General features: G+C 41.5%; 2 protein-coding genes across 4 annotated transcripts; both read left to right on the top strand.

The window, feature by feature from the left end:
• The first annotated feature begins 5,706 nt into the window (after positions 1 to 5,706).
• Positions 5,707 to 72,201, top strand: NUP133 (nucleoporin 133). Of its 3 annotated transcripts, none has more exons than XM_053607591.1 (26): positions 5,707 to 5,974; positions 8,526 to 8,644; positions 11,468 to 11,571; positions 12,577 to 12,684; positions 14,523 to 14,657; positions 15,943 to 16,113; positions 19,043 to 19,198; positions 19,645 to 19,715; positions 25,005 to 25,152; positions 26,526 to 26,673; positions 27,552 to 27,709; positions 29,802 to 29,893; positions 35,024 to 35,187; positions 36,032 to 36,126; positions 39,960 to 40,184; positions 43,159 to 43,281; positions 43,871 to 43,970; positions 44,498 to 44,749; positions 45,396 to 45,529; positions 47,939 to 48,097; positions 50,405 to 50,540; positions 58,785 to 58,903; positions 62,053 to 62,133; positions 63,158 to 63,222; positions 66,806 to 66,894; positions 71,871 to 72,201. In XM_053607591.1, the coding sequence occupies exons 1-26, from the start codon at positions 5,793 to 5,795 to the stop codon at positions 72,005 to 72,007; spliced, it is 3,471 nt and encodes a 1,156-aa protein (XP_053463566.1). In that variant the 5' UTR covers positions 5,707 to 5,792; the 3' UTR covers positions 72,008 to 72,201. The 3 variants fall into 3 exon arrangements, with proteins under 3 accessions (XP_053463566.1, XP_053463567.1, XP_053463568.1); XM_053607592.1 differs by having other exon boundaries at positions 5,717 to 5,974; positions 35,024 to 35,164; positions 39,994 to 40,184; XM_053607593.1 differs by lacking the exon at positions 19,043 to 19,198 and having other exon boundaries at positions 5,717 to 5,974.
• Positions 72,202 to 80,037: 7,836 nt separating this feature from the next.
• On the top strand, positions 80,038 to 83,101 carry ACTA1 (actin alpha 1, skeletal muscle). The gene is made up of 7 exons (XM_053607596.1): positions 80,038 to 80,193; positions 81,014 to 81,154; positions 81,245 to 81,569; positions 81,651 to 81,812; positions 82,144 to 82,335; positions 82,461 to 82,642; positions 82,718 to 83,101. Exons 2-7 carry the CDS (start codon positions 81,026 to 81,028, stop codon positions 82,859 to 82,861), a joined length of 1,134 nt encoding a protein of 377 aa, XP_053463571.1. The 5' UTR covers positions 80,038 to 80,193; positions 81,014 to 81,025; the 3' UTR covers positions 82,862 to 83,101.
• Positions 83,102 to 105,030: the final 21,929 nt, after the last annotated feature.

The raw sequence follows: 105,030 nt of genomic DNA, 5'->3' as shown, positions 1-105,030 counted from the left end.
TTTCATGAATAACTTAGTGTATTGTATTTCCTTCTACATAAAGGAATTTATTAGTGAATATAACAGAGCACATGAATGAATTTAATATTCTTTGACTTAATAAACAGTATGTCTGTGACAATCTTTTTTTTTTTTTTTTTTTTTTGCAGTTTTTGGCTGGGGCCAGGTTTGAACCTGCCACCTCCAGCATATAGGGCTGGCGCCCTACTCCTTGAGCCACAGGCGCCACCTGTGACAATCATTTTAACAAGCTTTACTTGTGTTCTTTATAGTTTGATGTTATCATTTGGTTTACAGAAAGCAAAACACAAGGTTGTATTGGAGGAAAATCTTGTGCCTGGGCCTGCCAAACAATGACAACTACAACCGAAAAATAGTTGGGCCTGTGGCGGGTGCCTGTAGTCCCAACTACTTGGGAGGCTGAGTCAGGAGAATCGCTTAAGCCCAAGAGTCTGAGGTTGCTGTGAGCTGTTACAACACGGCACTCTACCCATAGTGACAGTTTGAGACTCTGTCCCCCACAAAAAAAGAAATTGTACTCTATAAGGAATATTTTCTTATATCTTTATTCATCATATATATCCACATGTATTCTTTACTATAAAGAATTCCATAATGTGGATGCACTGTAAATCTAATGTTGGCCATTTATGCTACTTTCTATTTTCTTTCTTATTATAAACAATATGATCTATCTTTTTTTTTTCTTTTTTTTACAGATAAATTTCTAAACCAATAATGGTGGTGTATGCCTATTGTCCCAGCTATTCAGGAAGGATCAGTTGAGCCCTAGGCTGCAGTGAGGTATAATTGTGCCACTGAACTCCAGCCTGGGAAACGGAATAAGATTCTGGTCTCTAGAAATAAATAAAGAACTTAAAAATTCTTAAATATGAAATCACCAAGTTTAGAAAGCACATTCAAACTAGGCATTTTGATAGAAACTGTTCTCTTAAGATCATATTAATTTACAAGCCCACCAGAAGCAAGCAGTGCTTGCTTCCAGAGGTCTTTTCAACATGAGCTTTTATCATTTTTAAAAACACATCTGCTATGGCTCTATAGCTCAATGGTTAGGGCTGGCAGGTTCCAACCTGGCCCGGGCCTGCTAAACAACTACAACAACAACAGCAACAAAAAATAGCCAGGCGTTATGGCAGGCGCCTGTAGTCCCAGCTACTTGAGAGGCTGAGGCAAAAGAATTGCTTCAGCCCAAGAGTTTGAGGTTGCTGCTGTGAGCTATGACACCATAACACTTTACTGAGAGCAACATGGTGAGACTGTCTAAAAAAAAAAAAAAAATCTGCTAATTTAATGGCAATGCTGATGAGTGGTTTTAACTTGCATTTCTTTAATGACTAGTGAAGTTGAAGACCTTTTCATGTGTTTTTGGTCACTTTTATTCTTTAATGCCAGTTCACACCCTTCATACATTTCCACTTTTTCTATTGGGGTACATTGCTTTCCTTTACTGATTTTTTTGTTGTTGTTGTTAGAGACAGAGTCTCACTTGGTCACCCTCGGTAGGGTGCCATGGCGTTACAGCTCACAGCAACCTTCAGTTCTTGGGCTTAGGCGATTCTCTTGCCTCAGCCTCCCAAGTAGCTGGGATCTTTTACTGATTTTTAAAAGAATACTATCTTATTGAAAATTTTTTTTCTTTTGGCTTATTTGCCTTTCTATTATGTCTTTTTGATATCCACAGATGTAGCTTATTCTATGTAATATTATCTAATTCCCATAAATGTGTAGTATTGTGAGAATTAGCTACTAGGCTCAGCACCTGTGGCTCAAGCGGCTAAGGCGCCAGCCACATACACCTGAGCTGGAGTGTTCGCATCTAGCCTGGGCCTGCCAAACAATGATAGCTACAACCAAAAAATAGCCAAGCATTGTGGCTGGCGCCTGTAGTCCCAGCTACTTGGGAGGCAGAGGCAGGAGAGTTGCTTGAGTCCAGGAGTTGGAGGTTGCTGTGAGCTGTGATGCTACGGCACTCTACCCAGGGCAACAGCTTGAGGCTCTGTCTCAAAATAAATAAATATAAAAAAAGAGAGAGAGAGAATTAGCTACTACATTACAGATTTGACTCCAAAAGGTGACACAAATATTAAATGTCAGAGTTGGAATTTTCAGCAAGTCCCATTTAATTCCATAGTCTATCCATTCCTTAATGACTATACCAGTGGTTATCAGAAGGTAATTCCCAGGCGGCAGCGTCAACATCACCTCACCTTGAACTTGTTAGAAATGCAAATTCCTAACCCTCAGCCCAGAGGTGAGGTGGGGTTCAGCATTCCCACTCCACAGGCTCTCCAGGTGGTGGTGATGGGTGTTTAAGTTTGAGAGCTACTGCACCCTGCTGTCCTCTCTTCTGAGTTTCCAGTGTAGGTGATGATGCTAGATGCCTTAGTCTGTTTTGTGCTGTTCTAATTTAAAATACCACAAAGTGGGCTCGGCGCCTGTGGCTCAAGCGGGTTCAAATCCCTGAGCTGGCAGGTTCAAATCCAGCCAGGGCCCGCCAAACAACAATGATGACTGCAACCAAAAAAATAGCCAGGCGTTGTGGCAGGCACCTGTGGTCCCAGCTACTTGGGAGGCTGAGGTAAGCCCAGGAGTTGGAGGTTGCTGTGAGCTGTGATGCCATGTCACTCTACCCAGGGCGACACCTTGAGGCTCTGTCTCAAAACAAAACAAAACCAAAGAAACAAACAAAAAACACAGAGTGGGTAATTTATTAAGCAAGGAAACTTACTTCTCACTTCTGGAGGCTGGGATGTCCAGTGTCAAGGTAACAGTCTCTGGTGAGGGCCCTTCATGCTGTGTTATCTCATGGAGGAAGGTGGAAGTGCAAGACTGAGAGCGAGCGAAAGCACACACTTGATGTTGTCATGCCTACTCTCACAGCAACAAGCCTGCTCCAGTGACAACTGTGCCAATCTGTTCCTGGGTACAGTGCCCTCAGGACCTAGTCATCCCTTAGTAGGCCTCACCTCCCAATACCATTGTATTGGAGATTAAGTTTCCAACACACCAAACACTTTGGGAGACACATGCAAACCATTAGATAAGAAGATAAATATATGGCAGCCACTAGGAAAAGAGAAAACACTGAAGAGTCATAAAGGAGCATTTGTGCTGTCCCAAGACACAGTCTAGTGTATCTTCTGGGCCTGCTGCCACCTTCTCCATTATACATATGTACTTGGGGAGGCTGGTCTCCATGACCCCACTACAGTCCTCTCTCTGGCTTCCAGAGACGGCTGGTGGGCAGGAGCAGAGTGAGGATGGATACTTACTCCTCCAGTCCTTCTCTTGCTGGGTTGCTATGGGTTGTCTGTATCTCCTGACCAAAAGCCCTTTCTCTCAGTTTCTGGTGAGTCCTGCCTTCCTTGGCCTGTTTGTTAGGAGCCTCAAGGTTCTATGCCATCTCTAACGTTGCTTTGTTAAACTCCTTTTAATGCCCCAGCTGGAGGGTGCCATCTCTTTCCTCTAAGGCAGTGGTTCTCAACCTTCCTAATGCCGCAACCCTTTAATACAGTTCCTGTGGGTCAAGACCCACAGGTTGAGAACCGCTGTTCTAGGGTCTTACTTGACAGAGCCTACAAAGCCCTTTAAGGTCCCTTCTTATTACTCTGATTTCCTCTACTTTCAGTCATTTTGAGGTTGGTCTGTTTCAAGTCCCTGGAATGCACCAAGCTCTTTGGTGCTTTGGGGCCCATGCCTGAGGATCCTCTGCTTTGAGACACTCTTCCTCCCACTCTCTCATGCTTCATTTCTCATCTTAAGTATCCTTGTCTCCCAGAGGCCTTTCAGACCTCTGTCCAAAGTCAGGTGGCCCCAGTTCCTCTTGCCTACACTCTGCTCTTTTCTTTCACAGTACAAATAGTCTATAGTTGTGTCCTTATTTTTGTGTCCTGTTTAGTGTTTGTCTTTCTCAATGGTCTGCGATCTCCATGAACATAAGGTCCATGTCTGCTAGTTATAAACCTTAGTGCTTATTACATAGTGTGGCACATAGTAGGTACTCACCAAACCCATAACAAATTAAAGAATTTTAGTGCTGTGTACTTGGCATCCTTCAACATTCATACATTTTGACTCCAGGAAAAGTTCCTGCTCAAAGCTGCTGGTAAGTCACTCTAGCTCCTACAAACACAGGATTTATGATGGGATAGTGGGAAAATCACTAACCAGTCCAACGGAGCACAGGAACAAAACTGACCCCACCAATCCTCTTGCAGACATGACTATTCTCCAAGTAAGAATGAAACAAAGGGTAAATTCAAGGGGCTCTAAAGGCTGTAACACTCAAAGCAAGCTGCAAAGCTGGCTATATACCCAGGTGGAAGAAAGCAGCTTGCCTATATAACCTTGGTGAGACAATTGCCCAGATGCAATTAATGTGCATAGATGTCCCAGAGCACATCAACAACTGGCACCTCTACTGTGGTCTCCCACCTGGAGACATGCCTGTGTTTAATCATTCTCTTATTTCACCAGATGTTTAATGGAAGTGTGCCTATGTATTTGTAATGGTGTGCACAAAAAGGTAACAAAGTCACTGTCCCTACTGTCAAGAAATTTATAAGGATTTGAGAGATAGTTATGAAAACAAACTCTTACACAGAATAAAAATATTATGATCTACACACAGCAGCAGAGGAGAAAAAGGATAAAGGGTAATCCTGTGGAAGGTTTCACTGAGAAGGAAGCACTGAACTAAGATGGATACATGAGGTAGATACTTGCTGGGTTAACAGGGCAGGGAGCACATTCCAGGGAAAGAAACGTGCAAAGGCATTGCGTGTGTGCGTATGTTGGGTGGGAAGTGGTGGAAGTACAATGGGGACAAAAAAGCCAACAAGAGTTCAATCACAAAGGACCTTGCAAAGGAGCTTAGCAAATAACTTATAGGCAATGGTCAGTCACTGGAGCTTTCACAAGCCCAAAAGCAAGATCAGGTTTGTTTGCATTAATTCAGGGTGTTAGCAGTGGGGGAGGGCAGAGTTGAGTAAGACCCCCCCACCCCAAGAAGCTAGATGTACTACCAGAACCAGGGCCAAGACAGTGCAAAAGTGTGATCTACTAAATACTCAGGAGCTACAATTTGCAAGGATGTTAGGGCGAGGGAAGTGTGAAGCATGAATCTAGGCTAATGCCTCTCTGCCTTGGATACCTGAGCAGTTTTATCAAACTGGGAGGAAAACACAGATGCAGCTTTTGAACAAGGGGATTGTGAGGGTCCGCTAGGAAGCTGTTAGGGGTCTAGGGCTGGACCTGGGTTAGACATGGATTTGTGGAGTCATCAGCGTGGACGAGATCGCGCAGAGCTGACGGGGACAATAACAAACCCAGAGGGGAACAAACATAACACCAAGAGTGAACCAGTGTCAGCTTTACGGTCTTTCTCCCTCCTCAGCGTGGACAGCGAAACACCTTTCATTTCTCTAGAGATACAGGAACCACCACTGTGCGAAGAGGCCCGCTCAAGCTGCCGGTCGTACCCAGCACGGCCTAGAAGGCCTCCTGGATTTTCGTGGTCACGTCCCTGCGAGCTCGCCACTCGTGCAATTCCGGGCCAGGAGCCACCGGCCGCCTTCTACGCTTTTCACCCCTGTGACGTCATCACAGATCGCTCGCCCCTGCTCCCCACCACACTCGGCGGGACCGGCGCTTCCCTGACGTCATCGGCGCGCGTGCTCCCTCCCCTTGCGTGTTCAATCTGCGCGCGCGGGCCATACTGCAGCTTTACGGTCGGAACTCTAGCGCTCCTCTCCTCTCGCTCTCCGGTCATGTTCCCCGCCGTCCCTTCTCCACGGACCCCGGGTCCCGGGTCCCGAAGGGGCCCGCTGGCTGCAGTAGGGCCTGGCTCCACTCCCCGGGCGTCTAGCAGGAAGGGTCTGTCCTTGGGGTCTGCAATCAACTCCCCGGTGCTCTTCTCGCCAGTCGGCCGGCGGAGCTCAGTGAGCTCTCGGTGAGTGATCGCCCCCAGGTGGGCCTGGCGACCGGCGGGCTCCCGGGCCGCAGTGGGCTGGGTGGGGTAGTGTGTCCGGAAGCTTCCGGAACCGGGCGGCGGGGTGGGGTGAGTGGAATGCCAAAGTATTGAAAATAGACCATCTGCAGTCTCTACAGGTTATTTCCGCTTCACTTTATCAGTTAAGTCCTTGCTTTGCACTCTTCATGAATTTACTATTGCGCAAAGGTGAAGAACAAACTGGGTTTAGGTCAGTTGTTACCCGTATCTCTGTGATCTGGTGTAAGCCATTAGTGATTTTCTGTGAAATGGCGATTATGTATATGACCTGAGCCTGCTTCCCTAAGGCCAAAGGAATTGCCACAATGCAGATGTAAAGTGACGGTGGTAATGAGGACATCCAACCCAGGGAAAAAACTTTGTTTAACGTCTAACATATTGATTACTATTAACATCTTCTGATTGATAAAGGGCTTTTAGCTACAGAATTTAAATTTGTAGCTAAATTATAGGGAAAATTCTTCACATAAGCAGTGAGGTAAGAGTACTGTAGTAGTTTAATTACAAAACTACTAGTGTGAAGCACCAGTCCATGTCACTAGTAAAATACTGCTTCCTCCATGTTTATAGTTATCTAAAACTATAGAAGATAACATGTTTCTGTGTAGTTTCCTCTGAATTCATCTATCAAAAATGAATTTTCCCCTGGAAGAAAACAATGCATGCTAGGTCTCAGACTTATGAATCAAATTTGTAAAGTTTTGCATACTTTTAAGGGATAAGTGTTTTTTTTTCTTTTTGAGACAGAGTCTTACTTTGTTGCCCTGGGTAGAGTGCTGTGGTGTCATAACTTCACAGCAACCTCAAACTCTTGGAGGGCTCAAGTGATTCTCTTGCCTCAGCCTCCAGAGTAGCTGGGACTGCCGGTGCCCACTATGAGGCCTGGCTATTTTTTTCTGTTTTTAGTAGAAATGGAATCTCTCTCTTGCACAGGCTGGTCTCAAACTCCTGAGCTCAAGTGATCCACAAACCTCGGCCTCCTAGAATGCTGGGATTACAGGTGTAAGCTATTGGGCCAGGCTGGATATGTTATTTTTGAAGAATATACTGTATCCCATACTTTCCTCATGAGTTAGATAAAAAAAGAATACACTGTATTCTTGATTTCTTTGCATATTTTAAAAAGTGCTTTTCAGACTGCCAGTCTTATTGTTTTCTATTTCTTTTGAGAAAAGTTGGAGAATAAAACCCATACTTTATATAAAGTGTGTACAGTTTAAATCTCTTCTTACCTTCTGATGATTAATTAAACAAAAACCTTAGTTATAAAACTCAGGAGGCTTGGCACTCGTAGCACAGGGGTTACGGGGCCAGCCACATACACCGAGGGTGGCTGTTTCGAACCTGGCCTGGGACAGCTAAACAACAATGGCAACTGCAACAACAACAAAAAATAGCTGGGCATTGTGGTGGGCACCTTTAGTCCCAGCTACTTGGGAAGCTGAGGCAAGAGAATCACTTAACCCCAAGAGTTTGAGGTTGCTGTGAGCTGTGACACCACAGCACTCTACCAAGGGCAACATAGTGAGACTCTGTCTCAAACAAACAAAAAAAAACTATCAGGAAACAAAGCTGTGCACCATTCTGTATGTGGATCTTGTTTAATTTTCATGATAAGAGAAGAGCTTTTGTACTGGTGATTTTTCATTAGTCTGAATGTTAAGAGAGAAGAAAATACATTGTTATGTCTACTGTTGAAGACTAAGAGCAGAAGCTGTCTCTTTTTCTCTCTTGGTTACATAGACCTGATAGATTCTTATAATTTTAAAGCTAGATGAAAATTTAAGATCATCTAACCTAATGTTTATAAAACATATGGTAAAGGATGATGTTTTATATTCTGTTTTGTCTTTCAAAAATATGGAGACCTGGCTTGGTGCCTGTAGCTCAGCAGCTGGGGCACCAGCCACATACAGTGGAGCTGGCAGGTTCAAACCCACCCTGCCCAGCTAAACAACAATGACGACTACAACAACAAAACAAATAGCTGGGCGTTGTGACAGGTGCCTGTAGTCCCAGCTGCTTGGGAGGCTGAGGCAAGAGAATTGCTTAAGCCTGAGAGTTTGAGGTTGTTGTGAGCTGTAACGCCACAGCACTTTATCAAGGATGACATAGTGAGACACTGTCTCCAAAAAAAAGAAAAAAAAAACTGAGACCTACAAAATGACCTGCACATTGAAAAACTTCAGAGTAGTGCAGCCTTCTTCATAGCTAAGGAAGCAGAGTTATAAAGAGTTTAAGTGAATAGAGGCATACATCTGATAACTAGAGAATAAAGGTCTGAAGCCAGGTTTTCCTAAATCCTGTCTGTCTTTTTTTTTTTTTTTTATGAATTTAATTACTCAGTATGGATAAGCCAGTGTTTTTTTTTTTTCCCCCATAGTATACACGAGCCAGTATTAATTCTTGTTTATCAGAAAGCTTATTGTGAAAATTAGAATAGTGGAAAATTTTAAGTTGTAAATGAAGTAACATGGACTCTTTTCTTTAGAGGAACACCTACACGAATATTCCCGTACCACTCCATAACTGAGTCTATGAACTATGATGTGAAAACATTTGGATCCTCTCTTCCTGTTAAAATCATGGAAGCCTTAACACTGGCTGATGGTAGGTGTCGTCTTCCCATTTGTCTCTACTAGCAATTCAGAATGAAACGTGTCTAGCATGCAGAGTGAACTTTGTGTTTTTTTCTGGTATTTTATTTAAAGAATAAATAATTTCTTGGTTGCTAGTTAAGCTTTCTTTTTTTTTTTTTTTTGTAGAGACAGAGTCTTACTTTACCACCCTTGGTAGAGTGCCATGACGTCACACGGCTCACAGCAACCTCCAGCTCTTGGGCTTACGCAATTCTCTTGCCTCAGCCTCCCGAGCAGCTGGGACTACAGGCGCCCGCCACAATGCCCGGCTATTTTTTGGTTGCAGTTTGGCCGAGGGTGGGTTTGAACCCACTACCCTGGGTATATGGGGCAGGCGCCCTACTCACCAAGCCACAGGCGCCACTGCTAGTTAAGCTTTCATTCGCCAATTTCCAAATAGAGAAGTACTTTTACCTAAATAGAGAAATACAGTGCTTCACTGTAATTGAAACATATTTATGTAATAAATTTGAGAAACAGTCAAAATCTGGAACTACTGTAGCGCTTTCAGGAAAAATGAATTACTGAGTGGATAATACGTTTAGCAAAAAGCCCACACTTTGTCTGCTTTTATATGCTATTTTAACTTATACTTTATTGATACTTTTTATTTTGCCCCTTCACCCTTTCTTTTTGTTTTAGAGACAGTTTCACTCCGTTGCCATCCGTAGAGTGCTGTGACATCACAGCTCACAGCAACCTCCAGCTCTTGGGCCTAGGTGATTCTCTTGCCTCAGCTTCCCAGTAGCTGGGACCACAGGCGCCTGCCACAACGCCTGGCTATTTTTAGTTGCAGTTTGGCGGGGGCCAGGCTTGAACCCGCCACCCTCAACATATGGGGCCGGGGCCCTGCTCACTGAGCCACAGGCGCCGCCCACCCTTCACCCTTTCTTTAAGGAGAGGGCAGAGCTTGAACAATTAAATTTTCAGGGCTGTTAACACATTTATAGTCTACCACCAGTGCTTAAGACATAACAATATGCTAATTTCGTTTTGTTGCTTAATAGAAATGTAACTCTGTCTCCATCTAACAAAACAATTTGTTATACCTTTAAAGAGCTCCTCTTTGAAAGTACATGATTTTTCCTTGAAATGTTTTATATAATCAGTAAGGGGTGGTTATAATCTGTATTTCTTTATCAATGAAATTATAAATATTGCTAAATATTTCTTATAGAAAATAAGATAATTTATCTGTTATAACAAAAACTAAGGAATATTAAACATAGACCCCAAATACGTCTTTGGCTTGTAGATTTTCTTTTCTTTTTTTTTTTTTTTTTTGTAGTTTTTGGCTGGGGCTGGGTTTGAACCTGCCACCTCCAGCATATGGGGCTGGTGCCCTACTCCATTGAGCCACAGGCACTGCCCCCCGCTTGTAGATTTTCTAATGATTGTTTATTGAAATTCTAAATAGACCTTGTTTTGGATGTTGATAATTTTTGAATATTCAAAAGTATGTTTTGGCTTTGTGCCTGTAGCTCAGCGGCTAGGGCAGCCACATACACTGGAGCTGGTGGGTTCGAATCCAGCCCGGGCCTGCCAAACAACAATAACAACTACAACCAAAAAATAGCTGGGCATTGTGACGGGCACCTGTAGTCCCAGCTACTTGGGAGGCAGAGGCAAGAATATCCCTTAAGCTCAAGAGTTGGAGGTTGCTGTGAGCTGTGATGCTACAGCACTCTACCGAGGGTGACATATTAACACTCTGTCTCAAAAAAAAACAAACACAAAAGTATTTTTTGTTGTAAACTAGTCTTTTTTGGTCTTTGACAGTTTTCTTTCTGAAGAATATAATAATAAGATTTTTTTTTTTTTTTTTGTAGTTTTTGGCCGGGGCTGTGTTTGAACCCACCACCTCCAGTGTATGGGGCCGGCACCCTACTCCTTTGAGCCACAGGCGCCACCCAAAAATTTTTTTTTTTTTTTTTTTTTAGAGACAGAGTCTTACTTTGTCACCCTCAGCAGAGTGCCGTAGTGTCACAGCTCACAACGATCTCTAGCTCTTGGGCTTAGGCGATTCTCTTGCCTCACCCTCCTGAGTAGCTGGGACTATAGGCACCCACCACAATGCCCGGCTATTTTTTGTTGCAGTTTGGCTGGGGCTGAGGCTGGTTCTGAACCCACCACTCTCAATATATGGGGCTGGCACCCTACTAACTGAGCCGTAGGTGCCGCCCATAAGATTTTTTTTTTTTTGAGACAGAGTCTCAAGCTGTCACCCTTGGTAGAGTGCTATGGTGTCATAGCTCACAGCAACTTCCAACTCTTGGGCTCAAGTGATCCTCTTTGCCTCAGTTTTTCTTTTTTCTTTTTCTCTTTGTGTTTTTTGAGACAGAGTCTCAGTTTGTCACCCTCGGTAGAGTGCCATAGCGTCACAGCTCCCAACAACCTCCAGCTCTTGGGCTTAGGAGATTCTCTTGCCTCAGCCTCCTGAGTAGCTGGGACTACAGGTGCCTGCCACAACGCCTGGCTATTTTTTTGTGGCAATTTGGCTGGGGCCGAGTTTGAACCTGCCATCCTCAGTATATGGGGCTGGCGCCCTACTCACTGAGCCACAGGGGCCGCCAGTTTTTCTATTTTTAGTAGAGACAGGGTCTTGCATTTTGCACAGGCTGGTCTTGAACTCATGAGCTTAAGCAGTCCACCTGCCTTGGCCTCCCAGAGTGCTAGGATTATGGGCCTGAGTCACTGCGCCTGGCCAGTAATAAAGATTTTTGTATAAGGATGTTTTAATAACTTCGCATACTCACTATAAAATTAATTATCACCTAATTTTTTTTTTTTTTAGTTGATGATCAGCTGACTGTTTACATAGAGGAAGGTGGATGGGCTTGTCTGGTCTGCAAAGAGAAACTCATTATTTGGAAGATTGCTCTGTCACCTGTCACTAAGGTAATGGCTTTTAGAGAGCTACAAGGAGATGGAAGAGAAGGATGCCAATTAGTTTTTAATGATGTGAAATAATGAGCATGCATACGTGGTTGTGTGCTGGGCAAATAATTTCTTCCCTTTAATAATCTTTAAATAAAATCTTTATTGTTTACATTTAAAAAAATTAGAGATATTGAAATTTTCAATGAATATAATGCTAACCAATCTGCCTAATGAAGTGTAAGACTAAATGCTATCCACATAAATTAATGAACTGTGAGTTTGCTTACTTCTGAGAGGATAGAACTGTTTTGTTCGGTCTATTGAATCATGCCTAATAATATAAGGAAAATGATACCAATTGCTAGTTCAGCTTTCATTTGCCAATTTCCAATAGTGAGTTATCATTTGCTTATCTACTAGCACCCTCAGCAGCCTCATTTTTGTCTGTTGTAGCTCAGGCACGTGCTGTTGCACCACTCATTGCTTATGGGGCCTTTGCTGTAACTCAGGGCTCCTGCTCACCTCAACTCTTCACACCTGCTGACCTCTGTGCTACTGTTTTCTACAAAATAATCTACAAAATAATGTAGTTAGAAGCAATAGATGGGAGAAACGTTCTGGGATATATGCTGAATTAGCAGGATCTTGATGTTTGGCTAAGTGTCTAAGAAATATTTTATAGGAAACTTTGTATAATTATTCTTTGGTCATGCTAATTTTAAATGTCAAACAAATCAAGCCTAAGCATTTCTTGTAACCAGTAGACTTTTGGCCCAGGAAGAGTTTGGGATCACTGATGTTCAGGGGCTGGTCTAGCTCTTATGTTTCCTGATTCTGTATCTCTTAAAATACTTTGTTTTAAAATTACTGAAAGTCTGATCCAAAGGACATGTGAGAAGAAAGATGGTAGAATAGTGTTTACAGCAATGAGTCAGATCTAAAATTGAAGAGAAAGGAAGTAGAGGTGTATATTCAGGACATTGGATTGATGGAAAGATTATTTTGTTCTGATTTGTTCTACAGTTATCTGTTTGTAAAGAACTTCAACTGCCACCTAGTGAATTCCACTGGACTGCTGACCTGGTGGCTCTCTCTTACTCCTCCACTTCAACTGAAGCACAATCTATTCAAGTAGGTAACTTGAAAACTTGCTGAAATACTATATTGTGAAGTTTGGAGAAATCATCTGACCTGATTTTGAGACATAACTATGAAGGACATAACTAATCAGGATACCCTGTTATTGGCAAAGAGAGAGACATAGGTCAGTGTAACAGAATAGAGAATAAACCCACACAAAGGCAGCTGTTTGATCTTTGACAAAGGTGCAAAACAATTCAATGGAGAAAAGATGGTCTTTTTAATAAATGGTTGTTTGTTAACATGGTGGTCATTTGGAATTTTTTAAGAAATGAATTTTCCCCTAAACCTCCTAACTAATACAAAGATTATTTTGAAATGGATTGTAGATCTAAATGTAAAATGTGAAACTATAAAAGTATTTTAGAGGAAAACATAAGAAAAAATTATCATGTTTTAAAATTAGTCAGAGTTCTTGGAGATCACCAGAAGGATAACCCATAAAAGAAAGAATTTGATAAAATTAACATTACACTAAAATAAGATCAAAATTAAAAACATTGCTCTGCCAAATATTAGAAAATGATAAGATAAGAATTTGATAAAATTAACATTACACTTTCTCTAAAGATGACAGACGAATGGCTAACAAACACATGAAAAAATGTTCATCATCTCTATATATTAGAGAAATGCAAATCAAAACAACCCTGAGATATCATCTAACCCCAGTGAGAATGGCCCACATCACAAAATCACAAAACTGCAGATGCTGACGTGGATGTGGAGAGAAGGAACACTTTTACACTGCTGGTGGGACTGCAAACTAGTACAACCTTTCTGGAAGGAACTATGGAGAAACCTCAAAGCACTCAAGCTAGACCTCCCATTTGATCCTGCAATCCCATTACTGGGCATCTACCCAGAAGGAAAAAAATCCTTTTATCATAAGGACACTTGTACTAGACTGTTTATGGCAGCTCAATTTACAATCACCAAAATGTGGAAACAGCCTAAATGCCCACCGACCCAGGAATGGATTAACAAGCTGTGGCATATGTATACTATGGAATACTATTCAGCCATTAAAAAAAATTAGAATAGAATACTGTTCAGCCATTAAAAAAAATTAGAATAGAATACTATTCAGTCATTAAAAAAAATTACATCCTTCGTATTAACCTGGATGGAAGTGGAAGACATTATTCTTAGTAAAGCATCATAGGAATGGAGAAGCATGAATCCTATGTACTCAATTTTGATATAAGGACAATTAATGACAAGGTTATGGGGGGGAAGCAGAAAGAGGAACGGAGGGAGGGGGGTGGGGCCTTGGTGTGTGTCACACTTTATGGGGGCAAGACATGATTGCAAGAGGGACTTTACCTAACAATTGCAATCAGTGTAACCTGGCTTATTGTACCCTCAATGAATCCCCAACAATAAAATAAAATAAAAAAAAATTAACATTACACTAAAATAAGATCAAAATTAAAAACAGTGCTCTGCCAAATATAAGAAAATGATAAGATGAACTATGGACTGGGAGAAAATATTTGTAACAAGCCACAGATCCAGCAAAGAACTTGTATCCAGGATGTAAAAAGATGTCTGAAAGCTTGAAAGAAAATAATCCAAATTAAAAATACAGCATAGAATTTGAACAGACACCTTACCAAAGAGGACGTAAGGTTGGCAAATAAGCACATGAAATGTTCAGCATCATTACCCACTGGAGAAATGCAAATTAAAACATCAATGAGTTCTTTTTTTATTTTTGTTGATCAAATAATAGCTTGTCCTGTTTCTTATATCAGTGTCATCACTTTCCCAGTTTTCGAGTCTTTCTTTTATTGTGGTTGCTGATTGGGTTATGATCTTGTTTCGAGGCTGTTGCTGTCATGGTTGCTACCAGAGAAGGATCCATCCGATATTGGCCAAGCCTTGCTAGTGAAGATACCTACACAGAGACTTTCGTAGATTTGAGTGGTGATAAGACTTACAGTTTCCTAACAGCAGTGCAGGTATATGATGGACGTTTCTTTATACTTATTGGAAAGTTGTGACTTGGCTTGGAAGTGAGATTTGACTGACTAAAAAAGTAGGGTTTTGAACAGACCATACAGTTCAGGGAAGGATCAAAAAGAGATAAGGAAGAGAGGAACCTTTTAACTGACATTGTCAGTGAAACACAGGAGTCCCTCCTCAAGAGACTCTTCAGTGTCAGTATTGAATAGTGGCTAGTGGTGTTCATTTCTCTCAGGAAAATTTTACAAGAATGGATTAAAAACTCTTAGATACTGTGAAGAGTGGTTTGCCATTGTCTTCTCTGCAGGTTCTCCAAAGAAATTATCAGTACCTACTTGATTGAAACTGTAGTATGGTGAACCTATAACTTAAAAATCAGATTAAAAACACATGATGAACTTTATTCCTGCTGTGAACTTTTTTTTTCTTTTTCTTTTTTCTTTTTTAATATTTTTTGAGACAGAGAGTCTCACTCTGTTGCCCAGGCTAGAGTGCCCTGGTGTCATCATAGTTCACAGCAACCTCCAACTCTTGGGCTCAGGTGATCCTATTGCCTCAGCCTCCCTAGTAGTTGGGACTACAGAGGCTCACCACTACACGTGGGTAATTTTTTCTGTTTTTGGTAGAGATGGGGTCTTGCTCTATCTCAGGCTGGTCTCAAACTCCTGAGCTCAAGCAATCTACCCTCCTCAGCCTCCTAGAGTTCTAAGATTATAGGCTTGAGCCACCTGCCTAGGCTGTGAAAGTTTTTTTTTTTTTTTTGAGACAGAGTCTCACTATGTTGCCCTTGGTAGAGTGCTGTGGCTTCACAGCTCACAGCAACCTCTAACTCTTAGGCTTAAGCAATTCTCTTGCCTCAGCCTCCCACGCAGCGAGGACTACAGGCACCCTCCACAACGCTCAGCTATTTTTTTTTTTTTGTTTGTTTGGTTCAGTTGTCTTTGTTTATTTCTGGCCCAGGCTGGTTTTGAACCCACTAGCCTTCGTGTATGTGGCTGTGGGCACTGAGCCATGGAAGTTTTTTTTAACAAAAGTTTTTCTGTGTAGAAAAAATTAAGTGAATGAATTCTTAAGTACATTATTTTAATAAAGTAGCATTGTTTAGGAAAGATTTTTAGAATTCCAGGAAAACAAACAAATAAAAATAACATTGTTTCATTTTTATTCTTTCAGATTTAGGAAGCAGATGGTTTTCTTTGTATCAAAGCATTTTTTTGGTTAGTTTTCTATATGTAAGTGGTAGATGTCTGACTGAACTAATGCCACAATATTTGTTCACAGGGAGGAAGTTTTATTTTGTCCTCGTCTGGAAGCCACCTAATTCGGTTGATACCTGACAGCTCGGGAAAGATTCATCAGCATATCCTGCCTCAAGGGCAAGGCGTGCTTTCAGGAATTGGTCGAAGGGTTTCTACTCTTTTTGGAATTTTCTCTCCTAGTAGTGATTGCATAGTAAGTTCATAAACTGTTTTACAAGGTTACTTCTTAGATCAGTAAGTAGAGAGCTTCCCGTGAGGTTTGTGTTGCCTTTATAGGAACAACAGTGCACATGGAATATACCTTCTACCTTTCCTGTGAGCCACTGTTTCTATAATCATTGGATGAGTTCATAGTTACACCCCCACACTCTAACATTAGGGTCTTTAAGTCAGACACATTATCTCAGAAGTAAATTTTTTTTTTTTTTTTGGAGACAGAGTCTCAAGCTGTCACCCTGGGTAGAGTGCTGTGGCTTCACAGCTCACAGCAACCTCCAATTCTTGGGCTTAAGTGATTCTCTTGCCTCAGCCTCTCAAGTAGCTGGGATTACAGGCATACGCTACAATGCCTGGCTATTTTTTTTTTTTTTAAGTTGTACTTGTCATTGTTTGGTGGGCCCAGGCTGGATTCGAACCTGCTGGCTCCAGTGTATGTGGCTGGCGCCCTAGCCCTTGAGCTACAGGTGCCAAGCCATAAGTATGTTTTGTTTTGTTTTTTTTTTTGAGACAGAGCCTTAAGCTGTAGCCCTGGGTAGAGTGCTGTGGCATCACAGCTCATAGCAACCTCCAACTCCTGGGCTCAAGCGATTCTCCTGCCTCCGCCTCCCAAGTAGCTGGAAATACAGGCGCCCGCCACAACGCCCAGCTTTTTTTTTCTTGGTTGCAGCCATCATTTTTGTTTGGCGGACCTGGGCTGGATTCGAACCCGTCAGCTCAGGTGTATGTTACTGGTGCCTTAGCGGCGTGAGCCACAGGCGCTGAGCCCATAAGTATGTTTTTTTAATTAAAACTATTATGTAAACTTTAAAATGTGTTTCTTAAGGATTAATTTGACATTTTAGACTTAACCTAAAGTGTGTCTCCACTCCCATGACTGCAGCTGTCTGTGTTCTGTGTGGTGACTTGAATCTAGGTCTGTCGTTCCCCCGCCCCCCACCCAAGGGAGAATGATGGGAACTGACATTTATGGATCATCTACATTCTGCTAAGTGCTTTGTATTTGTTATCTCCATACTGTGTAATCGTTATGACAACCTGTAAAGTAGAAAGCTTTTCCTCCAATTTATAGATAAGGAAGTGGCCTCAGCACAGCTGAGGTTTTTTTTGTTTGTTTGTTTTGTTTTTTGAGACAGAGTCTCAAGCTATTACTGCCCTAGGTGGAGTGCCGTTGTGTCAAAGCTCACAGCAACCTCAAACTCTTGGGCTTAAGTGATTCTCTTCCCTCAGTCACCCAAGTAGCTGGGACTACAGGCACCAGCCACAGTGCCCGGCTATGTTTTGGTTGTAGCTGTCATTGTGTTTTATAGCTGGCCCGGGCCAGGTTCAAACCTGCCAGCTTCGGTGTATGTAGCCGGTGCCCTACCCACTAAGCTGTGGGTGCCACCCATGGCTAAAGTTATGTGATTGCTGAGTGACAAGGCTGGGGGTCATACCCAGGCCTATCTGAATTTAGAGCAAATGCTCTTTTTATGTGCTGTTTGCCTCTCATTTCAGGTAACTATCATCATCTGTTTCATTGAATTTTTTTTTTTTTTTGAGACAGAGTCTCATTATGTTGCCCTTGGTAGAGTGATGTGGTGTCACAGCTCACAGCAACTCAAACTCTAGGGCTTAAGAGATTCTTTGCCTCAGCCTCCTGAGTAGCTGGGACTATAGGTGCCCACCTAGTTTTACAGGTGGCCGGCTATTTTTTGGTTTGAGTTGTCATTGTTGTTTTAGCAGGCCTGGGCTGGGCTTGAACCTGCCAGGCTCGGTGTATGTGGCTGGCACCCTACTCACTGAGCTATGGGCGCTGAGTCTGAATATTGTTTTGAACCTAACACTTACCTTAACATGTCTAAAACCAAATTTATCATATTCCCTCTTTTTTCCTATTAACTATATACTTAACCCTGCAGAACTTGTTTCTCTTTAGACCTATTTCTGTTAGTGGCACCATTTTTCTTCAGTGACCCATTTATAAAACCTTTTTTTTTTTTTCTTTTTTGTGTGTCTGCTCCTTATATAGCACATAGTTATTTACCAAGTACTGTAGATTTGACTTCTGTCAGGACTCATTCTCCATCCTCATCCATTATTATGCCCTAATCTTCACTCTTGGTAAATTTCCCCTAAGTTCCTGGTGAAATTCAGTCCAGTTACACACTATTGGTTCCTTCTGCCCCATCTCAGTGGCCAGAGTTATGGTAACAGGAGAAATGGAGGCAAGTAGACTTTTAACTTCAAACACATGTAAACCCAGCTTAAAAAAATCTACAGTTACACTTCAGAAGAAATGTGTGCTGAAAAGGTAAAATAACACAGCCACACCCATGTATATCTTAACTACATACATCCTGTCAAAGTCTTTTTTTTTTTTTTTTTTTTTTTTTTTGCAGTTTTTCGCTGGGGATGGGTTTGAACCTGCCACCACCTCCGGCATATGAGGCCGGCGCCCTACTTCTTTGAGCCACCCTACATCCTGCCAAAGTCATTGAACACAGCTCCGTGTTCAGAAGTCACTGATAATATCTCCTTTGCTTGCTAGATTTTCAAATTCACATGTAACACTTTGTCATCTATCCCTAAAATTTCACTGTTTTTTAGAGTCCTTGTTCTTGCTTCATTTACACATGTTGTACACATTCCAGTGTAATAGCATGACTACTTACTCTCTAAAGACCCTCCAGTTTTCCCACCTCCCTGCTCTGCACTTCCTGGGCCTTCTGCCTTTATACTTCTCTCCTTGGAAGTTCTTCCGTGCTTTTAAGGTCTATTTTAGGATCATTCCTTCCCTGGAATCTTGAGTGAAGAATTCTCCTAGGATTACTAATCAAATGGTTCTAAATACATGTAATGAATTTCAGAAAAATGGTTCATTAACATTAGAACTAACAAAGTCGGCCTTTCTTATCTACATATAGCTTTCAAGTGTTCTTTGGGATAGAGAGAGATCAAGCTTTTACATCCTGACAAGCTCAAACATCAGTAAATGGGAATTAGATGATTCTTCAGAAAAACAAGCACATAGTTGGGATATAAACAGAGTTCTGAAGGAGAACATTACTGATGCTATTTGGGTAAGAAACAGTAATAATTATGTTTGTAATTTACACATATGGTTGGATAATAATATTGACACTTCATTTGTTTTACTTATTTATTTACTTTATTTAATATTAATATGAGGGTACAAACCATTAGGTTATGTAATTTACACTTGAAAGGTTAAAGACAGTTGTAGCTGTGTCTTACACTCGGTGACAGTGGCTTTATTTGCTTGAAACATTTCAGTGTAATAAACCACATAATATGTAGCCCTCAGATAAGCAGAAATGGATATTCAATCTCTGGGAATATTAGCGCTCATCAATTTACTTTCTTAGTATTTTTAAAAATGTAAGACATATTCATTCAGCAATTGAGCCACCATGGGTGAGGCACTCTACTAGGAGCTGGGAATATAAAAGCAAAAAGAAATGATTCCTGCATTCAAGGAGCTTATGTTACTGATATTTTTATATAGGGATCTGAAAGTAACTACGAAGCTATTAAAGAAGGGGTCAACATTCAATATTTGGACTTGAAGCAAAACTGGTAAGCAATTGATTTGCCATAAAGAATGTAGATAATAGTTTGGAAATATAAGTTGATGTGCATTATAAAATGAATAGCAGCTTACTCTTCTTCTGATACTAACCTTCTCATACCATCTATTAAGGCTTACTGAATGGTCTTTCTCTTTATCTAGTGGTGCTAGTTCATTTGGGAAGTGCAGGCATTTCTCACCCTTGAATGGTATATACTTAGTGTCTGCTCCTCAGAGGTGCAGCTTTTCTGCTTTTACAGCTGGAGCTTCCCTTTCTTCACTGCCAAGAGATGCCCAAGACCCTGTCTTTTTTTACTACTATGGGTGCCCCCATTGGACTTATTAGGCACACACCTCCCACTTTATTTCTTTATTTTGTTTGTTTTGAGACACAGTCTCACTTTGGCTCCCATAGTAGAGTACCATGTATCATAGCTCACAGCAACCTCAAATTCTGGGGCTCAAGTGATCTTGTTGCCCCAGCCTCCTAAGTTGCTGGGACTATAGGCGCTCGCCACAATCTCCGGCTATTTTTTAATTTTTATTTATTGATTGATTTTTTTGAGACAGTTTTACTTTGTTGCCCTTGGTAGAATGCCGTGGCATCATAGCTCACAGCAAATTCAAACTCCTGGATTCAAGCAATTCTCTTGCCTCAGCCTTCCAAGTAGCTAGGACTATAGGCACTCAACACAAAACCTGCCTATTTTTAGAGATGAGGTCTCGCTCTGACTCAGACTGGTCACCAACCTCTGAGCTCAGGCAATCCACCTGCCTCCGCCTCCCAAGTGCTGGGATTACAGGCATGAGCCACTGTGCCCGGCCTCAGATAAATTTTTTAAAACACAACGTACAGAAGGTAAAGGCCATTTTTTATATGTTTTAGGTTCATTTTTATTGTGTTTTGGTTTAGTAAAACATAGTCCCACTTACTTCATAGAGGATGTTGAGATACTGGAGTAGTTGTGACACTGCGTAATTTTTCTCTCTTAAAGGGTCCTTTTTTTACAGTCTCTGAAAACCTAATAAGCTATCAAAGAGGTAGAATAATGCTACTTAATTTCTGTAAAAATTTTAGTTAAATACAATTGAGCTGTTTTCATTTGACTTTACCAGACTTTTGGAAAATTAGGACTGCTGCAAGGGCACAGTCCAGACATTTTCAAATGTTGTTTTTGGAATTGAGGTCATAGGATTGAGAATGGAGAGAGAAACACGCTTGGGGGATGTCAGTGCCAGGGCCTTTCCCCAGGGTTGTCGGTGGGGCTTCTTATTCCCCTTGACCTTCCTGCCCTCTTCACTCTGCATGGCCCTGTTGTCACCCGCCGTGTCCTCAGGGTTTGGTGCTCAGAGCTAAAGTATTTGTGGAGTGCATGGGTTTCTTCTATTTGGGAATAGTGTTTGTTCTACTCACAGTCACTCTTGCGCATTGATCTCTTGTCATTTTCCCAGAGCTGCAACCTAAGTTTGTAATTTCAGTGAACAGCCTTGTGAGTCTTTTTTTTTTTTTTTAAGAGACAGAGTCTCACTTTGTTGCCCTCGGTAGAGTGCTGTGGCATCACAGCTCACAGCAACCTCCAGCTCTTGGACTTAGGCGATTTTGTTGCTTCAGCCTCCCAAATAGCTGGACCACAGGCACCTGCCACAATGCCCGGCTATTTTTTGTTGCAGTTTGGCTGGGGCCAGGTTTGAACTCACCACCCTCAGTATGTGGGGCTAGTGCCCTGCTTACTGAGCCACTGGCACTACCCAGGCTTGTAAGTCTTTTACTGGATTGTTACTGGTATAATACAAATATGTCTTCATTTTAGGCATAAAGTTTGAGTATTTTTAATCTTAAATTCACATTACAACTTATTTGTCAAAGTTTTACTGATTTATAAAATTCCTGTGAATCTTCATTATTTAAAATAGCTTCATGTTTACTTGAATGTGAAATTTTTAAATACAGATTTCAGATAAAACAGGTTTTAGCAGCATTCCTTAAGGAACTCTATTTGTTAGACATGTCCACGTCCAGTACCATTATCTTTAGAGTAACTTCATTGTGGAGCCTCACTGGTAGGTGTACCCAACTGTATCACCCTACTTGGTGGAGAGAGGAGACTCAAGACCATATTCACGGAGACCTCATGTAAACCCTTATGTGTAACATTCTTTTTTTTTTAGACAGTCTCACTACATCGCCCTTGGTAGAGTGCTGTGGCATCACAGCTCACAGCAGCCTCAAACTCTTGGGCTTAAGCGATTTTCTTGCCTCAGCCTCCCAAGCAGCTGGGGCTATAGGGGCTCGCCACAAGGCCCGGCTATTTTTTGTTTTGGTCGTAGTTGTCATTGTTGTTTAGCAGGCCTGGGCCGGGTTTGAACCCGCCAGCTCTGGTATATGTGGCTGGCGCCCTAGCTGCTGAACTACACAGGCGCCCAGCTGTGTAACATTCTTATGTATCATCTTTAGGCTCTTTAGGACACTGCCAATAATATGTCACAAGTTTGGGCCAATTTTCTAGAAGAGTCCAGGTGAAAGTGATATGGGTTGGAAATATGGGGGAAGAGAACCATGAAGAAGGAAAACTAGGGTAATTTTAGGGTTGCTTGATTTGAAGTGTCATAACATTTAGTCACTTGATTTCTTATTTTTAGTTGTCAATAGAGGGTGCTTCTCACCCTGTTAGTATTTCTGAGACTTGAATAAAAGTTGCAAATAATGCTGCTAGATGTTTTGAGAGCATTAAGATTAGAGACCATTCTTTATTGGGTGCGACAACTGTGACAGACTAAGAGGTTGAACAAGTAGGTTTTAAGATCCTGAAGAGATTAATTTTCATATGTAGAGCAGCTTAAAATTTCTATAACTCACAGGTAAAATTTTTAAAAATATTTTCTCTCTGGGGCAAGTGCCTGTGGCTCAAAGGAGTAGGGCGCTGGGTTCAAACCCAGCCCTGGCCAAAAAAACTCCAAAAAAAAAAGAAAGAAATTTTCTCTCTGGACAAAAGTAAGTAAGCTTTAAATAACTGACTTGATCAGGGGTTGGCAAACATTTTTTTAAAGAACCAAAAGAAACCATTTTTGGCTTTGGGAGCCATATAGTCTTTCTTGCAACTACTTGATTCTGTCTGTGTTAGCACAAAACATTCTTAAATGAGTGAATGGTGCAGCTGCCTTCCAACAAAACTTACAAAAACTAGCCTGGGCTCAAATTGGCCTGAGGCCTGCACTTTGCCAAGCCCTAGATTACATGATTTATTGATCATTTTTTTGTTTATTTGTAAATTGAGCTGTAAATTATATATAGTAAAATTCATCCTTTTTAGTGTATAATTCTAAGAGTTTTGACAAGTGCATACAGTTCAATCATTTTATTTATTTATTTATTTAGACAGAGTCTTACTCTGTTGCCCCAGGCTAGAGAGCTGTGGTGTCAGTCTCCCTCACTGCAACCTCAGACTTCTGGGTTGAAGAGATTCTTTTGCCTTAGCCTCTCAAGTAGCTGGGACTATAGGCACCTTCTACACAACCTGGCTAATTTTTCTGTTTTTAGTAGAGAGGACATTTCACTCTTGTTTAGGCAGGTCTCAAACTCCTGAGCTCAAGTGATCCTCCTGCCTCAGCCTCCCAGAGTGCTGGGATTACAGGTGTGAGGTACTGAACCCAGCCAGTCTAGTCATTTTAATCGCAACCACAATCAACATAACAGAACAAGTCCATCCTCCCTAATTCCCTTGCGTTCCTTTTTACTCAACCCCTCCCTTCACATCCAGCCCCTAGAAATCATTTATCTGGTTTTTGTACATATAGTTTTGCCATTTTCAGAATGCCTTAGAAATCCAATTGTGTAGTATAAAGCCTTTTGAGTCTGGCAGCTATCACTTAGCATAATGAATTTGAAATTCATTCAGAAATTTCTTTTTACTACTGAGTCGTATTTTTTTATGAATGGCAGATAATTTATTAGTTAAATACATAGTTTCAATGGCAGTAATAAATTAACTTGAACAAGAGACAATAATCAAGTCAAAAGAATAAATTTTTGCTAATCATCAGAAAATGTTGGCTGTTAGGGCTGTCACGTAGAAATCCAAAGTCTTAAAGGAGACTCATTGTCTCATTAGTCCACATGGAATAAATCCATAGTACCTTGAATCTGTAGAATTCTGAGATTATCACCTTCTAGACAAACAAGACCTGTTGGCACATCACTGTGGCTTTTAAAGAAATCTGATGAACTAGTAGTGAGGGTTTTGTCTCCTTCCAAACCAGTTAACTCTCTTACAAATATTTGATTTTTGATTACTTGGGCTTTTTGCAATCATAATGTCATCTCTTTGGACACTATAGAAATGTCAACTAAGATATTCTGCAAAGACAATATCTGAAATTTTTTTTTTTTAGAGGCAGAGTTTTAGTTTGTCGCCCTCAGTAGAGTGATGTGGCGTCACAGCTGACAGCAACCTCCAGCTCTTGGGTTTAAGAATTCTCTTGCTCAACGGGGTAGGGTGCTGGCCCCATATGCTGGAGGTGGTGGGTTCAAACCCAGCCCCACCAAAAAAAAAAAAAAAAAGAATTCTCTTGCCTGAGCTTCGCTGGGAATACAGGCGCCTGCCACAATGCCTGGCTATTTTTTTGTTGCAATTTGGCTGGGGCCGGGTTCGAACCCACCACCCTCGGTATATGGGGCTGGCGCCCTACTCACTGTACCACAGGCGCCGCCCTGACAATATCGGGAATTTTTAATTATACGCTCCATTGATTGTTCAGGACACATAACAACACTGCGAACATATTCAAAAGCACAATGAGCTATACAGCTTTACTGAATAGTATAGCCAACAAGTTGAAAGGTTTTTCCCAGAACCCACTAAACCTAGTTCTTTGTAGATTCTGCCACCATTGGCCATAGGTCTGTCTACAATACATTCAATTTATAAGGAAGTTGCAGGGCTTCAAGAAAAAGAAATCTAAAGCATGTCTCAAAGCATATGTGGGTGATTTGGGATTCCTGAGCCCTGCTGAAGCTGGCTGTCCTACTACTGAATAATATTCTATTGTAAGGATATAGCAAGGTTTGTTTATTCAGCACTTGAACGACATTGGGTTGTTTTCAGTTTTAGGCAGTTATAAATAAAGCCACTAGAATCATTCATACACAGGTTTTGTATAAACATGTTTTAATTTTTTTCCTCTTAGGTAAGTATCTAGAGTGAGATTGCTAAATTATATAGTAAGTGTATGTTTAACTCTGTAAGAAGCTATCAGGTTGTTTTCTGGAGACTGCACATCCTTTGTTTTTCACTTACTAGTGATGGGCTCCTGATTTTGGCAGCAGCATGGCACCCTGCAGATAATCCATGTCTCATCTACTACTCTCTGATAACAGTAGAAGATAATGGCTATCAAATGTCAGATGCAGTTACTGTAGAAGTCACTCAGTATAATCCACCTTTTGAGGTAAGATCCACCTTTTGAGGTAAGACTTGTATCTAGAAGTTAAATTACAAAGTGGCAAAGATACTTTGAGTTTTTTTCCTATTTTGAAGTCAAATTTGTTAAGAGATTCATCTGTAGGGCCTGGAAATATTTTAAAATAGCTTGTTTTTAGACATTGCTGCATTTTCTTGCTATCTCACACTTGTTCCTTTACTCAACTACAGCTAAAGAGAAATGAGAGTGGAAGCAGCCACTAGCAGCCAGTTGGTTTCTTCTTTGAAAGGGTTCTCATTTCTGTATTATTAAGTAGAAAGTATTGATGATGAACTGCAGGGTGAAAGTAAGGGAAAAAAACCTCATAGTAGTTGGGGTTTGGTTTTGAGTCCTGTGTATTATGGAAAAATTAGCCTTTTTGCCCAAAGCAGGATTGTCTTTGTAGGTAGTAGCTTTATATATTCCTCAAATTCTTGTAAACAATTAAAAGCCAAGCTATCTAATTTTAAGCTTATTGATGACAATTAAATGTTAACTGTGATATTTATGAGGAAAAGCCTTAACAGATATTAAATTCATTTTATTTAACGTTATGTAGTATCTAATTCTGTTAAATCCTTTTTTTTTTTTTTTTGCAGTTTTTGGCCGGGTTTGAACCCGCCACTTCTGGTATATGGGGCCGGTGCCCTACTCTGTTAAATCCTTATTAATATGATTTGTTTAACTGAATCCTATAAGAAAATTTTATGATTTGTTCTTTTATTTCAAGCAGACTTTTTCATGTATTCTGATTGTGCATGAAAAACATGACTAGTGTTAAAAAATTTCAGATAGTACAGAAAGGTAAAAAGAAAACAATTTGAGAATTAAAAAAATCCTAGGATCTTACTTGCAGTGTTTTGTTTGTAAAGTTACTTTTTAATAATGGTTTATTATTTTAGCATTTGCTGATTTCATGATTTAATTAGGTCTTATTTCTATTTCTTCTTCTGATTTTACATATGAATAAATCAACTAAATTTTCTTGTGATTATCATGACAGTAAGGTAACCAAAATGTTTGTTTAATGTGGATCATTTTAAAAAATTGCCAATTCTTAAATTATATAATGAATGTTGCATTCATTTTGTCTCTCTGCTTTGTTGTAGGCATCTAGTTATAGTCTGATTATCATGGAAATGTTCAAAATTTGTTATTTGCATTTCATCAAAAATTTAACTGATGTTTATAAGCTTATTCTATCACATTTTATAAATCATTTCATGGGCAGTATTTAGATTTTCACAGGAAAATTAGTAAATTATCATTTTTATGTTCTAATATGCAAAAAAAAATTATAAAATTGTACCAATACTTTTGTGTCAATTCTCATTAAATGTTATCTTAAATTTGACTTTCAGTCTGAAGATCTGATTATGTGTCGGTTGATGGTCCCAAACTTTGCAAACCAGACTGCGTATCTGTACAATGAAAGTGCTGTCTATGTGTGCTCCACAGGGACGGGGAAATTTTCTCTTCCCCAGGAGAAAATTACCTTTAATATACAAGGTATAGTAGCAGTTTTGGAAAGCATCATTAGCAAGCTCATTAGTTATTCTCAGTGGTTTTGTTCTCTTTCCATGGGTATTGCTTCCAGCAGGCTGCCTCCCAGTGTTGCTGAGACATTTAATACCACACCTATAGCCCTAAAGCCACCATCCTCCTGAAAAATCAAAAGGGCGGTAGAATTCTCCTTATATTTATGGGCCAAAAAATAGTAACATATGTCCCAAGAGATGAGGCCAAGAATGAAAGAACTGACGCTAACAGAAGTAATTGCTTATTCCTGCTTTGTTAGAGTGACTTAGTCTGGGTTTGACTTGTCCAGATCCTTGGGTAAGAAGAGTTTGGGGTTCTGGGTTGTGTGGGCAGGGCTTGTAAGGAGAGAAAAGAAGCCAAGCAGAGACTTGTCTTACAGGGGCTGAGGGGAGGATTGAGGTGAGGCCATGGTGGAGCCCAGGCTTTCTAGTCCAGCACAGGAACCTTGGTGGTGGGTAGGATGTCATTAAGGCACTTAATGCAAGTGTAGTTTTTTTGCCTCATTGACTGACCTGGTAAGTGAAGACAGAATTGGGCAAAGGGACTCCATGGCATTGACAAAGTGCTCCGAGTGGCTCAGAATGAATAATTTTCTTTTTTGGCTTGTTAGACATGAGGCTTTTATAACACTAGTTTTTATTATCCTTAAAGCTGGATGACACAGAACTTACTTCTTGACATTTGATTCTGGGATTTAAAAGCTGGGTTTGAAGTAGGAATAATGTAAAGGGAAAAAAATAATGTTCTCCATATACATATTGCAGGATGATTTTCTGCTTAGGGGTATAGATTTTAGAAGACTTTCTTTTCGTCACAATTATTTGACTATGTATTTTTCTTTTTTTTAGGAGATAATATTTTAGGTGCTGGTTCCTGCGGTGGTATTCCAGTTGTTTTTTCTAGAAACAGTGGACTAGTGTCTATTACTTCTAGAGAAAATGCGTCTATATTAGCAGAAGACCTGGAAGATTCCTTGGCATCTTCAATTGCTGGACCAAACAATGAGGTGATGTGGTTTTATGATTTTTAAATTTTCATATTTATCAGAGTATTTCACACTGGTTTTTTTAAAAAAGTTAGACTTTTTGTTGTTGTTGTTATTTTTTTGAGACAAGAGTTTCACTTTGTCTCCCTCAGGGGGGTGCTGTGGCGTCATAGTTCACAGCAACCTCAAACTCTTGGGCTCAAGCAATTCTCTTGCCTTAGCCTCTCGAGTAGCTGGGACTACAGGTGCCTGCCACAATGCCCGGCTATTTTTAGAGATGGCGTGTCCCTCTTGCTCAGGCTGGTCTTGAACCCATGAGCTCAGGCAGTCCCCTCACCTTGGCCTCCCAAAGTGGTAGGATTACAGGTGTGAGCCACTGCACCTGGCCCTGAAGAGTCAGTTTTAAAAAACATGATGAAGTTCTTTTATCTTACTCTGTTTGTCCTCTTTCCCAGAAGCAGCTATATTTAAACCTTTTAGCTATTTTTTCTATTGTTTTCCTCTATATTAATTTTTGTATCTTGCTGCTTCTTGATTAATCAACTTTAGGCATCATCGATTTCCTACTATGGAAGGTGAGGTTTTGGGTTAACTTATACTCCTTCCTCAGTCTTTGTCATTCCAACATGAATTTTTTTCATTATAATTACAGTGTATTGTTTACAGTTTTCTGACCCAAATAATATATTGATTACATTTCCTTTATTATACAATTTTGTGTGACTCTTGGAGCATATAATGACCTCATTTTATGTGTGTGTACTTTCCTTTAATATCTGACTTAAGCTTCTCATACCCTCTAGCAATTCTATAAAATTCCTCTTACTATAGGAACTATTTTTAACTCATATAAAATGTTAAGTTAGATGTTAAGGAACGTTCCATCTGCATTACTGTCACCCGTGGCACCTCGTATCCACTGTCCTCACATCGTCCTCAGGACCTAGCCCTGTGCCACACACAGAGCTGCCTCCTCACTCTCTGCTCCGCTGTTTGCTGCTCCTTCCCCTGTTTCTGTCCTCCTGTGTCTTAGTTAGAATCACAGGTATTTCTCTGGAGCTCTTTTTTCCGTTTCTTCATGTTATTCTGGGACTGAGAGGAATACTGGTATAAAACCCATCAGTTTTCTTTCTGTCATCTTGAAACCTGGACTACCCCCACTTACAAGTTTTTGTTTTTTGTTTTTTTGAGATAGAGTCTCAAGCTGTCACCCTGGGTAGAGTGCTGTGGCATCATAGCTCATAGCAACCTCCAACTCTTGGGCTTAAGTGATCCAAGTCCCTTCCCGAGGAGCTGGGACTATAGGTGCCCTTCACAACACTTGGCTAGTGTTTAGAGATGGGGTCTCACTCTTGCTCAGGCTGGTCTCGAACTCCTGAACTCAGGCGATCCCCACCACCTCGGCCTCCCAGAATGCTAGGATTATAAGCGTGAAACACCTCATTCAGCCTCACCCATAAGATTTTTATCATTCTTTTACAGGAGACTAATACTTTTTGGAGTAATTCCTTTTGAATAATGTATGAAATGCACAGACTATTATTGTAACTCAAAATTAAGGTAATTTGGTACAATTTCAGCAGGAAGTAACCTTTTTTTGCTTTGAGTCTTTTGTAACCCTGTGATTATTATAGTAGTTTATGTTATGCAGTTATTTTACACTATTCCATTTCTTTGAAATTTTTCTATATCTTAGTAGTATACATTATGTTGAGTTGTGTAAGAGCAAACTTATAAAAAGTTTCTGTTGACTGTGAGGAAATCCCCAAATAATTTTAATCACCGTATAATCTCTGAATTATCTATACATTTTTATAGGACTTTGGTTGATTATTTGTTGGTGTTCATAGTGTTTTAGTAAGCATATAATTGAATAGACAGTATGGTAAACTGCTTTTGTGTGTGTCTTTCTGCTGTCACGGGGGGGGGGGTCCAGTTTGTAGTCCAATAATTAAGAATTTCAAATATCGGGCGGCGCCTGTGGCTCAAGGAGTAGGGTGCCGGTCCCATATGCCGGAGGTGGCGAGTTCAAACCCAGCCCTGGCCAAAAAACCAAAAAAAAAAAAGAATTTCAAATATCTTTACCTCTAAACTATGGTGTGTTATTTTACAGAGTATGATTTTTGAGACCTCTACAAAGAATGAAACTGTAGCACAGGAAGATAAAACCAAGTTGCTAAAAGCTGCTTTTCTACAATACTGCAGGTATAATGAGTTTTTAAAATTGTGGCTTATTTTATGTCTGACAGTATGTTTTACTGACGTACATTACTTATTTGTTGACTGGTGGGAGCAAGTTGGAGAAATGACTCTGTCAAGAGGAGAAGGTGTTTCAGAGCTTTAGAACTTTAGCAGGCTCTTATTCTGAGCTTGGTAGTCATGGGAGGTTCCAGTTAGCTAGGCTAGGAAAAAAATATAGGATGTAACATACCTTTTCCACTTTATGAAAAACAATGCACGTTAAAAATCGTGTTCATGGAGACATACTGCAAGGGTCTTATAATGTTAAGGTGCAAATAAGTTGCATACAAAGTTTTGCTAGTAGTACAGAAGAATTGGACTTTGGCTGGGTTTCGCTGCTTAAAAAGTGACCACAAAGCTTAGTGTCTTAATAGCTCACGATTCTGCAGTTTGACTATTTGGGGTTGGGCTCAGGTGGCAGTTTTACTGGTCACAGCTGGGCTTACTTGCTGGTCACCTGCAGGCCAGCTGCTGCTGCCTGGACCCATGCACATTCCCTGCCAGGTTCTCTGCGTGTGGCGTCTCATCGTCTGGCAGGTTGCCCTGGGGTACATACTGGAGGGTACGAGAGTGGCACAAGAGCATGTGTTGGTGCACAAGTACCCTTCAGTCTCTGCTTGGGTGGTGTTTGCTAGTGTCCTGTTGGCCAGAGCAAGTCACTGGGGCCAGCTGTAGTGGGACAGTGTTCAGACTGTGTGCCTGCGGGGCCAGGAGTAATTGTACGCTGTCATGTTTGCCAGTCTTAACCCTCTTCTGGGTTTAGGATGAATGCAGTTTATCCTAGCTAGACATGTATTCTACACCCCATGTTTCTACACCTTTCTTTTTTTTTTATTTTTGAGACAGTCTCACAATGAGACTCCATAGAGTGCTGTGGCCTTGGTAGAATACCATGGAGTCACAGCTCACAGCAACCTCAAACTCTTGGGCTTAAGTGATTCTCTTGCCTCAGCCTCCCAAGTAGCTAGGCAGCACCCATCACAATGCCCAGCTATTTTTTTGTTATTGTTTTTTTTTTTTTTTTTAGAGACAGAGTCTCACTTTGTCACCCTCAGTAGAGTGCTATGGCGTCACAGCTCACAGCAACCTCCAACTCCTGGGCTTAGGTCATTCTCATGCCTCAGCCTCCCGAGTAGCTGGAACCACAGGCGCCTGCCACAACGCCTGACTATTTTTTCTTGCAATTTGGCCAGAGCCGGGTTTGAACCCGTCACCCTTGGTGTATGGGGCTGGCACTCTTACCCACTAAGCCACAGGCACCGCCCTGTTATTGGTGCTGTAGTTGTGATTGTTGTTTAACAGGCCTGGGCCGGGTTTGAACGTGTCAGCTCCTGGTGTATGTGGACCGTGCCCTAACCACTAACAACAGGTGACAAGCCCCTAGCCCAGGGGTCCTCAAACTTTTTAAACAGGGGGCCAATTCACTATCCCTCAGACTGTGAGAAGACCCATGTGATCAGATTCCACTGCAGGAAAAAAGAAGGCACTATGCCTTTTTTCTTCCAAATCTAATGCGAGTTCAGCCATACAAGCATATGGCTGAACTCACACTGCTCAGAGATCGCAACAGTGTGAACCGAGGCTTACGCAGCACACAACATACAACATCATACACAATTGAATAGCAGTCAGAATATAAATGCACTTACTGGCACTTAAATTGAGTTTCCTACTCCTCGGCTGTCTGCAGAGCTGGATTAAGTTCCCACGGGGCCCTAGGCAGATTACCAGTTTGGGGCCCCCATGCGATAACACTGAGCACTGACCATTTGCATTAACACTGACCACTGACCATTTGCAATAACACTGACTGCTGACAATTTGCATTAATGCTGAGCACTAACAATTTGCATTAACACTGAGCACTTACAATTATCATAATCACTGAGCACTGACAATTTGCATTAGCACCGAGTGCTGACTATTTGAGTTATCACTGTGATGCAACTCCCCGTAGAAACTACCCGCAACCAACCAACTTAAAAAAAAGGCTCTTCTAACTTCAAAAAAGGTGCCCCCTATCTGCAAAAAAAAAAGAAAGACCTCCTAACTTCAGGAAAAAAGGCCCTACTAACTGCAAAATAAAAATAAAAAAATCCTAACTTGTTCTTACCTTGGTCCTTAGGCAGCAGCAGGCTCTGCACAGGCAACCTGGTGACTCCTCCAATCACACCAGAGACTGAGATGAGGAGTCGAGAGACAGAGAGAAGGAGGAGCAGGGAGATACAGACAGAAGGAGCAGAGTCGGAGAGTAGGAGGGGAAGTGGAGAGTGTGGGGTACATTCCACACATGCTCACTGCGGCCCGGGACAAGTTGGCTACTAAGCAGGACAGGCAGCTGTGGCAAAAACACCCGGCGGGCCGCATGCGGCCTGTGGGCTGTAGTTTGAGGACCCCTGCCTTAGCCCTTTCCTAAAGTTATAGTAAAGTCATACATGGGTAAACACTCAGGAAAATTGTGACCCAGTCCTTGTTCTTCCCCTGGTTGGCTGTGGGAAGGTTTGGGGGCAAATTGTTTCACAATTCTGATGTTGCTTCCTTTCCAAAGTGCTGAGTGGGGTGAAAGTTGGGATGGGTTAGGGATTGTTAGTTTATCTGTCAGGTCTTTGTTTTAAAGAAATATGGTGAGTTTACTGCTTCCATTTCCCCCAGTCCTCAGCACATGATTCCGTAATACACTGTTAGGGGCATCTGATGCATAGAGGCTCCCTAACATAAAGATAACAGTTAGATCCTAACGTGTTTTTTTAGTTTTAAAATTCTTTGCCCCTGGTGGTCTGCTCAGCTTAGTTTACTGTCCCTAAGGGGGCACCATTAGGCAAGTTTTTGTTTTTATCTTATTCTTTTACATGGTTCATTCTTACTAGAAAAATTTGGATTAAAAAGACTGTGATTTTATCTTGCATAAGTTTATTCTATAATTATAATTCAGTCAGATTTGTGTCATCTCAAAATGTAAATGATAATGTAGTAAGTCACCACATTCATTGTATTCGTTTCGTATGCCTGCCGTAACAAATTGCCACAAACTAGGTAATTTGTCTTAAATTATTCAGCTTAATCTAGCTTAATTAAAGTAATCTGACTTAAAACAACAGATGTTTATTCTCTCACAGTTCTGGAGGCGAGAAGTCTGAATTGAGGTGTCCACAGGCTGTGCTCCCACTGCAGGCTGAGAAAAGCCCTCCTGGTCTCTGTGGTGGCTGTCAGTCCTCGGCTTGCAGATCTGTCCGTCCAGTTTCTGCTTCTGTTGTCATGAGGCGAGGCCTTGTCCCTGTGTAGCCCCCTGACGTGGCTTTTTATGGACAGCAGTCCTTGGATTTAGAGCCTGCTCTAATCCTTACCTTAAAAAAATCTTATTTCCGGCGGCGCCTGTGGCTCAAGGAGTAGGGCGCTGGTCCCATATGCCAGAGGTGGCGGGTTCAAACCTAGCCCCGACCAAAAACCAAAAAAAAAAAAAAATCTCATTTCCAAATAAGGTTACATTCTGAGGCATTGGGTGGGCATGAATTTGTGGGGGTCACTAGTCAATCCAGTCATTTAAAAATATTTTATGAGGAAAGATCATTAGGAACAAGAAGGGACCCCTGTCCCTGACCTAAGTCCCAAGTGAGTGGTAACCACAGGAACAGTATCTCTAGGCCTCCAGCACAATGGACTAGATTCCAGTGTGGGTGAGGCTCTGTGGGTTTCACAAGTAACCCGGGGTCGTTACAAGCAGGATTGTGGTACCTTTAAAGTGGGATTTGTCAACTCTGTCAACACTAACATTTGTGGCTGGATAATTTTTTGTTGTGGCAGCTGTCCTCTTAGTTGTGAGCTGTGTAGAAGCATTGCTGACCTTCCTAGGACACCTGTAGTACCCTTTCTCCCCACCGTGGGACAATCAGAGTTGTCTGCAGATATTGCCAAATGCCCCCTCAGGTGAAGTTTGGTAGATAACACCAAGTGGTATCTGTTTGATTTTTTGCTAAGGTAATATTACTATTTTCATGGCATGCTTTCTTTGAAATTAATTTTTTTTTTTTTTTTGGTTTTCATTTTACTTAACAAAAACCATAAATATAAAAACTTGTGTTCATGGGCGTTTGGGGGAATTTATTCTGCAGTTACTGATTAAATCTTGCCATGGTCACTTTGCTTTCCCACCAGCCAGTGTAGCATAACTAGTGTGCCAGCTTGGCCTCTGGCCTTTTATACTTTCAGGCAGTTTTTCTGCATTTCTCTAATCAGCTCTGTCACACATTCTACCCACAATTTCAGCCCTTGTCTGTTCTCTTCCTCCTCCTTCACACTTAGTGACAACTTACCTCTAACTCACTCCACAGAGATCAGAGAAGCCATTTGACAAGAACTTTCTGCATTTATTACCTGCAAATTTATCCACATTCCAACTTTTCATTTTTTCTCTCCTGGTAAAGTAGGAGGGTAAGTTCTTCCTATGCAAGACTGATCTCTTTGACTTTTTGGTTTTTGTTTGGTTTGGTTTGGAGATGGAGTGTCACTCTTGTCACCCAGGCTAGAGTGCCTGGCATCAGTCTGGCTAACAGCAACCTCACATTCTTGGGCTCAAGGGATCATCCTGGCTCAGCCTCCCAAGTCTTTGGGACTACAGACGCTCACCACAAAGCCCAGCTAAGTTTTTTTTATTTTATTTTATTTTATTTGTTATTAAATCATAGCTGTGTACATTAATGCGCTCATGGGGCACCATACACTGGTTTTATAGACCATTTGACACATTTTCAGCACACCAGTTAACATAGCCTTCCTGGCATTTTCTTATTGTGTTAAGACATTTATATTCTACATTTACTAAGTTTCACATGTACCCTTGTAAGATGCACCGCAGGTGTAATCCCACCAATCACCCTCCCTCCGCCCATTCTTTCCTCTCCCTCTCCTCCCTCTCCCCCTTCCCCATATTCCCCAGCTAAGTTTTTTATTTTTAGGAGAGATGGGGTCTCACTCTTGCTCCGGTTGGTCTTGAACTTCTGAGCTCCTCCACCTTTGCCTCCCAGAGTGCAAGGCTTCTGGTGAATTTTGAAAATGTTTTGCCATCCTTAATACTCGTGTTTTCTGATTTTATTTCAGAAAAGATTTAGGTCAGGCTCAGATGATGGTTGATGAACTGTTTTCCTCTCACTCTGATCTGGATTCTGATTCTGAACTGGATAGAGCTGTTACCCAAATCAGTGTAGACTTGGTGGATGACTATCCAGCTTCTGATCCACGGTGGGCTGAATCTGTCCCTGAGGGTAAAAATGCTTTGATTTTAATATTATCGAGTGATCAGTTTTGAGAAGAATATTCTGGTTTTATTACTTAAAACATTTCTCAAGGGAAATTTTTTTGTTTCTCAATTTAATATTAATTCAATATATATATATTTTTTAAAAAAAAACTGTAACCTTCCTTATAGTAGATTTTGGAGGGGCTCAGAAGAGATTTAGATAATAGAATAAGAAGTTGGAGCAAATCCTAATTGTTCTGTCTATGGGAAATTAGATTTCTCTGCTTTTTTTTTTTCTAAAAGGAAACTGGTAGATTCTGACACTTGCTTCCAAATTAAATGTTAACTTTAACATGATCAGTGTATTTAGCTAATTGAAATTATCCATTTCTCTAAAAGCAGCAGTGGGTATGTCACGTTCTACCTGCCCCAGGTCATGGTCCCTCTCACACTTGCTTCCACTTTAGTGTCAAGGGCACCCGTGGGATCCCCAAGTGCCAGAGAACTGTCTCAAATGTATTTCTTCCTTTAACTGCCCTACTTAACAAGTCTACTAAGCTGCGTTAGAGATTCAGGAAGATGACATCAGTGCTCACCTTCTTTCTTTTGACTGTTCACTGTCAGGCTTAAAATGATACAGATGACTAAACTAATAGTACACATTTTGAATAAATATAATCTGAATTGTATCAAATTCCCCAAATTTTCTTTTAAATATTTTAAACTCCTAAGTGATGTTATAAATAGTTTTATTGAAAGGTCAGTACTTTCCCTTTTATATAGATTTTTTTTTTTTTTCATTTAAATAGCAGTAACTGTTGTAGAACCAATATGTTACATGTTGAAGTATTGTTACTGTGTTCTAACAGAAGCACCTGGGTTCAGCAATTCATCACTGATTATCCTTCACCAGCTAGAAGACAAGATGAAAGCCCATTCTTTCCTTATGGATTTTATTCACCAAGTAAGAGTCCAGATTGCTGGGGGCAGGGGTGTCTGGGAATGCCTTCTCTGCCTGTCATCAGGTCTCTCTAGAAACCCTTCTCTATTCCAAGCTGTTTTGTTGGTTTGGTGGACCATAACTATTGTCTTCTATTTTTTGTGCTGATTTAAAAGTAGATTGTTTCAAGGTTGTGTGAAGGCTTATTATTCCAAGTATAAAAACAGGATTTCAAAAAAAGGAGGGACTGTAGGTTTATGAGACTTGCCATAACCAGTGTGCCATGACTCACTGGTGTGCTGTGAAAAGTTTTTAAAGATCATTATTTCAAAAGAAATTCAAAGCACAGTCTTTCAATTCTTGGCAGAGTAGCTCAAACCTCTTAGCTCTCTAGACACAGTACAAAACTGAGGAAAGTAAAAGACAGCTGATTTATAAAGTGGGGTTTATAAAGTGGATGCTGCTACAGAAGAAAAAGACTGTGTGAACCAGCACCAATAATGGGATGGGGGTCTCTATGGGATGTCTAGAACGTTTAGATCTTTAAATAAGATTGGCATAACTGGACAATTTAGGTAATTATCTGAAGTTTAGGGTCAAAATATTTCCCCTTTCTCAAATTTCTGGGCCTTTTATTTAAAAATTAGACACGAAGAACAATGGAGGTGGCTAGAGGCACTGACACCCCTCATAGTAAAAAATCTGCATATAACCTTTGACTCCCCCAAATTTTACTTCTGTTGACCAGAAGCCATACTGATTCACATATATTTTCTGTTCTATGTATCATATACATACTACATTTTTACAATAAAGTAAGCTAGAGAAAAGAAAATGTTATTAAGAAAAAAAAAAAAAACAGGATTTCATTCAGATTTCCTTCATATACTTATGTGAAAACTTAGATTTTCATGAGCTGATTTTGTATTATTCCAAAGATAGTAATGTTAAGATGATGGCTGATTTTTAATTTTGAGATACCATTAGAATCAACTCCTCATTTAAAGTATTCTTTCCCTTTTTTGTAAGCAGCTGTCCTCATATATATTGAACCTAAATTGTGAAAGTGTTTTTGCTGTTGGACAGAATAGTTAACATAAATTCACCCATTTTTGTCTTGTCAGTAAGTGGTAGCTGCCAGGCATATTACATCTCCAAATGAATGAATTTTGTCCTGGTTTAGATTGTTTTTAAACTCAATAATGCCTCCATGTTAAGGGGACTCTAGTCATTGCTACCCAGTAGAACTTTCTAGAATGGTGTGAATGTTCTCTGTGCTGTCCACATAGCTGCCACTAGCCACATGTAGCCACTGAACAGCTGAAATGTGACTAGTGCAAACAAAGAGTGAAAGTGTTTTAAAATTTAATTGTAATTAACAAATTTAAATAACCACTGTGGACAGTGGCCATCCTACTGGACAGTGCAGCTCTAGGTGATTCCAGAAGTGACTTGATTGGTCCTAATCCCACATTGCGCTTCAACTTTAATGCATGTTTTGGCTGCTGCTTTCTACTCTATTATTATCTTGGCAAGAAAACTTTATTGAGTCTTTTTTTAGCATTTTAAATGAGGTATAGATTGGAAAGCACAGCATTTCTTCATGATATAATTTTTTAATTAGCCAAGTATATCAGTTAACTATTATGTTGCAAACCAACCCAAAATGTGGCTTAAAGCAGTTCTGTGGGTTAGCCAGGTAGTGCTTCGGCGTGTTTCTCCTAGGGCCACTCCTTGCCCTGCATGTGAGGTGTGCTGAGCTGGAAGTTCCACAAGCCTCAGCCAGCTCACCTTCCTGGCAGTTGGTGCTAACTGTCAGGGAGGGCCCCCTGGGTGTCATCCTCCTATGGGCTGTGCTGGCTTCTTGTGGTCTCAGGGCAGCATTCCCAGGGGATAAACGTAGAGGCTATAGCCTTCTTAAGGGTTCAGTTTAGATGTCAAGTAATGTTACTTACACTAAAGTGACCTTGGTTAAAGCAAGTTACAAGGCAGTCTGGATGAAAGGTATTGAAGGATTGATTCTGTCTCTTGAAGGGAAGAGTGGCAAAGTCACTCGTGTTGTAAAAGGCTATGCGTCCTGGGCTAGGAGGAACTGGTGGCCCCTCTGCCACACTGAATGCACACTGATCTGTCAGAGGCCAGCTGAGAACGTGAGCATTGTGGCCTCTTGTGGCTCCAGAGACCTTAACAAGGTCTCACAGCTCCTGGTAGCAGTGTCCATTGCAAGGCAATGTTTAGCCCTAAAAATCCCATTCTGGGTATGCCTTTTACCTTTCCAATTTAATATTCGGAGCTTTTTTATTAATCAGGAGGAATTTATGTTAATCATTGGGAAAAATGTGTAACTAGATACTTTGTCTTAGTAAGTATTTCTGAATATAGTGCTTTGCTTCTGCTCAAGCCTAACTTGGGATCAGGAAGGCTGTATCCTCATTTTGAAGGGAAGGGAAGAAGCATCAGCATCTCAAAGGACCTGCTCCGTTTTCTGGTGTTGAGGGAAGCCTGTCCCTCATATGTTGTATGAGGGAACTGTAGCAGAGTGTTAATTCAATCATCTTCCTTGTGTGACCAGAGTGATTTTAATCTAGAACTGTTGCTTCACCATCAGGGCTGTAAAACCAAAGTAGTATAAAGCAGGCAGTTGAGATGATCTTGCATAAAAACTATGCTTAAATTATTTTTTGAGGGAATCAGCAAGTGGATTCAAATCAAGAAAGACTATGTATCTCTTATGTTTAAATAGCCATGTGAGCAGGTTGACTAAATTGAGATACTAATTAAGGTACTTTGGTGAAGTATTCCATGCTCATTAAATATGACTGTCTAAATGTGTAATAAAAAAGAAGATTCCATAGGCTCGGTGCCTGTGGCTCAAGCGTCTAAGGCACCAGCCACATACACCTGAGCTGGCAGGTTTGAATCCAGCCCAGGGCCACAAAACAACAATGATGGCTGCAACCAAAAAATAGCCGGCCATTGTGGCGGGTGCCTGTATTCCCAGCTACTTGGGAGGTGGAGGCAAGAGAATCGCTTGAGCCCAGGAATTGGAGGTTGCTGTGAGCTGTGATGCCATGGTACTCTGCCCAGGGTGACAGCTTGAGGCTCAGTCTCAAAAATAAAATAAAAAAGAAGATTCTATAAAATCAAATAAGGTACAGAACAGTATATATAGTATGACTCCTTTGTGGTTAAAAAAAAAGACGTCTCCTAGCTTGTAAATGCCATAAAAGCATATAGAAAATGAATGAGATAAAAATTAAATCACTTATTAATGAATTATGCTTAAAAATGAGAAAAGTTTTCATTATGTATGTCTTTTGGCTGTTTTCTAGTTCAGATCTTGTAAGATTGTATCAAATGAGAAAGCTTAGAAAAACTCCTAAAACTACGGAACACTCCAGAAATGGGTGTCAAGCAAATCAGAAGTAGATGCAAAAGTTAGACTCCTCCACTCTCCCTACAGTTTTGGGGTTCTGGAAATCAGTCTTTGAATATGAAGGCTGCTTAGTTTTTTGTTCCCATAGGGCTGAGTTTTAGGAGAGTTAATTGATAGAGATAGAAAAGGGAAGTATGACTTGAAACAATAGTTTGGAAAACATGATAGGTAGAGACAACAGAGTGGGCAGAAGCTCTGCAGTGACCTTGATCTTAGAAACATCTGCCCTTTCTTACAGGCCTGAGCTGAAATATGCTTTGTGTCAGAAATAGCCAAAATGAGAGGCAGCTGGAGGTGCTTGCGGAAGAGCTAGGGCCAATGGTTGTGCTCAGTGTGCTTCTGGTGGAAATAGGATGGTGGTATTTTGCATGTTGCCGTAACCATAAACGTTTTCTAAGAAATGTGTTTGCCTTTTTGCAAGGTTGGCTTATTTGAACGTTTGGCCACTTTTCCAGTTAGAGGAATGCCGATGGCAACCCGGCTGTTGCTCTGTGAGCATGCTGAAAAGTTGTCAGCCGCCATTGTTCTCAAGAACCACCACTGCCGGCTCCCTAACCTTGTCAACACAGCAATATTGATTGCTTTGAACAAAAGGGAGTGTGACATCCCCTCCAACTTGACTCCTGCAGATGTCTTTTTCAGAGAGGTAAGATGAGTTCCCTTTCATGTGGCTTTGTAGACCTGTGCTATTTACTCATTTACTGATCACACCCCAAGCAGGACGACAGTGAGATCTTGTTGTAGTTTTAAACTGGACTCCTTATTTTCTGCATAAAGAATCACTCAGAAGTGCTTATTCATTGCTTATCCTTTACGTAGAGCTTGCAAAGTTGACTAAAAGGGCTTCCTGTTTTCTACACGTGCTGGATGTTTCCTTTGTCTCTGCCACAAGGTGGTTGCCTCCCTCCCTCAGCACGCTTCTCTGCCTCTGGCTTCCTCTCAGGTCTGATGAACATGAGGCATGCTGGAAGGTCATTGTTGGAATAGTTACCCCCCAGCTTCCCTCCTTGCACTTCAGAGACCCCGGCTCCTATCTGGCTGCTCTCTGTGTTTCCAAGAACTTGCCCTCCCCACACTTCCTCAGGTCTGCAGTTGGTCATGGTTGCATGTGTCAAACTATCCCTTCTTGGACCCTTTAATCTTGCAAACAGTCCCTTCACTGAACTCTCCTCAGCTTCCTCCTAGGATCCTGCAGATAAACCTCCTTTTTCAAATCATATGTGTTTTCAGAGAAGAAGTAAAGTCTGCTATAAACTTCAAAGGGAGAAAAGGCTAAGATGCTGGCCAGCCAGTGGCAGCCAGGCATCAAAGTAACAGTAACACAGTCCTGCATAGCCTGGTGAGGCACCAGGGCAGACTCCTTTTAAGATGTGACTCAGGCCAGTTGTCTTAACTGAGACAGTAGATCCTGGCTGTGGGTTTACTTTTCAGCTCATCGTTTTGGGCATGCTTCTGGAGTTTATAGTCCTTATGTAAGGCAGTCTCTTCTCCATGGCATTGTCTGATTTTAGAAACAGTGCCAAGTTTGTGAAATTTGTTTTATATTTGAGGAACTTCTAATTCTATTTGAGGCATTAAATTTCCCTTCCTTCTGTAGCGTAGGTATCTTCTAACATCTAACACACTATGCCAGTAGTGTGTTTTTTCTTAAGGTTTAGTGTACTATAACCTAAGTTCAGGTTTTTGTTGATTCCATAGATGTATTTAGTTTGAATTCCTTTTTTTTTAGTTACACATTTGGATTAGTTTCTAGGGAATGTAAAGTTCTCTGTTTTATTTTTAATCTAAGAACTGTGCTAGAAATCTGAATGGAAGAAAGACAAACATATCGCCTTAAGTTTCATGATCTAACAAACCAAATTGTTATAATTTTGGTGTCTTTCTTGGTCTTTATTCATACATTATTTTACATGATAAAGCCGATTTTAAAAAAAATTGCTAATGACAGATTACTTGAAATGAGTGGGGAGCCTGGTCCTCTTCCTGCAGTTGGATCAAAGGGTAAAATAAAACATACTTGTTGGTTGAGTGTATGTGCATGTTCCAGTTAGCTGAGTAAGATGGAAAGTTCTGGAAAATATTCTATATTATGTATTATTTACATATGACAGGAATAATACTTCAGGAATATGATACAGCAAAACAAGAATTTGGCTCTTCAAAAGTGTGTTCTGTATGAAAAATAGTAATGCTTAGAACTGTTCACATCACCATTTATCTATTTCTCGTGGTGTTTACTGGTCTTCAGCTTCCTTTGGGAGTAGTTCTAAAGCTCCTTCCACGTGGGATAACTATAATGAAGAGAGAGAGCTAGAAAGAGGGAATACATGAATACAGCGAATATAGTCATCGTTTTTCTTTCTCTTTACCTGTCCTTTCACTTCTGGGTGGCAATTATGTTCCTAAAGCGTATTAGCATTTTAAGAGAGCTGGTTAATTAGTATCTATCTCTGTAGAGAGATATTTTTGATTTGGCAGCCCTGATATAAAGTAAAATAATGTAGAGTGTGCTTGTGGGTGCACTCTGTACCTTGCCTCTGTGTCTAGGCTGAAAAGGCTGGGTACCTCCCAGGGCTCTGGAAAAGCAGAGCTAACTGCATATGGAACAAATTGTTGGCACAGCATATGAGCTATATTTGAAACCACTGAATAAATACACAGAAGAGTATTTACCAAGCCTTTTGGCATTTTAATTGCTTTTATGTCATTTTCTGCCTTTTATATCATATATGCTTTCATTGTGTTTTTTATGTTAGAATTTTACACTTAATCTTACAAATTAAGTATGCTGAAGTTTCTTGCTTGGGCAGTTAGGATTTCTTTGACTAACATCAGAAATACAAATAAGGTTTGCAAGAGACTGATTTTGTTTGGGCCGTATTTTACATGCCTCCCTGTCTTACTGCTTTTGCTAGTTTGTAAGCTCCTTACGGGCCACAAATCTTATTTTTCTTTCTTTTTATCACTGAGTGTCCAGTGCTATGCAAACCCTAATAAAGGGAGAAAGCTTCACTACAGACTGAAAATGAAACAGGAATTTCAGTGCCTAAGAACCTTGTTGTGCTGTTAATCTCTGTCTGTTAATTAATAACCGAAAAGATAGAAGAGTTACAAGTTATGTATTTATTGGTAGTTTATTTTCTTACATTGCTTACTGATAATTCTGTAAACATTTATGTCTAAAGAAGAGGAATTGCTCATAATAGAAATTACCAAGTTCATTTGATTGGGTTGTTATTTTAATCCATTAGTTCGTTACTCAGGATCTTTCATTGTAAAGTGACATTTGTAACCTAGTTCTAGTTAAAGGTCACACTGAGCACTGATAGCTCTAAACACTGCAGTTGCTTCTTTAAATAAAAAAATCTACTTGGTAACAATCCAGAACTTTCCTATTTATAAGACTTAGTTATTTAGGCATTCTAAGCTTTAAAGGTTAGGATATTCTAACTCTAACTTTTACTGGATTTTAGATTTATTTTTATCAATTATCAATAAAAGACACTCTGTCTAACTATCTGAGTCTATGACCTAATGAGTAAAACCCATTCAGTAGTTGTCGTTGTTACCTCCCTTCATGACTCTTACTATAAGTAGTTGATTTCTGTGTGCCCTCTCAGGTGTCACAAGTAGACACAGTCTGTGAGTGTTTACTGGAGCATGAGGAGCAGGTCTTGAAGGACACATCACTGGATTCCATTGAGTGGGCTGAAGTGGTGATCAGTGTGAACAGCATTCTCAAGGTACAAAAACATGGTGACAGTTTCAGCATACCAGGCCCAGAGCATGCATATTTAAGGACGTGGTTTCCATATTCCTACTCTGTATTGCCAGTAATTTATCAGACTGTTAGGTAGAATAAACTTTGAGGGGGGTGTTTATGTCATTGCAAATGTATTTATGTTAATGCAACTACATAGTTCTTGTTTCTTTTTTTAATTACTTAAAAACTTGCTACTTATAGTAGTGACTTAAATATTCATTTGACTTTCACTAATGGACTTTACAGTAATGGTTTTTCTCCTTTGGTTACTATGGTTTTCCAAAACTAAAGTTAAGTTGTAGAGTAAAATAAATTTCAAAGCAGAAAGAACCAAAAAGTAATCCTACAGACCTGTGCTGGATATTTTTTCCTATTAATAGACTTTGATATTTCAGTGGCGCCTGTGGCTCAAAGGAGTAGGGCGCTGGCTCCATATACTGGAGGTGGTGGGTTCAAACGCAGCCCTGGCCAAAAACTGCAAACAAAAACAAAAAAAAGAAAATGATAGACTTTGATATTTCAACTTATCTTTGGAAATGCTGCAATCCCTCACATTTCTTGTTTTCCAGGATATGCTGCAGGCAGCTAGTCATTATCGCCGGAATAGAAACTCCTTATATAAAAGAGAAGAGCCACAAGAAAAAGAACCTGAGTATGTTCCATGGACAGGTAATGTACTAATTTATTAATGGTTGTTTAAAATATATTTTGACTAACCCATCAATTTGGAAGCAGTGTTATTCTTTCAGTGTAGGCATGTACATAAAAGAAAAGAATAACTTATGTGTCATCTCCAAAATGAACAGTTCTTATCACAATCACTTTATTCCTTTGGACTTAACTTATGGAACTCCTTATAATTTATTTGTTTAACTGGCACTTACTATGCATTTACTAGGTTTTAGTACAAATAGTTAAGCGTAGAAGCAGGTCCTGGCCCTAGAGTTATGTACTATATTTTATGTTGACTGAATACAAGTAGAGTAGCATCAAAGGAAGAAGAATCATGTTTACATGGCTTTGCTGAGGAAATCTCCTTAGAGAAGATGGAGTTTGAGCTGAGTATAGTGTATTGCCTGAACCTGTTTGATTTATTTTTCCAGCAGCGGTGAAATGACATAATTTTTAGGCAATTTTTTTCCCCTTACCCATTATAGAGCCCTTACTTAACCATGTTATTTTGTGTGATTTCACAGCAACAAGTGGTCCTGCTGGCATCCGAACAGTAATAGTACGCCAGCATGAGATTGTCCTGAAGGTAGTTTACCCACAGGCAGACAGCAACCTCCGAAACACGGTGACAGAACAGCTGGTAGCGCTGATCGATTGCTTCCTGGATGGTTATGTTTCTCAGCTCAACTCTCTGGACAGATCTATTGATCAGGAAAGATACGTCAGTCTGGAGGAGGAATATCTACAGAAAAGAACAGATCTCTTATCTCCTCTTCGTAAGTGCATGGTATTTGGTCAAGTCTATGGATCTTGAAATTTGCAGAACAGATGAAGGGGTCAAATAGGTAATGCAGTATATTCAGTGTAGCAACATTAATCCAACTGTAACCAAGAGCTTAAAGCAAGTGCATAGTGCAGCTTTCTGTGTTCTTTTATTCAACCGTTTTTCAGTACTTACCAGGTACACATACTGTAGACATTGCTAAAGATGATTTTTTTAAGTGACTAAATCAACAGCATGTGGATACTGCCCTCAAAGAGCTTAGTTAGCATCTCAGACCTCTACATGAGGACCTACCCTGCACAGTAGGGCCTGATGAGGGCTGGCCAAGGGGTACAGAGAAACAGCGTGATTCTTCAGCCAGGGACACACATACATTCCAGGCTGGGATTAGGGGTGCTTATTTTGCTAGTACAGGAAGGAAAGAAATAGTGTTTGGGGAGACAGTTATGATAAAAAAGGACTGAATGTAGTACATCTTTAATGAGTTGATGTAGATATTGAAAGTAAATGCCAATAACCAGGAAGGTTTCCTTTCTTAATAATTCTTAGTAGGAATAAAGGTAAAATTTCAAGTAATATTTTTATTACATATATTAAGTTTTGCTAATAGGATTTTTTCCTTGTTTTCATTTCCATAGTCACCCTAGGCCAGTATTTGTTGGCTGCTTCTCTAGCGGAGAAATACTGTGACTTTGATATCTTGGTACAAATTTGTGAGCAGACCGACAACCAGAACAGACTCCAACGCTACATGACCCAATTTGCTGATCAGGTGATGGATGTTGGGTGTGTGGCCAGGGTGTCCTGTAGTACTGCTTTGGTGTTTCAAATCTGTACTTTTGGAATACGACATGATCTTTTTATAGTTAAGTTTGGTATGTTTCTTTGCAAATTTTAACAGATCATTCTTTAAGTACAACTAAAAGATTCTTTGACCTTTGGAAAAATGTTAAAACTTTGTTTCTGTTCTTTTCTTTTTAGTTGTATTAAAAGTACTTAAGTAGATGAATATTGGTAAAGTTTTAAAAAACTACTGGAGAGTAGAGTATACTATTTTCAGAGAGTTCAGATTTATGTGCATCTAGTATTTGTTTTCTTTGGGTTTGATTCCTATTTTTAAAAAAAGTTCCTGTTACGACACTGTGTAGATGAATTTAAGTTGTTCCTTAAGGCCAGTATATTCAGTCAGTTGATTACTATGTAAAAACCTTAATTTTTTTCTTACTATAAAAATGATACAAAATTCAGAAAACTCTTTTAAGTAAAAAAAACAAAAATCACTCATACTTCTACTATTCAGAGAGCCCTTTTAAACATTTCATTTATATTCTACTCTTTCTATTCTGTGTATTAATATTATAACTGAACATCATCAATATTTTTAAATATTCTATAGCAGCATTTTTTTTTTTTTTTTGAGACAGAGTCGCCCTGTGTAGAGTGCTATGGCATTATAGCTTATAGCAACTTCAAACTCTTGGGCTCAAGCAATCCTCTTGCCTGCACCTCCCAAGTAGCTGGGACTACAGGCGCCCACCATAATGGGCAGCTATTTTTTGAGATGGGGTCTCACTCTTGCTTAGGCTGGTCTTAAACTCCTAAGCTCAGGCAATCCATCTGCCTGAGCCTCCCAGAGTGCTAGGATTACAGGAGCCACCAGGCCTGGCCTATAGCAGCATTTTTAATGGTGTTACAGTATTTCAACGACTGGGTGTGACTTATTTTTTCGATCAGTGCCCATTGTTGGATATGGCTCATCTAATGTTTTACAGTAGTGCTAAAGTATTGCAGCAGTATTGCACCAGTCGTCATTTTTTAATTCTTTTTATGGATTTTAGTTCTCCATTGACATTTTTTTACCCAGTTTTGCTTTTTCTTTTCTTTAACATGTTTTTTTCTTGACCTGAACGTATGGGTTTGTTTGTTTATTTATTTATTTATTCATTTATTTATTTAATTTCAGGTTAATGTGGGGGCATAAACAACCAGGTCAAAATATTTGAATTTGTTAGGCAGAGTCCCCTTGTGGTTATGTCCCACACACAAAAGTGTGCCAGACACCCCCACCCTGTGCCCATTCAGTAAGAGCACCCCAACTCCCTCTCTGTCCCTCTCCCTCATTAATCCTCCCCTCTTCTTAACATGTTAAATAATTATTTTAAAGTCTGTGCTAAATTAGGTCTGTTTCTGTTGTTTGATTTTATGATGGTTGAGCCATATTTTTCTGCTGTTTATATCTGGTAATTTTATTATTGTATTTTAGACATGACAGATAAAAGAACTATAAAGCTGGTAATTGATGTTATTTTTCCTCAGGGAGGGTTTTCCTCTCTTAAGCAATTTAGGTGAGAGGCAGATCACACAATCCATCAGGAATACAAGTGGGCAGGGGCTTGATCTAAGCTTTTACTACATTTATTTTATTTCTGGTTTCAAAAGTCTTTGGGGAGACACTTAATTTAATAGCAGGATCTCTGCTTTAGTGGAAGAGCCTCTTAAACACTGAGACCATAGGACATTTCGGTCTTCCTGAAAACTGGCAGGGTGTTTGGGCCTTTCAGGATTCTGATGTATCATGGCAGCCCCCGTGGCTAGCTGACAACAGAATTCTACCCCTGAGCCTCTCACTTGGAAATGTTACAGTCTTGGTTTTGTCAAGTAGAATTGCGTGTGGTAACAGAGATTTGTTTATACATGCAGTCCAAAATGGGTCCATGTGACTGGGCACTTGGGGCTGTTGAGCACATGAAATGTGCTAGTGTACCCTAGGAAACTGAATTTTAAATTTTAATTTAATTTTTAAAATTTAAGTTTAAACACCTACACATGGCTGACAAACATCTAGGTTCTGCTATGAACTTCGTTGCAATTCTGAGCAAGATATACTTTCTTTTTTTTTTGCAGTTTTTGGCCGGGGCTGGGTTTGAACCCACTACCTCTGGCGTATAGGGCTGGCACCCTACTCCTTTGAGCCACAGGTGCCGCCCCAAGAATACACTTTCTGATTCGAAATTTACTTATTTGTCAAATTAGGTTATCCTACAATATAGGAAATTATTATTTAAAACAAGATTTCTGTTTTATAGAAATTTATATTTGGAAGAAATTTATATTATCAGAAATGTAATTTTAAAAACTATATTATTAAGTATTAATAGATTTTTGGCTCTATCACTTGTAGAATTTTTCAGAGTTTCTGTTCCGTTGGTATCTGGAGAAGGGAAAGCGAGGCAAGTTACTATCTCAGCCCATTTCTCAACATGGACAGTTGGCGAATTTTTTGCAAGCTCATGAACATCTCAGTTGGTTACATGAAATTAATAGCCAGGAGTTAGAAAAGGTAAGGATTATATGGAGCAAATAAATGCATTTTATTTAGGTAGTTTAGTTAGTATAATTTTTAGTAATTAAAGTACTACTTACAGCCATATACCTAATAAGGAGTTGCTATGCAAAATATATAAGGAACTCAGCTCAATAGCAAAAAGACAAATAACCTGATTTAAAAATGGGCAAAAGATCTGTAGTCAGATATACAAATGGCCAACAGATACATGAACACAATGCTCAACACTGGGGAAATGAAAATTAAAACCATATGCTTCTTAGAATGGCTGTTACCAGAAAGATGACAAATGTGGGAGAAGATATGGAGAAAAGGGAACCCTGGTATGTGGTCAGTGGGAATGTAGAGTTAGTCTAACCCTGTGGAAAACCGTGTGGAGCTATCTCAGAAAATTAAAAGTAGAATTGCTATGTGATCCAGCAGTCTCACTTCTGGGTATATATCCAAAGGACTCCCATGTTCGTTGCAGTACTATTCAAAATAAGCAAGTTGTAGAATCAACCTGTGTGTCCATCATTGTGAATAAAGAAAATGTGGCATATGTAATATACAGTGGAATAACAGTTTTTAAAAAGAAGGACATTCTGTCATTTGCAATGATGTGGATGAAGTTGGAAGATATTATGCTAAGTGAAAAGAAGACAAGTGCACAGAAAGGCAGTGCCACATCCTCTCACATGTTGAATCTAATTTGAAATTGTAGAAGCAGAGAATAGAGTGGTCATGGTTAGAGGATGGAAGGGTGGGAGGAGAGAGGAGATATTGCTCAAAGGGGACAAAGCTTCACTTAGGAATTTTTGAGATACATTGCACAACATGGTGAGTAAAGTTAGTAGTGTATTATATATTTCAGAGTAGCTAAGAGTAAATTTCAGATCTTTTCACTACAAAAAAAAAAGTATTGAGGTGATGGGTTTGTTCATTGGCTTGATCTAATTATTGTAAATTATATGCATATATTATAGCATCACTTTGTATCCATAAATACATATAATTATAATTTGTCAGTTTATAATAAAAAGTTTGAAATTTAAAAAATATATGATTCTTACAGGAATTTATTTATTTATTTAAAATTTTTCTGGAAGCAGAATCCCATTCTGTTGCCCAGGCTAGAGTGCCATGGCATCAGCATAGGTTACAGCAACCTCAAACTAATGGGTAGAGGTGATCCTTCTGCCTTACCCTTTTGAGTAGCTGGGACTACAGGCACTCACCACACTTGGCTAATTTTTCTATTTTTTTTTCCTTTTTTTATTAAATCATAGCTGTGTACATTATTGCAATCATGGGATACAATGTGCTGGTTTTATATATAATTTGAAATATTTTTATCGAACTGGTTAACATAGCCTTCATGGCATTTTCTTAGTTATTGTGTTCAGACATTTATATTCTGCATTTAGTAAGTTTCACCTGTACCCTTGTAAGAGGCACCGTAGGTGTGGTCCCACCAATTACCCTCCCTTCACCCATCTACCACCCTAATTTTTCTATTTTTAATAGAGTTGCAGTCAACCCCTTACTCAGGCTGGTCTCAAACTCCTGAGTTAGAGATCCCCCCCCTTCTTGGCCTCCTAGAGTGCTGAGATGACAGGCATCAGCCACCGTGCCCAGCCAAAAATTTGAAATTTTTTTAAAAGCACTAATAGATTTAAAATATATACCTCCCATTCACTCACATAGTTTACATAAAGCGTTCTTCTTGATTTATGGTGGTATTGCCATTACATCTAATATCAAAAAAAATGTAGTCCATTGTGATTTCAGTTTTATTATATTAAAATCACTAAAGTTTTGCTGACATGTATATAATGATCATTGGCCTTTTTTAGTGATGAGTATGTTCTCCTAATACAAATATGTGTAAAAACAGCACACAAATTGATTTTAAAGTTTGTTCTTGGTAGGATGTTCAAGTGAACATGTAATTGTAGCAGATGTTATGCATATGTGTCTCTTCCCAGTGATTAGCGTGGGTAGTTGATTTTTATTTATTTATTTTTTTATTTTTTTATTTTTGTTTTGGTCAGGGCCAGGTTCGAACCCGCCACCCCTGCTATATGAGACCAGCGCCCTACTCCTTGAGCCACAGGCACTGCCCAGTAGTTGATTTTTTAATGTGTAATTACTTTCACTGTATGGCAGCGATTAGTTTTTAGGTTTGCTAATTATTAATTTGTCTTTCATTGGGTATGGCTTAGGTGGGGAAAAAACAAGTTTGGGACATACTTAACCTTTATTTCAACTTGAATTGATGCCCAGGATCTTAGTAGGGTTTTCATATTTTGTTTGTTATAGGCACATGCAACACTTCTAGGTTTGGCAAACATGGAAACTCGTTACTTTGCAAAGAAAAAAACCCTTCTTGGCTTGAGTAAATTGGCTGCATTAGCATCAGACTTTTCAGAGGATGTACTACAAGAAAAAATTGAAGGTAATGGGACAAATTTGATTAAGAAGATATACAAACTGTTCATGTTAATTCTTATGAGGTGTTCTTGTCAGTTAACAGGATCTATTAGAAATAGTATTTTTCTCTAAGAGGACTGTTTTTATTGATGTTTATTTAGTCTCAACAACTGAACAGACAAATGAATGTTCATTTATAGCTAATTATGTACTTAGAATTGGGCTTTTTTTTTTTTTTGAGAGTAAAATTATTTATAAACAGAATTCCTAAAGAATAAATTCAAATAATTTTAAACTGAGATGTCTGAGAACCCTTAGTGATACATATTCTAAGGGCAAAAGGACACAAAACTTTGACCTTCACACAGGATTTAGGGGTAGTAGCCTTGGTGCAATAATTCTGAAATTATTATGTGTGTATTGTAGATAGAGAAAATGATTAAATTTAGTACAGTCAGCCTCCATATCCTCATATCCATGGGTTCTACAGATTTAACTATTTGAAAAAAAACACAACAATAAAAAATGCAATTTTAAAATTCAATACAAAATAATTTACATTGTATTAGGTTACTGTAAGTAACGTAGAGATGATTTAAAGTATATGGGGGGGGGATGTGTGTAGGTTACCTGTAAATATTACCCTATATAAAAGACTTAAGCATTTGGGTATCATTGGGGGTCCTGGAATCTGTGTATACCAAGGGACAACTGTATTTTTTTTTTTTCTAAGAGACAAAGTCTCACTTTGTTGCCCTCAGTAGAGTGCTGTGGCATCACAGCAACCCCTAACTCCTGGGCTTAGAAGAATGTGTTGCCTCAGCCTCCTGAGCAGCTGGGACTACAGGTGCCCACCACAATGCCCAGGTATTTTTTGTTGCAGTTTGGCTGGGGCTGGGTTTGAACCTGCCACCCTCAGTATATGGGGCCAGTGCCCTATTCACTGAGCCACAGGTGTCACCCTGAACAACTGTATTTTTTTTTTTTTTTTGCACTTTTTGGCTGGGGTTGGGTTTGAACCCGCCACCTCTGGCATATGTGGCTCCTTTGAGCCACAGGTGCCGCCCTATTTTTTTTTGAAGACAGAGTCTCAAGCTTTTGCCCTGGGTAGAGTGCCGTAGTGTCACAGCTCACATCAACCTCCGCTCCTGGGCTTAAGAGATTCTCTTCCCTCAACCTCCCAACTAGCTGGGACTGCAGGCACCCGCCACAACGCCCAGCTATTTTTTGGTTGTAGTTGTCATTGTTGTTTGGCAGGCCCAGGCTGGATTCAAACCCACCAGCTGTGATGTATGTGGTTGGTGCCCTAGCTGCTGAGTTACAGGCACTGAGCCAACAACTATATTATTTTTGAGAACCAAGGAGAAGGGACATACAAATATGGAAGGAAGATAAGGAAGAACCCTGAATTATAATTTTTGAATTAGAGATATCAGATTTTTAAAAAAATTTTTTTAAAAAAATTTTTCTTGTTTGTGGTGATGAATATGTTAATTACCCTGATCAGAGCATTACACAATGTATACATGTATTGAAACATCACATTGTACCACATAAATGTTTACAATTACTATGTGTCAATTAAAAATATTTACATGGTATGAAACCCTGGTAGCCTGAATATACCTAGTTTCCTATTTTGGTCTCTAACTAGCATTTTCCAGTAAAAGGAAGTGAGGACACATTGAAGAGAACGGTTTTGGAGCCAGAAAACAAGGTTACTGTGGAGATGTCAAAAGAACTCAGAACTGTGAACAGCTTCCACTGGCTAAGTTTGGGGATAATCTCAACATCAAAAGGACTGATAGTAAAGAATTATATGTTAGAGTTTATGAAAGAAAAATTGAGGATTCCACAGTGATATCCAAAAGGGGCAGGGTCAGTGAAATATTTCTTTAAAGATTGCAAAGTAAGAAATGCAGAAAGAATGATAGAAGTCATCAAAGGATGCTGAAACCATTGAATTTAGGGGTTAGGGAAATATTTTCAGAGTATCAGCACACAGATCTAATAGGTACCATCATCAACAAAAGACAAACCCACACTACTTCCTGAAGGGATGGAACATGGTAGTAAATACCATCACTTGTGTCATACTCTTGCCAAAAATGTTTAGGTGAATCTAATCACAAAGGAACAATGAGATATATCCTGATGGTAAGGCAGAGGCTGTTTTAGATTAAGGGAACCTAAGAGCCATGACACATAATAAAGTGCAATTTGAGCTTCTCTGAATTCTGGATCATCTCCAAAGTAATCGAAACAACTATAATGAATATTTAGAGGACAACTGAGAACATTTGAACATAATGTTAGATGATAGTACTGTATTGATGTTAAATCCATAAGCTTAATAATGATACTGTGGGCAGATGTCCTTCTAGGAGGAGTATTTAGGAATGAAATATCCTCAACTCTTTAGTTTTCATATGATTAGCAAAAAGAAGAATGAGAGAGAAAGCAAATAGGTGAAAATGTTAACAGCAAGTGACTCTAAATGGATGGTATGCAGTACACACTGTGTTCTTTAAAATTTTCTGTAGGTTTAGAATTTTCCAAAATAAAAATCAGAGGGGGAAGGGGGAATCTCAGCTATGTGGTTGAAGTGAAGTATATGCAGATACGGATATTTGGTTGTATGACTTAGCCACAGAGAATCCAGCCTCTGGGGTCTGGGTTCAAATTACATTGCTGTCACTTTTTTTCCTTTGAGATTGTGGATGTAATGGAAAGAATCTGGAATTTAGATATTTACTCTGAACTTAATACTTTTGTGGCACTGGGTAGCTAATTTGCCTTTCTGAACCCGGGTCTGTTCCATCTAATCACACAGGCAGTTGTAGGACTGAGGACAGATGTCGCTAGAGAAAAAGGGTCTGCACAGGTTAAGTGTGCATTACTTTGTTTGTTTTTTTTTTTTTTTACTATTCATGAGAATCTTCTTCAATCTTTTTAATTTTTTGCACTAGTAATGTGCCTGTTGTTCTGAAGAAAATGTGTTTATATTCATTCTGTAGGGCAGGCTGACAGTCTGAGAGGGGAAGCCATGTCTTAGTTTGCCTCCAGAAATAAGAGCATGTTCATCAAAGTATTTAAACATTGGACTTTGTTATTTATTTATTTATTTAGAAACAGAGTCTCACTATGTTGTCCTCGGTAGAGTGCTGTGGCATCACAGCTCACAGCAATCTAAAACTCTTTGGGCTCAAGCAGTTCTCTTGCCTTAGCCTCCCTATAGTTGGGACTACAGGCACCTGCCATAACACCCAGCTATTTTTGTTTGTTTGTTTGTTTATTTGCTTGGCAGGCTTGGGCCGGGTTCGAACCCACTAGCCCCGGTTCATGTGGCCAGCTCCCTAACTGCTAAGCTATGGGTGCCGACTTTGTTATTTCTAGTTTCTTCCTCCCATACATTGAAACTCTGGTCACATTTGATCACTTCTTTTTTTCTTTTAATTTATTTTTTATTTCAAATTAATATGAGGGTACAAATTTTTAGGTTACATTCTTCTCACTTCCAGGGTAAAGTTCCATTTGTAGAAGAGGCCCTCACCCAGGGGCGTTATGCACCCTCACAGTTGTACACATTAGGTGAGATCCCACCTCAGGCCCACCTTCCTTCTGCCAGTTGTCCTCCCGCCTCACTCTACCTTCTTACTAGATTATATTTGTGTTTTATTGTTCATATGAGTATGTAATTGTTTACATATTGGTTTCATATTAGTATGGAGTGCATTGGATATTTATTTTTCCATTTTTTTTTTTTTTTTTTTGAGACAGAGCCTGAAGCTGTTGCCCAGCTCACAGTAACCTCCAACTCCTTCGCTTTAAGCTATTCTCTTGCGTCAGCCTCCCAAGTAGCTGGGACTACAGGCACCCACCACAACTCCCGGCTATTTTTTGGTTGTAGTTGTCGTTGTTTGGCAGGCCCAGGCTGGATTCGAACCCACCAGCTCTGGTGTATGTGGCTAGAGCTTTAGCCACTTGAACTACAGGAGTTGAGTCATGTTTTTCCATTCTTGTGATACTTTACTAAGAAGAATATATTTCAACTCCATCTAGGTCATCTAATCTGTGAGTTGCGACCCCTTTTTAACAATGAAAATACATTGCAGCATTAGGAAGGTTGAGAAACACTGATCTAGGTAAATGTAAAAGCTATAAAGTCTCTATCTTTTTTTTTTTTGAGACAGAGTCTTACTATGTCGCCCTCGATAGAGTGCCATGGCGTCACAGCTCATAGCAACCTCAAACTCTTGGGCTTAAGCCATTCTTTTGCCTCAGCCTCTCAAGTAGCTGGGGCTATAGGCACCTGCCACAACGCCCAGCTATTTTTTTGTTGCAGTTGTTGTTGTTTAGTTATCCTGGGCCGGATTCAAACCCACCAGCCTAGGTGTATGTGGATGGCGCCCTACCCACTTAGCTACAGGGGCTGCTGTCTCCATCATTTTTAATGGCTGAATAGTACTCCATGGTATACATACACCACAGTTTGTTGACGCATTCATGGGTTGATGGGCACTTAGGTTGCTTCCACAACTTGGCAATTATGAGTTGACCTGCAGTAAACATTCTAGTGAAAATGTCTTTGTGGTAAAATGATTGTTGCTCTTCTGGGTAGATACCTAGTAATGGGATTGCAGTATCAAATGGAAGATATTGAGGATTCTTCATACTTCTCTCCAAAAGGCTGTATTAGTTTACAATTACACCAGCAGCGTAGAAGTGTTCCCTTTTCTCCACATCTGGTGTTTTGTGACTTTGTGATGTGGGCTGATCTTGCTGGGATTAGGTGATACCTTAGAGTGGTTTTGATTTGCATTTCTGATGAGTAAAGATGATGAGCATTTTTTCATGTGTTAGTTGGCCATTTGTCTGTCATCCTCAGAGAAGTTTCTGTTCAGATCTCTTGCCCACTTATAGAGGGGGGGTTGTTTGCACTTTCCTTATTGTTTGAGTTCTCTCTAGATTCTAGTTAGCACTCCTTTGTCAGACTCATAACATGCAAAAATCTTCTATTCTGAAGGCTGTCTGTTTGCATTATTTGTGGTACTCTTAGCTGTGCAAAAGCTTTTTAGCTTGAGCAAATCCCAGTTATTTATTTTGGTGTTGCTGTAAGTGCTGGGGGGCTGTTTTCCTCATAAAATTTTTTCCCAGGCCAATATCCTCAAGTGTTTTCCCCACACTTTCTTCTAGAATTTGTATTGTTTTGTGTCTTAAATTTAAATCTTTTATCCAGCGAGAAGCAATTTTTATCAGTGGTGAGAGGTGTCAGTCCAGTTGCAGTCTTCTACATGTGGATAACCACTTCTCCCAGCACTGTTTGTTAAATAAGGATTCTTTTCCCCAGTGCACGTTTTGTTAGGCTTATCAAAGATCAAATGACAACATGTGACTGGGTTCATCTCTAGATTCTCTGCCCTATTCCATGGACACATTTGATCACTTCTTAGCTATTGTTTTCTTAGCACAATGAGAATATTTTAAGGTTTCAGTAATTTCTTGGAGACTATTATCACAGTGTATCTAATGATAGGGACTAGTCTTTTTTTTTTATTTTATAAATATATATATATATATTTTTTTTTATTGTTGGGGATTCATTGAGGGTACAATAAGCCAAGTTACACTGATTGCATTTGTTAGGTAAAGTCCCTCTTGGAATCATGTCTTGCCACCAGAAGGTGTGGCACGCACCAAGGCCCCGCCCCCCTCCCTCCTTCCCTCTCTCTGCTTTTCCTCCCCCCCCATAACCTTAATTGTCATTAATTGTCCTCATATCAAAATTGAGTACATAGGATTCATGCTTCTCCATTCTTGTGATGCTTTACTAAGAATAATGTCTTCCACTTCCATCCAGGTTAATACGAACCATGTAAAGTCTCCATTTTTTTTAATAGCTGAATAGTATTCCATGGTATACATATACCACAGCTTGTTAATCCATTCCTGGGTTGGTGGGCATTTAGGCTGTTTCCACATTTTGGCGATTGGAATAGTCTTTTTAAAAATAACTTTTCTGGTTACATTAATGCCTTATGGAAAATGTATAAATAATAGGGGAAAAATCCACAATAGAAAAGCAAATTGTCTGTAATTCCACCTCCCCAGAGATGACTACTGTTACTGTTTTTCTACATATGGAAATGCATGGCATTTTCCCTCTAATTTTCCAAAATTGGTTTTACGTGGAATGCTGCCAGTATTTGAATAAAAGTATTTTCTTTGATCACCTAGTATTGCTGTGACTACTTTGTCTGTGAAGCTGCATAGCAACTTGTACCCTTTTTCCTACAACCTAGCACATGCTCCTATACAGAGCCAGATCACAGACTGTATCCGGGGACTGGATGGCAGGCAGCAGTCCCTGTCACCTCATCCAGTGAATGTAACCTTTGCTTGTTAGTAGATTTGGTGCTCATTTTTTCACATTTTATTTTTCTTGTGATTACTCACAGTAGCTTTTAAATTATTTCCCTTTGCAAAAAAATAATTGAAGGCCAGATGGAATAGCTCATGTGTATAACTCTAGCACTCTGGAGGCCAAGGTGGGAGGATCACTTGAGCTCAGGAGTTGAAAATCAGCCTAAGCAAGAGCAAGACCTCACCCATCTCTACTAAAAATATAAAAATAAACTGGGTGTTGTGGTGAACACCTGTAAGTCCCAGCTACTCAGGAAGCTGAAGCTGGAGGATCATTTGAGCCCAGGAGTTAGAGGTTGCTATGAGCTACAGCACTCTAGCCTGAGTGACAGAATGAGACTCTATCTTAAAAAAAGCAACAACAAAACTATAATTGACTCTTGAACAGCACAGATAGAACTATATAAGTCCACATATATGTAGATTGTTTTCAATAAGTATATATAAAAAAATTTTTAGGGATTTTTGAGTATTTCAAAAAAAAACAGGGTGGCACCTGTGGCTCAGTGAGTAGGGTGCTGGCCCCATATACTGAGGATGGCGGGTTCAAACCGGGCCCCAACCAAACTGCAACAAAAAAATAGCTGGATGTTGTGGCAGGTGCCTATAGTCCCAGCTACTCGGGAGGCTGAGGCAAGAGAGTCGCCTACGCCCAAGAGCTGGAGGTTGTTGTGAGCTGTGACGCCACGGCACGCACTCTACTGAAGGCAACAAAGTGAGACAAACTAAATAGCTTAGAGATATAAAAAAGATAAAGAGAAAAGTATGCCATGAATGCATAAAATACATGTAGATATTAGTTTATTTTATTATTTACTATTATAAAACATATACAAATCTATTATAAAAAGTTAAAATTCATCAAAACATACACAAAGTACCATTTTGTGGAGAGAAATGTAAACAAATACAAAAATACAGTATTAAATCATAATTGCATACAATTAATTGTAATACATACTGTACCAATATAATAATTGGGTAGCCAATTCCTGTGGCTATTGTGGTGAGCTCATGTGTTGCTAATTATCTCCAAGTAAGAAGTTTGTCTCAACAGTAAATTTCATATTGCCGTAAAAAGTGATCTCACAGTTCTCATATTTGTTTTATTGTGCTTAGTTCAATACTGTAAACTTTGAAAACACGTTGGGACCCATATGAAGTGCCACTAGTGATGCTGGATGTGCTCCCAAAAAGCAGAGAAAGTCATGACATTACAATAAAAAGTTGAGTTTCTTGATATGTACTGTAGATTGAAGTCTATAGCTGTGGTTGCCCATCATTTCAGGATAAATAAGTCCAGCATAAAGAACACTGTAAGAAAAGAGAGAGAGAAGGAAATTTATAGTGCCCTAATGGCAGCTAGCCAGCAGGAGCAGTAGTTACCTTTGGGGGGAATCAGAATTTACACTCAGATAGTCACTGCATGTGGGGTCAGCACCCCTGAGCCCTATATCCATTGTTCCATAAACTCTGGTGAGAGAAATTTTTCTGAGTTACCATAAAATACAACTACGAGACCCACATTTAGGGAACTTGGACCTGATGAAGCAGCCACCTGCATTGCCGCTGCTGCAAGCAGTCAAGTGTATCCCTTCAACAGTTCTCTACCTCCCTGTTCTGGTTGGTGTGAAAATTCATGTTACTTGAATAAAACCATAAATATGTTGTTAACATAATCTGCAGTCAAGAATGAACAGAATTCCTAACATTCTAAGATCATTAAATAGCAATGGGATTACCATTAGAACTGTAAATTTTTTCTTTTTGAATTCAGGTTTGTTTTATGCAGCAAAAGTGAAAGTTCTGTCACTCTCTTTTCTCTCTCCCTCATCTTGAACACTAGACATGGCTGAGCAGGAGCGCTTCTTGCTGCACCAGGAGACCCTGCCGGAGCAGTTGCTAGCAGAGAAGCAATTAAATCTCAGCGCGATGCCAGTGTTAACTGCACCACAACTCATTGGCGTATGTACTTTTCAGATCCTTACTTCATTTCTTAAACTCAAAACATCATCACTGTTTGTTGGGCCTTGTAGCATAGGTCCTAAGAGGAATCATCTTTCTATTTCTTGCCTTCCTGCAAACTTTACCTTAGAAGAAGTTGTTGAAAGCTGTGTAAGAACTGGAACCTCAGTGGCAGAAAGCTCCATCTCCCCAGCCTCCTCTGCCTGATCCCAAGGTGCATCTCCAAAGGATTACTTGTGCTTTGTTTTTCTAGTACCACATATAAGGACAAATATGTACCATGAGGACTTTATTCCCCAGAATGTTATTTTTCAGAGTCTTCTGAAAATATATTTGTGGAAGAAAAGTGGTTTAAGGAACTGGATTTACATGGCCTGGAAGTGCTGGCCTTACCCCTTTCCTGTGCAACCCACACATCCCTGAGACAGACTTGGAACATGGGCTGCAGCCTTGATGCTGCTTCTCACAAAGCCAGAGAGATGTCATAGGGTCACCTTGAACTTGCCATAATTATACGAATAAGAAAGTGAACAATCAAAAAACCTTAATATTTTTAGCTGTCATTAGTAACAGAGCTCACAACAGCCTCTCCTGTTTCAAGCATGTATTTAATTTTGAAATCTGTGTATCACAGGAGGGAAAAAAATGTGCCAATTTTACTTTGATACACCATTGATTTTAATAATACAGTCCAATAGAGAAAAAGATTGCTCTAGAACAATGAAATATTAAGTTTTGCAAGCCATGAAAACAAGCACATGGCTTTTTTCTGAAATGGTTTGAGTACTATTGCTGTTAAAGGATTATATGCAATTTTTAAAAATGAAACTTGTAAATATTAGGTTAATCAAATATGAAATGTTCCATTTCAAATCAAAAGTTTTGTTACATAGTATTTTTCAAACAGAAAATGGTACAATTGGTCAAAGTGTTTACCTAAACTACCAACACCCTTTGCCATCTTAACAGTAGCTTGTGTATGGAGCAGCAAAGAAGCCTAGAGAATGAGTTTCAGTGAATACTTTTCCTTGTAAGAGGTGCTTCAAAGCCTGGAAGAAGTGGTTGTCAGTTGGTGCAAGGTCTAGTGAAAATGGTGGATGACAGAGAGTTTCCAAGTCCAGCTTCTGTAGCTCGAGCAGCATTGTTTATGCGACAGGAGGTCTAACGTTGTCTTGCAAGAGGATTGGCCTGTTTCCCAGTCTTGACTCTGCTTAATCACAAGCGCACTCATCATGTCATCCATGTGGTTGCAGTAGACGTCTGCTGTAATTGATTCAGCAAGTTTCATGAAGCTGTAGTGGGTAATACCAGTGCTGGACCACCAGACAGACACTATTAGCTTTTTTTTTTTTTTTTTTTCTGAGACAGAGTCTCACTATGTCGCCCTCAGTAGAGTGCCATTGTGTCACAGCTCACAGCAACCTCAAACTCTCAGGCTAAAGTGATTCTCTTGCCTCAGCCTCCCAAGTAGATAGGATGACAGGCTCCCACCATAGTGCCCGACTATTTTTTGTTGTTGTTACAGTTGTCATTGTTGTTTAGCAGGCCCAGGCCAGGTTCAAACATACCAGTCCCCGTGAATGTGGCCAGCGCCCTAACCATTCAGCTCCGGGCGCTGAGCTGCCATTAGCTTTTTTTGATGAATGGTGTTTTGGCACTTCATATTTATTCAACCATTGTCCCAAATCCTTACAATTGTCAGAAAGAACCATTTTTCATCACATATAACAATCTGGTATAGATATGGTTCATTTTTATGTTGTGACAGCAGAGATAGGCAAGCTTCAAGATGATTTCTTTTCTGATGCTCGTTTAATTCATGTATCTAGCTTCTTTACCTTGCCAGTTGTTTCAAGTAGTACAATATTATTGGAATAGTAATGTCAAACCATGTTGCTAATTCATGTGTAGGTTAAAATGGATTTGCTTCCACTATCATTATTTTAGCTCATCATTATCCACCTTGGTCTCAGGTCGCCCACGTCGCTTATTCTCAAGATTAAAATCATCAGAACAGAACTTCTCAAATCATCCATGTACTGTGCATTCATTAGCCACATTCTTACAGTTCTTTGTTATTTCAGGTCGTCTGCACTGCCTTGGTTCCATGACAGAACTCATATTCAAAAATAACAGAACTTTTTTTACTAAATCCATGGTTTCACAAAAATTGCTCTTAAAAAATGTGAAAGATAATCACAGGCCGAAATGTGCATTTGAAAGAATGAGGATGCTTCACAATAAAAAAAAGCAAGAAAGTATCAAAGTAAAATGTCAGAGATAGCAGCTGTCAAACTTAGTACTTAAGAAAATTGTAGATTTCATGCTCCATAATCCATTAGTTATTGGAAAAGGAGATGGTGGGAAAAATTCAAATTGAAATTTTTAATGAGAGTATTTTTTTATCATAAAAAAATTGGGCGGCGCCTGTGGCTCAAGGAGTAGGGCGCCGGTCCCATATGCCGGAGGTGGCAGGTTCAAACCTAGCCCCGGCCAAAAACATTAAAAAAAAAAAAATTATAGGAAATTTGAAAAATACAGAAACGAATATGCCATCAGTTATAATCTAACCAGGGATGACCCTTGGTAACATGTTGGTATATTTTCTTAATCTTTTAATTAAACTGTAGACCAACTTGATGCTTTACCATAGATCTTAATTTTTAAAACTGCTTAAAACAACATTTCAGAAGCATTATAAATAGCTTTTTTTTTTTTTTTTTATTGGCTGGGGCTGGGTTTGAATCCACCAACTCTCGTATATGGGGCTGGCACCCTACTCCTTTGAGCCACTGGTGCTGCCCACAGAAGCATTATAAATAGCTTTAAAAGAACAAGGACAGCAATTTATTTCAAAGGTTGATGAAGAATACTAAAAAGTATATACCATCTTTAAGAATATAAATTTATTGACATTTAAAAATTATATGTACCAAGTTATGCAAATTAACTGCTTTAAGATACGCATTTTTTAAAAGATAGCTTATTGTGAGGTAGCTGGAATATAGTTTCCAAATGTGAAACTGTTCTTTACTATGAAAATACCTACAGCTTACTCAAAAGATATAATGACTTCTTTCCTTCATAAATTTCTGTAGTGTTAGTTACATGATAGTTAAAATCAGCTAACTCATTTTAATTTGTTATAGCTGTATATCTGTGAAGAAAACAGAAGAGCTAATGAATATGATTTCAAGAAAGCTTTGGACTTGCTGGAATATATTGATGAGGTAAGAAAGTCACTCGAGATGATCTCAGGCAACCGAGTATACATAGAAAGGAGAATACATCTCTTTTAGTCAGACATGAAAATGTATTAATGAAAAAATACATCTTGGATTCTGTTATCTTGACTCTTTGAATATAGCCCTTTAGAAAAACTGTCAAGAGACTCCAGGTGTCTTTTTCTGTGTACAAACAAAAATGCTGGGTTTTGTTTTTGTTTTTATTTTTATTTTTGAGACCGAGTCTTACTTTGTCACCCTCGATAGAGTTCCATGGGGTCACAGCTCACGGCAAACTCAAACTCTTGGGCTTAATCGATTCTTTTGCCTCAGCCTCCCCAGTATTTGGGACCACAGGTGCCCACCACAATGCCCGACTATTTTTAGAGGCAAGGTCTCACTCTGGCTTAGACTTGTCTAGAACATGTGAGCTCAGACAATCCACCCACCTCAGCCTTGCCGAGTGCTAGGATTACAGGCATGAGCCACTGCGCCCAGCCCCAAAGTGCTGTTTTTCAAAAGTCCTGAGGTGTTTTTTTTTTTTTTCATTTATTGTATGAATTTTTGAATCTGATATGTTGCTTTACTGATTTATTCTTCCTAGTGCCATTCTAAGAGAAGCTCTCAGTTTTCAGAAGGTTTTAGTGAAAATTCTATAGGATAAGTAATTCTGTTACCAGGCGTGCAGTTGAAAGTAGTTTAATAAATTTTAAGATTATATTGACTTCTAAAAACATGTTTTAAAAATATGTTGACTTTTACATTATATTGTTTAAAAATCTTAAGCCTCTCAACATTCCTGAGAAGCCAGATTATCACAGGGTAATATGAAACTGATTTCATAGAGTCATTAAATTGGCTTACTTTTCTATGTAGTGTTAGTATCTTTTAGCAAAGAAGAATTTAAAAAACACAAATTAAGGTAAAGCAACAATATTTATGACAGATTAGGAGTTGATATTACAGGAATTTAAGCACATATTTGTTTCAAAGTTGGGATTTAATTAAGATTTTTTGTTTCGTTGTGTAGGAAGAAGATGTAAATATAAGTGATCTAAAATTGGAAATCCTTTGCAGAGCTCTTCAGAGAGATAAGTAAGTTATCTTAATATAAATCTAAGACAGTGGTTCTCAATCTTCCTAATGCTGCAACCCTTTAATACAGTCCAAAGGGGTCGCGACCCACAGGTTGAGAACCGCTGATCTAAGATAACAGTTTTAGAAAGGGATTCTTCTTTAAGGAGTTTGTGGAAAAAACAGTTTTTCCTCTACTCTTGACCTATAACAGTCAACACACAAGATTTTCATGACCAAATGTGTGGGGGAGTTTTTTCCCAAACCCCAAGCAAGCAATAAATGTTGCAGCAGACACCGGGTGAGTGTCTTCTAAATCAGCTCAGCTATAATGCTGTCTACTTGGAGCAACGGCACACAAGACTGCCCTCTCCTTCTGGTGGTCATCTGCTCAGGTTGTTTGACCGTGCTTCAGACCAACTGGCTATGACTGGGGTTACCATGACCCCCTCGATGGTTTTGAGTTTGATTGATTTGCTCACAGAACTCAAGGAAGCGTGTTTGCCAGTTTATTATAAAGGATATTGCATACCGGACCAGGTATGGGGTAGGGATGCTGGGCTTCCATGCACACTCTGAGTGAGCCACCCTCCAGGAACCTCCATGTGTTCAGCTATCAGAAAGCTTCTTAAATTGTTTATGGAGGCTTCATTATGTAGATGTTATTGATTAAAACTACTGGCTTTTGGTGATCAACTTAACCTTTAGTCCCTCTACCCTCCCTGGAGGTTGTGGGGTGGTGCCAAAGTCTTAACCCTCTAACCCTGCCTTGATGTTTCTGGTAACTGGCCCCATTGCATAGCTACATAGAAGCAGCCAGCCATCAGTCAATCATTAGAATATGAAATGACATTACTATGGAGATTCCGAGGATTTTAGGAATTGGATGCCAGGAAATTTGGAGGAAGGCCAAATGAATAATATCAGTATCTCAGGAAGACTATGATACCATATATTAACTAGTTTTATAGCTTTCTAATTATATTATAACATATGACACATTATGAAAATGTTAATGGTTACATTAGTAATCTTAGGTTTTTAATTTCAGAATAACCTTAAGACTTAGAACTACTAAGTCCTAAGTATAATAAATCACTACTTTTTTTTCCCCCCTAGACAGTTCTTCTCTCTTGCCTCAGGTACAATGCAGTGGAGTCAGCATAGCTCACTGCAACCTCAAATTCCAGGGCTCAAGCAATCCTTCTGCCTTAGTCTATCAAGTAGCTGGTGTTACAGGCATCTGCCACCCCACATGCCCAGCTAGTTTTTCTATTTTGGGGAGAAACAGTCTTCCTCTTACTCAGGCTGGTAACCACTTCTTTTGATTTTAAAATTTAGACTATTTTTCACTTTGTGTAGCTTAAGAGGCTAAGGCACCAGCCACAAACACCAGAGTGGGTTCGAATCCAGCCTGGGCCTGCAAAACAATGATGACAACTACAACCAAAAGATAGCTGGGTGGTCTGGCAAGCACTTGTAGTCCCAGCTACTTGTGAGGCTGAGGAAGAGGATGGTGTAAGCCCAGGAGTTGGAGGTTGCTGTGGCTGTGATGCCACGGCACTCTACCCAGGGTAACAGCTTGAGGTTCTGTCTCAAAGAAAAAATAAATAAATAAAATCTTGTCAATTTTTATAGAAGGACATATGGAGTTGGACAATTAAGTTCATGAACTCATTCTAGAAAAAGTGCTATGATACTTCATTGCTGCATATCACTATGGTCACTTTCAAAGCACTCCCCTTGGCCATCTTGGCCACACTCGTGATATTCAGCAATGAGGTGGTGTAGCACTTTTTCTTGAATAAGTTTGCAAAGTATACCCATTATTTTTGCTGAAGTTAAGCTAGTTGTACCAGACTAGACTTGAAGCTACTTGTTTTTAAAAAACTGAAAATATGGTTCGGTGCCCATAGCTCAGTGGTTAGGGTGCTGGCCACGAAAAAGTACCTGTGTGTTGTGGTGGGTGCCTGTAATCCCAGCTACTTAGGAGGCTGAGGCAAGAGAATTGCTTAAGCCCAAGAGTTGGAAGTTGCTGTGAGCTGTGACACTATGGCACTTACCAAGGACGACATAGTGAGACTCTAACTCAAAAAAAAAATGAAAGTAAAGTTCCTGCAAGTTGAGGATCACTGCTGTTTTCTAAGTTACTAGGCACTTCTTTCTCACAACCATCTCCTTCTAGCAGAGGAGGATTTCCATCTATGGAAATGGTGTTTTTGTTAAGATTTAATGGCAAAGAAAGACTAAGAACAATCAGTTGTAGGAAGGGATTCTTTCTAGAAAAAGAATTTTATTTATTATTATTTTTTTTGAGAGAGAGAGTTTCACTATGTTGGCCTTGGTATAGTGCTGTGGTGTCATGGCTCACACCAACCTCAAACTCAGCTTCCCAAGTAGCTGGGACTATAGGAGCCCCCCACAACACCCAGCTGTTTCTTTTTTGTTGTTGCAGTTGTCATTGTTTGTTTAGCTGGCCTGCACCGGGTTCGAACCCACCACCCTTGGTGTATGTGGCTGGCGCTATAACCACTGTGCTACGAGTGCTGAGCCTAGAAAAACTCTTTTAAAGAGAACAGATTTGAATGCTAAACGCTTTTTCCTACTCATAATTTTCCTTTTTCCTATAGTGAGAAATTCCAGAAGAGCTATTTTTACTGCAGCATTTTTTTCCTCCCCTAATCACTCTCGAACAGTTAAAATTGCTGTTAAGGCTTGGCGCCTATGGCTCAAGCGGCTAGGGCACCAGCCACATACACTGGAGCTGGTGGGTTCGAATCCGGCCTGGGCCTGCCAAACAACAATGACAACTACAACCAAAAAATAGCCAGGTGTTGTGGCAGGCACCTGTAGTCCCAGCTACTTGTGAGGCTGAGCCCAGGAGTTAAAGGTTTGCTGTCAGCTGTGATGCCACAGCACTCTACCCAGGGTGACAGCTTGAGACTGTGTCTCAAAAAAAAAAAAATAAAATAAAATTGCTGTTAAATTTGGTTTTAGAGGTCACCCTGTGAAGCATCAAGCTCAATGCCTATGTGATTTCTTAGTCCACCCAATCATATAAGCAGATGATGTCATTTTAACTGAAATTCTTTGTCTTGGCTTCAGTTTAAATTTTTTAAGGTATCGTATGGGATATATTCATTGATTACAAAATAGTGGTTTTGTGTGTTTCTATTTTAGTACTAGATAGTCCAAGTTACATAAAAAAAAAGCTTCTGTTCTTACTTTATACCAGGCATTGGTTGCCACTTTTTGAAGAGTAGAATACTTTGTAATATATTATAACTGTTGCTTGTGCTCTGAAAGATTATACTTTGTGGCAATAGAATTTTCTTTGGAAGGATACCTCACTACAATACTTGGTTTTTGAAATCAAATCCATTTTGATTGTGTTGGATGAGTAACTACTCCAGTGTAGAATCTCATATCTAGTGTAACAACTATTAAGTACATCCAGCATTTAAATGATCTGAGACAGCTTCACAATACTCAACATTATCGGTCTTCCACAGCCACCACAATAGAACCACAATAATTACCAGAAGTCGTGGATTTCAGCTTTGTTGTTCATTTCACTTTCCCTCATAAGGATTTTGTTTTCCAGCTGGTCCAGTTCAGATGGTAAAGATGATCCAATTGAAGTATCTAAAGATAGTATATTTGTGAAAATTTTGCAGAAACTTTTAAAAGATGGTAAGTGTTACTTTTAGAAATTACAGTGTCACTTCTCAGTTTTAGAAATCATAGAATAATGGGATCAAATGACAGGGACATTTAAGATAAAATAGTATTATACATAAAATTAGATTTGTGTGCAGTAAAGCGAGGAGTTCTGCCTGCCCTCTGCACCTGGGGGAGCATGTACTTCCCTATATCCTGGGATGACTGCGGGGCTAAGTCACCATGCTAATTCAGGGTAGATGGGGAACACCAGTCAGGACTGTTGGACCACCAACTGGAAGTCTATACTGATACTGACAGAAATAATCATTTCCTTTGATTTTTCAGTGACTTCTTTATGCAGATTGAGAATTTGAAATGAGATAATAAACTTTTTTTGTATATTCCCTACCATGCTTAAGAAGAAACTAACAAGGGCCAGGCCCAGTGGCTCACACCTGTAATCCAGCACTCCAAGAGGCCCAAGAGTTTGATTGTCTGAGCTCACAGATTCAAGACCAGCCTGAGCAAGAGTGAGACCCTGTCTCTAAAAATTGCCCGGTGTTGTGACGGGCACCTGTAGTCCCAGCTACTGGGGAGGCTTAGGCAAGAGAATAGCCTAAGCCCAGGAGTTGGAAGTTGCTGTGAGCTGTGACAGTACAGCACTCTACTGAGGGTGACAAAATGAGACTCTGTCTCTTAAAAAAAAACAAACTAACAATTTTTACAAACCCATTTTATACATTAGCATTCTATAATTCAGTTTAAAAACAAAAAGGAGGGAATATGTTTTGCTCATGTTTTAAACTGAAGGGAGTAAACAAAATTCCATTTTCTGATAAAGACACAAATAGGTAAAGAGGCTTTTCTGGATAGGTGGTGATTGTTGAGGGAATGGTGAATTTGAGAAGTCTACTTTCACCTTTCATATTACTAGGTACTTAAAATATGGAGAATGTTAGAAAGAGAATTTGCCCACAATAAATTGTGACTCATTTGTTATGGAATAATTAGATCAAAATATGTGATGCCAAAATCCAGGTAACATCTTTACAAAGATACAAAAAGCTGTTGTAAATTCAGTTCTTCTAAATGAATGTGCATTTTATTCATCATCTTTACATTTACATACATTTGAATATATATAAATTATATATATAACATGTAAATTATATATGTTTGTGTGCATATATATATGTATATCTGCTAGATACATTATTTCATCTACATAAAACATGCTCAGTCTAGTACCTGTAAACATTTGTTCTTGCACATGTAGACTTATTTGCAGATCCAGGGCCCCAGATGCTATGTCCCTGATTCCACTCCCTCTCCTCTTTGCCCTGTGTTGGCAGTCCTCCACTTTCGAGTCACTTGCTAACTCAAATGAAATGAAGGGAGCCCTCAGAAAAATACTGTGGAATTAGCCACAACAGCCCTGTTCTGAAGTAGATGTGCATTCCAGAAGCTTTTATTTCAGAGCCTGTCCATGTTGAGCTCCTTGTAGTACTTTTCAGATTTTTAGTCTCTCTTTTTTTATTATTTTTTATTTATTTATTTATTTTTAATTTCAGTGTGCTTGTTCATTCTTCTTTGTTTGAAGTGCTCCTTTTTTGTTGATTTTTCTTCTTTCTCCTGCGGTGCTGGCTGTTTTTGATGTTGTTGGTAGAGACGGGGTCTTACTCTGGCTCACGCTGCTCATATGGGTCTTGAACCTCTGAGTTTAGGCAATCCACCCGCCTTGGCTTCCCACAGTGCTGGGACTACAGGCGTGAGTCACCACGCCCGGCCTTATAGTCTCTTTTTATAGCTGATGCAATTTTATAACTAATTACTTGAAATGTGGTAAGAATTGGCAAACAGACACCTAATAACTCTGAACTGACAGGGTGTTTAATAAGTGCTTATGTTTTCAAAACTGAGCAAATGACAGGAAGGTTAATTAAACCTTTTAGTTGTTAAAAAATAAAAATAAGTAAAAATAAAAAATAAAATAAATGAAGGGATATAGCAAAAATTTAGCTTTTGCTGGAAAGTATTTGAAATCCAGGAAGAGCTAAAATACCTTTCTGAGCTTTTCTCTTTATTTGGAATTAAAGAAATAATTGAATAATAGTCAGTTTTTCTGTCCATGTTTGAGATATCTAACTGTCCCATTTGAAACTAATAGGTTATTAGAAAGCATTTGGACCTAAATCTGATGATTTTCATAAAGTAGGTAATTATAAAAGTGCTACAGAACTGAATTGTGTCTAATTAAGAATGTAGCACTGCAAGGCATAGTGGTGGGTGCTTGTAGTCCCAGCTACTTGGGAGGCTGAGGCAAGAGAATCACTTAAACCCAAGAGTTTGATGTTGCTGTAAGCTGTGATGCTACAGCACTCTATTGAGGGCAACAAAGTGAGATTCTGTCTCCCAAAAAAAAAGAATGTAGCACTAATATTTCAGGGTAACTGCAGTTTTAGCTGTTCTTGGTAGATATATAGTAAAACATAGGTAGAAAACAGGCATGGAAATGAAATTCATAATTTTATAAAAATAATTTTTTTTTTTTTTTTTTGAGACAGAGTTGCCTCTCTGTTGCCCCAGGCTAGGGTGCTGTGGCATCATAGCTCACAGCAACCTCAAATTCACGAACTCAAGCTATCCTCTTGCCTCAGCCTCCCAAGGAACTGAGATTATAGGTGCCCACTATAATTGGCTAAAATGCCTGGCTAAGTTTTTTTTTTTTTTTTTTTTCTATTTTTAGTAGAGACAAGGTCTCACTCTTAACTCAGGCTAGTCTCAGACTCCTGAGCTCAAGGGATCCTTCCACCTTGGCCTTCTGCCTTCCAGAGGGCTGGAATTATCAGGTGTAGGTACTGTCCTTGGCCTAAAAATAATTATTAAATTTTGACCAGAAGACAAAAATTAGTAGAAACATTTGGGCCTTTTTTTAGAGACTGAGTCTTGCTCTGTCACCCCAGGTACGGTGCTTTGGTGTCATCATGACTCACAGCAACCTTGGTTCAATCCATCCTCCTTACTCAGCCTTCCCAGTAGTTGAGACTACAGGCATGCACCACAGTGCCCTGCTAATCTTTCTATTTTTAGTAAAGACAGGGTGTCATTCTTGTTCAGGCTGGTCTTCGACTCCTGAGCTCTGGGTATCGTCCCACCTCAGCCTTGCAGAGTGCTAGGATTACAGGTGTGAGCCCCTGTGCTTAGACTAGAAACTTTTACTTAAATAAAAATGTGTAAATAAAAGGTATGTATATTTATTATAACAACAGGCCAGAGATATTTGGGAACTTTTTTAATAATATGGCTTTCATAAACAATAGTAAATATTTTCAAAGGACGGATTCTGAAGGTGGGAAGATAGAGATCACCTCACATTCTCTCTCATAGGGATTGGTGACTCAACAGCTCCTTCACCCTGTGGGATGAATTTATCCTACAGAAATATTTAAATTACCCACATGGTTTGTTTGTACATGTTCCCTAAAGTATATTATATATAGAACAGAATGCACATATCTTTACAGGTAGTTTAAATTTTTTTCTAGCTAGTCATCAACATTTATCAGTTGAGAATAGACAGTTCTTATAAAAGTCCTTTTCTGGTTTCTCTTGAAAATCAAAAGATTTGCCTTCCCCAGATTAAATATTGACATGGCATGGCAGCAGTCAGCTGGAGCCCCTTCAGTTGGGTCATTGGCTCTGAGTTTACCAAGATGCCCCTCAGCCACCTTTACTCCCCTGGACCCTGTTCCCTACTTAGCCAACTGGGAGGAGCTAGAGTTCCAACTCCTGATCTGAAGAAACAGACCATCAGATGTTAGGTCTAAACAGAAGGCATGCCTTTAAAAACAAGAGTCAAAGAAGATGTTAAGTTTCTTTAGAGAATGGATCTTTAGAAACTAATTGATGGCTCAGCACCTATAGCTCAGCGGCTAGGGCACCAGCCACATGCACTGGGGCTGGTGGGTTCGAACCTGGCCCTGGGCCTGCCAAACAACAATGATAACAACAAAAAAAAATAGTCAGGTGTTGTGGCAGGCGCCTGTAGTTCCAGCTACTTAGGAGGCTGAGGCAAGAGAATCACTTAAGCCCAAGAGTTTGAGGTTGCTGTGAGCAGTAATACCACTGCACTCTCCTGAGGACCACATGGTGAGACTGTCTCTAAAAAACAAACAAAAAAAGCTAATTGATGTCTTTACAAGTGTAATACCGTTTTACAGAGAGAAGTATTTGTTGAAAGTGTGTTAATCATAGTAAATGATATAGAATGTTTCAGATTTAACCTCATTACTTATTAACCTAGATTTTTTATTGTATGACAAATATAAAAAAGTGCTAGGCACTTTGAAAATTTTTTTAAATCAGTATTTGATTTTTAGAACCTTATGGTTATGTAATAAATTGTGTAATATTTGCTTACTAATTTTAAAAACTTCCTTCAGTTTTCTTTCATGAGAAAATGTACCTTTTTGTAGCTAAACAGATCTCAACTTAGTTCATTTAATTAGTATTCATTGGTGTTCTAGCTCTATGGATGACTTGTAAAGAAATGATTCTTCTGCCTAATTGTAGACTTAACAAACTGTAATATATTTTAAGGTACAATATCTAGATTTCATAACACTACTTCTACTATATTATTTCCCAAATAGGAGAACATGAAATTGCTTGAAATACTTGTTTTCAAGTGATTATTAGTTAAAAACTTTCACAATTGATAGTATGTGGGAAAAGATTAAGAACTTTTCAGATCTAATTCAAAACTTTAAACATAATGGCTATTTTGACCACTAGGGGGAAAGACTGGAGCTTCTTCTGAAGAATGAATGTCCCATTGTTAGACTTGAAAGTATGTTTGACAGATGGAAGGAATTTAGGAGAGTGTTTCCCAAGAGCAAAGTGACATTATATTTTAAATAGAAACACAGGTGTTCTTATCATCAATCATCTTAGTTCATTTGAGAGTCTTATAAAAATAAAAAATGACTTTTTATGTTTTTTTCTAGGCATTCAGCTCAGCCAGTACCTACCGAAGGTGAGAGACCTGCTACAGGCAGATCAGCTTGGAAGCTTAAAGTCCAATTCTTTCTTTGAGTTTGTTTTGAAAGCAAATTATGAATATTATGTTCAGGGACAAGTGTAATTTTTTCTAAAGGGTTCATTATTTCTGAAATGTGTAGAGTGTCCTTATGAAAATTTTAGGATTAAACAATTAAAAATGTGTACAATTTTGTAACATCTACAGCTGAGCTTTTTGTACTTTATAAGGAAGGTAATATGAAATAGTTATATAACTATGGTTTTGGTTTTCAGTTATAGGATATTTTATTTCCCCCTTTTTTCTACTTGAAGTTAGTTATTTGTTTTTTGTGTACTTGTTACTATTTCCTTTTAGTCCCAGTTGAGGGTTCTGGTGTTCTTGTCCTGTTCTGCCTGCTGGTGTGTTCAAATCACCTCCAGACCTCAGTTTTTATAACTCTACAAATTACAGGATTGCATTAGATTGTCTGAATTCCCATTAGGGGAAAATCTAGTAAGATAAATGTCAAAATTTTGCTGATTTGTTGTGGGCCAAAAAACCAAAGCAGAGAAGGTCTAACTCACAAACTGTCAGGAACATTAAAAATTTTTCTACATAAAAGTAAATAAATGAATGAATAAATAAAATTTTTCTACATAAATGAATAATAATGAAAATATTTTAGTGAATTATTCATGTGACTTTCAAACCTATCTATAAATTAACACTGATAAGTTGTTTTTCATTTTTTTGTTTTGGAGATAGTGCATAGGATGCAGTGGCATCATAGCTCACAGTAATCTCAAACTCATTGCATGAAGTGATCCTCTTGCCTCAGCCTCCCTCCTCAGCTGGGTCTATAGGCACCCACCACAATGCTATTTTTAGGGATGGGGTCTCAGTCTTGCTCAGGCTGATCTCCTGAGCTCAAGCAAACTACCTGCCTCATCCTCCCAGAGTGCTTATGATTACCAGCTTGAGCATTGTTAGACTTGAAAGTATGTTTGACAGATGGAAGGAAGTTTATAGTATTAGGTCTATACTGTATGTTTGACAGAAGTTTATAGTATTAGGGCTATACTATATGTTTGACAGATGGCAAGAAGTTTATGTATTAGGGCTAGTTATAATCTTTCAGTATGGGGATTTAGTCAACCTGTGTATTTTTTCACTGAATCCCAGCTTTGCCACAGTCTGCCTAGGGAGTCAAATGCATGAGTCATGCTAGAAACCTAATGGGTTTCCCTGCTATAACAATTGATGTGACTAAAAAGGTAGTGTTCTCTCAAAGCTTCTTTGTCCTAACTGGTATCATCACTTGGTCTTTATCTGGCTTTAAATAAAAAGCAGAGATTGGACAGGGAGTTGCTGGCGTGTTCACGATTTGGCCCAGTTTAGTGCTCACTAACCAGCCTGCTTCAGCAACTGAAAAGGTCAGAAGTTAAACGTGGTAAAGAGTCTGGTTCCTGGTCTCACCAAGTGCAGCTATTGTGCCCTCTCTGCAGCACACTTGAGCCTGTTTGGAAGAGCAGTTTAACGGGACCCCTTATGTTAAAGGAAGGAAATTAGCAGCTTGGCCTTTTCACTTTGTCCCCCTTCCCACCATCCTTTTCCTCCCCCCCAATTAGGACAGCTTTAGGGTCCAGTTTTGTATTATAGTAAAGGGTACTGGAAGAAGTTAGGAGGAGCAGCTTGTCAGATGGCCAGTAAGGAACATAATGTTACAAAGCAAGGCTTTTACATGGATTTAACTTTAGTGTTCACTTCTCACCTGTCTGAGGCTGTCAGGTGATAATTATTCCTATGTCGCCCTTGGTAGAGTGCTGTGATGTCACAGCTCACAGCAGCCTCCAACTCTTGGGCTTAAGCAATTCTCTTGCTTTAGCCTCCTGAGTAGCTGGGACTACAGGTGCCTGCCACAGTGCCTGGCTATTTTTTGGTTGCAGTTGTCATTGCTGATTTTAGCTGGCCTGGGCTGGGTTCGAACCTGCCAGGCTTGATGTATGCGGCTGGCGCTCTGCCCACTGAGTTACAGGCACCACTCAAATGGTGGTTTAAAAAACACACACACACACACACACCCCCAAAAAACTATGTTAACAGTAAAACAAATTAAGATCTAAGATTTTGGATTTTTGGCTCGGCGCCTGTGGCTCAAGTGGCTAAGGTGCCAGCCACATACACCTGAGCTGGCGGGTTCAAATCCAGCCCAAGCCCGCCAAACAACGACCGCTTTAACCAAAAAACAGCCAGGTATTGTGGCGAGTGCCTGTAGTCCCAACTACTTGGGAGGTGGAGGTAGGAGAATCGCCTAAGCCCAGGAGTTGGAGGTTGCTGTGAGCTGTGATTCCATAGCACTCTACCCAGGGCGACAGCTTGAGACTGTCTCAAAAAAAAGATTTTGGATTTTTTCTTTTAAATTAAAAAAATTGGTTTCACAACATAGTCTTCATCAAAGAATTACAGATTTTTTTGTGTAAGTCAAGTAACTGATAAGAACTGTATGGGTGCTGTGTGACATTCCTGTGGAAAGAGATACTTACCTGACTTAGAAAGGTTCAAGTTCACCCCCAGCTTGAGGCCTTGACAAAATAGAACAGGAAGGCATTTTTTATCTTTGAAGAAGAAAGTGTACAGTAAACACATTGACATGTTTTAACGATTGTGTTAAGGCTTACACATTAACAATCCTGACAATTCTGTTTGGGTCTTTCATTTTTAAAGATTGGATTATCTTTTTTTTACTTTGGGGTCGTAATCATAATTTTCCAAACATACCACCTAGGGACTGTCGGTAGGAATTGGAGTGTGGCACAGCTGTCTGAAGCAGATTGCATTCTCCAGTACCAACAGCTCATTTCTTATGCCTTAAGATCCCACACACCTGGGCATTTCGAAGCTATCTACAAAAATAGTGTGACCCCACCTACCTTACCTGTTCCTGGACATTTATCTTGAGAATGACTGAAGAGAAAATAAGTTTATATATTCCTGTTGGGGGAAAAATCATCCACTCATTAAATACCAAAGTATATTTTAAAAAGTAATATTATGTAATTATAAATTTTAAAAAATACTGTAGAAATGAGAATCCTGTTTTTAAAAGACCCCTGTAATCCCACCAACCAAAAATAATTTAGGTTACCACTTTGAAACATATCTTAGAATGTTTTGGACTATATATGCTATTTATATTTTTTCTCATGTTAGATATTGTGAGCATTTCTCTATAGCCTTCATTTGCTATTTCTTTCTTTCTTTCTTTCTTTTTTTTAAGAGACAGAGCCTCACTTTATCACCCTTAGTAGAATGCTGTGCCGTCACAGCTCACAGCAACGTCCAACTCCTGGGCTTAGGCGATTCTCTTGCTGTAGCCTCCCAAGTAGCTGGGACTACAGGAACCTGCCACAAGCTCAGCTATTTCTTTTTTTTTTGGAGAAAGGGTCTCACTCTAGCTCAGGCTGGTCTCAAACTGGTGAGCTCAAGTGATTTGCCTGCCTTGGCCTCTCAGAGTGATTACAGTCATGAGTCACTGTGCCAGGTCAACTTTACTCTTTTTATTTTTTTGCTTTCAATTTCAGATTGCTTGTTCATTCTTCTTCATTTGAAGTTTTTTTTGTTGTTTCTTTTCTTTCTTATTTTTTTTTTCTGTTCTTCCTTTGGCGATTCTCTTTCCCTTTGACTCCCCAGTAGCTGGGAGAGTCTGGCTTTTTTTGATGTTAGTAGAGATAGGGTTTCACTCTGGTTGACTCCTGCTCATACTGGTCTCGAACCTCCGAGCTCAGGCAATCCATCCGTCTTGGCCTCTCACAGCACTGGGACTACAGGTATGAGCCACCACACCTGGTCCTCTTTTTTTTTTTTTTTTAAGAGACAGTTTCACTTTGTCTCCCTCGGTAGAGTGCATGGCATCACAGCTCACAGCAACCTCCAGCTGCTGGGCTTATGCAATTCTCTTGCCTCAGCCTCATGAGTAGCTGGGACTACAGGCGCCCGCCACAACACCCGGCTATTTTTTTGTTGCAGTTTGACTGGGGCCGGGTTCGAACCTACCAGTATATGGGGCCAGCTCTCTTACTCACTGAGCCACAGGAGCCGCCCCATTTGCTCTTTCTTAACCATTTTTTTTTCCCAGTATCATCCCTCCTCAGGAGCCTTTTTAGAAAGTTTGTTGTAATCACTTCCCACTCCAATGAAAGTTTAATATTGTCCTTGTGTGTACTCTGGCCTTTGGAGGCCACAAATAATTGTATGTATTTTTCACTCCATAATAACCAATTTTTGTTCACTTTGAGAATGCACATCTTAAACATTTTTCATGATAATGATATTTTACCATACGGCTGGGCTCTGAATTAATAGTCTTCTTTCTTTCTGTCAGTCTCTTTCTCTTAAAACTTAAAGCTTACGGGTTGTTAAATGCTTCTTTTTGGCATTTTAAATAATGCTAAAATAAATCTTCATACAAAAGTCTTTGTGCACTACAAATACATCTGAGATGACTGTCCCTGTTGAGTTGTGGTGACCCTGGTGTACACATAGCAAGCATCTCCAGTAACTCATGTCCTGGATTCACCTCCTGGCACCTCAGCCCTGGTACCTCCTCCAAAGCCTTGGTCGCTGGGAGAAAGACATACGCCGATGCTCCTTACTCTCCAGACACTTAGCTGCCTAGTTTCATCCTCAAATCAGTCTTCAGGAAAGGCACTGCCAGTTGAGAATTCTGAGTCTTTGTGGCAGTGACTTGCCCAAGGTCACATAGTCAGGGGGAGGTACATCTGGCTCTGCTTGATTCCAAAGTGCTTCTAACTAGCTCATTACCCTGGGCATACAGAAGCTTGTTAAAGGGGGCACTGCCCCTTTCAACTCACCAGGCTCTTAGTGAGAAACCAGCTTCACAGGGAGAAAGGCAGAAAATCAAAGCCCTCTCTGTGACTCCAGGAACTGACTTCACATTTTTAGATGTGGAGCTTGGGAGAATAAATCTTTGTTCACCTAGTTCCTGGAATGTTTCTGACTTTTGAGTGTAGCCAGGAGGCTGGCATCTTACTGGAAAAAATTCCCCCGAGGGTCTGTTCTGTTTCTTGAGCCATACCACATGCAGGGAGAGTGAAGGGCAGAGAAGTCCTACCCTGCCCTGGTGGCTCTCAGTGGAAGGAAGGGCAGCCCAAGCACCTGCTCCCCCACTGCCGTGTGTTAAGCCTCTGTTTATTATTGTCTGTCTTCTCAGGACAGTGAGAAGGATTTGATTGGAACGTGAAAGCTTGTCAAAGTGTTTTACTAATTCATGTTTAAATTGATAGGAAACACAGCAAAGAAGGTCGAGGCTGAGCAAGGTGGGTCCAGGTGTGGGAAGAGCCAAGGGGCCTTGGGAGAAGGGACGTGTGAGCACAATGGCCTGGTGGTAGCAGAAGAGCTCTGTGGCATAGGGCTCAGTGCTGCACCTGAGAAGTTAGAAGCAGGCTCTCCATCAGGCACCCTGCATGGCTGACCTTTGCGGAGTGACAGTTAGGAAGCTACGCAGGCCTAGCCGAGCTTACTTAGGGAGAGCAGGGCCACTGTGCTCCCCAAAGTGGACATGTATGGAGACGAAGCTCTGCCACCCACTCCTCTATTCTCTAAGCCAAGGAGGGCTCAACAAGACCAGAATGGGACTGGGGTGGCCAATGATGACCTGTCAGGGACTATTTAAACCAGCCGCAGTTGTGTGGGCAGAGCATAGATGTCTGGCCCGGCCCTCTCAGGGCTTGTCTCCCCATGGTTTGCTGCTCTGGTAGATCTGTGTCAGCTTGGAGGGTTTTATTCACATTCAGCTTTTAGTGTGTTTCTTAACAGACTCAGCTGAGAGAAGTTTCCTCCAGGAGAGAGAACACTTGAACTGAGCAAGAATTTTGAAAGGTATGGACAATACCATTCTGGTTTCAAACAACAAATCTGTAGGTATCCGGTGAATGACAGCATGATTCTTCCTACCTCCAAGGCCCAAATTTAAACTATTTTCTTTAAACTAAATACAGTTCATTTCCCATGTGTCTCCAGTACCCATTGACACAAGAGAACATGATATTAGACATGAAATATTAGACATGAAATACACTTGTCATTCGCTTAACTCACGAATGAAAAATAAAATACTTGGAAAAGTTAAATAGGATATCACGGGAGCCTTTATACTCACTACATAGGCCCCTTATTAACCAAACTATTTGTTTCTGTTTTTTATTTGACAAAAAGTCTCACTCTGTCATCCAGGCTAGAGTGTTGTGGCATCATAGCTCACAGCAATGTCAAACTCCTGGGTTGGATCTCCCAAGTAGCTGGGACTACAGGTGCCCACCATAATACTCAGCTAATCTTTCTATTTTTAGTAGAGGCATGTTCTCTTGCTCAGACTGGTCTCAAACTCTTACACTTGAGGGAGCACCCATCTTGGTCTCCTGGAGTGCCAGGATTTCAGGCATGAGCCATCTCACCCAGTCAAAACTTATGTTTTAATTGATCGTTTTTTAGGAAGAGAGTATTTTATTAACCTAAAATACCTTCTTTAATACTCATTTATTTTTAGGAAGAGCTGCCGTGATATGGGATGCAGGGGGAATCACATATGCTCCTCCATGCCCCTTTTAGGGAATCTACACCTGTCCAGTTGCTGAGCTCCACTACCAAATGTGAATTGCAACTATTTTGAGAACTTAAGCAATCAGAAAAATGAATGATTTTGTGCTCGCCCACACCACATCCCTGATGTACCCCTGAGAACATGTTACTGAGTTCATCACAGAAAACTGTTCTCTTGCATTTCACATCAAGATTTAGAACTGATCTTGTCCCAGAAAAAAAATAAAAGGCACCAACTGGATAACCTCTGCTGACCCCCACTCCACCTTACCATAGGTAGATCCAAATCCTTCTAGAAAATCTGAAAGGCATAGCCGCATATATCAGGGGTATAAATAGAACCTGCAGCAGGCTCTGGCAGGGGATGACTCTTTCAGGTGGACTGGGAGCCCGGCCTTGGCAGGCATCATCCTCTAAATATAAAGATGAGTTCGTTCTGCCTTTGCATGAGGAAGCGCTGCTGCCCATCCCAGGGTGTAGTGTCCTTGTCCTCCTCCTTGGAAGGAAGGACAAACACAGCTTCATCTAGTAAGAGCCCTCACCCCTCTCTACTTCTGTCACTTCCAGGTCTAGCGAGTAGTAGGTTGTGACTTAGTCTTTCAGCCCCAGGAGAGGACATACGTAGTGAGCGCGCAGCTGAGCTCACATCTGGGCCGGGACCCCTACCTCTTCCCTCCCTTCAGGAGCGCCCCCAGTATTTCACATTGGGAAGGGCAGCCCAAGCACCTGCTCCCCCACTGCCCTGTGTTAAGCCTTAATTTATTATTGTCTGTCTTCTCAGGACAGTGAGGCGAACAGCTCTGGGTGCTCTGGCTTTGCGCCTGACAGTGCCAGAGCCAGCGCCTAGGCCTGTCCCCGGGAGCCCCAGAGCCGCCGCCTCCCTGCCGCTCCGCCCGCGCCTCCCGCCGCCAGTTGTCTTTCTTGCGACAGCTGCGCGCCCTCCTGCCGCGAGTGGCCCTCTCTGCAGTGGGGGAGGGAGCCAACTGGGGTCAGCCCTCTGGATTGGAGAGCCCGGGATGGAAAGGGAGAAATGGAGTTCACCGGGGAAGGGGCTCTCCTGCCTGAAGTTCGGTAGTGTTTACTTCTCCAGATTTCCCAAGACACGGCCCCCTCCTTCCGGTAGTCCATATGGGATGTTGGGGGTCTGAATAGAGAACCCAAACAAGGGGTAAAGTGCGGGAGGTCAACGGTCAGGCGCTTTCCGGAACGCCCGGCCCGCACAGAGTGGGCAGAGATCCAGGGGGAGGCCTTAGAACAGGTGCGGCTCCCAGAGCGCAGGCTCCCAACAAGCATCCTCGGGCGCACCCGATGACCCTCGCCCCACCCCATCCCCTCCGGCGGGCAACTGGGCAGGGTCGGGAGGGGCACATCAGCCGGGGAGACACTCCATATACGGCTCGGCCCGCGTTACCTGGGCCCAGGCCAGCCTGTTCCTTCTTTGGTCAATGCAGGGGACCCGGGCGGGGGCCAAGGCCCGGAACAGACCAAGGGAGGGGGCTCTGGTGCCCAACACCCAAATATGGCTCGAGAAAGGCAGACATTCCTGCGGGGCGGCGCGGAGGGAGCGCCCGCAAGCTATATAAAACCTGAGCTGGGGACGTCGGCCACAGCAGCGGACAGCGCAGAGTGAAGCCTCGCTTCCCTCCCACGGCGACCAGGGCCCAGAGCACCAGGTGTAGCAAGCCGCCCAGGTAGGGCAGAAGTGGGGATCCGACATGGGGACAGGCGCCACTGAAAGGAATACGAAGGAGTCTGGGGCAGAGCCCTGCTGGCTCACCTGATGCGCCCCAGGTGTGCGCCCTGCCGTCTGTGCCTTGTCCCCAGAGCCACACATGCTTTAACGCAGAGATAAAACAATGGACCTCTGGAAATTGGACTTCTCCAAATTTGTCTGTAGTCCCTTTGGACTGCTCTGCCCAGCATTTGGGCTGTGCCTAGAGGGAGCAACAGTTTTGCTTTATGTGTTCGGAGGGCAGCTCCTTCCCGGAGGGGAGGTAATGCCATTTTGCTCTGTGAAAGGGTCTCTAAGTTTGAAACGTAGTGTGTGTGGGTGTGTGTGGGCGGGTGGGTGACGTAGCAGGCCGATCCTCCTGGAGAGAGTGCCAACGCCCTTCCTACGGGCATCTCCTCACACCTCAGACATGCAGTGAGCAGAGACCTCTCAGGCCACCAGCGTGTAGACAGGATGGGCAGTAGCGTTCCGGTAGCTCTTGCAGCAGGTGGCCTGCAGGGAAAGCGGAGAGGTATTGGGGTGACATGTCCTTCAGATACTCAGGATGCAGGATTTCTCGGGGTGCTCCTCTTGCTGGCCAGAGCAGCCCTGAGTGTGTGGGGAAGCTTGGGCGGGGGCCCACAGCCACTCCCCCGGGAGGATGCCGGCAGCTGGGGCTCGGGGTATCGCTAAGACTCCGCCGAGGGAGGGTCACTGGAGGGAGCCAACGCTACGCCGCCGCCCGCACGGAGGCTGCTGCTGATGTGCCGCGTGTCTTTGCGGCCTCCCTGAACCTGCAGAACACAGACACCATGTGCGACGAAGATGAGACCACCGCCCTTGTGTGCGACAATGGCTCCGGTCTGGTGAAAGCTGGCTTTGCCGGCGACGACGCCCCCAGGGCCGTGTTCCCGTCCATCGTGGGCCGTCCCCGCCATCAGGTCAGACTGCCCCTCTGCAAAAGGGCCCAGCCGCGGTCCTCGCCTAGCCAGGATTCGTGTTAACGTGCGCGCGGTGTCTCCGGTCCGCAGGGCGTCATGGTGGGTATGGGTCAGAAAGACTCCTACGTAGGCGACGAGGCTCAAAGCAAGAGAGGCATCCTGACCCTGAAGTACCCCATAGAGCACGGCATCATCACCAACTGGGACGACATGGAGAAGATTTGGCATCACACCTTCTACAACGAGCTGCGCGTGGCCCCCGAGGAGCACCCCACCCTGCTCACCGAGGCCCCCCTCAACCCCAAGGCCAACCGCGAGAAGATGACCCAGATCATGTTTGAGACCTTCAACGTGCCCGCCATGTACGTGGCCATCCAGGCAGTGCTGTCCCTTTACGCCTCCGGCCGTACCACCGGTGAGTGCCCGTGGAGCCCCCCGCGCCCCGCCCGCGCCCCAGGCCCTGCCCAGCCGCTCACTGGCCGTCCCGCCCGAGCAGGCATCGTGCTGGACTCTGGCGACGGTGTCACCCATAACGTGCCCATCTATGAGGGCTACGCCCTGCCGCACGCCATCATGCGCCTGGACCTGGCCGGCCGAGACCTCACCGACTACCTGATGAAGATCCTCACCGAGCGCGGCTATTCCTTCGTGACCACCGGTGCGCAGGGCCCCGGGCCCCGGGCGGGAAGGCTGGAGGCTGCGGGCCACGCTGAGCGGGGACCCTTGCCCTGCGCCCCGCGCAAGGCGCGCCCCTGCCCCCGCGCCCCCACGCTCAGCGCACCCCCTGACCCCTGCCCCACAAGCTCGGCTCGACCCCTGCCCCTGCCCCCCACTCTGAGCGCACCCCCTGCCCCTGCACCCCTGCGCTCAGCGCACTCCCTGGCCCCCCTGCGCTGAGCGTTCCCTGACCCCCACCCCGCGCTCAGCGCACCCCCTGCCCCCCTAACCCGCCCCGCGCTAAGCGCACCCGGTGCTCCTGACCCCCGCAGCGGAGCGCGAGATCGTGCGCGACATCAAGGAGAAGCTGTGCTACGTGGCGCTGGACTTCGAGAACGAGATGGCGACAGCCGCCTCCTCGTCCTCCCTGGAAAAGAGCTACGAGCTGCCGGACGGGCAGGTCATAACCATCGGCAACGAGCGCTTCCGCTGCCCGGAGACTCTCTTCCAGCCCTCGTTCATCGGTGAGCCGCGGCCGCGGGCCCCTCGGGGCCTCCCGGGTCCCAGCCGTCCCCTGCCCGCCCCCGGCCCCTGCGTTCCGCGGCCACGCGGCGCAGCCGCTCACGCTCCGCACCCCCGCGGCCCCTAGGCATGGAGTCGGCGGGCATCCACGAGACCACCTATAACAGCATCATGAAGTGCGACATCGACATCAGGAAGGACCTGTACGCCAACAACGTCATGTCGGGGGGCACCACCATGTACCCCGGGATCGCCGACCGCATGCAGAAGGAGATCACGGCGCTGGCCCCCAGCACCATGAAGATCAAGGTGGGCGGCGGCACGCCGGGTCCCCGCCGGCGGCTCTGCCGGCGCGGCCCCCCCACCTGACGCTCTGTCTTGCAGATCATCGCCCCTCCGGAGCGCAAGTACTCGGTGTGGATCGGCGGCTCCATCCTGGCCTCGCTGTCCACCTTCCAGCAGATGTGGATCACCAAGCAGGAGTACGACGAGGCCGGCCCCTCCATCGTGCACCGCAAATGCTTCTAGATGAGCCACCGCCCAGCGACTTCCCCTCAGGACGACAGCCACGCTCGAGGTGCACCTGGCTGGTCTCGAGCCGCTCCCTGGCGACTCTCTCTGTAACAACTGTCGCAATCTAATCCTGTTTGTAAGGTGTACAGACATTAACTTATTTTACCTCATTTTGTTATTTTTAGAAACAAAGCCCTGTGGAAGGAAATGGAAAAAGAAGCATTAAAGTCAATCATTCTGTTATGCTGCCGTAAAGTTGTTTGTTGTGTTTATTTGCGGGGGGAGGGTGCGCGGGACGAGGGACACGCCTCCACGCATTACTCCCCACCCAACCCGCTCTGAGCTCCCCTGCGCTCCAGCCCTCTCGTAGTTCTCCAAGTGACTAAGCTGCTCAGCGGACTGAACTGGTCCTCCCCGGTTTCCTCCACGTTTCCCGGTCCGGCGCAGATCTATTCCCAACACTGGCAGGTGCCTGGTGGCCTGGCCCCTGGGTGTGTGAGGAGACATCTTTGTCCTCACCAGGGAGGGTGGGCAGGAGGCAGCCTGCAGAGGGCGCTGACCATGGTGCTGTCTCCAGCTCTAACTCAGAGGGTTGTGTTCTGCATTAAGTGAACTAGTTTGCAAGTGCAATCACTTTCTTTTTACTTATTTATTTTGAGACAGAGTCTCAGTCACCCTGCGTAGAGAGCTTTGGCGTCATCGTAGCTCACAGCAACTTTAAACTCTTGGGCTCAAACAATCTTCCTCCCTCAGCCATCTGAGTAGCGGGGACTACAATATGCCCACCACAAGGCCCAGATAATTTTTCTTTTTTTTGACAGAGTCTCACTATGTCACCCTCAGTAGAGTATCGGCATGGCATCACAGCTCACAGCAACCTCAAACTCTTAGGCTTAATCGATTCTCTTGCCTCAGCCTCCCAAGTATGTGGGACTACAGGACCCCCCACAATGCCTGGCTATTGTTTGTTGTTGTTGCTGTAGTTGTCATCGTTGTTTAGCAGCCCAGGTGTATGTGGCCAGCGCCCTAACCACTGAGCTACTGGCACAGAGCCACCAGCTAATTTTTCTAGTTTTAGTAGAGTTGACCTCTACTAGTAGAGGCTTGTCTCTGAACTGAGCTCAATCAAGTCAACCACCTCAGCCTTTCAAAGTGCTAGGATTACAGGCATGAGCCACTGCTGTCTGGCATCACTTTCTTTTTAAAATTAGTAAGTTCTTTTCTTGGTGCAGGCCTTGGTAGCATAAAGGAAGAGCCCTTCCTATAGGAGCTGGGGAGGTGGGAGCTGGAGCTAGCAAACACTCCAGAAAGGACAGTGAGTGCTGGACAGGACAGACACTGAAGGGCAGACTAGCAAAGCAGTGAAAAGCTGAGGCAGGTGCTGGAGGAGGAGTAAGAGGGAGGACAAACACCTGCCCAGCGTCTTAGGGGCAGTCGCTGGAGGAGGGGTAAGAAGGAGGAGGTCACCTGCCCAGTGTCTTAGGGGCAGGCGCTGGAGGAGGGGTAAGAGGGAGGAGGAACACCTGCCCAGTGTCTTAGGGGCACAAAATAGTTCAACAGAGTTTGCATTTTTATGGGAGAGCACAATACCTGTTTTTAAAGAAGTAGCCTAATGTTTCCCAGCCAAAGTTATCAAGAGATTTATTTAGATAAAGCAGATTCTTTCTTCAAGAAGATGATATATTTATTTAGGAATAAGTTTATAGGCAGATTTGACCATATAGCTGTGTTATATGCCACATAGTCATTCCTTTATTCCTTTGTTCCCCCTTTTATGGACTATTGGAAAACATCCAAAATATTTGAGGCCTCCCAGGTAGTGATACTACCAAATACAGATAGCAAGAGAATCGACAATTCAATAAAATTTAAGATTTTAATAAAACAAATGTATGCTATAATGTCCACTGAAAACCATGTATTGTCTCACCCAGAGTGGATGAAGGTTAAAAATGAGGTGTATTCTGAAGGTCTTTCAGAGGAGCCCAACTTTTCCTGATAATACTAAACATGTACAGACACATGTGACATGATAAGGCATTACCATATTGATAATACTAAATATACACAGGCATATCTGAGCAAACACAACATATATACATATACATATACATATACATATACATATACATATACAGCCTCAATAATTTATTCACATAGCCAGTAGCCTAGTAAAATGTTGATATTAGGTAATTAGCTGACTGTCATGCTAAACATTCGTAACTAAAACCCTGAATCACATAATTGGGATTTAAGTAAGATATAATATGGAAAGAGGCAATGACCCATTTCTCCTGTGGTCACAATCAGTAAATGATTTATAATGTTTTAGAATGACAGAAGTCTTCTTTGTGATCTGACTCCATTTTCTCAAGCACCAATCAATTTTAAAAACCTGCCTTTGATATCACTCTTGTACTAAAAATAAGTACAAAGATTATGAATTATATGGTTTCACTGAAAATGCACTAAATCTGAAAATCACACTTCTCTGAAAAGAAAGCAGCATCTCACATTTTGTTGGTTCTGTGTCTTTCCCACCCTTGTGTTAGGTCATGATTATGCACAGCAAATGAGCTGTGTTACCTGTGCTAGGCCTGAAAGAGGACTTTTGTGGTGTGGCATGGTGTGGGATGGTAAGGAATGAGTCTTTTAAAAAATATCCAGAACTTGGCTCCATGCCCGTAGCACAGTGGTTACGGCACCAGCCACATACACCAAGGCTGGCAGGTTTGAACCCGACCCAGGCCAGCTAAACAACAATGACAACTCCAACAAGAAAATAGCCGGGCGTTGTGGTGGACACCTGGAGTCCCAGCTACTTGGGAGTCTGAGGCAAGAGAATCGCTTAAGCCCAAGAATCGGAGGTTGCTGTGAGCTGTGACACTACAGCACTCTACCTAGGGCAACGGCTTGAGACTCTGTCTCAAAAAATATATATATATATATTTATATATACAGAACACATGCAAATATCTGTGTTGGTGAGGATAAGAAGAAGTATTTCCATCAGCTGCTGGGGATGTGTAGTAAGAAACAGCAAGGAGACACATGTGGTGGCAGTGCCAGGCCCTAGGAGGGAGCAAGGCTACTGCAGACTCCCCACTGACAGGCCATCCAATTCAGAAAATTAAATTTGGAGCTATAAGAGAGTTGAAAATTACAAAAATATCCCCTATTTATTAATTATTATTATTGTTATTTTTTGAGACAGAGTCTCACTATGTTGCCCTTGGTAGAGTGCCATGGCATCACAGCTCACAGCAACCTTCAACTCTTGGGCTTAAGCAATTAAATCGCTTGCCTCAGCCTCCCAAGTAGCTGGAACTATAGGTCCCCACCACAATATTTGGCTACTTTTTTGTTGTAGTTGTCATTGTTGTTATAGCACTCCCAGGCCGGGTTTGGACTGGCCAGCCCCAACCGCTAAGCCTCCCCCTGTGGATTGCTTACCATGTGCTTCCTTAGTCTCACTGTCAGGGCTTATCAAGGATCTAACTGGAGTCATTTCCTTTTTACAAAAGTGCATCATTTTGATACCAAATTCTTTCCTTGCTAAGTCTATTATCAGTAGTGCCCCAGGGAAAAGAGATGAGGGAAAGAAAAAAAAAAGTAGGCATTATGATTAATGAGAGGGGCTGGGGTTGAGTGGGAAGAATGAAAGAACTCAGGACTGGGTATACCTTAGGATGTCATTTAAATCTTTGGAAGTTAGAATCATATCACAGCATATCAGGGTTCTCCCGGCCACACCTGTCCCATCGCCTGTCACTCTAGATATGGTAGGACCCACAGGGGTCAGTGCAGTATTGCTTCTAAGTGCAAGGGCTGCACAGGAGACTAAGCTGTGGTACATTTTTATGAGTTCACTGCCACAATCCCCATCGTGACTGACTTCTCCTGCCTTGACTTTCTTGTTCCAGTGGAGTCTGTTGAGACTACAGGGAGTGAGGGAGGTGGGGGCCGCTGAGGGTTAACTGTTTGGATTCTGTGGCTGCTTCAGCTGTTTCTGAGTTTGCTGAGCCCAGGTGCCATGCTAGGCAGCTCTGCTGCTCACATCACTCTCTGACAAGGTCAGATGGGTGCCAGATATTGACTCTCATGGGGGAAAACACATTCCTCATTGTACTCAAGAAGGCCTGCCCCTGCTGCTGGCTCTAGGGACTCAGAGAATGGCACAGCCTCAGCCCTGAGGACTGCGGGAAGGGAGCTCACACTGCCCACGTAGGCACTTGTGCGGTCAGCCTGCCTGCGTCCCTTCCTGCTTCGTCTTTCTGTCACTTCCATTTCCTTTCTTTTCTGCACCATCCTTTGGAAGGCAACTGCTTCCATGCTGCTGATATGCCCTAATCCTTCTGAGAAGTTACCACACGCTCCTGAGCTTTGTCTCTCAGAAAGCTGCTGAGAGAATCTGGCTTGGATGACACTCAAGTAGGGTGGGCAGCATGATGAGAACACAGGGGTTTCACATCCGCCCATAATTTACCTGCATCCTTGTCCCCATAGCCAGAGCCCTGTCCACGCAGGCCATATGCTGGAAATTCCAAAGGGTGTGTGGCATGGCAGAAGCCACTACAGGGTAACCCAAAATGAGTAAGGACCAGGGGAGACTTCACCAAGGCCAACCCTCCCTATCACACAGGAAGCTGGCAGGCCTGTGACCGGTGAAGGATCCCTGAGCCCTTCCTTGACTGGTCCTGCCTCTCTTATTCCATTTCTTAATGATTTATCCTAATATTGAACAGTTTCTGCGGGTGATGAATGGGTGATGAATGAGTGAAAGGGAAATTTTGAAGGGTACAAGCATGGCATTGGTGGTTCTCATAGGTGTGAATAGACACAGGATTGCCTTTGCAAGATAATTGTTGGGTTTTTTTAAGCCTTCTCACTCTGCAAAGACATGCTGGTCACTGGTTGGCCTCAGGAGTGATGGATCCCTTATACTTCGTGGGTCAAAGGGCAACTACAATCCCTTTGGACCTTTATCCCACCCCAATCCTCCAATTTCCTGCGTGGGACCTATGTTAGGTTATTCTGGCTGCTGTAACAAAGTATCACAAAATTGATGGCTTAAAGTTATAGGAATTTTGGAGACTGAAGTCTGAAATCCAGGTGTTGGCAGGGCGGGTCCTTCTGAAGCCTCCGCCAGTGTCTATTCCATGCCTCTCCCTGCTTCTGCAGTGACCAATAAGCCTGGACATTCCCTGGCTTCTCTCTTTCTCCATCATCATGTGGTGTCTTCCCTGTGTGTCTCTCTGTGTTCATACAGACTTCTTATTCTTCTTGTATTTGTTACAGTATTTTTATGCCATGAATTCATGGGGAATGGATTCCAATAGCTCCAGCTTCTTCCCATTGGTTCTCTCTAAGTGAGCTTCTCTGGGAGGAGCAGGCTGGCACTTTAGTTGAACACAATAACTATCTCTTTGGCTTCCTTCTTTTACTGATCGTTTCCCTCCATGCATTCCAAGTTATTTTGGGCCAGTACAGTGGCTTACACCTGTAATCCTAGTACTCTGGGAGGCTGAGGTGGGTGGATTGCCTGAGCTCACAGGTTTGAGACCAGCCTGAGCAAGTGTGAAACTCACCTCTAAAAAATAGCCAGCTGTTGTGGCGGTAGCCTGTAGTCCCAGCTACTCAGGAGGCTGAGACAAGAGGATGGCTTTAGCCCAAAGAGTTTGAGGTTGTTGTGAGCTATGATGCCATGGCAGTCTACCAAGGGTGACAAAGTAAGACTCAGTCTCAAAAAAAAAAGAAAATTTATTTTGGTTCTTAGAATGCTTAATATGTTCAATACCCCCATTAATTCTCTTGCCAAGAATCTTGCCCTCCTTAACTTGCAACAATGCCAGCAGTGTGCTGGGGTACATTATAGACCTCTTCAGTTTTGCCCTGGTAACATTTGTGGGGCATGTCTTTTTGAACAGTGCCCATTCCCCTGATGTTTAAGATATCACTTCGCTTATAGACTAGCATGTATATGGACAAGGGAACAACTCTGTTTTCTAAAAGGCCTAGAGACCATGCATTGGGTGCCTCTTCTTTTTCCCTTTGTGGTCATTATTTTGGTGAATAACCAAAGACAGTGGTTCTGGCCAACATGGTCTTCTTGTAAGACTACCACTCATTGAATTTAACACCCACAAAAATCCAGGATAATCTCATCTCAGGATCATTACCTAAATTGCATCTGCAATGACTCTAATCCCAAATAAGGTTACATTCTGAGGTTTCAAGTGGACACACCGTTCATGGCTGTCTTGGTCTGCTAGGGCTGACGTTTCAGGTGGACATAGTTTTAGGGGCTGTCTTAGTCTGCTAGGGCTGCTATGACACTGTGACAAAGCACTACAGACTCGGTGGTTTAATAACACAAATTCATGTCTTGCAGTTCTGGAGGCTACAAGTTTGAGATCAAGGTGTTAGCAAAGCTGGCTTCTTCTGAGGCCCAGTTACTTTTTTTAAATTTTCAGTACAGACCAGCTTTTGCTCTGCTCAGCCTGGCCACAAACTCCTGAGCTCAAGAAATCTTCCTGCCTTGGCCTCATATAGGTCACATTTTTTTTTTTTTTTGTTAAATAATAGCTGTGTACGTTAATGCAATGATGGGATATGATGTGCTGGTTTTATATATAATTTGAAATGTTTTCATCAAACTGGTTAACATAACCTTCACAGCATTTTCTTAGGTATTGTCTTAAGACATTTATATTCCTTACCTAGTAAATATCACATGTACCCTTGTAAGATGCACTGTAGGTGTGGTCCCACCAATTACTTTCCCTCTACCCATCCTTTCCCCTCCCCTCCCCTCCCTTTCCCCTTCTTCTTGGGCTATAATTGGGTTATAGCTTTCATATGAAAAACTATAATAAATATAATATAATTAAAATTCTCTGTGGATTTTGGTCATATGAAAGCTATAAATTGGTTTCATAGTAGGGCACTTGAAACCCTACTATGAAATACCTAGGGCATTGGACACTTTTTCTTCCATTCTTGAGATACTTTGCTAAGAAGAATATGTTCTAGCTCCATCCATGTAAACATGTAAGAAGTAAAGTCTCCATCTTTTTAAGGCTGCATAATATTCCATGGTGTACATATACCACAATTTATTGATTCATTCATGGGTCAATGGGCACTTGGGCTTCTTCCATGACTTAGCAATTATGAATTGGGCTGCAATAAACATTCTGGTACAAATATCTTTATTGTAATGTGATTTTTTTGTCTTTTGGGTATATACCTAGTAGAGGAATGTAGGATTGAATGGCAGGTCTAAACAGCTGGGCGTTGTGGCGGGCGCCTGTAGTTCCAGTTACTCAGGAGGCTGAGGCAAGAGAATCGCGTAAGCCCAGGAGTTGGAGGTTGCTATGAGCCGTGTGACACTGCGGCACTCTACCAAGGGCGACAAAGTGAGACTCTGTCTCTACAAAATAAATAAATAAATGAATGAATGGCAGGTCTATTTTTAGATCTCTAAGGGTTCCCCAAACATCTTTCCAAAAGGAACATATTAGTTTGCATTCCCACAAGCAATGTAGAAGTGTTGCCTTTTCTCCACATCTACGCCAACATCTCTGGTTTTGGGATTTTGTGATGTGGGCTAATCTTACTTGAGTTAGATGATATCTCAAAGTAGTTTTTATTTGCATTTCTCTGACGATTAAGGATGATGAGCATTTTTTCATATGTCTGTAGGCTGTGCACCTGTTTTCTTCAGAGAAGTTTCTCTTCAAGTCCCTTGCCCACCCTGAGATGGGATCAGTTGTTCTTTTCTTGCTAAGACGTTTCAGTTCTCTGTGGATTCTGGTTATTAAACCTTTGTCAGAAACATAACCTGCAAATATCTTTTCCCATTCTGAGGGCTGTCTGCTTGCTTTACTTACTCTATTCTTGTCTGTGCAGAAGCTTTTTAGTTTGATCAGGTCCCAGTAGTGTATTTCTGATGTTGCTTCAATTGCTGGGGGGGTGGCAGAGTCCTCCTCAAAAAATATTTGCCCAGGCCGATTTCTTCAAGAGCTTTCCCTGTACTTTCTTTGTATTTTTAATTTTTTTTATTAAATCATAGCTGTGTACATTGATATGATCATGGGGCATCATTCACTAGCTTCACAGACCATTTACCAAGTTTCACATATACCCTTGTAAGATGCACCGCTGGTGTAATCCCACCAATCCCCTTCCCTCTACCCACCCCCCCCTTTCCCACTTCCCCCTATTGTTAGGTTGTAACTGGGTTATAGCTTTCATGTGAGAGTCCCAAATTAGTTTCATAGTAGGGCTGAGTACATTGGGTACTTTTTCTTCCATTCTTAAGATACTTTACTAAGAAGAATATGTTCCAGCTCCATCCATGTTACCATGAAAGAGGTAAAGTCTCCATCTTTCTTTAAGGCTGCATAGTATTCCATGGTGTACATATACCACAATTTATTAATCCATTCATGGATCGATGGGCACTTGGGCTTTTTCCATGACTTAGCAATTATGAATTGGGCTGCAATAAACATTCTGGTACAAATATCTTTGTTATGTTGTGATTTTTGGTCTTCTGGGTATATGCCCAGCAGAGGAATTACAGGATTGAATGGCAGATCTATTTTTAGATCTCTGAGTGTTCTCCATATATCTTTCCAAAAGGAATGTATTAATTTGCATTCCCAACAGCAGTGCAGAAGTGTTCCCTTTTCTCCGCATCCACGCCAACATCTCTGGTCTTGAGATTTTGTGATATAGGCTAGTCTCAGTGGAGTTAGATGATATCTCAAAGTAGTTTTGATTTGCATTTCTCTGATGATTAAAGACGATGAGCATTTTTTCATATGTCTGAAGGCCGTGCGCCTGTCTTCTTCAGAGAAGTTTCTCTTCAAATCCCTTGCCCAGCCTGCGATGGGATCCCTTGTTTTTTTCTTGCTGATGCGTTTGAGTTCTCTGTGGATTCTGGTTATTAAACCTTTGTCAGAGATATACCCTGCAAATATCTTCTCCCATTCTGAGGGCTGTCTGTTTGCTTTACTTACAGTGTTCTTAGCTGTGCAGAAGCTTTTTAGTTTGACCCAGTCCCAGTAGTGTATTTTTGAAGCTGCTTCAATTGCCCGGGGGGTTCTCCTCATGAAATACTCACCCAGACCAATTTCTTCAAGGGTTTTCCCTGCATTCTCCTCTAGTATTTTTATAGTTTCATGTCTTAAGTTTAAATCTTTAATCCAATGAGAGTCTATCTTAGTTAATGGTGAAAGGTGTGGGTCCAATTTCAGTCTTCTGCAGGTTGCCAGCCAGTTCACCCAGCACCATTTGTTAAATAGGGAATCTTTTCCCCACTGAATGTTTTTAATTGGCTTGTCAAAAATCAAGTAGCGGTAAGTAGATGGATTCATCTCTTGGTTCTCTATTCTGTTCCAGATATCTACTTCTCTGTTTTTGTGCCAATACCATGCTGTTTTGATCACTATCGATTTGTAGTAAAGTCTGAGGTCTGGTAGTGTGATTCCTCCTGTTTTGTTTTTATTTCTGAGTAATGTCTTGGCTATTCGAGGTTTTTTCTGATTCCATATAAAACGAAGTATTGTTTTTTCAAGATCTTTAAAATATGACAGTGGAGCTTTAATAGGGAGTGCGTTGAAATTATATATTGCTTTGGGTAGTATGGACATTTTGATAATGTTGATTCTTCCCAGCCATGAGCATGGTATGTTTTTCCATTTGTTAACATTTTCAGCTATTTCTTTTCTTAGAGTTTAATAGTTCTCTTTATAGAGATCTTTCACGTCTTTTGTTAGGTAAATTCCCAAATATTTCATCTTCTTTGGCACTACTGTGAATGGGATAGAGTCCTTAACTGCTTTTTCAACTTGACTCTTGTTGGTGTATATAAAGGCTACCGATTTATGGATGTTGATTTTGTAACCTGAGACGCTGCTGTATTCCTTGATCACTTCTAGGAGTTTTGTAGTAGAGTCCCTAGTGTTTTCCAGATACACAATCATATCATCTGCGAAGAGCGAGAGTTTGATCTCTTCTGACCCTATATGGATACCCTTGATCGCCTTTTCTTCCCTAATTGTGGTGGCTAAAACTTCCATTACAATGTTGAAAAGCAATGGAGACAATGGGCAGCCTTGTCTGGTTCCTCATCTGAGTGGAAATGATTCCAATTTAACTCCATTCAATATGATATTGGCTGTGGGTTTGCTGTAGATGGCCTCTATCAGTTTAAGAAAAGTCCCTTCTAGACCAATTTTCTTGAGTGTTCTGATCATGAAGTGATGCTGGATATTATCAAAAGCTTTTTCTGCATCAATTGAGAGAATCATATGGTCTTTGTTTTTTAATTTGTTTATGTGCTGAATTACATTTATAGATTTACGTATATTGAACCAGCCTTGAGACCCTGGGATAAAACCAACTTGGTTGTGATGTATAATTTGTTTGATGTGTTGTTGGATTCTGTTTGTTAGGATCCTGTTGAATATTTTTGCATCTATATTCATTAGTGATATTGGTCTATAATTTTCTTTTCTTGTTGGGTCTTTTCCTGGTTTGGGGATCAGGGTGATGTTTGCTTCATAGAACGTGTTGGGTAGTCTTCCTTCTTTTTCTACATTTTGGAACAGGTTGAGTAATATAGGTACTAATTCCTCTTTAAAGGTTTGGTAGAATTCTGACGTGAAACCATCTGGTCCCGGGCTTTTCTTTTTAGGGAGGTTTTGTATAGTTGATGCTATTTCTGAACTTGATATGGGTCTGTTCAACATTTCCACTTGATTCTGGTTAAGTCTTGGAAGGTGGCGTGCTTCCAAGTATCGGTCTATTTCCTTCAGATTTTCATATTTCTGAGAATAAAGTTTCTTGTAATATTCATTAAGGATTTTTTGGATTTCTGATGAGTCTGTGGTTATTTCGTCTTTGTTGTTTCTGATTGATGATATTAGAGATTTTATTCTTTTTTTCCTGATTAGGTTGGCCAGAGGTTTATCTATTTTATTGACCTTTTCAAAAAACCAGCTTTTTGATTTATTGATCTGTTGTATTATTCATTTGTTTTCAATTTCATTTAATTCTGCTCTAATTTTGGTTATTTCTTTTCTTCTACTGGGTTTGGGGTTGGAATGTTCTTCCTTTTCCAGTTGCGTGAGATGTCCCATTAAGTTGCTAACTTCCTCTCTTTCCGTTCTCTTGAGGAAGGCTTGCAGTGCTATAAATTTCCCTCTTAGAACTGCCTTTGCAGTGTCCCAGAGGTTCTGATAGTTTGTGTCTTCATTGTCATTTTGTTCCAAAAAATTGGTGATTACTTTCTTAATCTCATCTCTGACCCAGCTATCATTCAGCATAAGGTTATTTAACTTCCATGTTTTTGTATGGGTATGCAGATTCCTGTTGTTACTCAATTCAAGTTTTATTCCATGATGGTCCGAGAAGATGCATGGAATAATTTCTATTCCTTTAAATTTACTGAGGTTAGACTTGTGACCTAAAATGTGATCAATTTTGGAGTAAGTTCCGTGGGCTGATGAGAAGAATGTGTATTCAGTTTTGTTGGGTGAAATGTTCTGTAGATGTCTGCTAAATCTAAATATTGGATGGTTAGTTTTAAATCTAAGATTTCTTTGCTCAGCTTCTTTCTGGAGGATCGATCCAACACTGCCAAGGGAGTGTTGAAATCTCCAACGATTATGGAGCTGGAGGAAATCAAGTTACTCATGTCCGTTAGAGTTTCTCTTATAAATTGAGGTGCATTCTGGTTGGGTGCATAGATATTAATAATTGAGATCTCGTCATATTGAGTATTACCCTTAACAAATATGAAGTGACCATTCTTGTCCTTCCTTACTTTTGATGGTTTAAAGCCTACTGTATCTGCAAATAAAATTGCAACACCTGCTTTTTTCTGATTACCATTTGCCTGAAATATGGATGACCATCCTTTCACCCTGAGTCTGTATTTGTCTTTTAAGTTGAGATGTGACTCTTGTATGCAACAAATATCTGGCTTGAGTTTTTGTATCCAGTCAGCTAACCTATGCCTCTTTAGAGGACAGTTTAAGCCATTCGCATTGATGGAGAGTATTGATAAGTCTGGTGGAATTTTGGGTATCGAGTTTTTCAAAGGTCCAGTGGACATTTTTAATCCTTTCGCCAGTGTGGAAGTTGGAGTTTGATCCGAAGATTCTGAGTGAGTTTACTTTTGTGGTATAGGATTGGGTTGGTCATTGTGGAGGATAGGTCTGAGAATATCCTGAAGAGCTGGTTTACTTATGGCAAATTTTTTCAACATATGAATGTCATTGAAGTATTTAATTTCTCCATCATAGATGAAACTCAGTTTAGCTGGATACAAGATCCTGGGTTGAAAGTTTTTTTGCTTTAGGAGATTAAAAGTTGATGACCACCCTCTTCTGGCTTGAAAAGTTTCAGCAGAGAGAGCTGCAGTTATTCTAATATTCTTACCTTTGTACGTAATAGTTTTCTTTCGCGGGGCTGCTTTGAGAATCTTCTCTTTCATGTTAACTTTAATGAAGCTAATTATGATATGTCTGGGGGATGACTTATTGGGGTTGAATCGTGCTGGGGTTCTGAAGCTGTCTGCTATCTGAATTTCAGATTCTCTAGGCATGTCTGGAAAATTTTCTTTCATAATTTCATGTAGAAGGGCCTCTGTGTCCTTGGCAGCTACTTCATCAGTCTCCGAAATTCCTATAACCCTTATGTTGTTTTTTTTCGAATTATCTGAGAGCTCTCTGAGTGAGTGATCCGTTTTTGCTCTCCATTTCTCTTCCTCTTTGAGAGATTGGGAGCGTTCGAAGACTTTATCTTCAATGTCAGAAATCCTTTCTTCTGCTTGCTCCATTCTGTTACTGAGGGATTCTACTGTATTTTTCATATCTTTGAGGGCTGTAAGTTCTTGTTTCAGTGTGTCTAAGTGTTTGGTGGTTTTGCCTTTAAATTCGTTAAATTCTTGAGACAATTTTTGAATTTCTCCTTGAATTCCTAATTCCATTTTATTAATCTTGTCTGCAAACCAAATTCTGAATTCGACTTCTGACATCTCAGCCAGTTGTTTATGAATGGGATCTTCAATCACATCTGCCGTATCTTTTCTTGGGGGGGTTGATCTATTCTGGTTATTCATGTTACTAGAGTTTTTCCGCTGATTCCGCCCCATGGTTTACTCCCTTTGGTTTTTCCCCTGGGGTTTTATCGAGGGCCCGTACAGTGTTGTGGCCTGAGAAACTGGGGCCCTGTCTGGTGTGGTGGAGCAAAGTGGTTCTGTCTTGTTTTCGGCTGGTTTCTGTTCGATCCTATTGCAACTTCTACTCTGGCTTGAAGTCTCAGCTGTGTGGAAAAATCAGCAATTAAGTCACCCCGCCTGCCCACCTCTGGCCCCAGTTGGAAAAGGAGAATCAAACCTTCCTACAATCGCACACCCAGGGCACCGCCTGAAGAGTCCTCAGTCTATTAGCCCAGTTCAAAAGGTCCGAATCAACTGTCTCAATCGGCACTTGTCTCGGGTGGAAGGGTTCAAGAGGTCTCTGGGAACTGGATCACAGGGGCCTGGTGACTCCTCTGACACGGCTCACCCCAGTGCAGCGTGGAGTCAGGAGGAGCCACCCAGCAAACAGAGCAGTCTGGGAAGGTTGACGTCTCCTTCCCCACTTTGCCCCTCCGTCGGACCCAGTCACTGGTATCTCTGCAGATGGCTAACCCAGATGCCTGCAGTGAACAGACACTCCAGGGGTTTGCACCTGCCTGAATCGCAAGGAAGTCTGCCAGGCCCCCGCAGACTGCCGCTATCTAGCAGGAGGAGATGGGGCCTGACATCTTTGAGTGTTTGATGCAGGTGATGGGAAGGAGGTGTTCACTCAGGCTTAGCCCCGTCCCTGATGCATGCTGCTAACAGAACAGAACAGAACAGACAACTTTGTGAGGTTCTGTCTTTGTTCCTGCCGAAATCGCCTACAGAAGACGGGCTGTTTTGAGTTCAAACGTCTTTGCTGCTGAAGAATTGCGTCTGAACACCTCTCTGGGTCGGCCCCGCCCTGGAGGCTTCCGGGTTTGTGAGCCGTGTCTCCGGTGGCCTCCTCTGGTTGCCCAGGGAGACAGGGGGTGTGGCCTCAGAATATCCAGAAGTGAGCGTTCTGCCGTTAAAGAAAAAACGGCTGTTGATCTACCTCCAGGGAACTGCTGCTCTGGTGTGGGCACTCAGGCGACCCTTTTCTCCTCTGTCCCGCGCCCCAGAGTCAGCACTGAGCGGCCGCAGTTTGTGCTGGGTCCACAGCCCTTAAGAGATCCCCCAAGAATCAGAACTCTTGGGGGATGGGCCCCCAGACCTGGATTGGGAGTGCGGCGGGGGGAAGCTAGAGTTTCATTCAGTTTCACGCAATACTACGGTCCGGGGAGCGCTCCTGCACTGCACCGCGGGGAAGTGCCGCCAAGGCTTGATTTCCCCTCAGCAGAGTGCCCTCTCCTCGCTCACGTGTCCCAGAGTCAGCGCTGACCTGACGCAGCTCAGGCACTGTGCACTCCCCTCGAGAAATCACCCAAGGAGCCGAACTCCTGGGGGATAGGCCCTCAGACCCCGAGTGAGAGTAGGGGTTCTCAGCTCTCAGCGGGGAGGCCAGAGTCTGATTCAGTCTTGGGCCCCGTATGCCTGGGGAGGGTTGCTGCACTGCACCGCAGGGAAGTGCCGCGAGGCGTGACTCCCCCTCAGCCCGGTGCCCTCTCCTCACTTGGCGCGCCTCAGAGTCAATGCTGACCAGTCGCACTCAAGGGGACTGTCCACTCCCCTTGAGAAATCACCCAAGGATCTGAAGTCCTCGGGGACAGGCCTCCAGACCTCAGTGGGCGGTAGGGGAGCGCCAGGGATTCAGGGTTGCCGGCAGAGGATTCCCAAAGTTTTATTCAGCCCTATGTCCGGCAGGAGAACGCCACGGCACCCCAGTAGGGGAGTTAGGTCCAGTTTTTAGAAGGTCTCTCCCGTGGAGTGTAGTGGGAGGGCCTTTAATTTTTGCCCGCTTGTTAAATTGTGGGGCTCTAGAGCCGGTCTCATGGGGGAGGGGGACTCCCGTCCGTTTGGTGGTGGATTTTGTACCTTTTGTTTGCGTCCTTGTGATCACAACTTGCCTCAGCGGTGTTGATGTGCGTTCTTCAGCCTTCTCTCTTGGTGAGGCTCAAGTCCACCAGGATACTTACTAAATTCCTGTCCCTTAACTCTCCTTCTGGACGGGAGCCTTTGTTGAAAGCTGGCTTCAGTCCGCCATCTTGTATCCCCCCCTTGTATTTGTCTTTTAAGTTAAGATGTGACTCTTGTATGCAACAAATATCTGGCTTGAGTTTTTGTATCCACTCAGCTAACCTATGCCTCTTTAGAGGACAGTTTAAACTGTTCACATTGATGGAGAGTATTGATAAGTCTGGTGGCATTTTGGGTATCGAGTTTTTCAAAGGTCCAGAGGACATTTTTAATCCTTTCGCCAGTGTGGAAGTTGGAGTTTGATCCGAAGTTTCTGAGTGAGTTTACTTTTGTGGTATAGGATTGGGTTGGTCACTGTGGAGGATAGGTCTGAGAATATCCTGAAGAGCTGGTTTACTTATGGCAAATTTTTTCAACATATGAATGTCATTGAAGTATTTAATTTCTCCATCATAGATGATACTCAGTTTAGCTGGATACAAGATCCTGGGTTGAAAGTTTTTTTGCTTTAGGAGATTAAAAGTTGATGACCACCCTCTTCTGGCTTGAAAAGTTTCAGCAGAGAGAGCTGCAGTTATTCTAATATTCTTACCTTTGTACGTAATAGTTTTCTTTCGCGGGGCTGCTTTGAGAATCTTCTCTTTCATGTTAACTTTAATGAAGCTAATTATGATATGTCTGGGGGATGACTTATTGGGGTTGAATTGTGCTGGGGTTCTGAAGCTGTCTGCTATCTGAATTTCAGATTCTCTAGGCATGTCTGGAAAATTTTCTTTCATAATTTCATGCAGAAGGGCCTCTGTGCCCTTCGAGGCCACTTCATCATTCTCAGAAATCCCAATAATTCGTATATTGCTTTTTTTCGAATTATCTGAGAGCTCTCTGAGTGAGTGATCCGTTTTTGCTCTCCATTTCTCTTCCTCTTTGAGAGATTGGGAGCATTCGAAGACTTATCTTCAATGTCTGAAATCCTTTCTTCTGCTTGCTCCATTCTGTTGCTGAGGGATTCTACTGTATTTTTCATATCATTGAGGGCTGTAAATTCTTGCTTCAGTGTGTCTAAGTCTTTGATGGTTTTGTCTTTAAATTTGTTAAATTCTTGAGACAACTTTTGAATTTCTCCTCGAATTCCCAATTCCATTTTATTAATCTTGTCTGCAATCCAAATTCTGAATTCGATTTCTGACATCTCAGGCAGTTGTTTATGAATGGGATCTTCACTCATATCTGCCGTATCTTTTCTTGGGGGGATTGATGTATTCTGGTTATTCATGTTACCAGAGTTTTTCCGCTGATTCCGCCCCATGGTTATTTTACTCCCTTTGATTTTTCCCCTGGGGCTTTATCAAGGGCCCGTACAGTGTTGTGGCCCGAGAAACTGGGGCCCTGTCTTGTGTGGTGGAGCTAAGTGGTTCTGTCTTGTTTTCAGCTGGTTTCTGTTCAATCCTATTGCAACTTCTACTCTGGCTTGAAGTCTCAACTGTGTGGAAAAATCAGCAATTAAGTCACCCCACCTGCCCCCCTCTGGCCCCAGTTGGAAAAGGAGAATCAAACCTTCCTACAACCGCACACCCAGGGCACTGCCTGAAAAGTCTTCAGTCTATTAGCCCAGTTCAAAAGGTCCAAATCAACTGTCTCAATTGGTACCTGTCTCGGGTGGGAGAGTTCAAGAGGTCTCTGGGAACTGGATCACAGGGGCCTGGTGACTCCTCTGACATGGCTCATCCCAGTGTAGCGTGGAGTCAGGAGGAGCCACCAGCAAACAGAGAAGTCTGAGAAGGTTGACGTCTCCTTCCCCACGTTGCCCCTCCGTCGGACCCAGTCACTGGTATCTCTGCAGATGGCTAACCCAGTTGCCTGCAGTGAACAGACACTCTAGGGGTTTGCACCTGCCTGAATCGCAAGGAAGTCTGCCAGGCCCCCGCAGACTGCCGCTATTTAGCAGGAGGAGATGGGGCCTGACATATTTGAGTGCTTGATGCAGGTGATGGGAAGGAGGTGTTCACTCAGGCTTAGCCCCATCCCTGATGGATGTTGTTAACAGAATAGAACAGAACAGACAACTTTGCGGGGTTCTCTCTCTGTTCCTCCCGAAATTGCCTACAGAAGACAGGCTGTTCTGAGTTCAAACGTCTTTGCTGCTGGAGGTTTGTGTCCTCTTTGCTGCTGAAGGTTTGCGTCCGATCACCTCTCTGGGTCGGCCCCACCCTGGAAGCTTCCCGGGTTTGTGAGCCGTGTCAGGAAATCCCCCTCTCACCGTTGGCCTCCTCTGGTTGCCCAGGGAGACAGGGTGTGCGGCCTCAGAATATCCAGAAGTGAGCTGTTCTGCCGTTAAAGAAAAAACGGCTGTTGGTCTGCCTCCAGGGAACTGCCGCTCTGGTGTGGGCACTCAGCCGACCCTTTTCTCCTCTGTCTCATGCCCCAGAGTCAGCACTGAGCAGCCACAGTTTATGCTGGGTCCACACCCCTCGAGAGATCCCCCAAGAATCCGAACTCTTGGGGGACATGCCCCCAGACCCCGAGTGGGAGTGGGGGGGAAGCTAGAGTTTCATTCAGTTTTATGCCCGGCCATATTGTTGCCCGGGGAGGGCTGATGCACCACACTGCAGGGAAGTGCCGCCAAGGCTTGATTTCCCCTCAGCAGAGTGCCCTCTCCTCACTCACGTGTCTCAGAGTCAGCGCTGACCTGATGCAGCTGGAGCACTGTGCACTCCCCTCGAGAAATCACCTAGGGATCCGAACTCCTGGGGGATAGGCCTCCAGACCCCGAGTGAGAGTAGGGGCGCTCAGCGGGGAAACTAGAGTTTTATTCAGTTTTGTGCCCGGCCGTAATGTTGCCCGGGGAGGGCTACAGCACCGCACCGCAGGGAAGTGCCGCCGAGGCGTGACTCCCCCTCAGCCCGTTGCCGTCTCCTCAATCGTGTGTCTCAGAGTCAGCGCTGACCCGTCGTGGCTCGGGCACTGTGCGCTCCCCTCGAGAAATCACCCATGGATCCGAACTCCTGGGGGACAGGCCCCCAGACCCCGAGTGAGAGTGGGGGGGAAGCTTGAGTTTCATTCAGTTTTATGTCTGGCTGTATTGATGCACGGGGAGGGCTGCTGCACTGCACCACAGGGAAGTGCCGCCGAGGCGTGACACTCCCTCAGCCCAGTGCCCTCTCCTCACTCGCGTGCCTCAGAGTCAATGCTGACCAGTCGCAACTCGGGGACTGTCCACTCCCCTTGAGAAATCACTCAAGAATCCAAACTCCTGGGGGACAGGCCTCCAGACCTCAGTGGGCGGGAGGGGAGTGTTGGGGATTCAGGGCTGCTGGCAAAGGATTTTTAAAGTTTTATTCAGTTTTATGCCTGGCAGGAGAATGCCACTCACCCCAGTAGGGGAGGTAGGTCCAGTTTTTAGAAGGTCTCTCCCATGGAGTGTAGTGGGAGTGCCTTTAATTTCTGCCAGTTTGTTTAATTGTGGGGCTCTTGAGCCAGTCTCATGGGGAAGGGGCACTCCCGTCCACTTGGTGGTGGATTTTGTACCTTTTGTTTGCGTCCTTGTGATCACAACTTGCCTCAGCGGTGTTGATGTGCGTTCTTCAACCTTCTCTCTTGGTGTGGCTCAAGTCCACCAGGTTACTTACTAAATTCCTGTCCCTTAACTCTCCTTCTGGACGGGAGCCTCTGTTGAAAGCTGGCTTCAGTCCGCCATCTTGTCTCCCTCCTCACTTCTAAGAGTTTTGTAGGAGAATCCCTGGTGTTTTCCAGATGTACAATCATATCATCTGTGAAGAGTGAAAGTTTGATCTCTTCTGATCCTATATGGATACCCTTGATTGCCTTTTCTTGCCTAATTGCGATGGCTAAGACTTCCATTACAATGTTTAAAAGCAGTTAACAGAGACAATGGGCAGCCTTGCCTGATTCCTGATCTAGGTGGAAATGATTTCAATTTAACTCTATTCAATACAGTTTTGGCTGTGAGTTTGCTGTAGATGGCCTCTATCAGTTTAAGAAATGTCCCTTCTGTACTAATTTCCTTAAGTGTTCTGATCATGAAGGGATGCTGGATATTATCAAAAGCTTTTTCTGCATCAATTGAGAGAATCATATGGTCTTTCTTTTTTAATTTGTTTATGTGCTGAATTATATTTACAGATTTAGGTATATTGAACCGGACTTGAGACCAACCAACTTGGTCATGGTGTATAATTTGTTTGATGTGTTGCTGGATTCTGTTTGTTAGGATCTTGTTGAATATTTTTGTATCAATATTCATTAGTGATATTAGTCTATAATTTTCTTTTCTTGTTGGGTCTTTTCCCGGTTTGGGGATCAAGGGGATGTTTGCTTCATAGAATGTGTTGCGTAGTATTCCTTCTTCTTCTATATTTTGGAAAAGGTTGAGTAATACTATAGGTACTAGCTCCTCTTTAAAGGTTTGGTAGAATTCTGATGTGAAGCCATCCGGTACCGGGTTTTCTTTTAAGGGAGATTTTATATAGTTGATGCTATTTCAGAACTTGATATAGGCATTTTCAACATTTCCAGTTCATTCCACCTAAGTCTTGGAAGGTGGCATGTTTCCAAGTGTTGGTCAATTTCCTTCAGATTTTCATATTTCTGAGAATAAAGTTTCTTATAATATTCATTAAGGATTTTTTTTTAATTTCTGAGGAGTTTTGTTATTTCATCATTACCTTTTCTGAATGATGAAATTAGAGATTTTACTCTTTTTTTTCCTTGTTAGATTAGTCAAAGTTTTATCTATTTTATTGACCTTTTCAATAAACCAACTTTTTGATTTATTGATCTGTTGCATAATACTTTTGTTTTCAATTTCATTTAATTCTGCTCTAATTTTAGTTATTTATTTTCTTCTGCTGGGTTTGGGGTTGGCATTTTCTTCCTTTTTCAGTTGCTTGAGATGTCCCATTAAGTTGTTAACTTTCTTTCTTTCTGTTCTCTTGAGGAATGCTTGCAGTGCTATGAATTTCCCTCTTAGGTCTGCCTTTGTGGTATCTAAGAGGTTCTGATAATTCTTGTCTTCATTATTGTTTTTTTCCAAAAATTTGGTAATTTCCTTCTTAATTTCATCTATGACTCAGCTATCATTCAACATAAGGTTATTTAGCTTGCATGTTTTTGTATGAGTATGCAGATTCCTGTTGTTACTGAGTTCAACTTTTATTCCATGATGGTCTGAGAAGATACAAGGAATAATTTCTATTCCTTTAAATTTACTGAGGTTAGACTTGTGACCTAAGATGTGATAGATTTTGGAGTATTTTCTGTGGGCTGATGAGAAGTATGTGTATTCAGTTTTATTGGGATGAAATGTTCTGTAGATGTCTGCTAAATCCAAATGTTGGATGGTTAGGTTTAAATCTAAAATTTCTTTGTTCAGCTTCTTTTTGGAGGATCAATCCAACACTGCCAAAGGAGTGTTGAAATCTCTGACTATTATGAGCTGGAGGAAATCAAGTTGTTCATGTCTGTTAGAGTTTCTCTTATAAATTGAGGTGCATTCTGGTTGGGTGCATAAATATTGATAATTGAAATCTCATCACATTGAGTATTACCCTTAACAAATATGAAGTGACCATTCTTATCCTTCCTTACTTTTGTTGGTTTAAAGCCTATTGTATCTACGAATAGAATTGCAACACCTGCTTTATTCTGATTACCATTTGCATGACCATCCTTTCACCCTGAGTCTATATTTATCTTTTAAGGTAATATGTGATCCTTGTATGCAGCAAAAATCTGGCCTGAGTTTTTGTATCAAGTCAGCCAACCTGTGCCTCTTTAGAGGACAGTTTAAGCCATTCACATTAATGGAGAATATTGATAAGTCTGGTAGAATTTTGGGTATCGAGTTTTTTTAAAGTTCAGTGGACATTTTTAATCCTTTTGCCACTGTGGAAATTGGAATTTGATCAAAAGTTTCTGAGTGAGTTTACTTTTGTGGTGGAAGGTTGTGATGGCCATTATGGAGGATAAGTCTGAGAATATCTTGTAGAGCTGGGTTAGTTATGGCAAATTTCTTCAACATGAGAATGTCATTAAAGTATTTAATTTCTCCATCATAGATGAAACTCAGTTTAGCTGGATACAAGATCCTGGGTTGAAAGTCATTTTGTTTTAGGAGATTAAAAGTCGATGACCACCCTCTGCAAGCTTGAAAGGTTTCAGCAGAGAGATCTGCAGTTATTCTAATATACTTCACTTTGTAGATTATTGTTTTCTTATGTCTGGCTGCTTTCAGAATTTTTTCCTTCACATTAAGTTTAGTTAATTATGATGTGTTTGGGGGCTGTCTTATTTGGATTGAGTTGTGCTGGGGTTCTGAAACCGTCTGCTATCTACATTTCAGAATCTCTTGGCATGTCTGGAAAGTTCTTCATAATCTCATGAAAAAGAACCTCTGTGCTTTGTGAAGCAACTTCGTTGCCTTCAGGAATTCCTATAAGGTGAATATTAGTTTTCTGTGAATTATCCCAAAGCTCTCTGAGGGAATGATCTGTTTTTGCTCTCCATTTCTCTTTCTCTTTGAGTGCTTGTGAGTGTTCAAAAGCTTTGTCTTCAATATCAGAAATCCTTTTTTTTTTTGCTTGCTCCATTCTGTTCCTGAGGGATTCTACTGTATTTCTCTGATCTTTGAAGGCTGCAAATTCTTGTCTCAGTGTGTCTAAATCTTTGGTGATTTATTCTTTGAGTTCATTGAATTCTTGAGACAACTTTTGAAATGCTCCTTGAATTTCTAATTTCAACTTTACCTCCATTCTATTAATCTTATTTTCAATGCAAACTCTGAATTCGATTTCTGACACTCAGCCATTTGCCTATGAATAGGATGTTCAGTTATGTCTGCCGTAGCATTCCTTGGGAAGTTTATCTACTCTGGTTATTCATGTTACCAGAGTTTTTCTGCTGATTCTGCCCATGATTATTTTACACCGTTTGGCTAGATGAGCAGAGAAGGTGAAGTTGGGTTGGGGAGCTC

This window comes from Nycticebus coucang, chromosome 10 (assembly GCF_027406575.1).
Source record: "Nycticebus coucang isolate mNycCou1 chromosome 10, mNycCou1.pri, whole genome shotgun sequence".
Lineage (NCBI taxonomy): Eukaryota > Metazoa > Chordata > Mammalia > Primates > Lorisidae > Nycticebus > Nycticebus coucang.
Note: the sequence above shows the minus strand (reverse complement) of the source record. Positions and strands in the feature narration are given on the sequence as shown.

Excerpts from the sequence above, each read along its gene's own strand:
- NUP133 (XM_053607591.1), top strand. The coding sequence starts at position 5,793 with ATGTTCCCCGCCGTCCCTTCTCCACGGACCCCGGGTCCCGGGTCCCGA. Across the intron at positions 43,282-43,870 it reads GTGTGAACAGCATTCTCAAG|GATATGCTGCAGGCAGCTAG; the intron begins GTACAAAAACAT and ends CTTGTTTTCCAG. Across the intron at positions 50,541-58,784 it reads ACTACAAGAAAAAATTGAAG|ACATGGCTGAGCAGGAGCGC; the intron begins GTAATGGGACAA and ends CTTGAACACTAG.
- ACTA1 (XM_053607596.1), top strand. The coding sequence starts at position 81,026 with ATGTGCGACGAAGATGAGACCACCGCCCTTGTGTGCGACAATGGCTCC. Across the intron at positions 81,155-81,244 it reads TGGGCCGTCCCCGCCATCAG|GGCGTCATGGTGGGTATGGG; the intron begins GTCAGACTGCCC and ends TCCGGTCCGCAG. Across the intron at positions 81,570-81,650 it reads CGCCTCCGGCCGTACCACCG|GCATCGTGCTGGACTCTGGC; the intron begins GTGAGTGCCCGT and ends CCGCCCGAGCAG.